This window comes from Crinia signifera, chromosome 1 (genome assembly GCF_055691185.1).
Source record: "Crinia signifera chromosome 1, ASM5569118v1, whole genome shotgun sequence".
In the NCBI taxonomy this organism is placed as follows: Eukaryota; Metazoa; Chordata; class Amphibia; order Anura; family Myobatrachidae; genus Crinia; species Crinia signifera.
The window spans coordinates 326,688,432-326,810,327 of record NC_139217.1 but is presented as its reverse complement, the minus strand read 5'-3'; the positions used below and the strand labels follow the sequence as shown (position 1 = coordinate 326,810,327).

The 121,896-nt window shown below is 44.2% G+C and overlaps 3 protein-coding genes across 5 annotated transcripts; 2 read left to right on the top strand and 1 right to left on the bottom strand.

Moving 5' to 3' along the window:
* The first annotated feature begins 10,400 nt into the window (after nucleotides 1–10,400).
* Nucleotides 10,401–82,241, top strand: CDH24 (cadherin 24). Of its 3 annotated transcripts, none has more exons than XM_083189116.1 (13): nucleotides 10,401–10,854; nucleotides 12,526–12,627; nucleotides 14,978–15,348; nucleotides 43,784–44,078; nucleotides 66,815–66,934; nucleotides 70,822–70,989; nucleotides 71,700–71,887; nucleotides 73,748–74,001; nucleotides 75,980–76,116; nucleotides 76,617–76,738; nucleotides 80,012–80,120; nucleotides 80,253–80,501; nucleotides 81,364–82,241. In XM_083189116.1, exons 3-13 carry the CDS (start codon nucleotides 15,121–15,123, stop codon nucleotides 81,867–81,869), a joined length of 2,376 nt encoding a protein of 791 aa, XP_083045242.1. In that variant the 5' UTR covers nucleotides 10,401–10,854; nucleotides 12,526–12,627; nucleotides 14,978–15,120; the 3' UTR covers nucleotides 81,870–82,241. The 3 variants fall into 3 exon arrangements, with proteins under 3 accessions (XP_083045242.1, XP_083045252.1, XP_083045233.1); XM_083189126.1 differs by having other exon boundaries at nucleotides 12,526–12,636; XM_083189107.1 differs by lacking the exon at nucleotides 12,526–12,627.
* A 4,200-nt stretch (nucleotides 82,242–86,441) lies between these two features.
* LOC146078355 (proteasome subunit beta type-11-like) lies at nucleotides 86,442–87,284 on the bottom strand. The gene has a single exon (XM_083186101.1). It carries the CDS (start codon nucleotides 87,282–87,284, stop codon nucleotides 86,442–86,444), a length of 843 nt encoding a protein of 280 aa, XP_083042227.1.
* Nucleotides 87,285–116,991: 29,707 nt separating this feature from the next.
* On the top strand, nucleotides 116,992–119,346 carry PSMB5 (proteasome 20S subunit beta 5). Its single transcript, XM_083189061.1, has 3 exons — nucleotides 116,992–117,233; nucleotides 118,318–118,624; nucleotides 118,823–119,346. Exons 1-3 carry the CDS (start codon nucleotides 117,054–117,056, stop codon nucleotides 119,107–119,109), a joined length of 774 nt encoding a protein of 257 aa, XP_083045187.1. The 5' UTR covers nucleotides 116,992–117,053; the 3' UTR covers nucleotides 119,110–119,346.
* Nucleotides 119,347–121,896: the final 2,550 nt, after the last annotated feature.

Sequence of the window (121,896 nt, the reverse complement as noted above, 5' to 3'; positions counted from 1 at the left end):
CAGATGCAACTTCTTCCAATTGCCAATGGCATATACACTATTACTGAATTATTCTAACATTGCATGGGGACCGGTATCTCTTCATAGGATACCCTTGTAGGGGACATATCTATTATGAAACTAATGAAGCTTAAGCTTCAGTTCCCCTAATTCCAGATGGTCCTAAAAACATTTTGTTTAATGAGTGAATTTTTCAACAAAAGCGATAGAATCATCATTTGAGGTCGTACCACCGTAGAATGCAACATGCACCTTTAGAGGACCTTTGATAAGGTCCTCCTACTGATCTGTGACATAAACATACAGAAGGTAAGCCCTGGTAACTAATTAAGGTCACAAACTCTGTAATACATGACTTCCCTCACACATATGTTTAGTCTGCAGCTTTTTGGGGGCATTGCAAACTATATTTAAAAATTTCTGCAACCCTACAGGGAGGTCAAGGCCAGGGCTGCTATCAACAATTTTGGGACCCGTGACATAGCTGGGGCCTCTTACACACACACCCCCCTCCTCCCCTTACATTGTGTACATGTTAGAAAACTATGATGAAGAAGGAAATTCTGTTTACAATGAAAAGTGTGTTGATTAAAAAGGAACTGTTGGTTCTGGTCTTTGCTTCCCAAAAGTTTCTCAAGTTCATCTATGGGTTTTCAATGCTGGTTTAGACAGACCATCAATCACCATTTTATTCACACTGCCTCCACACACATTCAACGTTTCATCCTCAAGTTCTATAGGTTCCCTATTGAATGTGGTGTAAAAATGTGGAAATTACCTCAATGTTGCTGATGCCTTATCATATGCTTACCTCCCGGCCTCAGGTTTCCCTGTAGCTGATTTTGACTTGGAAGTCATGCAGTGTGATATCCTCTTCTCCAGGCACATGGAGGGGCTCCATGATGCCATGAGATTCCTGGGCTTCCTTGATCTATCGCTGCTCAATAGGTAATTTTTGAATGTGCGGTACAAATGTGGAAATTACATTAATGTCTCTGATTGCCTTATCACATTCTCAACTCCCGGTCTCAGGTTTCTATGAAGTTGATGTTGACCTGGATGTCAAGCAGTGTGATATGCTCTCCTTCAGGCACATGGAGGGGCTCTATGATTCCACAATCAGGGATGACCTCTGCCAAGGGTTGTTTAATGTTGTCGTGCATGGCTGACCTTCTTCCTCCATAGAACTGTCCTGTGACCTCAAGGATTCTATACTAAGCAGGCCCATCAGGGACACCCCAGGTGTGAGGTCACTATGGGGTAGCCTAAAGGTTCCCTGTTTTAATGCTTTATAGCTTCTGATATTGAGCATGTTTACTCTGCCTGTGACCCCTGAAGATCTCTTTGTGGATTTATATACCAGCTGGTTTTAGATTATCTACCCAAACTGACAAGTGCCACAGCCATCAACAAAATGAAAAGAAAATTTAGTGCACTTGGCATACAATGCAAGCTACTTAATGACAATGACATGCTGTTAATGAGTGGTGAGTTCGAGACTTTCACAAGCGAATGTATCACAAGCAGTACTCAGTATCAACAGTGCAATGGCCTAGCAGATAGGGCTGAGCGTTGTAGAGAGCACTTGTTAGATAAATGCTATAGAAATGTTTTTGATGTGTTTATAGCGCTCCATGATTTGAGAAATACTCAGAGAGATGTACTGTCTCTCCAGCTGAACACTTCCTATCAAGGCGCACCTGTACCACCAAGTTCAAACTCAGCCAACAAGTTGTGAAAATCATGCAAGATGTATTGTAGAACTTCAGGTTGAGTCACAAAACCATTCATGATCAAGCATTCCATCACTTAAGACTCTTTTACATATAGATTCCTGACGGGTTTGACAGAGTCAGGTTTGACAGGAATTATCAAACAGGCCCAGGCGAACAGGAAATCTGAGGGTGTCTTGCATGACCTGACACTGACTGTTGGGTGTCAGAACTCCCATCATCATGGATAATGTTTTCCCTGAAGAAGCACTTATTAGCATACTGGACAGTCCCATATCCTTGCCCAACAGTGAGGCTATTCTGATACTGGCCACACAAATAACAAATATTCTTTGTTAGAAGATGTGGGACAATTATTAGACCAAATCCAATATTCCAGGACTATGTTACTTAATCTCCAAATGTTTCAGTTTGTATGCCTGATCCAGACCTGATCGCTCATATACATCTAAGTTGCAGATGACTGCAAGTAGTTAGCCGCTGCAAATCTATACACAATTCCCAAACCATCAAATGAATTTTCCAGTCTGTGCAAATGTGAGTAAGGGACCCCATACGTTAGGCCGACTTCCCCTGAGCTCCCTCGGCAGCTCCCCGGAAGAGCTCAATAAGATTTGGCACTTGATGTGCAATTTATCACATGTAACCCAGGAAGCTGCAGGCGGGTTCAATCGGGCCCAAATCGTGTAGTGTATGGGGGCCTTAAGTCTGACACTTCCACAACTCTGTAGAAGAGAAAGGTTGATTGAGGCCAGCGCTGACGTCACACACCCTCCCTTAAAATGCTGGGGCATGCGTTTGTTTTTTTCAGACACTCCCAGAAAACGGCAGGTGTCCACTACCATACACCAATTTCCTGTCAGTGAAATTGCGAGGGGATTGCAATTAGATCTATTCAATATTTTTGTCGCTATTTTGGCTTGCGCATGTGTTCTACGATACGTATGTATGCGCAGTCATTTCATAATGGAATGGATTGCAAATTTGCACATCTGCAATCAACTCTGAATAACCCCGTGTTCAGAAATTGTAAAGGATACTGTCGTATCTTACGTTGTCAAAAGGATCATTATGTGGATGTATACAGCAATCATTTTGATGTTAAAAAAACGGATTAGTAAATAAGCCTCCAATGGATTTCTTACTGAGTGAAAATCAATATTTCATACATTTAATTACAATTTCATTTTATATTTATATATATATATATATATATATATATATATATATATATATATATATATATAAAACCACCCTCTCATTGTATTTCTAAAATGATGTATACACACATACACAAACATATAGTACTCTATAGATAGATTGTACTGTAGATAAAGCGAAACACCCCTTGCAAATCCTGCGTGTGCCCCTGAGTCTTTGTCTTTGACATTCTTTTGCTGAGGTGTCTATCTTACACATAAATCACAAGCCCAAGGCCCTTGAAGTTTGCTTTTCTGCTGCTCAATTCTTAGCTAAAGAAATTTTGGGCTTTCACCAACTGTCAGTTTTAGATATGTTAAAATTAACTATTTCTCCTCTCCTTGTTTTGTTAAATCAAATGATGCACCTATTTTGTAATCATTAGTACTTCAACTTACAGAGTAGAAACAATAACCAATTTCTCTCCTGGTTGAAATAATGCAGTAAAAACGGCATGCTTCTGTTTAGGACGTGTATGTATTCTAGGGTTAGATAACAGGCTTTGACAAGGCAGAGCCACTTGAATTCATTTAGCTGCATCTAAATAAAAGGGAGTATGTGTGCCTCTACCAAAGTACTATACAAGTATGTCTTACTAATACCCCATGACAATGCAGCCAAAATCTGTGTTAAGGTTCATACACACTGGGCTTCTATGTTCAGCGTCTATGGACAGCGATGATGTCAATCACAGCTGCGGGGAAAGACGCTCAGTGCATACACACTGAACAGCTTTCCCCCTGCTCGGCGCCGATGGAGGGGGGAGGACGGCGTTGCATAGCGCAGAGCTATGCAAAGCCGTCCTCAATGCCGGTTTACCAGCAGATGAGAGGCTTTCCCAGCGATGATGCGGGAGCGCACAGCAGCGCTCACCGCTCATCATTGGGGCATACACACTGGTCGGCTTTAAGCTGAAAGCCACTCCAACAGGTTATTTTGAGCGGCTTTCAGCTCAAAGTTGACCAGTGTGTATGGGCCTTTATTGCCAGGTTAATATGGGTTGAGGCTTAATTTGAAAGGGTTAACCAAGGTCCAGTGACTTGGCAATCCAATCCAGGTTGCTACCCGGGTTGGAACTGGCCTGGGCTACCGTTTAGTGTGTATATAACTGAGTCATCCAACCTAGGACCCATTCAAACCCTATTATGTCATCTCCAAGTAGAGGAGAAGCCTGACAATATGTCAGGTCCAGCCTGCAGCGTAAACAAGTTTCAAGCAGCTGTGACTTGGCTTCAAACCTTGTTCAATGACCCTGGCTGGACCTGGGATTGTGGTGTTGAAAGGGGTATTACATAATGGCACACTATCATGGTAGGGGTTTGACTGGAATAAATTGCTTCTTTCTTATTTAAGATTATTGTTTGCCTTAAACTGAATAATCCATTCCAGAATAGAATCTTTGTTTAGCAATTTTATTTTCAAAGACAAATTGACCAGAGCAGGTTGACTTGAGTGTAAGAGTATGTTGATAATATGACACACGACATATATTACTACACCTAGGGCTGTACACATCCTGCCTGGCTAATGCATGGCCCAATAACAGAGATGGGCGTCTGCACAGAGGAGCAGCCTGGGAAATCCAACATGATAATTGTTATGGATTCCAATGTTCCATTGGTGATGCACCTATGTTCATTGTTTGAAAGCCCTATTTTCCAAGTAGTAGGGAATAAATGTATAAAATATTTTGAGATAAGTTTAAATACATGTTCTTTACCTATTTCACTTATAAACAAACGAAAAAAATTAAGTGTGGTATTTTGGGAAAAAAGGAACAGTTAAGTGGTTAAACTGTGTATTCTTCAATCTACTCCCCACCCCCCAATCCCACACTGCCACCAATACCAACTTTTCAGCCCCCTAAGTGAAAGTGTGAAGGTGGTGCTTTAAAAGTTTCACAGCCGCCACCTGTATTAAGTACAACAAGGATAGCTTTGTCCTAGGCACCCCCAGATCATAGAGCTCTAAGCTGCTGTCTAAATCTACCTAATGGTAGACCCGGCCCTGTACTTTTATTAACATACATCATAAAGGTGAGCGAGAGCCCAAGTACAATTGCATTATGCACCACTTTTCTTTTCATTATACTTTACTGGGGCATTGTTGATGGTCTTCTGGTTGCAAGGTCCATGTCTGTTTTTTGTTTCTAGTTATAATAACCACTTATCTGTTCATATAAGCATTAATCAATCAATTAGTCATTCAATTAATGGCATACTTTACATGGCTTCTACTACATAAATAGTATTCAATTCTCTACCCCTATTTACCAGTACTGGTCTGGGGCATCTAATGTAGTGCTTGATTAATGAAACATTCTATGGGTCATGTAGTTTATATAACCTGCCATCCTGTCTGCCACTGCTGTGCCACTCTGTTTCATAGATGTGCTAGATTCTATTAAACTGCCGCTTGTTTGGTGGTGGTGCTGCTGCTCTGTCACTTAGCTTAGTCAGTCAGCAAGATGCAGCCTTTAGTCTTTAGCCTTTCAGACCAATAGTGGTGAAAGCTATATTGTGAGCTGTGAGGTTGTCAACGCTGACTAAATATGACTGGAAATGAATGTTATTGATGATAATAACACTAGGAACAAAAATAGGTCCAAATGACATGATTTTAGCTGTTTTTATGAATTTGAAAGGAATTCAAAACCAAGGGCCAGATGTGATGCGGTGTGAGTCATAGGATGCTGGCTGGACTCAGAGGTTTATTTTAAAGAGGCAGTCATTTACAAGGAAATCCATGCCTGTAAGTGATTGCCTCTTTAAAAACAAAACCTCTGACTTCGGCCGGTATCCTGCACAGCTGCCGGACTCACACCGCATTACATCCAGCCCCAAATCTGAATCAAAAGACTTGGCAGGGCCAGATTTGCCACTAGGCTTGTGAGGCATGGGCCTAGGGGTAGCACCTATTACAAGCGGCAGGCACTGGCAGCGGGCTGGGAGAAGAGGGGTCATCATCCGGGCTGTGTAGAAGTAACATGCAGGACGCAGCCAGTAAGTCCGCTGTGGAGCTGCTGCTGCAGAAGATGGCTCTGGCCGAGGGACGGGGAAAAGGATAAATGGGACAGACAGAAGGTGGGACGAGAGAGGCAGGGCTGATGCATGCCTCAGTCTTGTGGGGCACCTAGCTATTTATTGTGACTAGCTTTGCTTGCTGCCTGTGGTGATATATTTATATTAAATAACTTAATGATGAATATGTTAAAATAATCTTTGTTTATGACTCAATTTGATGAGCCCTTCACTATACACTTTTATTGATTCCAATTGATTTGGCAGGATAGACAGGGAGCAGTGTGAAAGGTGACGATTTACCCAACTCCAAAGTGTGGCATGAATATCTGTAACACTTAGTGAAACCGTGTCCATTATCCTGGGTCAGAACCAGAATTTGTGCCTGAGAGGAAAATTACAGAATGAGTCTTCGAGTACTTATTATGCTTTAAAATTCTGGTACTCTTAATATTGTTGTGTGTGTGTACTGATATGGCTTTATCATGTATTCTAATAACTGTCTTTACCATTTACTCTAGCCAATAGTGTTACATGAGATGACTCTTGATGACGAGCCCATAATCTCTCATAAAGGGTCACTATTTTTTAAATATGCATATTTAAAAAAAATAATATCACTCATCTGCCTACATGTATAATTATGGTTGTTCAATGGTCTTAGCTCTTTTCTGGCGAAACTGCTAGGACAACTTAGTTTTAGCTCCTTATTTCTGTGTAGGCAACCTGTAGAAGTAGAGAGTCAAACTGACCTGTGTAACGGGAATGAAGCTAATGAGGGATAAGTATAGTCTCTTTCCCATTACAGCAGCACAACCTCACACTTTATAATGGGCCGTGACCATATAATTATCCACAAGGCAAAGAGTTCAGTTGTGGAGTATTGGCACTAACACCAGACCTGTACACTACTAATCTAAGGAGGACTCAAACCATCGGAGGTGGATATGTGCCAGCCTTTTCATGTCAGGTTCTAGTTTTCTATACATGTCAGCCTCACTACTATAATTCTCTCCTTGCAATACATTTCTAAGAAAGATATATTAATATATAATATAATACACTGTATTTATTTGTTAATGTCAATGGTGATTTTTTTGTTCTTTAAAAAAAGTACACATAATTGCATTGCATGTACTTCATAATTGTGTAATGATGATTGTGTGTTAAACGTTGAATATTCGTTAGCTTCTTTTGATATTAATACTGATTAGTATTAACAGAAATATATATACATATATCGTGAACTTTTTATTATTATTTTTATTATATTTTATTTGTACATTTTTTTTGATTGTTTTCCTTTTTTCTTTATGTCGATGTTGTGATTATTGTCTAATGGTGTGTACACACGGGCCGATATGGCTTCCGATGTTGCCGATATAGTGAACATCGGAAGCCATATCGCATGCAAATCGCATGCTTTTTTAGGGCTAGCGAGCCTGATGCGCTGCCGATGCACGCTCCCATGTGAGCGCAAATCGGCAGCCAGATAGAGAGGGCAGCCAAGCAGATCTGCACTATATAGTCTAAATTGTGCCTCTGCAGCATGCCGTGCGATGGGAGTCCCGATACGATCTGATCGCATCGGGACTCGCATAGCACAGCATATCGCCCCCATGTGTACACACCATTACAGATTTACAGTATATGCTTGTTTATTTGTAAAAATTAAAGGGATATTTAGATCCATATTCCAGCACAGTCTATCTCTGTGGAAACTCTGACACATAGCCGATAGACATCTTCTGATTAATATTAACGAGGTAGTAATGTGACCCCAGCTGAAATTGTGCTCTGCCAGGGGGTCTTTAGTTGTGCTAATGTCCCTAGTTAAAGTCTGTCTTGTAAGTATACTTTATTAAGTCTTAATGGAACTGGTGTCCCCTGTACAGTATGCCCTCATGACTATACCATTTCACAGCTCAGTCCATTTTACAATTTTTTTTTTATATTTCATTTTCGAAACTGGTTGTTGGTTGATCTGGTGGATTTGCCTACAAGTTATCGCTACAAATTTGATTGGCTGATGACTCGTAATCCTTTTTCATTCAAGTGCTTTTGAATCTGTTCTTGATTGGATAAGTTATTATTATAATTGGAATAAAAGTATCCTAGTTTGGTCAAAATTGGCTAAATTGGCTTACATTACCAAGAAATGTTCTTGAACTACGACACTCACACTTATAGTGGTACACACGGTAAGCTATGCCTTCCGATGTTGACGATATAATCAACATCGTGTCGACATCGCATGCAGATCACAAGCAGATAGCAAGGGTTTTAACCCTTACGATCTGCTTGCGATCCCGATGCGCGTTCACGTATCGCTAGTCAGGTAGTCTTGGCTGCATTAACTATATAGTTCAGATCTGCACTATATAGCCAAAATTGTGCCACTGCATGCATGCCGTGCGATGTGAGTCCAGATACGATCTGATCATATCGGGACTCTCATAGCAAGGCATATCTACCCTGTGTACACACCATTAGAAACGCCTGTGCTTACATCTGACATTATACAGTACTGAGTGCAGTTATTATATTGTAATATCATTTTCCATGGAATGATACACTGAAATCCATATTATCATATAATTTACTGTACCTAAAAATAATAATATTAGCATTTCATGTTCTAATACTCCCTTTCCATAAATAGTACTGTGTGGGGGATATCCTGAGGAGAATAATTCTTATATTTTCTTATATTGTTACAATGCATTGCCTCAAGAAAACCTGTTGATATAAATAATAATAATTGTGGAGGATGAGATTTTTGTGTAGTCTTCAATTGAAGGTCCCTGTCCTTGATACTGGGATATCTCTGGTATCCAGGGCCGGTGCTAGGCACCAGAGCGCCCCAGGCGTGGAGGGGTTGCGCCCCGGCACTCAATTACTTACCCGCTCCAGGGGGGCTGCCTTCCGGGTCCAGTGATGCGGTGCTGGCCGCCGGGACTCTCCCCAGGGAGGGGAGGGGAGGTGGGGTGTCCAGCCTGTTCCAGGAGGGGTGGGTGTTGCCGAGCGATGCGGCGCTGGCCACCGCGACTCTCCCCAGGGAGGGGAGGGGGTGTCTGGCGCCGTGGGAGTGGGTGTCTGTGCTGGCAGGGGAATGATGCGGGTCGCAGCAACGCAACGCTCCCCAGGGAGGGGCGGCTTGCTGGGTGATGCGGCACGGGGGGACCAGCTCCAAACTGCCGCCCTCCAGCGGCCGGCGCCCTAGGCAAATGCCTGAGGCTGCCTAGTGGTGGCGCCGGCCCTGCTGGTAGCCAAGTGGACCAAAGTAGTTCATTACCCTGGCTCCTGTAACCCAGAGGGACTGAGACATGCCCCACTGGTTTCCAGTGCTGATCTAGCAGCCTCTGGCTGGGGTGAAGCTGGTTATTGTGAACCTCTGGGGCATTTCTCCTGCGCTGATTAGCATTGGGGATGTAATATAGTGAATATGACTTCTTTGACGTATAAATTGGTTTCTTTATTCAGCAAATCTGAATAGAATCTTCCATTTTCATATGTTTCCACATTCACCACAGCCTCAATGGCCTTGAAGTAACAAAGATAACAGACTCCAGTGACAAGACTGGCATCTTCTTTATTGCAAGGCCAGTAAGTGTCAGTGGGCACGAAGAGTACACACTACAGTGAGCGGATGACAGTCTACAGACTCATGCATGTAGAAATGCCTCATTTGGTTCACACAAGTTGGGGTCTTCTGCCATTCTGCTGCATCCACCTTACACTTACAGCCCTTATGGAGCAGTATTGCCACAAGTCAGCTCGTTTTCGGGCAAGACTTATAAGGGCTAATGTGTAATTAAACACTGGATTTTGTTGGTATAATACAGAGGGCACTCATCGCTAAGAAGGATCTAGTCCCTCTTCCCTGGTATCTAAATCATCACACCCCTTTTTCTTATCGTCTATCATCCCTATGCATTCATAATGCTCTATTTATTCTCCTCTCCGCTCCTTGTCCCCTACGTATTAGCCCCCATTCTCTAATTTGAACTCTTATTTTCTGTATATTTTTCTGACGTGACTGTGGGACCTCTATTTGTTTTTTTGCATTTAGCAGGAACCCGAGGGACACAGATTCACAGTCCATCCAAAACAAGTCATGTCAGATGCCCATTCACTAATTCCACTATCCCTCCAGCAATCTATCATTGTTCTGCTGTCCGTGTGCAGTAACTATTGCTCCATTCACCTCCCTATCTAGCGATGGCTTTCTGTTTTGTCTGGGCAGTCTGAGCTCTATGTTTATCTCACTCCTTGTCCCTCTGCTTTCTCGCTGTCACTTTGTCTCTGTCTCTCTCTGTTCTTTGTGTCCTCTTGTATTAAAGAAAAGGAGAAAGAGGAAGAAAGAGGAGGAGAGATAAAAAGAAGAGAGAGTGAGGAGGAGGGGGGAGTGCAGAGGATTTTTTTTGGGGAGGGGGGTGCATGTCAACTCGTATTCTCAGCATGACTCGCACTAAAACCAGAGCAGCATCTGCAGGAACCTGTATCTGCTTGTCTCAATCTTACTCCCCATTTCTCTATCTTTCTCTCCCCCACTCACTGACACTCTCACCCTCATCCTCCTGTGTGTGTCATCCTCTCTCTAACACTGTCTGCCACTAACTATCTGTAATACTGTCTGTTCATTTATATCACATGGTCTCTGCAGCAAGCTCTCGTAGATTTGGAGCTGTCTCTGCAGCAGTCTTGTCTTCTCACATCTGGAACTCTCTGCAGGAGTCTGCCTCACAACTGGAGCAGTCTCTTTGGCGGTCTCTCATATATTTACATCCATCTGTTCAGTGGTCCCTCACACACACACATCTGGATCGGGCTCTGCAGAGGTCTCTCTCCCATCTTGACCTGTCTTTGCAGCGTTCTGTCTCAGCGTCTGGAGTTATACGGTGCGTTGAAACTTCTGCTTCCATGTAATAAGTGTTATCTGTTATTATGTGTATCACGGACACCATATGTTCATGCACTCATCTCCGTAAGGGGTAGTGCCTCTCCGCAGGTGTGTTCATTTGTATGATTTGATGTTATTCATATATGATGTGAGTGTCTTTGTGTGGGTACTTGTGTACAGACCCTGATACTACTGACATAGCACACAGACGCAGGGTGCATTATGTGCATTGCATTCATGCAGGGATAATGAGATTATACAAATATATGATAATCCTGGAATGCATTTAATATGCATAGAAGTGTCACAGTTGTTTCCCAGCTGTCTGCATGATACCCCGGGTTCTCATGCACACACAGAGCAACAGCACCCACTAGGAGCAGTGGGTGGAGTTACAGTCACTTTATGCCACAGGAGGCGACCTAGGAGTTCCAGTAACCATTCTGTGGAGTTATGTGTGAGCCTGTTCAAGGGGGTGACATCCATTATAAACAATGGATATTGCAATCATTATAGGGAATGGAAGTATTACAAAACAGATGGGCTTTGACTCAAAGGGAACAGATATTAATACAAATAGAAGTTATGCAACACATCTATTGTGAAGTAAGGTTAAACAGGGTAATGAATGCAATTATAGGGTGTAATTATGGAGCAATTAGGGAATTTATGTGGAGTAGTTTTGTGGAGCAAAAGGGAAGCTACAGGGAGAGGTAATGTTGATGGCGGAGCAATATAATAAGTAATGGAAAAGCTGCAGGAAAACGGTTTAGGCCAATATAATGCATTGTAAAAAGAAGTGTTGTAAGATTTAATTGAAAAATGGGATCAAGTGCACCACATGGTTTTATCAGGCAGCAGTTATGTAAGGCAATAACAGAGTTTTACTGAGCAGAAATGGGCTCCTATAAAGAGTTTAGGGAGCAGAAACAATGGTATGACTAGCCGAGTGCCACATAGCACATTCTGTACGCACTCCCTGGCAGACAGCTCACATGACACGTATATTTAACAGTTTCTTTTTTCTGATGCACAGATACAGACCTACGGACAAATCCTAATTTATATGTGGACGTTAATACCCAGCATTCCCCCATACAATAATCTAATGGAATGGAGATAGCAGGGGGGTGGCATTAAAGCACAGACAGCGGCTGGCGGCAGGATTAAGATTCAGATAGAACAGCACTTGTATGTCATTGTGAAACAGATGAAATATAAATATATATATATATATATATATATATATACATACACACACACACACAGTGAAACACACGGAACCTCTAGACAAGGCAAGCAATGATGAATACTGTGACTTGTTTAAATTCTGGCCACCTGCTGACGTCCCTAATGAAATACTACAGGAGATGTGTTGCCATCAGTGAGATGTCTCTCCAGATGGTCATGTGTGTCCCTCAGAGCCACAGAACTTCTGCAGTGACACAAATTGTGTCCAGGCAAGCTGCTGTCCTCCATAACATCCTTTCTATGTTTCATGTGTGTTCTTTGTCACTAACATTTAATGCTTTGTTTTAATCTTCCTCTCACCCATTTGCTCTGTTCTGTCTATTGTTTTTCATTGCTCGTCTCTTTATCTATCCCTCTTGCTACCCCCTTTTTCCTCTCTCAGCTCTCCCTATGATTTCTTATCCTCTTCTTATTGCAGTAAAGCGTAAAGTGTTGAACATGACGGGCATACAAAGAGACAGAGGGAGAGAGGAGAAGCCAGAGGAGAAAGGGAAGGAGAAGTGGAGAGGAGAGACAGATGGTACAATTTGTACGCAGCAAAATCCAAACAGGGGAAATAACTTCAAGATAAGGGGGTGGCGGGGGGCGCAATGGGGTGAAGAACAGAGAGGGAAATGATGGGAATGCATGTGCTAGCGGATGGGAGTCAGAAAGAGAACACAATCTTTTAGTGCCTATGGGAAAAGGCAGAGGTATAAGAATAGTTAGAACCTGTACTCGTGGAATATCAGGCCAGCAGGGAAATAGGAGAAGGATAAAGAAATGCGGTGTGTGTGTGTGTGGGGTTGGGGTGGTGGTGGTGGTGGTGGGGTTATGGCACAAGTGCGCAAGAGGGAACATATGTAATAGGGGATTTCAGCAATAAATGTATTTACTTGCATGGATTTCTTTTTTTTGTGATTGTTTTTCTATTTGCAGTAGATAATATGCAGCTACTATAAGATATAAACTTTACACACACGGTGCTGCTTGTGCGCCATCCATAGGGCCTCCTGCTTATACTCAACTTAACCTATCTACCGTATCTTAACTTGTCTACGACTGTTATTTCCTTGTGTAATACTTTGTAATAAAGACAGTTTTAATTATCACTTTATAAAGCGGCAGTATATTCTGTGCTGCAAAACAGGGTGACAAAGTGATGACAGCACACATACACAGAGGCATCTGCTGCTGCTCTGCACCTGGGCCATTATATTACATGTCAGTGGAAGCCAGCGCTGAATAACATTTATCACTTTATAGGGATTGATTTCGGAATTTAAAATATATTTTTTAAGCAGGGCTTAAAGTGGTGCTGGAGAGGTGGTGGAACTCATTTCCCTCTGCCACCTAATTCCCCCCACTCTCAACCCCCATTATGCAAAGCCAGGGCCAGTGGTAGGGTTTTGGGGACCCCCTGCAAACTGTAATGCTTTTCTGTTAGAATTACTGTGCAGGGCCAAGAAAAAGGTTGAACTAGTTCCACCTCACCATTACAGGTGACAGAACCCCCAACACACACACACACACACACACACTTTAACCCCTGTGTAAGTATAAGGAAAGAAACCTTTAACATTTCAGGTATTTTCAGTCACTGCTGGGGCTTTATTTCATTTATTTCATTTCTTTTCTCAAGGTTTGTCACTTTTCACATTTTATGGGGATGATTCTGGTTGGTCATCTAAACCTTCCCCAGCGCCCGCACGAGTGAATAATCATTTGGCTGTGCCCTCACACAAAGAGGCTGTACATGCACATAGCAATTTATGCACATGCGCAGTTTCTAAATATCGCTCCCCTGTGCGAACGCCAAGGGGAGAGATTCAACTAGAATAACCCCCTATGTTTCTTGTAGTGTGTCATGTTTTTTATGGACTGTAGGCTGACCCTAATGGATTGCCCTACTTCTACATGACAAGGCTCTCTCCTTTTGGGGAAAACTGAGGTCCTTGACTCCCAGGGGGACGTTTTGGCCAACCCTGGGGAAGTTGGGGCACCCGAGCCGAAAAACAGAGGGAAACCCACCGAGGTCTTCCAAGTTTCAACCCATTCACCTTAAGCATTTTGGGAACCCAACCAATCCGATTTTTCCCCTCAGTAGGCCTTTTGGCTCTGAAGTCTATGCTTATTATTAATATTATTAATAATAATAATAATCATCAATCAATAGATTTGCATATTAAAAAAACATAGTAAATAAATAAAATCATTAGGGAGTGCAGCTTTTATGAAAGTTTGGGGCATTAATGAAATGCTTGCATAAACAGGTAAGTCTTTAATCTGTGTTTGAACATTTGTCTCTCAGACTGTGCAGTTCCAAAGGTAAAGACCCACAAAGCTAAAAGCTCCAACCCCATGAACAGTATTAACTGTTCACAGTCCTTCGTCGGTATATTGCAATGGACAAGGGGCAGTATAGGGAATCAGTAGCTGCTTTAAGAGTCTAGGATTATGTAGGGCTTTACACTTGGCTTTGAATGTCAACAAGTCAATCTTGAAACACAATCACCACAGGCAGTCAGAGAAGACAACAGAGAAGACGGGGGATTTTTACTAAGGTCCATTTCTATCACTCTCAAACCAATTAAAATTATAAAGGGACTATTTTCCATAGACAAAAATAGACAATTACCTTTAGTAAATGTACTCACTGATGGTATGTGGAGGGAACAGGAAACAGCATGACTGCTGCAATGTGTACCATCTACAAACAGAGCATTGTTTTTCTGGGTGACCCAGGTAGAATGCATTGCAGTTGTCCAACTGCGAGAATATAAATAAATGTGGGAGTGTAGAAGGTTTACCTGGGTAATTAGATGCGTAAAACGTAACACATCCTATTTTGTAATTCCTTGTCTTTCTCTCCCTCTTTTTATTTTTGTCAGTTCCAAGTCTCATGGGTTAAGGTGCAACCCCATCTCCAAGACTTTGCTACATGGAAGACTCTGACTTGCAGAAACCAAATCACGGCCTTTTGTGACCTTTGTTCCTGGCCCCATTTTGTTATATCGGGGTCTCCATCCTCCCAATGCCTACCATCCATTTGTGCCCTCTACTTTCTCTACTACTTTTGGGCTGTTCCTCCCCTGCCCCTGTCATGGAGGAATTGTCTCATGGGATCAGCGGGGATACTGGATCCCCATCTTCACCTCCTCAGGGCCCTGGGCCCCCACCCCGGTCCAAACGTAGTTGGGTCTGGAACCAATTCTTTGTAATAGAAGAGTATGCGGGGCCAGAGCCTGTCCTGATTGGGAGGGTGAGTATTTTCTGCTTACATTACTCTATCTAAAGTCTCCATGTCTAAGACTGTAATGTCATTTAGGATCATTTTGCACAATGATTTGGAAAGTAGAAAACCAATTAGGTAAATTTACTAAGATGGGAATTCAATTGAAGATTGTACTTAATAGATCTCCCATCTTAGTAAATGTACCCCTTTGAGTGGGAAGACCTTCAATATTTTGTAATCTGTAGTAAGTAAGAGGAGTATTTAAAAAAAATGTTTCTATAATTCAGTCTAAGGTAGCCATATGCATAGCAGCCTTTCAATAGATTCTAAGGTACTTGTGTACTAGCATGGCACCCAAGATAATTAGTTGCCCGATTTTTGATCGCATCGCATGCCATACCCCCGATGGCATGCGATGCTATGCGATTTTGCCCCATATACGATGTTAAATTGTATAAGCACCCTAATGGGTGCTTTTAAGCACCCTAATGGGTGCTTACAATATTAAATGCACCCCCACGCCACCCCCCAAGTATAAACGTGAACCCGAAGCACGGCGAGCGCAGCGAGCCCGCGAGGGGTGGCGGTACGTGTCCTATGACCTTTTCATACCCCCACTATCCACGTCGGCGTGGAGTTGATTTTATAAAGTGTGGCGAGCGCAGCGAGCCACCGAGCCCGAAGCGTGGTGAGCGGACGCGTATACCTGTGAAGTTCTGCGCGTGCGCTCGCCAAGCTTGGGGCTCGGTGGCTCGCTGCGCTCGCCACAGTTTATGAAATCAACTCCACGCTGACGTGGATAGTGGGGGAATGAAAATGTCATAGGACGCGTACCGCCGCCCCTCGCGGGCTCGCTGCACTCGCCACGCTTCGGGTTCACGTTTATAGTGGGGGGTGGCGTGGGGGTGCATTTAACATTGTAAGCACTATTAGGGTGCTTATACAACTTATAATCGCACCCCATCGCATTGTATGGCATTGTATGCCATATACAATGCCATACAATTTTAAAATTGTATGACATTGTAGAACATCGCGCGATATCGCATACCATCGCATGCCTTATGGTATGGGATGCGATGGTCGCCGTGATAATACACAAGTACCGATTCTAATTACACAAAAATGTTTTTCCTCCAAATCAGTTAGGAACATTAGCTGCACGTTGGTCACAGCTAAAGAATCTGCATATGGGGCACATATGGATTCTTAAACCAATCCTTATGAATTTATACAATTGGATGCAATAAAGCCTCAATTTTGGATTTTATAACACTGTCTTTTTCTGTTATAAAAGGCGAGTGCCTGACATTCCCACTAAAAGTGGTGGATACATCCTGGATTATGATAGAAGTTATACACTGAGCACGCACTTCTTGTCCGGCACCCCACGATGCTAATGATTTGAAGTGTGAGTGCGGTCTCACCTTGGAACTATATATATATATATATATATATATATATATATATATATATATATATATACACATATATATATATATATACATACACACACATATATATATAGATACATACATATATACACATACAGGGGCATCAATAGCAGTGTAGACCCCTGGGCATAGCAATGTTTTGGGGCCCCTACCGATCCTCCAGCGGTAGGGGTGGGGGTGCTATGAGCGGAAGCTTTGATGTCCCGGGGGTGGTAGGGGGTATTATATCAACCGCTCAGCATGTTGGGCCTGGATCAGTAATTCCACTAATTACCCCTTTACTGCACAGATGGTGGGAGATGAGGTGGGAGAAGGGGGCATTGGGCTGAATGAAGGGTCCCGGATACATAACTTCCAGGGCGGTAGAGGATGTTTAATACGCAGAGGAGGGGTGTATAGTGGAGTGGGCTTATTACTCATAATTTTCTGGTGGGAGGACAGCTTGCTTGACTGCAGATATCTCCAGTTCCCGGAACTAGATTTCTTAGATTTTAATGGAATTAAAAACTAGAGAATCCTACCTACCAAATGGTATTGGGGACTGGGGAATCAGAGTTCAGGAGGCAGAGCAATCTACATACCAGGTGTGTGGAGCTGGAGCAGTAACCAGCTGCTGGATGATATCTCTGGTTCTGGGAACATTAGAGACAAGCTATTAGTGTCTATCAAAGTGGGAAAAATCCCAGCTTTTGGAATATACCAGAAAAACTCTAAGTCAGAGAGAACCTGAAATATCTGACTGGGAAGAGCAATTAACAGGCTTGGATGGGGTCCACTGCTTTGAAGTCAGATATCTCCGGTTTCCAAGGGCCGATTTTTTAAATTCTTGTACCCATGGAAATAGGGGACCCTTAGCTTTTAGCCTAGGGCCCTTAGACTCCTGGGGGTGATTCTGGGTACTCAGAAACCCCCCTGCGTGCACCACTGTGTGTATGCTCGCCCAGTGGACGGCGTCTAAATGCTTGGTAAGCAGCGAATGTATGCTGCTTACTGAGCCAACGTTATTCACCCTCTAAGTCTGCATATAATTAACAAAAAGGCGGGGTCTAGAGTCCAAATCAGCACAGTATTTCAGAAAATGTTGGGTGAAACACTATAGTAGGATCCCCTAGATACAGCCTAGTGCTGTTCCATTCTGTATTCTTTAGGGAACTTCTGATTCCTATTGGGAAAACTGCCTACAGAGTGTCAATATAGCTTTTCCTTTATCTACCAACCAATGCATTTGAAATATCTTATGCAATGTCCCTTTAAAAAGAGTTATGGAGTGTGGATTAGGAAGTATCCATGACTGCAAAATGGTTTTACGAGCTGCTGCACTTATGGCCAAGAGCAGAAGTCTTATTTTTAATTTCTCCAAACTCACTGAAAGCAAGACATAACTGAAATAGAACAACTGCTTCTCAGGTTTATCCTGCAATCAATACATTTAGAGTGAAGATCAATGGTTTCCATAATGACAGTATTCTAGCTGTGTACAGAATCTAAGTAGTCACAGGTAAATGTTTGATGTCATAATCAGGAGCTCCGAGACTCCTGGGGTGAAATTCCGGGAGAATTAAAATCTTCCACTGATATATATCTATGCCACACAGAAGGCTTTACTCAATGTTTTGATGAAGGATTCAATGTTGGGATTCATAGAATTTAAAGTGTTTATATAGAATGTGTACATTTATACTTTTTGACAAAAAGTAACCTTTTGTAAACAAAATAGCAAATTATAGATACAGCTTCCTGTATACTCTGTTGTGATGTCATAGCTAGAACTGATAACATGATTTTAGTCTGTATTTTGTAATTTCTTTACTTTTTTGACAAACAAAACAGACACAATAATAAATCAAGATCACTAGGGATTTTATATTTTAAATGTTTTTCACTTACGAATGAAACATTGAGGCAAAAGATAGAAACACAAGATATTAATAGATTGAAGTCTGTCTGCATGTACTGACATTTTATGGACATGTTCATGTTCATTCAAATTCACGCAGAACAGTCCTCATGGACCATTGTGTGCTTCAGTCACCATAATAACAATGGTGGTTCTATATATGAGGTAACAAGACCACACACGTGTGTCATTTTCTCGATTTAATTGTAATTTCCCGCCAGGCCAGAGCAGATAGATCACTGCTTCCCCTCCAGGTCATTAGAATCTGCCTCATGTAAGTCATTCTTCCTGTGGGGGAAGTGCCTGGCTGGCCAGATCACTGCTCATCTTGAATGTCTGTCCTGCCGTTATAGAAGGCAGTGCACCAAACCCCAACGGCTTTCCATGACATGATGTTATCACTGCACACCTGGACAAGATGTCAATGAATTTCAGCTGCTGATGTACCAATGCTTTCTAAAATTTAACATGCCCCCAGTGTCCCCAGTATCTGATTATTTCTGACTCTAAGGCACAGAAACCCTTTTTCACTCGCTGGTCATCTCTCAGCTAGTGTATTACAACCTCCACTTTTCTGGCCTTCTTGACCCCGACCTCTCTATCCTTCAATACATCCCCATTGCCGCAGCTTGGTTAATCTTTCTTTCCAGCCATACTGCCGCTGCCTCTTCTTTCTGCCATACACTGCCTCACACTGACCTGTAAAGCCCACACCCAAACTCCCCACACCCAAACTCCCTCCTACATCTCCATTCTCATCACCTTCCATACCAGGGTTGGCTTATAACTTAATGGGGTACCAGGGCAATTATGTTGTTAGGGACCAACCAATTAAAATGAAGCCCAGCCCACATATATGCTGTCACGCCACCTCTCTGCCTCATACCAACACTGTTGCAGCATAGTACAGAATGCCTGCAATGCTGACGGCAATGACCATCCCACCCACACATTACAATCTAGTGTAATTACACTAGATTTAATGCTGGCAACAGTGCAGTGACTAAGCAGTACACATTAATAATCGTCACATGTACCCATATGCAACCTTTCCCCAAATAATTATTTTTTCATGGTAATATGTAAGCAGTTGGAAATGAACACCACAGTCACAGTTATAATTGTATCCATTCAGGAATATTGATGCATACAAGGGGGTGAGGGGCTTTTATGCCTTTTTTACACCCTAACTGTGTGCCCCATAATCCAGCCCTGCTCCATTCTCCCAACAGTTTGCTCTGCCAATCATTGCTGCTTTTTACACCCTAACTGATAACATGTTTCTACTCCCACTATGCTGCTCCCCGCCACTAGAACTCTCTCCAGCTCCTTTTCTGTCTCTCCACCTCCCTCCAAGCAAAGCTGTTAACAAGCTCTTCAAACTTATTTCTTTAATTAATCCTTCCAGCTCTCATCTTAACACCACTCTGTGCTGCTTGCTTGCTGTCTCTCCACTGTATGTCCACCCTGTCTGTCTGTCTGTCTGCCTCCCCTATAGATTGGAACATCTCATGATTTGGCTGGCACTGACTTGTGGCATGGTGACTTTCTATGCAGCAATGTTTGTATGGCTTAAACTCTGCTTTTGATTATGTTTGCCCAGAATGCTGCAAATCATTGGGCTTCATTTTAACATTTTTATAAACCACCCTATGCTTAATCCAGATAAAAAAAACATAGGGGCAGATGTATTATGCCTGGTGAAGAGATAAATCAGAGATAAAGTGGAGATAATGTGGAAGGAGCACCAGCCAATCAGCTGTGTTTGAAATTTGACAGTTGGGGGCTGATTGGCTGGTGCTTTATCTCCTTCCACATTATCTTCACTTTATCTGTTTGCCAGGCTTAATACATCTGCCCCATTGTCCTGTATAAGCCACACATTAAAAGTGTTCTTTTTCACAAGAACACCCCACAATGTGATAATTAATAATAAAGCATATTTACAAAGCTGATAAAAGTGTCAGCTGTGATTGCAAATTGGAGGAAATAAGTATGCAGTCAGACTGGTAATCTAAGTTTCTACTGTTATGGGTCCTGAAATATGCCTCCTGTCCAAACAGATCCACCCCGGGCTACAAATAGGTGTGTTTGTGTGTATGTTTGGGGGGGGGGGGGGGATGTCATGTATTTCTGGGGGCCCAGCAGGTTAGAGTGTCCCACTTGATGCCAATCCCTTGACAAGAATTGGCGCAACCCATGTAGTTCATACTGTCCAGCGTGTTGATGTCACATTATCATAGAGACCATATGGCCAATGATTCCGGGATTAGCAGTTACTTTGTATGTGAGCTGCGGCCTAGTCCAGGAGCAGTGACTGTGGAGCTAGTCATGTCATCTATGGTAAGGGTATAATTACTTCAGTCGCAGAGGTACAAGCACCCTTGAGTATGTGTAGGGTACATGCAGGCTTGTAACTTCTGGGTTTATCTAAAAGTGCTAAAGAGGTGTAACTCAGGGAATCCGGTACTTATATGTTAATTGGGCGTCCACTAAGCTATTTCCTTAGTTTTCCGCGTCCCCTCGAAGGGCTCGCTATGCTCGCTGTGCTCGCCACACTACAGATGGGCAGGCCTCTTCTTTGCTGGTGGATCGCCAGAACGTCACCGCTGGCGATCCACCAGCAGCCTGGCTCACCATCTGACTGAGACGCGCGTGCGTCTCACGCGCACACGCGTCTCAATCTCCGTCGGCGGGGTGACGGGAACCCTGTCCATCTCCGCTTCAGGGAGACGGACAGGGTTAGGGGGGGTGCGGGCAGGTGGCAGTGACCCGGGTGAAGCGCTGGAAGCGCCGTCGGAAGGGGACGCGCGCCTCTCCTTCTCGCTATAGATATGGCGCTGGCGGGGGGATGGCGGCTGGCATCGCCATCGCTATCCCCTGCACAGATGGGACCTGCCGCATCTGTATATAAAATCAACTCCATGCCGACATGAATAGTGGGGGTATGAGCATAATAACTATAGTGGGCGCCCAACTAACATATAAGTACCAAAAATACTTTTTTGTAAACTGCTCTTAAGAAGATATAGATAAGCAGCTTGGCATATCTGGCCCTTCTGGAACTTTTGGGGTGCATAAATAAAAATGTAAAGTAAACTTTTATATATATGACTAATTAAGTGTAACCCTTTGAGTGCCAAAATCTCTGTGAGATATTTCCTATATAATGTACACATTACAGGTCGTTATGATGGATACAAATATTTGCTTAGCAATTTTCACACCTATTTTGACATATTTACTTGGCAATTAAAGGGTTAAGGCACTATGATATCCAAGGCACTATGATATCCAACTACTAACTGGACACTTACTTTTGTATAAAGCCAGAGCCAGCTACCGTGATTGTTACCAATAATAGATACGGGCAAGGTAAACATTAAAGCTGCCATACACTTGTCCAATTTAGCTACTTTTCACCCGATTTGGTCAGATCGGGCCGAGAGATCCTGTGATAAGTGGCCAATCGGATGTGTTTGACATCTGATTTGATCCGATGTGCTGTCTCGTGTGATTATATTTAGGCCACATTCTCTCATGGGCCTTTAAAACTCAGGACAGACCAATTAGAATCTTCACAGCCATTAGGCTAGTCAGGCTACAGTCTAGAGCAGTGGTGGGGAACCTCAGGCCCGGGGGCCGCATGCGGCCCCCGTAGCCGGTCTGAGTGGCCCTCCTACCCGCCCGGCGGCTTTGCCGGGAGTCAAGTACAGGGGACTTCTTGCGAGAGGTCGGTAGTTCTTGCGAGATTCCTCTTAATCAACAGCAACCAGAGACTGTCAGTCCTATTCAGCGGCAGCCGCCGGAGCGGTGGACTGCTGCAGCAGGACAATTTGTAAGAACATTTTTTACATCTGGCCCCCCAAATGATTTTTCCACCATACAATTGGCCCTTGGCACAAAAAAGGTTCCCCACCCCTGGTCTAGAGCATAGTTGCCTACCATTCTGCATTCTGCAGGAGACTCCCTGAAACAGCAGCAATCTCCTTCTCTCCCTCATTAGTCTAGCAATCTCCCGCATTTCACCTAGCCCACATTACACTGTTACATTTTTTGGGGAAAAAGGAATGAGAAACAGATACATTTACACTGAATCATCAGCCCATTTCCCAGCACTTTACCAATTATAGTAGCTCTTACTAACTGCTTTATGGCTCATCTACATTTGAATATGTCATTTTACAAGATTCCTCTCAAATGTAGCAGTACACACCCACGCTTCTAGATGCCACATTAACAATATCTTTTCACAATCTCTCCATATATGGAACTAGACACGCCCTTTGGGTGGAGCATGACATGCCCACTCAATGGTGCGCTGTGGCTGTGCAAAATTCTACTATTAACTATAATCTCCCTGAAACTAGTTTTCAAAAGTAGGCAAGTATGGTCTAGAGTGCAAGGCAGCTACTCTGATAGATTGTGGCAGTTGAACTACCTAGTTATACTATTATGGGCATGTCTACCTGCAGCTTTTGGGCCAGGCCCAATGTGCAAAGGAGCTTAGAGGTGCAGCCAGACTACATGCAGAATTCAAGAATAAAAATGTCCAAAAACAAACATAAAATCTGTAGTAGCTGCTTCTAGAAAGGTATAGGATAAGAAATGCCTTTAAATTAGAAGGATATTGTAAGTATGCAGAAGCACATGAATATATAAATGCACAGATTGCCTAGCTGTATTTCTGTAATGATTCCAGCAGGGGGTGTGATAAGTGTGTAATATCAGTAAGTACAAACACAGGGATTCAGAGATGGACCTAATGTCATCTTTGTAAGCAGTGGAGATATTTTGGGGAGTGGCAAATTGCAATTGTGATCCCCTCTGCAGTTACAAGGACTACAGCCTCTTACTTCAAGCAGCCATGCTGCGCGATCAGGGGTCACTGAGAAGGTCGATGTTTGGCCGATGCATGTCTTTTTAAGCAAGCAGAAAAAGAGAAGTACTAGAACTCGAGGACATACACTGAAACTGGAGGGAGGTAGGTTCAGAGGATATTTAATTCAAAATGATTTCACAGAACGGGAAGTGCATAATTGGAATAGCCTCCCAGCAGATAGTAAGACAGTAGAGCTATTTAAATATGCTTATGATAAGCATATGTATATTATTGCAAAGAACATAGGATCAAAAATAGTTAATAAAAAAATTATTCCTAAAGAATAAAAAAAAAAAAAGAGGCAGAATAGACGGACTCTTATTTGCTGTCAAATTCTATGTTTCTATGCTTCAAGCGGTTCAGAGACGCCATCAGTGGGCATCTCAATACAAGTCCCAGTGGCTGCATCATTTGCATATTTTTGCACAGCCCTTGCATACAAATTCGCAACTGTGGTGACACTGGGGTACGGTACGTCTCTGAATCAGCCACCACTAACAACATATTCATTTTGCATCCATAACGATAAACAACAGATTAGGCTGTAGCTGATTTTGTGGGATGAAGGATAATGTATTACTTCTCCTTTAAAACTGTAATTAGTTCTAAAACCCAACCTATTGTTCATAATCACCATAAATTGTTCGGTACTTGTTTCCTAGCATGGCCACAATCGTTGGGATCGTGTACCTTTAAGTTAAGGTACACGATCCCAACGATGGACCCGATTTCCTTTGAAATCAGGTCCATTTTGCCGGCTAAGATAAAAAATCGGGGGCATCGCGTCGGTCGGGACCATTAACGTTGGTCCCGACGCGACCGACGCGATGCCCCCGATTTTGCCATAGGCTTCAATGTTAAAATATTTTTTAACATTGAAATCGTGAGCATCGCATCGGTCTTGTGCCATTATAATGGCACAAGATGAGATGGACTTGAATAAGTCCATCTCACATTGAAAAAAATGTGAAAAATGTGAAATGGGACAATATGACCCATTTCACATTATATATGGCCCCGTCGTCACCCCACGACAGACGCCAACCCGAAGCGTGGCGAGTGCAGCGAGCCCGCAAGGGGCGGCGGTGCGCGTCCTCCGACCTTTTCATTCCCCTACTATCCACGTCGGCGTGGAGTTGAGAATATATAGTGTGGCGAGCGCAGCGAGCCACCGAGCCCGAAGCATGGCGAGCGCAGCGCAGTGAAGTTATACGCGTCCCCTCGCGGGGCTCGCTGCGCTCGCCATGCTTCGGGCTCGGTGGCTCGCTGCGCTCGCCACACTATATATTCTCAACTCCACGCCGAGGTGGATAGTAGGGGAATGAAAAGGTCGGAGGACGCGCACCGCCGCCCCTCGCGGGCTCGCTGCGCTCGCCACGCTTCGGGTTGGCGTCTATCGTGGGGTGGGGTTTACGTTTTTAATTTTTGGGGGTCTAGGGAATATTTTACATTGAATCCAATGTAAAATCGGGTCCCAGGGACCCAATTCACATTTGATTCAATCAAAAAATCGGGTCGGTCTGTTTTATGCGGTCTATCTAACGCCAGAAAAAATTAATAAATTTTGCCCTGAACAACCGAATACATGTTGGAGGTGCATGGAGGAAAGAGGCGACCTGCTCCACGTGTTCTGGTCATGTAATGGATTAAAAAATCTATGGCATGAAATTGAACACCTAATTTGCCAAGTAACAGGAGTCAAAATAAACCTGACCCCACAAATGGTATTGTTACATAGCTATGATAAAGAAGTGGAAGTAAAAAATAAATATATAGTAAACCATATTTATATGGCAGTAAAAACAGCAATAGCCCAGAACTGGAAGCAGAGCCAAGCACCAACCCTTAATCTGGTAATAAGTAAGGTAAACTACGCATATAAAATGGAAACATCAGATACACAAGAAAGCAATATAAATAAAAAATGGCAAAGATGGGGAAAATATATGGAAAAAGAAGGAATACCACTTGGAGGGAGCCAAGAATAGACCCAAGGAATTTATTGAACCCTGCTATAAATATCCCTAAAAATAAGGCTTAAAAACCGAGATAGCCTAAACACGGACCTGTGAATGTTAAATGTTAAGTGTTAAATGTTAAGTGTTTGTAAGTCATGGAATGCAATTGAATTTATGTGAGATATGCGACATATAACTAAATGTCAAACATATCTAAATATATGTAAATGTTTTATAAAGAATAAAGGGAAAAAAAATCGGGTCGGTCGCGTCGATCGCATCGCATGCGACCAAATCGCATGCGATGCGATCGACGCGATTTTTCCGACACGACCACCCTGATGTAAATCGGTGTGGCCGTGCTAGGAAACAAGTACCAATTGTTCTCCAGTTGTACTCATTTACAATGACTATAAAGAAAATACATTTAAAAGCAGGTAGGCAATGTAACAAAGCAATGAAGAAGGCAAGTCAGATGCTTGGTTGCATAGGGAGAGGTATCAGCAGTAGAAAGAAAGAAGTAATAATGCCACTGTATAGGTCATTGGTACGACCTCACCTAGAGTATTGTGTTCAGTTCTGGAGGCCATATCTCCAGAAGGATATAAATACATTAGAGACTGTACAAAGAAGAGCAACTAAAATGGTGCATGGCCTACATCACAAAACGTACCAGGAAAGACTAAAAGATCTTAATATGTATACTTTAGAGCAGAGAAGGGAAAGGGGGGACATGATAGAAACTTTCAAATATATCAAGGGCTTTAACAAGGTACAGGTGGGAGACATTCTTCACAGGAAGAGGAGCAACAGAACACGAGGACATGCACTGAAACTAGAGGGAGGAAGATTCAGGGGAAATGCGAGGAAGAATTTTTTCACAGAAAGAGTAGTAGATAAGTGGAATAGCCTCCCAACAGAGGTGGTAGACGCAAATACAGTAGTACAATTTAAACATGCTTGGGATAAGCATATTGATATCCTTACAAAAAAATAAGGATCAAATATGGTTTGAGGTAACATGTTTAAAAAAAGGGGCAGACTAGATGGGCCAAGTGGTTCTTATCTGCCGTCAAATTCTATGTTTCTATACATTGTAAAATGGGACGATTGCTATTTCTATAACGGATAGATGTCATTGCCTGTAGATGATGTACATCTTCTCATGCCACCGGTGTTTTAAAAAAACACATTTGCTTAAACTCCAAAATATGGCTCAAAGGATGGCTATTTTCTGTTCAAGCGCCAGTCACCAATTGAAAAACAACTCTCTTAAAGCATCTTTTCATTAGAGGTTATTATATCTTTCACCTGGGATAGATAAAGTGTCTTAAATAGCTCAGCGTTGGATGAATGAGCCATGCAAAAGAGCATGACTTGTTTGTCACTTTCAGATAAATGAGACACTTTGAAGAATAGTCTCCTAATCTCTCTCGTGATAAAATATATTTTTAATGTGTTGAATAAACCAAGTTGTGGATATCAGTTTATTGTTCTGATTAGAACAGCACAATCTGTTCAATGAGGGAATACATTGACTGCATAAAAGTTCTGCTTTGACTGAACATAAAAGATAACTGCCCCTGTGGCCATTAATTTACCAGGTATGAAACACATTTTGTAAATAAGGAACTTTATCAAGGCATAAGAAAGCCTGTGTCTGCTTTTTCAGAGGTACATTCCTTGATCACTATCGTGTGTGTGTATACATGTGGTAGGGAATATAGATTGTAAGCTCCACGGAGCAGGGACTGATGTGAATGCTCAAATATTCTCTGTAAAGCGCTGCAGAATATGTGTGCGCGCTGTATAAGAAACTGTAAATAAATAAATATATCTATCTACAGCCTCCAGAGCTTGGCACTCACATTTCGGACCAGAAGTAACTTGTGCCCATAGGCGAATCTAGGGACCACCCATTAGCCCATTTTGTAGCTGAGGGATGGGGCTTTCCAACGAGCCCAGCCCCATGTCTCTAGCCCCCTGGGAACCAGAGATACGGCCAGGCAAACCTGGAACGTTTTCCCTATAGGATAACATGGGACCCGCTAATTCCGACCCCCACCCAGTTCAACGGCTGCCAGTTCCCCCTTCAGCATCACTGAAGCTCGAGGTTGATCTCAGTCGAACCCAAATCGCTGGGCCTTTAATCTGATACCAGGCTGGATCCATATGGGTTAATTGATTCCTGGGATATTGAGGTTAAACCGTTTTTTTTTTTTTTCATTTCTTAAATGTAATTTCATGACTGTTTATGTTCTTTAAAGGGCAGATTTCTCTGAAACCAAACAGCCCAGTTTCACGGGACCAAAATCATTCGAAGTCAACTCAAAAGTTCTGCAATATGATACTGGTCTCATGTAAATGGGTCAGTTGGTTCCGAAGATATAGCTGGTTGGTTAAAGGGGGGTAGGGAGAGGGGAGTGGTTGTCTCTCCCCCTCACACCAGAAAATGCTAGACTAGGCTGGTGTATAAGGGGTCAGCCTGGGAATGTCCCTGCATGATCCTGGGACCATATTCCCGGGTAAATCCCTGCATTTTCTGTTGTGAAAGGGGTATTATTTCAAACAGCCGTGACCTGCAGTGCTCTGCATACAGCCGGGCAGCCCCCTGCTCTCTGCCCAGCTGTCAATGACTGTCACCCCTGCAGCTTCCGCTCCAATTCTTCTCCCCGTTCTTCACCTCAGCCCGCCCCCCCTTTAATCATGTGGTGCCGACGCCCGGCGTGCTCCCCCGACGTCACGCACAACAACAGCGTGCACAATATTTAAAATGTCCACTCGGCTAGAGGGGGCACCAGCAGGGGAGTGGGAGCGTGCTCTGCACTGCGCTCTGCTCCTCTCCCCATAGAAGCAGCTGCACCGCTCTCCATCTCTCCCTGCAGCAGCAGCGAAGGCTCATATAAAAATTTACAGTAAGTGGCACTTTTGGGGGCATTGCTTAAGGGATGCTATAAGTGGCGGTATGTGGGGGCATTACGCATAATGTGTCGCTTAATGTGTAAGGGGCATTACGTTGTGCAGCATTATGTGTAAGCGGCATTATGTGTGCAGCATCATGTGTAATGGGTACTATGGTGCGCGGCATAATGTGTAATGGGTACTATGGTGTGTGGCATCATGTGTAATGGGTACTATGGTGTGCGGCATCATGTGTAATGGGTACTATGGTGCCATCAAGCAAGAACCCCCTAGGAATGAGCACGTAGGTAAGCAGCACTTATGTGGCAAATATGTCATGGGCATTACGGTTTGTTATATAGTATGTAATGGGCATCATGATGTGTGGCACAATGTGTAATGGGCATTATGGTGTGTGGCCTTATGTGTAATTGGCATTACGGTGTGTGGCTTTATGTGTAATGGGTATTACGGAGTTTGCTAAAATGTGTAATGGGCATTACTGTGTATGGTCTAAAGTGTAATACCACACCCCTTTTTGTGATGCCACACCTCCTTCCAATGAGGCCACACCCCCTTTTTGACGCGCGGCTACGCCGCGCAAAGGTACCCCTGCTGTTATGTCTAGATCTGGGACCACCCATTACCATAATTCTAGATTCGCCTATGCTTGTGCCAGGTGCCTTCCTAGTTTCAATTGTAGGTAGGGGTATGCAGGCGGCACTCACGGTCTTTGTAAAGCAGAGTAAGGCAAGTTGATTTTCAACGTTTCAGTTTTATTAGAAAAACCATCATCAGGAATAAAAGTGAACAAGTTGCAAGGACAGATGCACTTCATATAATGATACTGTTTCTCAATGGGAGCACTCACATGAAGCACCACCAGTTGGAGACATCTATAGTACCCTGAAATTTGGGATACTACCATTTATTTACAATGACTATATGAGAGAGTGCACCTCTGACCATCATACAGGGCTGCTGAGAACATTGTGTGACCCTGCCAGCCAGCCTGTGCATTGACTGAAGACAGAGGTTAGGTGACTACATTAAAGGTCACAAAACTGAATAGAGCAAGCTTCTGTTCGCTCTGCCGATTGGAGGAGGAGGGAGGGCATGTTGTAAGGCTGTAAGGATCATTCAGGCTATTAATACCTCTACCCAATGGTTTATCAACAAGTCTGTAGACCTACAGATAGATATTCTTTCTCTCTGTTATGTCCTTTTGTCACAGGTGTAGGATTGGAAAGATTCGTGTGATGCTCCGGAACTACACTCGGACTAGAAATTGCTGGGATAAAACTAGCAGGTTTAATGATGGACTTTTTCATCAATGGAAAACAAACAGTCTGATCTTTGAGAAAAGTCAATGTTTAACTAAATAAGAAAGCAATAAGTTCTTGCATAGGGTTTTTGGAAGAGGATCAAATCTGGTTAAAGAATGGAGATGACGTAAAGATAATTGTATCTGGTTGGAGGAATGGGGATGACGTGAAGATAATTGGATCCAGAATTGATGTACGGAGAAGACGTGAAGAATTTTGTCCAGCCAGAAGATTGGCGATGACATGAGGATAATTGAATCCGGTGTTGAAGAACGGAGAAGACGTGAAGAATTGCTGGTACCATGGTGGAGTCCGGCAGACCCGGGACAGAACGGAACCAGATGGAATGGACTGGGATAGTCAGAAGATGCTACAGTGCGGTATGGGGTCTCTGGAACCATAATGATGGACAGGCTGAGCTGAGGGCACACAGTGGACCAAAATGAAGCCAGGAGTCTCTGCTTTTAATGGGAAGAAGTGAGCCATTTTGGAAAACCTGTCGACCACTACCCAAATTACTTTGTGTCTCTTTGATGGTTGTAATTCGGAAATTAAATCCATGAACAGATGCGTCCATGGTTGAGTTGGTATGGGTAATGGATGAAGAGTTCTGGCAGGTGATGTTATGGAGTCTTATGCTGGGCGCATTTGATGCAAGATGAAACAATCAGATTGGAGAAACATCAGAGTCTTTTGCACACCAGGGTGTCCGGCAAATTGGGATGAATGCTGCCCATGATAAGATTTTCTTCCATAATTCGATTGGGACGAAAGTCTTCCGAGGAGGGGGTGTTGGATGTTGAGTAGTCTAAGCGAAGACTAGAGGGTTTAGGATTGGCTGGGTCTGAGGATGGTCTTCCACAATGGAATCAAAAGATCAAGAAAGTGCGTCTGCTTTACAGTTTTGAGCCTCGGGTTGTACACTATCTGGAAATTGAAGCATTCAAAAAACATAGCCCATTGGGCCTGAAGTAAGGCACTGTACATTTCATAGGAAAGAAAGGTTCTTATGATCTGAAATTACTGTAATCTTATGTCGAGCTCCCTCAGACAGATATTGCCACACCTCAAGACCCAATTTAACAGCCAATAACTCCTGCTGTCCAATTCAATAATTCCTTTTAGCTGGGAGAACTTTATTTGAGAAGTATCCACAAGGATGTAGCGTCTGGCTCTCTCCTTTCTATGATAGGATAGCACCAACTTCTTCAAAAGACGCATCGACCTCAAGAAAAAATGGTCTGGTTGATGTCTGGCTGTAGAAGAATGGGTGCCGAATGAAAGCCTGTTTTAGCTGAAGGAAGGCAGGTGTAGCTTCAGGAGACCAGTGAGATGGAACTGCCCCTTTATGAGTGAGTGCGGTGAGAGTGCGGCTATGAAAGAGAAATTGCGACTGAATTGTTGGTAATAATTGTAAAACCCTAGGAATCTTTGTGTTCCTTAGAGGGTGGTGGGAGCGGTTCAGTCCAGGATGGCTTTAACATTCATGAGATTCATCTCTATGCCTGTACTGGAGAGGATATGTCCTAGAAAGGGAATCGTTGGCACCTCAAACACACATTTCTTCAGCTTACAGTATAGATGATTCTTGCAAAGGCGAGTTCTTTTTCATGTTCCTCAAACCATTCCTGAACAATTTGTTTTGCTGTGTGACAGGGCACATTATCCTGCTGCCATCACAGAATACCAAGGGTGTTCTTTGTCTACAACAATGATTAGGTGGGTAGTATGTAACACAGATTAATTCCACTACCCACAGTTTACCATTAGAACATTGCCCCAACTAGCTTGCCCTCTTCCCATTATGCATCCTGGTGCCAATTCTTCTCAAGGTAAATAACGCATAGACTCCCGGACAATCACATAATGTAAAGGAAAAATGTGATTCATCGGACTGGGCCACCTTCTTCCATTGCTCCAGTTCATATGCTCATGTGCCCACTGTAGAAGCTTTCAGTGTTACACTGGGGTCAGCATGGGTGCACTGATGGATCTGTGGCTGTGTGGCCCATACACAGTTTGTGTTTTCACATCTTTGTATCATAGCCAGCATTCACTTTTCAGCAATTTGTGCTGCATTAGCTTTTCTGTGGGATTGGACTAGATATGCTAGCCTTCGCTCTCCCTATGCATATCAATTGAACCTGGTTCTGCTTCACTGATTGTCCTTACTTGGATCACTATTGGTAGGCAATATTAACTGCTCACTGGGAACACCCCACAAGAACTGCCATTTCAGAGATGCTATGTGACATCACAATTTGGTCCTTGTCAAAGTTGCTCACATTCTTAAGTTTGCCCATTTCTGCCTCCAAAACATCACCTGCATGAACTGACTGTCCACTTGCTGCCTAATATATCCCACCCCTTGACAGGTGCCATTTTAAACAGATCTTGATGCAGTTTTCCCTACCTTATAGAGAATTTGCCATGGAAAACGTTGGTGAATAAAACATTAATGTATGACTAAAGGGAGCTGAGCAGTTAGGATATTAGTAAGATAAGAATGATAGTACAACACAAATATCAAAGAAAACTCTTTCAAGATTTACTCACGCTGTTACCTGGTCCCTGAGAAATTACACTCTATTTTTCCAACAACTCCAGACCTCTGCTGGCGGAATTGTGGGAACAAGGGCACCTTTATGCATATTTTGTGGGAATGCCCTCTGATTTCTGCATATTGGGATGAGGTACTATCCCTGGTTGGCAGTGTGATCAACTTCACATACCATAAAGACTCGATATACATTTTACTGTGCAAACCATTGAGTGGGCTACCTAAACCCCAGGATAAACTTTGTCTCCATGTTTTTAATGCAGCTAAACTCCTCATTGCTACACAGTGGAAACAACCTTCTGCTTCTCCGATGCCAGCTTTAATAAATAAAATATGGTCCTTAGCATCAATGGAATATATTACTGCTCTTCTCCACGACAGAGTGGCCAAGTATCACGGTGTCTGGGGTCCGTGGTTCTCTCATTTCCATAGACAACTCCCCGGTGTGGTATGATTTAATTACTCCTCTTAGTAGTGCCTATCTGTAACCAATATTATTCTGGTACTATCTTTATTTTTCTACTAAATTTGTGACTCGGTAGTTGTTAATCACAATCCCCCCCCCCCCCTCCCCTTTTTACTGTTTACTAAAAAAAATGCACCAATGGATACGGTTATAAGTTTGATCTTTATTTTCATGACTATGCATACAGAAATATATCGGTTTTGTACTCTTTTATTGTTATGTCAACATACACGCATACTGCATCGCAATGTTTTCATTGTCAAACTTTCCTATGGTGTATATAAATAAAGAGATTTAAAAAAAAAAAAGAATGATAGTACAATTCATACAATGGCCAAGAGTGGTACTGCAGTAGTTGTGTTCTCATATATCCTCCACCTATGTCCCTATCATCATCTCTACTTAATTCTCATCATTCATCTTTCATGAGTTGTCAGCAATATAGGCAAATAAATCTTTCCCTTGAGTGCCTAATCCCCCTTCCAATGAGTGCCTTTGCCTCCTACCTCCCTATGTGCAACTACCATCTCTCCTTACCAAATGTACCTTTGACTATCATCCCTATGAATGCCCATGAACGCTGCCTCCCTAATTGTGCCTCCGACCCCCCCCCCACCACCACCACCATTCCTCTGCCCCCTACCTTCCCTTGTGTGCGTATGATCTCCCCTCCCCATACGTGCCTCTGACCTCCCCCAAGTATTCCTATGACCCCCCCAGTCCATTTGCTCCCCATTTACTCATGTGCTCCCTCTCCCTGGGCCAGATGTACTAAGCTTGAACAGTGATAAAATGGAGAGTGATAAAACACCAGCCAGTCAGCTACTAACTGCCATGTCACAGGCTGTGTTTGAAAAATGACAGGTAGGAGCTGATTGGTTGGTGATTTCTCACTCTCCATTTTAACACTTTGTACATCTCACTCTCTATCTGTAACTCTGCCTCAGCTACCATCTTTATTGTGCCTTTGCCCTCTCCCCAAGGCTGGCTGCTGGTTAGAAGTAGCATGGAGATCTATGACATAAGGGAGCAGATCAGTGATGATTTTAGTGAAGCAAGAACAAAAAAAAAATGAAGGCGCCTGAAGAAGAGGATATGTTGTATGTGTAATGTATTGGTGTCATAAGTGGTGTCATCATGAGATACTTAGGGAACATGGATTCTGCTTCACACCAAATAAATAAAATGGTGGAGATGCTTTTTGGTATTTTGGAAATCACTCCTTCATTTCATGCACACGTGCTGCAAGTAGCTGAGGCTCATAAGACTGCTAGGCTGTTGTATGCACAAATGAACATGTCATTGCAGACACAGAATGATGACAAGTTGATGCAGTATGCTTTGCCGAAACTGACACCGGTCAGCATTCAAAAGGATCAGCAAATGTGCTTAATGGTTGATTTAAATGCCTAAATGGATTTAGATGGGTTATGAACATTTAAGCTGTAGATTTTGTATCACATAGAAGTTACATCTGCTGAAATATCCCAGCTATTTTATGACTGAAACTGGGTACGCACTGGGCAATATACGGTTAGTGATATGCACAATACCCATATCATTAACGGCACATCGCTACCATTGGACAGTTTGTACACTCCAAATAATTAAAGATGCATGCTCCTAAAAGAGATAGATGTATAAAGCAGTGACAAGGCAGGAGAAGTGATAAAGTGCCTGGTATTTTTATCACCAGCCAATCAATTGCAGGTGGGGCAGATGTAACAGTGTGCAGAGAGAGTAAGATTTGTGTGAGTTATTTTGTTTCTGTGCAGGGTAAATACTGGCTGCATTATTTTTACACTGCAATTTAGATTTTAGTTTCAACACAGCCCACCCAAATTTACCTCTCTCTACAAATGCTACATCTGCCCCACCTGCAGTGCACATGGTTTTGCCCATTTTGGGAACAAATTTGTACTGCGATCAGATCTGAATAAGGGCCCTACCCCCAAAGACTGTTCATTCTTAAGTCTTTAATTCTCAAACTGGTTATAAAGAGTTAAACAAATCTTTAATTTTATGCTGAAGAAGGTGGTAGCTCAGGAGAAAATGACACACTCTTGCCATACTTATGTGAGCACACACTGAGCGATATGTCAGATTCAGCGATATGTCCAATTGGTCCATATTGGAAATGTGTTTGCTGATATGCACACTCCCACAGTCGCTAGTGATGTCACCAGGTTTACTCAAACCTGACAATATCGCTAGCGTCATGTAGTGTGCTAATCAAAGAAGAACATGATCGCTCTATTCTTTGTGCCATATTTGTTATATTTAACCTGACATTTATCATATATATCGTCTAGAATACTGTTCTGTGTGCCCTATGGTGCTTTGAGATACTTGCAGGGGTGCAACGGTTTGATGGTCCAGTTCCAAATCAAATTATTTATGGTCAATGGAAAAGGCAACCCCAGTGTTGCTGGCCATCATTCATAACATATGTGGACAAACAGAAGCAAATCCTGTCCCTCACCACATAATTAATTCTAGGGATGACAGATAAACACAATTAACTTAATTTGACCTTTTGCAGTCCAAATTTAAACCACTCTGGTTTAAATGTTTAAATCAATTGTCATTTTATTTAAATTAAAAAACGGTCTACATTGAATGCTGAACAATGTTAATGTTCTTAATTTAAAGTCGCTCACCAAGGGATCTGCTACTAGCGCTAGGGCTGTTGAGCCTGACTAGATGTTGGACTTGAAAGGGTTAATATTTTTTTCCAGAAATTCTCAATAAGAAATGTTTACCATAGGGGGTGCCATGATCTTTTTTGATGCCTAGGGTGCCGTGATTTAAAAAAGTTTGGGAACCACTGGACAAGTGTGCGTGCAGAGTAAAAATAAACACAGCAACATGTTTGCAAGTATATTTCAGTGAGTGGTTCTTGACACTGGGGTGAGTTGTACTGTAACAACCTATAGCCAAGACCCTGGTATTCCAATAGGTCAGCCCATTATAATCTTTGGATTCAGTATTCATTTTCTTATACTTTAGCTTCTATAAAGCTGCATACGCACTGGGCCTGATTCTGGTTGACCCCATTAGCTGCTAAAATTGCAGCTTACCAAGTGCCACAGAGCCCGCCCTGCCAAAAATCTGCCCTCCCCCACCACTGATTCTACTCAGTACCATGGAAGGGGATGATTTCTCCTGCCTTTGCAAATAAAAGTCAGTCTCAACTCAAAATGCTCTGTTCCTGGACCTCCCTCTTAAGCTATATACACACGGTGAGATTTTGTGTTTGATTATGACTATATAGTAAAATCGAATCGAAAATCCAATGGGCATTGGACGGTTTTTAGCCTCATTTGATGCCGCTTCGAACCGGTGCTTGCTCCCGCTTAGTGTCAATCAAACAGTGAAATAGACTGTGCAAACAATACTATATAGTACAGATCTGTACTATATAGTCCAAATGGAATGCGCTTTGCTTGCCATTTGATTTGATACAGATTCAATCCCAATCGGATCGCAAACAATATCGCACCGTGTGTACATGTAGTATTAATGTAAAATTGCCATCACCTGTTTTGAACAGGTTAATTGACAAGAAAGGTATTTCACCACAGGTGATGGCAATCATAAATTAAAAGTGAAGTCCAACCGCAGAGCATTGTGTACCTCCTGGAGAGGGTCATGTTGGGAGGAATGTCTTAAGTGCCATTTCTCTTGATTACTTCATTACTATATTTCTAATTTACATCTGGCACATAGATTTGCTAATGGTTGGCTATTGGCCCTTCTTTTGCTTGTGTGTGTGTGTGTGTGTGTGTGTGTGTGTGTGTGTGTGTGTGTGTGTGTGTGTGATCTGCTATGTAAATACTGAAAATGTACAGTTCTATATAATTTTTATGTTAAATGATAAACTGGCAATAGTAAATTGCTGCCATATGTGCCTAACTAGTAATATAGATTGTCCACTTTAGAGAGCAGTGGAAAGGGCTGCAAGTAAATAAATAAATCATTGCTCTGCTGCCATTCCTTATTGCGGCATACTGAAATCTGTATAAACACTTTGTCTGGGATGTCTGTACTAAGGAAAGAGACACGTCTAGAAACAGAAAAAGGCTAAAATTCTGGACCTGGTAGAGCGTGTTATTGCTAAGAGATCACTCTCACCTGGAGCACTTGGTGTAAATCTGCCACCAAGGCTTGTTTAACCCTGTATGACAGTCAAACATCAAGTTTGCAGGTTTCTAAAGTTAACCTATTGTTTCATTTTGTTAACGATATAATTGTGCATTTCGTTCAGTGTGTACACAACGCATACCTCCCAACATGACCCATTCCCGGAGGGGCACAATGATCGGCTCCTGGACTTCCCTCTTAATTTATGATTACCATCACCTGCTTTGAACAGGTTAAGTGATAAGAAAGGTGTTTCACCACAGGTGATGGTAATCATAAATTAGGAGGGACGTCCAGAAACAGAGCAATATGTCCCTCCTAGAGAGGATCATGTTGGGAGGTATGCTTATAGTCCCCCCTTATGCCAGCCACACATCAGAACGATATTGTTCCAACCAGCCAACTTTTGGCTGGTTGAATGATAATGTTTCTAGTGTGTGGGAGCAAATGATTATCAGCCGTTTGTAACCACATGGCCAAAAACGTTGAAAAACGTCACCAAACGGTCGTTCCAACTAGCTGGGAAAAATCAAACCTGTTTGATTTTTCCCAGCTGATCGTCCTGATGTGTGGGGAAACACTCTCCCAACTGGCCGATAAGTAGGTGGATACTGACCAACAGTGTCCACCTACTTTACCTCTGCAGCCTCCAGCCGGGTCCAGGTGAGCCTGCCCTGCCCCTCACCACCACCATCCGTCCAGCTGTCGGATTGGGTGGCTGTGCCAGGGAAGCTGCCGGGTGATGGGGAACAATGTCTAGGTCTCCCCCACCCAGAATGCCGGCCGCTGCTGGGGACGGGCTCAGCTAATCTTCCCCCCAGGTTCCTGCTGGGGGAGAAGCCCCAGGTGCAACTGGAGGGTGCGGGCAGGCTTCGAGCACCATGTCCCAGCAATAGGTGCAGCGGCTGCAAGGAGAGGTGCCCAGGCGCAAGTTCCTTTAGCTGTGGGGGAAGGGGTAGAGCGGCTGGGGATACCGGGGGTGTGGAAGGTGGTACTGGGGCTCTATCGTGTGCTGGAAGCTGCGGAGACTCTCCCAGGACACGGCGCTCACACAAGCCTGCCAGCGCCCTCCAGTTGCACCTGGGGCTTCTCCCCCAGCAGGCACTTTGCAGTAGCGCACGCAGGGGGGGGTTTCTGAGTACCCAGAAACCTCCCCAGAAGTCTAAGGGCCCTAGGCTGAAAGCTGAGGGTCCCCTTTTTCCAGGGTTACAAGAATATTAAAAATCGGCCCTTGGAAACTGGAGATATATGACTTCAAAGCAGTGGTCCCCATCCAAGCCTCTTAATTTCAGGTTCTTTCTGACTTAGAGTTTGATGGACACTAGTAGCTTGTCTCTACTTTTCCCAGAACCAGAGATATTAGCCTTCCAGCAGCTGGTTACTGCTCCAGCTCCACACACCTGGTGTGTAGCTTTATATACTCGTTGGTGGATTGCTCTGCCTCCTGAACTCTGATCCCCTAGCCCCCAATACCATTTGGTAGGTGGGATTCTCTAGTTTTTAATTCCATTAAAATCTAAGAAATCTATTTCCGGGAACTGGAGATATCTGCAGTCAAGCAAGCTGTCCTCCCACCAGAAAATGATGAATAATAAGCCCACTCCACTATACATATATATTCTGCATATTAAACATCCTCTACCACCCTGGAAGTTATGTATCAGGGCCCATTCATTCAGCCCAATTCCCCCTTCTCCCACCCCATCTCCCACCATCTGTGCAGTAAAGGGGTAATTAGTGATCCAGGCCCTACATGCTGAGTGTTTGATATACTGTTTGATATTACTGATCCAGGCCCTACATGCTGAGTGTTTGATATAATACCCCCTACCACCCGCGGGACATCAAAGCTTTCCCCACCCCTACCTACCGCTGGAGGATCGGTAGGGGCCCCAATACATTGCTATGCCCAGAGGTCTACACTGCTGTTGACACCCCTGTATGTGTATATATATATATTTTTTATTTTTTATTATTATTTATATACATTTGGTCTATCTATAATACTTTAACTGACCCGGCATATACTGGGTCACCTAAGTGTCCATCTCCGTGCTTTGTTCTGCCCCTCTGGAAACTCCCTTCTGAAAATCCTGCGTTTGCCCCTGCTTTGGGTGAAGATTTGCTGAGCCTGGCACCCCCTCCCCCACAGCATCATCCATCCTGTGTGATCCCCCTCTGGCTGCATCATCATGCATCATGATCCCTCTCCCCCCACCCTCCCACAACATCATCACCAGTCCCCCTGCGCAATCCCCTGGCAGCATCATCACCAGTCCCCCCGGGAAGCATCATCCATCCCCAGTCACCACCCCCCCCCCCCCCGCATCATCCATCCCCAGTCCCCTCTGCCCCCCCACCACTACATCATCCCCAGTCCCCCCTGCACTATCCCTCCTTTGGCAGCATCATCCTGTTCCCTGTGTCCCGACCCCCCCCCCCCCAGCATCATCCATCCCCAGCCCACCCCCCCCCCCGCAGCATCATCCCCAGTCACCCCTGCAGGATTCCCCCGCGGCAGCATCATCCAGCTGCCCCAGGACCAGCTGATGGACGGATGGAGACCTACCTACGGGGTCAGGATTGGTAAGTATATGTATGAAAGGGCTCTGTATGTAATATAGTTTTATTTTTCTGGTGTCAGTGTGTTTTTATTTAACTATTGGTTCTGCTGTGGAACTAAGAGTCCCAGCAAGCCCATTAATTGGCCGCATGGACTCATAGTAACACAGCAGAACCCAATGGTTTTGTCTATCTTGGGGGGGGGGGCACGCCATTTTTTAAAAATGTATTATTTCTTTTTCTCTCTTTTTTTTACACTGTAGGCTGCCGATACGAATTTGTATTTAAAATGCAAATTCATATCAGTAAGAATACGAATTCATATGAAATAGGAGAAAATACGAATCAGTCATTTGTAAATTCCACTCCGGAATAAGAATTTGTAAATGACATACGACGGCGATGTCAGTTGTATTCATTCATATTCAGAATACGAATACAAATTTTTGTATTCGAATTCTTAGTATTTTGCCCACAAGTCCTTGATTTACAGGCTCTGTATTCTGTAATATGGAACTACATACTCCATTATGGAGCAGTTCACTGTAGCACCTCCGAACACAGTGATCAATAATAAAAAAAAAATATTAAAAGAGAAAAATACAAATAATGAAAGGCTTTTAGCTACAGTGAGATTACCATTACCTAACATTCACAATTGCAACAATGTTTCCACAAATGATACATAGTTAAGTGCTGAATTTTCAAGGTATCAATAAACAAACACAATGTTCTCTTGTGTGTTGAAGGCTGGTGTAAAAAAGCAGACTGCCCTGTTTCAGCATTAAGGCCCATACACACTAGAAGATATTGGCAAAAAAAGGTTTCTGACCGATATTGAGGCCAATGTCTTCTAGTGTGTATGCCTAATCTTGTTAACGATGCGTGCCCCCGCGCACCATTAAGGATATTGATGTCGGCCAAACCTGAAGCTCAATCAGCCAATATCTTTCATGTCTTTCAGCGTGAGACGGCAGCAGCAGCACAGCCGTGCACTGATGTCGGTGCTCCACACAGTTGTAGTGTGAGCTCCGGCTATTGGCCACCGATGATTTCATACGTTTTTTTCCCCTGCCCACCAATGTGTTAATAGTTTGTTCTCCCCACTCCCCGCCAATGTTTTAGCATGCATGCTTCATTGGCCACCTGCCCACCAATGTAGCATGCACCCCCTGCCCACCAATGTAGCATGCATACACCCAGTAATGTATAGCCTACAGGTACATCTGTGTGTGTAAAATAAATAAAACATTACACTGTCATTTACCATGTTAACAATAATTTTAAAAAAATAAACAAAAAAATCAATACAGGTACCATGTCAAGCTTTTATTTGTGGATCTACAAGAACAAACTTTCCTAGGCAGGCCAACCATGTTTGGAACTGTAGTTAACCCCCCAAAAAAACAATTGTTTGGAAGAAAGGCTCCAGTAAACAGACATTTTAAAAACAATGTTCAAAACAGGCAGACACTGCCGCCCACTTCTGTGACCTCAGAATGTGGACAGAAGTTGGCTGGACTAAAAAAAAAAAATACGTTTGCTGGTTAGAAGAAAAGTTGGTTAGGTGTATGGAGAACTGTTTTAGTTGGACAGATAAGTGGGATGGTTGAAGTTTGAAGGGTTGGAAAAAAGTTGGTCTGAAGTTGGTCTGATGTGTGGCCAGCATTAGCCGCAGTATGATTAACCTGCTGCAGCATTTGAGGCACAGCAACGGACATTGTGCTATGAAATGGGCTTCTGTTGCCCCCCATTTGTACGAGTGCCGAGAAAAGTGGAGTTTCGTCTGAGGCTTACTCAGCAACCGATGGTCACTATAGTGTTGCATCTTATGTGCCAGGAGCATTCTGTAGTATGGCCCTCATTAATGATCCACTCCCTCATCTGTACATGCACAGATGATGGCGGGGTCATTAACGACCCGTGGGAGCGCACATTGGCTGTCAGGCAAAGCATAGACACTGGGCGATATATAAACAATATCGCTCAGAAGTGCCAAAATGAGTGTCATCGCTCATTATATTGCCTAGTGCAGTGGTTCCAAACTGTGTGCCATGGCACCCTGGGATGGCTAAGAGCACTTGCAGTGGGGCCTTGGGTTGGTAGCCCAGGACCAATTCAAATTATTTATGGTCAATGTAATATTCCAAACCAGTGCTATTGGCTGCCAATCATAAAATATGTAGACGAACAGAAGCAAATATTGTTCCTCACCCCATTATTACACAAAAGAGTGAAAATAAACTAAATTTACTTAATGTAATATTAATTTCTAACTTTGTCAATAAGAAACTTTTGGTCTAGGGGTGTCTCAAAGAGATGATTCTGATACTCTAGGGTGCCATCAGTCAAAAAGGTTTGGGAACAACTGGCCTAGTGTGTAAGGGGCTTAAGTTGCTCGTGATGGAAACTGTAAAACATTGCTTAATAAATACATTTTTTGTTACATGTCATGGCTATTTCTACACACATGTAACAGTACTGACTAATTATATCTCTAGGGTATCCCAAAGTGATCAATGATTTTGTGCACTTCTAGGCTTACAGACTAATGATTTAGGTAAATATAGGGTTAAGGTTGTAGCTAACACAGGTGCAAGGAGTGCAGCTGCTATGGGGCCCAAAGCTGAGAGGGGCCCACATGGTTATATACATTTTTCATTGTTGGGTGGTACATAGGGACTCTTACAAACTTTTGCCTTGTTGCCTACATTGTGGTGTGGTATAAAGTGAACTGGAGGGCATTATGAAGTTACATAATATGAACAAGGGCACTGTAATGTGGCACAATATCAAGAGGGGCACTCTAGTGTGGCATAATATGTGGTGGGACACTGTAGTGTCGAACAATATGAAGTAGAGGCACCATAATGTGGCATGATATGAACTGGGACACTAGTGTGGCACAATATGAAGTGGAGGCACTTTAGTGTGGTTCAATATGAACAGAGGACACTTTAGTGTAGCACAATATGAAGGAGAAGTACAGTATGACATAATGTGAATTGGATATATTGTGTTGCATAATGTGTACTGGCATCCATATAATATGACAGGGCACTACTCTGTAAATAAACAACAATAAAAATAATGATAAAATACATTTTCTCTTTCTTTGCGGTGGCCACTGATCAATTAATCAATCATAACATGTCACACATGACTGTACATATAACTTATATATATATATATTAGGTCTATAAATCTTCACTTGATACTAATGTGTCAAATCGACATTTAAGATAAAGGTCTTGATAATTTAAAATGAAACTATATTATAATTTGTTTCCAATTGGTAATGTGGTGGTGTGGTGTGCAGTGAAGTAGTGCAGTCTGTATGGGCCGCTGGTATCCGCTGGTCACCACGGCAAGTCATTATTCACTGACTTACTGTGGACCAATAATATATGTGCGGCTTACACATGGTTCATATATTACCAATTGGAAATAAATGATAATACAGTTTCATTTTAAACTATCAAGACTTTTATCTTAAGTGTCAATTTGATACATTAGTATCAAGTGAAGATTTATAGACCTAATATATATACTGTAGAAGTTATTTGTACAGTCATATGTGACATGTTATGATTGATTGATTGATTAATTGATCGGTAGCCACCGCAACAAAGAGAATATATATTTTATCAGTATTTTTATTGTTGTTTATTTAATAAATAATCTGTACATTATTATTGGTGCATGTCATTCAGTTCAGAGTGCAACCTTTCCAAAAAACTCAGCGCGGCGCTTCCATACATTTTTATAGTCTTAAGCTGACTCTGTTTTCACCCTAGGTTACATAACAGAGCCAAAACGATTGGGAGTGGAGACATCAGCACGCCAGAAGGCTGCAGCTTTTTATTTATATATTTTTTATCTAAATGCATAGATCTATAGTTAAACATTTTTATTACAATAAGCGCCTAATAATTTGGTTAGTTTTATATTCTGATACAGATGAAGCAGGTCTAGTTGTTGCGGGGGCTGGCGATAGAATCACCAGCCCCCGGTAGCCGCCAGGCCCTGTCATCCGTCAGAAGGTGGTGCGCGCGCATGAGATTCACGTGTGCCCCGTTCCGACGGAGCTCCCTGCTGCCGTCCACCGCATCCCCTCCACCCTCGCCGGATTAAGTGTCAAGTCAGTTTTTTGCAGAACACCGGCAAGATTCCGCACATGTTCAGTGTATTTTAGTATTGAACATCTAAGTGTAAGTCCTGTTGGGTATATTCTGTCAGATATGGTGTGTGTAACAAAGTCTGAAGTTGTTCTTGCTCTCACGACTTTAAATATCTGCAATTATGTTTTCCCAGCTACACACAGATGCAGATCGCGGAGAAGGACGAGCCAAGTACGTCCTGACTGGAGAAGGAGCTGGTTCTGTGTTTGTCATTGATGATAAAACTGGGAATATCCATGTCACAAAGTCCCTGGATCGGGAAGAAAAGGAGGAGTATGTGCTATTGGCACAGGCTGTGGACAAACTTACTCTTCGACCGCTTGAACCCCCCTCCCAATTCATCATCAAGGTGCAGGACATTAATGACAACCCCCCTGTTTTCCTGCACCCTCCCTACAGGGCCTCTGTGCCGGAGATGTCCAACGTAGGTGAGGGGGGAACTGAGGTTTTTGTATTTAGGGATAATTTAACTACTGGGTACACAGAGGGTCCGAAATACCTGTCTTTTTATTGCTGAAAAATCATTAATAGACAGCCGTCATACCGAGGTGAGAGTCCCATGGCGCTTAGCCAACCACATCATCTGCACACAAATCCAAGAAAACTGATAATAATCCAATTAGCCCAGTATAAACTGCTTAATTATAATCATTACAACAACCTGGGTATACAACTTTTATAGTAGTAGCAATTTTGGTTACAATCATCAAAGTTTATGACACAACAATCTTTTAGATTTGTAATGCTGGGTATATTCTGTCTGCCAGACCAACAGACCTTATATCTGTCAGCTGGAAACCATCAGATATTGTGGCCGCACACTATGAGATACATCACAGTGTATGGCAGCACAATATCTGGGTTCCTCCCCTTGGGAAGAGATATTTCCCTTTCTCCCCTGACATGGAACAGATAAAATGCTGAGCAATTAGCGGCAGCAGTGCATGCAGTAGCCGTGCTGTCGAATAATGATCAGATCAGTCGGGCCTGCTGGGAAATTTCATTGCTGATCGATCATGGTTACAAACTATGCGATTATCATCCAAAATCACAGAGAATCTGTGGATAGGGCCAATAGTCACATAATATATGCCTGGCTTTATGCTTTATTATACAATTATCTGGCTGATCTATTGGCCCCTTATTTGTAAAATGGATCACGACCGACCACAATTTATCAGACATGTCCTCCATGTCGAAAGGTCTGATCATTTGTGAAGTGCTAACTAGTCACAGTTTGCAGTGTCTGTGCTGCCCCACGCACCCAAACACCAGTCATTTCTCATGTTTCTTCACTGGGGAAATACAGGGACATGTCTACCTCCTGAGGGAGGTAGACAAATATTGTATAAAAGACAAACAAACAATAAATCAGTCCCAAGGTGCAGTCACTCTTCTTCTGACGAGTCCTAAAAGTGGGGATCACCACTCAATCCCAACTACGGTAGAATCTTGGAAAAATTTGGACAAGGGGCGATGAAGTTCAAATTTTTCCAAGACAAATATTGTATGTCCATATCTCACATTGTATGATCACAATATATGCTGGTTTCAAGATGTCAGATAAAATGTCAGACACTCTGACAGACATTTTGTATTACAATCAGGGCCAACTCTTCCATTAGGTAGCTGCTTAAAGGCACCAGGACCTTAAGGGGCAGTTCACTGAGCATTCCCGTGAACAAATGAAGGCTGTCTCTGACATCCTTATTAAACATAAGGTGCCCACACATGGTTAGAAGTTATGAACAATCCAAACTCTTACAAAAGTTCCCTTGAAATCCAGAACACTCCTGGCCAAACCAATATCATGCCCACACATAGAACGATTGAGTAAACAGTGAGAGGATTAGATGGATCGTTTAACAACTGCAAATCATATACACATCATTGCCACATCGTTCATCATGCCTACACACGGAACAATGTGTGCCAAATCATGCATGACAGGTCGTTCATCTTCTGCACGTTGAAGGGATCAGCAAGCTAGATGAACTACCAGCGGGTACATGTATTGGATCATTATCATGCTCACATGCGGAAAGTTTTTAAAGGATTGGTCTTTGCAATTGGTTGAAAATGGCCATATTGTTTAAAATCTCTTACCGTGTGGGCAGGTTTAATGCTTGTGACAGCTGTATCTGCAGCACCATTTTCCAGGGTGTGAACTGTAAAAATGATTTATCTCTGTGTCATAGCCTGTGGTAATGTTAGTTTTTTGTACTGTATATGGATTGGAGGAGTGGATTGAGAAATTAGGGGTGGTAATGTGAAGTTGTTCTAGGGTGCCTAGAAACCTTGCATCAGCCTTAATTACGATACATACCCAGCATTCGATAAAGCATACCTCCAACTGTCCCTGTTTCACAGGACAGTCTTCATCTGCACAGTGTCTATTCATAGGAGTCAATGGGACTGGGGGCATGGACATCAGCTCCAAGAGCACTGGGTATCCCCGCATAGTGTTACTCAGGGTCATGAGATTCCCACTTTTACAGAGGCCATGCACCTTTTCAGCAGCGAAAGTCACAATTTGTTCATTCGGAATGTTAGGAGGTAAGCATACTTGCCTTTCCTCCCAAAACGTCCGGGAAGCACCTAAAACTCAGGTGGCCCTCCCAGCCCCCCCAGGTAAGGTGGGCAAGCCTCCCACATGCTCACGGACACCCAACCCTTGAATACACTCCTTTGAGGCTCAAACACCAGCAATCATGTAGGAGACAGGGCTACAAATAAAATGGTGCAAATCACTTATTTTTGCATCAGTTTAGCCCTGCCTCCTTGTTCACCCGCAAATTGTGGCATGTGCCTTTGATCCCAGCCCCTCGAAGTGCAGATGAGCATATACTTCATGGGCTTCTCCTGAAGTAGGGAAGTATGGAGGTATGGATCAAGTGTTGTGTATGTACATCTATAACATGTCCGACTCCTAACATGTAACCAAGCTGATTACCACCAATTTAGCTATGCACATTAAGACAATATTTTACATTGAGAAAATAGTGGATTTCATAGATTTCTCAAGAATCTGTATGTTTATGTGAGAAATAAGAGAAGTCATGTAAGAGGCCTAAACCAAATGTAGTTCAGTATACATATACAACTTTACCATGGCAGATAGCTTTGCAGTGCAAGATGGGTGCACTGAAGAATGGTAGCTATGAAGATAGGCAGAGGGAAGAAGTTGGACATTGTACAGGCGTTCCCAGTGAACTGAGGAGATGTACAATACTCTGTTTTACAAAGCAATACAGAAACGAGTTATCATTATGCGGAGTAAGATTGTTGTAATGAGAAAAGAGTGGAGAGGGTTTCATTCAGCCGTGTTCTCCCTATGCATGGATATCTCAGTCAGGAGGAAAGCTACACCAGACTAGACTAACAATAGCAGCATTTCTCATGGTATATTGAAAGAGGAGCAGTGCCAAGATACATTCGTAATCACTAGAGAAAAAGATATATCACACCAACCAAGTGTGGCTCCTGTTTTTTTTAAAGAACCCTCCCTATGTGAAGAGGAATAAGAGGCTTCTTCTGGCCTTAACTCAGGTCTCACAGCACAAGATATACTGGACTTTTGGTGTGACTCTGAGGTAGGCCAAGAGTAAGACGCCTGACATACTATATCCCACTAACACAATCCCAACCCCTATGGGTACTCTCATCTCCAACCAAGTACAGATAGCATTTAACCCTGCACTGTATTCAATACAACAAGGTACTTGCGCTACTAACTGGAGAAAGCAGATACCCCATTTTCTCTAAACTCTGACACTCTGTTCATACAGAAACAATATTGCCGAACGCTCACTGACTCTCAGAGAACCAGGATGGATGAGAGATTCAGCAGCAGCTTCCGCAATCTTTTCAACTATGAGTGTCACTTTTTCCTGTACGCATATCTATATCTGACACCCCCTTTCCTAGCGGTTACCTTCGCAACAAAATACCAAGCCACGGTTCTGTATCTTTAACTGTCATAAAAGCAGCAATTGCAAAAATTATAAATTTATAATACATATTTATTTAGCAACACTGCTTATGTCATATTTGAAAATATCCGGACTGCACCAGAGTAGAACAATTTCTTCCTGGTTTTACAAACTGTGAATTATATTTTGCTATCCAACTTCCTTACCACAAAAGATAGGCACAGTAAACCTTGACTCAGACACAGGCTGACATTCAAATATAAGCCGTTACTGTCTGATCACTGTGTTCTCCTATCAGACAACCAGTGTGGTCCATAATAACAGTTGAATACAAATTTATTCCATAAAATTATTATTACTCAACTGTTTACTTTCAATGTTTAATGTTGTTTGTCTGTCTGTCTGACAAAATTATTTTATTAGAACCATTAAAAGTTACATTTTATTTAAAAAAAACCTTGACACATATTTTGACAATTTAAAAGAGTGCCCCCGAACAAAAGAGAGTACTTTTCCTTCTTTATTCTCGATACATGACTCTTACTCTCAGGGGAGCACCGCCACGTCACCATACATCAATTATTTGGGTGCTTGACCAATAATCACTGTGGTAATTACTTTTCTGAACTCGATGAGAGATAAAACCTTATCCAAAACGTTCCAGTGTCGCTTGTACTCAGGTACCATCTCCTCCCAGATCCCCTTTTCCTACCCCTCTCCCATCTAAATATTGTAGGCCAATAATAGTAATAATAATAATAATAATAATAATAATAATATGTTACAGCAGTATGGTTTCCACTCTCTGACTGGCAATGTGAGTCTATGGCAGTTGTCCCTTGCTGGCTTGCTTTTAGAGGTCTAAATGATAGCAGTTGTCTGTCCAAATTCTGACAGATCGGGCCAAATCGGATGTGTTTGACATCCCATCGGGTCCGATTCGTTGTCCCATGTGCATCAGACCAGAGTCTGAGGTTGGACTCAGTGAACGGGGTCACATTTAATACATTGTATGTGAAAGGACCGCGTGCAATGCTCAAGGGGGGTTGGATGGCCATACACTGCTGTGAGATATCGCAGAAGTATATGGCCCCCTTTAGGATGTCTCCTTAGCATGCAGGAGGTTAAGAAAGTAAGAATCTTATTGTGTTCTGGGCAGATCACAAAGGTGCCTCATTCACGACTACACAACGACGTCATATAGATGCGCTTCATAAATTACCACTAGGCATATCCATACATTGCAAATACTTATGGTAAAAGCAAAAAAACTTACCATTTTTCACTATGTGGATGTGTTTTAGGGCATTTGCCTCCTCTTATTTATCAACAGTATAAAACATTCAGTATGGAAAGAAAACAGGACAAAGGGGAAGTCATTTGATTTTAAGTTGCAGATAACTGGCAATATCAGTATACTGGAATACTAAAGCTGAAGAAACCGTGTTGGAGAAATAACGAGTGATATAGGAGTACAGTTATTGAATGTAATACCTTACAATTGAATAATGGACAATAGTGATTACCATCTACCATATGATGTGGGGTATAGACAGTGGTGTCTAAAATCAGAGCCAGGGGCATAGCCAGAACTTTATAGACCCCTTAGCAATATTTTGAAGAAGCTCCTGTCCTAATGCTTCTAAAAATATAACTCTCTGCAGCATTACATTACTCCAATTCATATTGTGCCACATTACAATGTCCCAATTCATATTATGTAACATAGGGGCAGATGTATTAAGCCTTAACAAGAGATAAATGCAAGGGTGATAAAGAGAGATAAACATCCAGCCAATCACCTGCCAACTGCCATGTTACAGCCTGTGTTTGAAAATGTCAGTAAGCAGGTGATTGGCTGGACGTTTATCTCTCTTTATCACCCTTGCATTTATCTCTTGCTAAGGCTTAATACATCTACCCCATAATGCCCCACAGTTCAATTATACCACATTAGAATGAGCAGGTCTTGGGGCATGCCTATATATATATATATATATATATATATATATATATATACAGTATATATATATATATTGCAGGCCCCAATTCAAATGTTTGTAAGGGCCCCTGTGCACCACCCAATTGTGAAAAATGTATATGACACTTTTAACTTTAACACGGAAGGTGGGCACCTCTCAGCTTTATGCCCTTTAGTAGCTGTACTCTCTGCACCTTTGGTAGCTATGCCCTTTTACAACTACACCTTCAATTTACTTTTGATAAACTCACATACTGTATATAAACCAAAGACAAGCAGATGTTCAGTTTATTGCTATACCTTTAGCTTCAGCGCTGATGAAAGTTTAACAATAAACTGTAACGTGTTTAGCTTTGTCACACTTTAATCTCTTGAGTGCTGCCTTTTTTAACTATGTTGTTATTGTGTTAAGGAAGGAGTGAAGGAAACCTGGGGTGAAATATAATAGGGTGAGAGAATCAGAAAATCACACAGCCATAATCATCATGAATGGCTGCCAGGCTGTGTGTGGTATAGCAATTGCTAATGTGATACTACAGTACTGTAACACACACAGCCGGGCATACATATAGAATCTATAAATATAGATTATATAAGCAATCAAATGAAATTCTTGGGCTAATGGACAGATTCATATGCATGCCCGGCTGTGTCTCGGCAGCGCGACTGTCCATTACCCCCAGGAATTTCATATTTACCCCATTTGGGGTAATTTACCCCTGTTCCCTGACCACTGGTATATATACTGTATATTCTCCATCTCTCTCTCTTTCTGGGCCAGATTCTCTAAGCTTCAAAAGTGATAAAATAGAGAGTGATAAACAGCCAGCCAATCAGCTCCTGCCTGACATTTTTCAAACACAGTCTGTGACATGGCAGGTAGGAGCTGTTTGGCTGGCTGTTTATAAATCTCCATTTTATCACTTTTGAAGCTTAGAGAATCTGGCCCCTCTCTCTCTCTCTCTCTCTCTCTCTCTCTCTCTCTCTCTCTCTCTCTCTCTCTTTCTCTCTGTCTCTCTCTTCTATACATTCAGAAAATGAATGTATAGAAGTTTCCCAGCAGTGACACTCCTTAGTAGTGGCGGCTCCTGCCTTTAGACCTAAGTGGGGCTGCAATTGCCTTTGTACTGCTCATTACAAATGGAACACAACATACAGATAAGCTACTTTAAATCACCTTAAACTATGAAATAAAATAACCTTAATTGTGATTGCTCTGTACCAGTGTTTTTGTGCATATACTGTAAACAAATGATGTATAACCCATATGCACACAAACACAGGTACAGAGCAAAATACACACTTTGAATAACTTTAATATTAATGACAGAAATGTATACTATTAAAGATCTGCACACAAATAATAGTTTGAATAAATATTATTCACAGAGACTCAAATATTATAAAAATAAAATAAACTTCCATGCACCTCTCTGTGCAATGCATACCTTCCTTCAGCTGCATCACACTGACTCACTGAAGTCTGGGCATGCTCTCTGCAGAGGATTTCCTTCTGCTGGGCTGCACAGGCAGCAGCCCATGAAAGCACTGTAGCTCTGGTAATGTGCACAGAATGGCTTCCTGCTGGAAAGATATTGCTGTCATGGCTCCATGTATTGGCAGCCCAAGTGGGGGAGGAGTTTTCAGTCCTCTGTATGATGGGCAGTAGCAGCTTCCAATAGGAAGCTACTACATGCTGAGCTCCTCCCCACATGAGAGGAGGTCACACATGGAGCATGGTGTTGTGACTCCTGACAGGAAAGACATGTGATCATGTAAAACATGAGGACTGAGAAAGACACAGACAGCCAGCAGAGAGCTCCAGAGTGGGTAGTATGCGTAGAATACACGTGGGTAGAATGCGCACCCCCTTTTGTGCAATTGCCAATGCCTGCACCCGCGAACACATGCGCACACCAGAGCTCTGATGCTGGCTGTCTGTTTTACACTGGAAACCTAGTTTTCACTGGAGGGGCTGCATTCCTGCAGCCCAATAGCAGAAGCCGCCACTGCTCATTAGTCATTGTCAGACAGTGTAAATACATGAGAAAGATTGTCAATTTTTACCTTAATAAGCACCCAGTGCACCTATGCTTGCCTGTCTGATGTGGTCACCGTCAGTTGCACCAGCAGGAACTGTGAAAACTCCCAGTCACACCCTGTTCATTTGCTATGGGGCCATGAGAGTATTCAGAAGGGGGTGTGGCTGGAAGCTGTCCTAGAAGCCCAGGTGATACTATTGGCAGTGACCATGGCAGATGGATCAGCATAGCTGCACTGCTTGCTTTTTAAAGGTAAGAAGGGATACTCTTTTTCTTGTATTCATGCTTCCTGTCATTAAAACTCCAAACATTAAAAATCATGTATGGCTTTGTGTCTACATTTCCTCCATCGGGACACATACATCTGTATTCTGACCTTCCACATCCCCACCACAGGTTATCTGTATGTATTATATGTATACTAGTTTTAAGACCCGTCCGACAGACGGCCTATGCTTATGCAATTCTCAGAAGTTTTGTAAAGTTAAAATGTTTTTCATTTAATGGACCCCTATAGGCCTTTAACCCCTTTGGTGGTATGGCCGGAAATTTCTTGGGCTGAGCTGCGTTGCAGGAGCAGGCTCTCCCAAGAAATTTCTGTGCATGCCACTGTAAAGAAAGGGTGCAGTGAACCACTGGGATACCACCATCCCCCATGTCACTGATCCCCCCCCCCATTGCTGATCCTCCCCATCACTGCCCCTGTCACCGAGCCCCCCACCCTGCGCACAGACATTCGTGTGTTCGGGCGTCCAAACACAGGAATGCCTGAACAGACAAACTGCTGTGCGCCTGAACACCCAAGCAGGGCCATCAACAGGGGGTGCTGTGGGTACAGCTGTCCCAGGCCCCGGCCTCTGGAAGGTTCATTATGCCCACCGCAAGCCCCCCCCCCCCCCCGACTGCCTCCTCTGTGCCTGCGCAGGGCTCTGTGCACTGAATGAAGCACAAGTTTCTTCAAAGCAGGACACCGGCTGCCAATTAAAATGCTGCACCTGCTTTTAAGCTAATCAGAGCTTGTGTACCATTAGCCAATCAGAGTGGTTGATTGGCTCACCAGCCGGTGCTGCATTTTAATTGGCCGCTGGCATCCTGCATTGATGAAGCCTGTGCTTCATGACCTGCAGGGGATGAGGGAGCAGGAGTCAGATGGGAGTCAAGTGGTAAGTGAAGGGAGGAGGGTAGAGATGGGGAAGGGGGGGTAGGTGGGGAGATAGGGAGGGGGACTGACAATTCCTAGTGTCGGCCCTGCATCAAAGCGCTCCCAAGCCCCCCCAAGCAACCCCAACCTTCTCCATGTGACCGCAAAGAGCCAAAGCGGCAGCAGAAGCCCCAGGGGAGCAGTCGCTGCTGCAGAAGGCAGCGGCTGCCCTTCTGTGGTGAGTATTTCTTGGGCAGGGCAAACCTGGCCTGGTCAATTAAGGGGTTAAGGGTCCACTTAAGGGAGTCTATTTATTGTGTTGTATTCAGTCCCATCGAGAGGGGTGAGTGGGTACTTTTTACCCCGGGTCCGGATCTGTTGGAGAACCCCTTGTCCCGCACCCACCTACCCCACTGCAGAGACTGGGCAGTGGCAGTAGAGAGCCACAGCAGCACAGCCTCTATCCCCCACTTAGCACACACTGCACAGCCCAGACCACCTGAAACATTTTTATACAGGGGCATGACCACAACCCCTGCCATTGGCCATGCCTCTCCCACTGTCTTTTTGGCAAAGAAGGCCTGGCAGCGCAATCAGCAGCCATGGTTGTATTCAGAACGTCATAAGCTTTCCAACGACATATCACAATGCATGAAAACAACAGAAATAGCATGGACCCTTATGACAACACTAGGGCCGGACTGGCCATCTGGCACTTCTGGCAAATGCCAGAAGGGCCGTTGGCCTTGTGGGACGGATTTGTTAAGGCTTTACTACTGTACTTTAGGACTTACAGCACCGGCGTGTGCTGAGTGCCGGACGGCCATGTCATTAGCATATTTACATCATCACGCGACGGCCGCGCATTTGCATTGCACCCTCCATTCTGAGCAGCGCGTGTGGGGGGAGCTGAGGGCTGGTGGCTGGCCATGTGATGTTTTACAGTGTAGTGTAGCATAAGGGGCAGTAATGCAGTGTAGTATATAGAGGAGTCCAAAATGCCAAGGGTCAGTGATGTACAGTACTGTAGAGTATAGGGGGCTCCACTATGCGGCAATGTTTTCCATAATGTGTAATACCTCCTTTCCACGAGGCCACACCCACTTTTCGTAGCGCGGCTTCGACGTGCAAGGGTCCAGCCTACTGCAGGTGGGCCTGTGTGCTCAAAATGGCGGGACTAATTTCTGGTCTCAGTCCGGCCCTGGACAACACCCGTAAGGGCTCGTCCGATTGAACCTATCTTTGAACTTAGATGGTAAGGTAGTGTGCAAAGTTTGAAGACAAGTAGTTAAAGCGTTCGAGAGTTATCATGGAACATCCACACACACACACACACAAACAAACATCTTTCAATTATAGTTATGTATGTATGTATATATATATATATATATATATATATATATACACTGTTTAAACAGATACCTCCATCCTAATGGTTCATATCCATACCAATTTAAACACACGGCACTCACCAAATTTCAATCAGTTACAACAGTCCATTTATTTCTTAAAGTGCAATACATACAGCCTACATTTCGGTCTTTCAGTGACTTTAATCATGGCCACTATCTCCCCACAGCAGCAAACAGCAATTGACCTAGCTTCACATTGATCTCTTCAAATTGGGTCACTAATTACAATAATTAATTACACCTCTATTCATTGACAACCCCCATATCAGTCTAATTATAAACCATATAGTTAATAAATAAATAAATAAATATAGTCATTGCAGCGGTCACGTAAACATTAATCCAAATGCCAATGTGAAGCTTGGTCAGTGTTTGCCTCTGTGGGGAGATAGTTGCCATAATTAAGGTCCACTAAAGGACCAAATCTATTGCACTGTCACTTTAAGAGATAAATGGATTGCTGTAACTGATTGAAATTTGCTGAGTGCACTGTTTGAATTTGTATATATACAGTAGTCTGGTGAGTGCTCCCTTTGCATTCTGTAAATATATTTATGGGCTTGTCGGAGGAATCCGCAGGACGTTGGGAAATGGCACACCAGAATATAGTAATACAGGGCCTTATTCTATTTCACTCTTAGAGGCAAATTCCTTCTTAGCTGGACAAAACCATGTGCACTGCAGGTGGGGCAGATGTAACATGTGCAGAGAGAATTAGATTTGGGTGGGGTTTTACTTCAAAGTGAGATCTATATTGCAGTGTAAAAATAAAGCAGTCAGTATTTTCCCTGCACAGAAACAAAATAACTCACCCAAATCTAATTCTATCTGCACATTTTACATCTGCCCCCCTGCAGTGCACATGGTTTTGTCCAGCTAAGAAGGAATTTGCCTCTAAGAGTGAACTAGAATAAGGCCCACAGTGAGAGGCAAGTGCTGATCTTGTTTTTGGAATATATATATATATATATATATATATATAAACAAACCAATAAGAGGCGGCACTCCAAGGATTTTCAAATGGCTTTTAGTGATGAAACAAAGACACCAACGTTTCGGGGCTCTGGCGCCCCTTTGTCAAGGTGAATGAAAAGATACAGTGTATCTTTTCATTCACCTTGACAAAGGGGCGCCAGAGCCCCGAAACGTTGGTGTCTTTGTTTCATCACTAAAAGCCATTTGAAAATCCTTGGAGTGCCGCCTCTTATTGGTTTGTTTGCATCGTCTGTTTGGAGGGCACCGAGGTTCAGTGCATGGAGAGGGGAGAGTGCCGGACCGTACCCAGCTGTTATATATATATATATATATATATGAATGGAAAACCCCAATCTGCGCCCAGGTAGAGTAAAAGCATCACCTCTGAAAGGTTAGGCGAGACCCAGTTTTTTAGAGATGAGAAAAGGGAAAAAGGATCAGGGTGCGCTTCCAGAAATGAATTACCACATTTAAATATAACAATCTTATTTAATAATAAAAGATGCTCAATGAGCAATAATAATGTACACAATAAAAATGTATTTCAGCACAATTTTCGTGATCAAATGAACTGTTGGTTGGACTTCCGTTCGTAGAAGAAATTTCCAACGCGTTTCGTCAGAAAGACGTCCTCAGGGGCAGTGGAAGCAGCATATTATATGAACAGTTCACACATATTCTGTAACAGGAAATAACAGAATATTTTTCCTTTAAATCAAGGAATCCTAAAATGGTTCCTCCAGAGTGGTATTTTGCCACAATTCAGATGTAACATCCAATAAGTATATATAGAAAACACAAGAATCAATGAGAGAAGGGGAAGAGAGACCCTGGGTAAAATTAGAAGAAGAAATAATGGGAGACCGAGGTATAAAAGACTTAATTTGGATACCAGCAAATATGAGAAAAATAACAAGAGACACCCCCAAAGCGGTTAAAGACACCCTCAAAGTCTGGGACCTCCTGTTGAATACACATGAGAAAATTAAAACTCCCTTAAAATATATAGAAATGCAAACAATAATGAAATTAATCCCAGACATTAGAATAGACACATGGATCTCTAAAGGGATAAAAACGGTAGAAAATCTAATTGAAGAAGGAGGAGTAATTCCATTTATACAACTCCAACAAAAATATGGACTATTAACAATAGATTTTTATAAATATTTGCAAATAAGAAGCTGGATAAACAAACAGCAAATAAAAGGAGAAGTAAAACCACTATCAAATAATGCGATAAACAGAATAAGAGGAGGACATCAGACAAAGGGAATTACGTTTTGGTATAAAACCCTAATAGAAGATAAAACGCAAGGGAAAATGAACGTACAAATTAAGTGGGAGAGGGATTTAAATTTAGAGATAAATGAAGAACAATGGGAGAAAACCTTCTTGACAGTACACAAGATGTCTAAATCTATTACACATATAGAAAGATACATGAAGTTACTACACAGAGGGCCTTATTCTGGTTGGAGCGTCCGGGCCGTACGCGTACGTCCCGGGGTTTTTTACGATCTGCGTATGTGCAGATACGCTAATGCGCCGGCGCGAACACTCTACAACGCTTACGGCTGGTGTCTCAACGTGCGAAAAAACCTGTACGCGAGCGTACGGGTAATGGGGCGGCATAGGGGCGTGTTGATGGGAGCGGCCGAAATAATGAGGGAAAATGGGCGTAAATATGGGCGTACACAAGGGTGTGCACCAAAAATGAGCGGTGCTACTACCGCACGATCGACTAAGGCACCGTTCGTTTCGGACACAAAACAGGCGGCCGCCAACCGCCAGCTAAAACCACCCCTACAGATACCGCTTGCCAGCGTGCGCCTGAGTTGGCTAATTAACGCTGATTACTACTCAAACACATACACCTGAATGTAATAAGCAATGCTGCAGTCTATTAACTCCAAACCATGATTTCACTGCCTGCAAGCCACACATGCAGCACGCAAACACATTGGAAGCTTATGTTTCTATACTTCTCCACATTTAAAGGTTTGTTTAATTTAAGGTAAGAATCTTTTTATACGCTAAGGTAGGTATTTGCTAAACAGACACATTCACTACCTGCTTTCATAGACTTTACGCAGTAGCACACTCAATCTACACAAGTCGACATGTGTCAACGTGTTCACTCTAATACTAACATAGGTTTTGTATTTAGGATACAATAACATAAACCACATCTAACACCTACAAAGGATGTTTCAGCAATGTTTTAAGCCCATGACCACTATTTTCCACACAATCTTTGTATAGTACCCAAAATTATGACCTGTACCACTATCTCATCTGCTATGATTTGGATTTCACTACACTCTGGATGTAAGATGCCACCAATCACATTATTGCACTCTCATCTCTCTAACAAAGGATTCCTACATCTGCTTATGACACTGTCAAATCATATATATTTTAAAAGTTATGCATGTTTGTTCACAAGCTAATTTATCATGTTTGGCCCATTCACACATCTTTTTTTTAGGGAGGACACATATGCATTCCTACACAAATGTACCTTTTCACCCTTGTTTGTCTGCCTCACCCACTCCATGAGGAAAGCATTGTTCTGGACCTGCTTTTACCTACTACTGTAGGAGCTACCTCACCTGCACACAAACTGCTTTCTCACCTATTAAGTTGCTCTGCACATGTGCTGACACAAACTAATTAGCAGGGAAAAGTTGGATAGGAACATGGGAATGGCCATGGAGAGGGTTACACATGGGAAACTTCCACCACACTTCCACAAATGTTCAAAAATACCCTGGTCAGTAAGTACACATAAATCTAGTATTTGTTTCACACAAGAAATTACACATACCACAATTTTGTTTTAATTTGTAAAATAAATTTATTTGCTGTTCAGCATCACAGCTTGACACTTTAATGTGACAAATCAAATAAACAAATAAAATAGACACACAAATAATAAAACAGCCAGAACAAGAGGTTGCATATCTCCAAACATGTGTTACCCTGCAAATGCAATGGTGAAAGAAATGGGGACACCAGAATACGTACTGCAACAACCAGGGTGAATACTAAGCAAGATACACACCACCAAAAAAAAAAATCCTGCATTTGTAGAGGTCAAAATACGAACTTTCATGCCCATGGCACGCAAATGGATCGATGGGCAACTCAGGAAGCGGATGTCCAGTGCAATTTAAACCTTTGGCCTCCAATCACAGAGGAAGTGAACCAGGTCTCATTTGGGCCCTTTTTTGCCCCTTTTAGATGGGGCCTTGGGGACAGGGGCCTTTGGCTCAGCTGGCTTTCGGCGTCTTCCCCTAGTCGACACAGGAGGGTCAGCCGAGGTGGAAGGTTGGGGAGCAGCTTGGGGTGGGGCAGCAGATGGGGGATTGTCCCTTAGGGACCTGGCGGTGGACAGCTGCTCCGCAATAAGTTCATTCTGGCGGCTGAGGTGTTGGCCAATGCTTAGCATGCCAGCCGCCAGAGTTTCATTAATGCGGTTCAACGCCTCAACCTGCAGCTGGTTTGTGGCCTTCCACTCCGCCAGAAAATCCCCCACCTGCTGCTGACGGATCGCAGCATCCACCCCTTGCTGCTCGATCCTGTCCAGCGTCACCAACCGGCTCTCACTCCATGTCTCCTGTGGCTGGGGCTGGGGGCGACGTCTTGGTGGAGGCTGGACCACCTGCTCCACCTGTGGCTCTGCAGAGGAAGATGCTGCCGGTACATCCTGACTTTCTGCTTCTGCTAGGATAAGAATTGAAAACAATGTCACCATCACATACGCAATAAAAAATATCTTTCTAAATACAATGCATTACTGTGACTTACCATCAAAAGCAGCAGCAAAGACCTCCGCCGGGAGCTCACTGTCCATATTGGAGATCCCCCTGATCTCCCCCACATCGATGACATCACAGGAGTCCAGCTCCAGGGGGGTAAACTCCAAATGGTCAGGCATAGGACCGCTCCCGGTGGACATGCTGTGGTTGTACCGGTCAGTCATCTTCCTCTTCAGGGCACTTTTGAAGTCAGTCCACCTACAAGTTTAAAAATACAAATATCACCATGAGATATGTGCACCACTGTGCTACGTGTAGGGTTACCACCTAGTCCCTTTAATTCCGGACACATGTTACTTACACAGGTTCTGTGGCAGTTTAAAATTAGGTGAAGTGGAGTCTTGAAGTCAGCCAGCCACAGAACCTGTGTAATTAATATGTGTCCGGAATTAAAGGGACTAGGTGGTACCCCTAGCTACGTGACATTTCCTAGTGTGGGTGATCTTATGTTTTTTTGCCATGTGTGGCCAAATAATTCTTTGATGGACAAAACCATGTGCACTGCAGGTGAGGCAGGTGTAAAACCCCACCCAAATCTGATTATCTCTGCACAAGTAACACCTGCCTCACCTGCAGTGCACATGGTTTTGTCCATCTAAGAAATATTTGGGCAGAAAGAGTGAACTAGAATAAGGGCTTCAGTTCCTGCTGGAGAATTGCCCTGACAAACACACTAACCTTTTCTTCACCGCGTCCCAAGTTCTGACCACTGGTGACACCTGGTTCACTTCCTCTGTGATCTTGTCCCAAAGGTTTCTCCTTGCACTGGCACCCGGCTTCCTGGTTGCCAATTCAATCCATTCGCGTGCCCTGGGCACGAGAATTCGCATTTCGGCCTCTACAAATGCAGGGTTTCTCCTTCTGGTGGTGGTATCCTGCTCAGTCATCACCCTAGATGTTGCAGCACGTTTTCTGGTGGCCCCAGCTCTCTCACCATGCACCTGCTGGGTCACACCTGTTTGGAGAGATGCAACCTCTTGTTCTGGCTGGTTGCTTGGCCCTTGTGGAGCTGGTGGAGGTTCACCAGGGCCTGTTACTGAGGGGCCCGCTTGATCTTGCAGGCGACTCCTCTCTTGGGCCCTCCTTCTCCGCTCCTGTTCCCTCTTCTGTAATGCTTGAAGCAGGGATTCGGCTTGTGCTCTCTGCAGAGCGTCCTCTGCTGCTGAATCGTCAGAGTCAGACATGTTTGCAGCAATTGTGGGCTGCATCTGACTGAATATTTATATGTTAATCTCCCGCCACGAACAAGGGGGCGTATATTTTTCCCCGCAAGGTAGATGCAAATTTACGCCGATATTTCCCGCCGATAATTGCCGCTTAAATTACGCAGGTCTCAATGCACCTGATCAATCACCCGTATATGTATATACACAGGTTGTGGAGCATTGTGGGCTACATCGTGAAATGTGTGCACCTGTCATTCCAATGATGAGTGTTGTCAGCTGGTATCTGTTGGAGTTCGTGTATGCTTTGTGAGTCACATTTCAAAACATCACGTTATAATGCTTGCCTTGCATATGTAATGTCTATGCAATTGTCATACAGCAACATGTTGCATTGTGGCCCTTTAAGCAGCGTAGTTCTAAGTAGACGGTTGCGTGTATTAATTTCCGCATACTATATATACAGTACTTTTCTCTTCATGGCAATCGGTGTATTGAGCCCCCTTTAAGCAGCGTAGTTAGGAGTAGACGGGGTGCGTGTATTATTTTCCGCACACTGTATATATACAGTTCCTCTCTATACATTGAATGCATGCTGTTGGTTGTGGTGTGTATATCGGAACGGTCCGCGTAAGTTTCTATTCGCATCCAGTTTGTTAATGTAAGAGGGATTAATAAAGTTAATACCAAACAAACAATTTTTTACACCAATCAGCAAGCACCAAAAGTGATATATGTACCTGCAATTAATAACTGCGCCATTGCCACCATGACAGCAAACAGAGCTAGGCCATTCTCCAACTCTGAGCTGTTGGCCCTGGTCCACGTCATGGACCGTCACCTGGGGCCCAGGGGCCCATATGTTTCTAATGCGGACAAGCGGCGGGCGTATAATGCTGCCCGCCGCCTGATATTTTCCACGACCGGCGTCCGCAGAAGCCTGGGGCAGGTTGAGCGGCGCTGGTCAGACCTGCGCCGGCGGCAGCCCGTTCAACTGTGCAGCCTTCGCCGCCATATTGCCCGATGTAAGTTTTGATTACTAGTATGTCTGCGTTTTTTTAGCAATGTTGTGTGTACTTTTTAAAAATAGGTTGCTGAGTATGGGGGTGTATATGGGTGTATATGGGTGTATATGGGTGTATATGGGGTGTATATGGGGGTGTATATGGGTGTATATGGGTGTATATGGGGGTGTATATGGGGGGTATAGGGGGGTGTATATGGGTGTATATGGGTGTATATGGGGTGTATATGGGGGTGTATATGGGTGTATATGGGTGTATATGGGGGTGTATATGGGGGGTATAGGGGGGTGTATATGGGTGTATATGGGTGTATATGGGGTGTATATGGGGTGTATATGGGGGTGTATATGGGTGTATATGGGGTGTATATGGGGGTGTATATGGGTGTATATGGGTGTATATGGGGGTGTATATGGGGGGTATAGGGGGGTGTATATGGGTGTATATGGGTGTATATGGGGTGTATATGGGTGTATATGGGGGTGTATATGGGTGTATATGGGTGTATATGGGGGGTATAGGGGGGTGTATATGGGTGTATATGGGTGTATATGGGGGGTATATGGGGGGTATAGGGGGGTGTATATGGGTGTATATGGGTGTATATGGGGGGTATAGGGGGGGGTTTAAGTAGTTGCTCAGTTTTTTGGTGTAGGATATCAAATAGTTAGCATGATAAATGTCTGAAATATCACAGCAATGATCATTTGGAAGGTTATGAGCATGACTAATGTGAATTTTTCTTTCCCCCTTTTTTATGAATCCCAATCTTCGATTTCTATGCCATCAACATGAACATTGCAGCACGGGCAAGAGCCGCCAGAGAAGCCCGGGAGCAGGCACGCCGGGACCAGGCAGCCCCAGAGCAGCCAGAGGAGGAGGAAGAGGAAGAGGAGGAAGAGGAGGAGGAGGAGGAAGAGGAGGAGGAGGAAGAGGAAGAGGAGGAGAAGAAAGAGGAGGAGGAGGAAGAGGAGGAGGAGGAAGAGGAGGAGGAGGAAGAGGAAGAGGAGGAGAAGAAAGAGGAGGAGGAGGAAGAGGAGGAGAAGAAAGAGGAGGAGGAGGAAGAGGAGGAGGAGGAAGAGGAAGAGACACAGGGTGCTGTTTGGACCCACACAATTTCCCCATCCCCTTCCCCCTCCACAACCCCCACCCCCACCACCTCCCCAACCCCCACCCCCCCCCCTCCCCACCCCATTTCCAACCCCCCTATACCTCTCCACCACCCACCCCCAAACCTCTCCACTCCCCAGTAACAGCCACTACCGTGGTCCAGACTCCAGGACCAGCATTGGAGTTGCTCCAGACCCCCCCAACCACCGCACAGCCAACCAGCGGTGACGAGGATGGCTCAAGTAGCCGTAAGTAAATAATTTGTCTAATGTTTACCTACACATTTCTACACATCAACAATCACAACAACCACATATGTGTATCCAACATCAACATTAGTTGCAACATATCACTGCAGGGCGACCATGAGGTGTGTCCTGTCCTTCTCCAGGAACAAGGGTCCCCTTGGTGGTTTTTTTGAGTGTGGCCATGCCTCACCCCTTGAATAATTGACATAACAGTACATCCAATGAGATATCCGACATTAGTGGTGTGGTAGTTATGTGGCTCCAGGTGTTGGGTAACTCCAGTTCCCAGCATGATGTGCAACACAGGGCCGGATTATAATGGAGGCACAAGGGGTCAGTGCCCCTGGGCCCCCCTCTAGCTAGGGGCCCCCTGTGGTTGTCATGTATTTTTGACCAAAAAAATGTGTAAGTTGTTTTTTTTCTTTTTTAGCTAAATGTTTTGTGCATGGGTGGGGTAGTGCTGCAGCTTGACCTATCTGCCAATGTGACAATGATTTATGGTGCTGAGCATCGGGAGCCAAGGCACACTGATTGCACAAGTGTGCAGTGCATTTCTGGGAGTTGACTAAGTCCCATGACACTTTGCACCAGAGGACAGAGGCTGAGAAGTTTGTGCTGAGCTCTGATTGGTGGAGCTCATTACATGCTTCTCAGGTCCATGGAGAACAGCAGCAGCAGCTTAGTCATGGGAGGGATTTTAATCAGAGGCAGCACTAGGACTGTGAGGTCTCCACCAGAGTAAGGGGCAGAGGGACAAACACAGGCTTTTCATGTGGTGTGTGTGTGTGTATATATATATATATATATATATCCCCTGCAGTTAATTAAGTATATTATTTTGTAGTACTGTGTTTACAGCAGACCCATCTTCAATGTAGTTTAAAAATGTATGTGGCCTTCACACATAACTCTCAACTTATTTTTAGGTACAAATACAACAAACATTTGTGTCTGTTATATATTAATTTTTTATTTTTATCCCTTCCCTACAGACACTGAACAGCAGCAGGAGGAGGTGGCACGGATCCGGAGGGAAATATTCCTGACCCTGCTATATTTATTTATTCTTTTTGCCCAACTGGACGACCTCATTTAATTTTTTTTTATCCCCCCCCCCCCTTATTATTTTTGCCCAAAATAAACGTTTATGTACAGTTCGAAATTGCCTGTGTTTTTACTAATAAATATGTTAGAGGGCTTGTAAGGGTAGGTACATACAGATGTGTACTGTACGTTATACTTGTAATTTGAGGTGAGGGGTAATGATTGATGTGTGAATGTGTGTGTTTTTGAGTAAAATAACACATAGTGAAAATGCATGCATGTTTAATGTTGTTAGATTACAACATCACACATAACATCAGGGTAGGTATACATGTTACACATTGTGGACAAAGTAATTATGGACATAATTTAGTACATATACAGAAACACCAACATAACTTGATGTAAAAGTAACAGCAATATGGGGTCACATAGATAGTGATTAAAATGCCACATTAGAACATAACAAATATACATGTAATGAGGGTTCAAATGTAGTTTTATTAGGTCTTTATTAAGGTAGACAATTGAGTTAATAGAAAACAATAATTGAATAACAAATAGATTAATTAATCAATTGTCAGATTAGTAGTTGAGAGGCAAGATTTGCAGGTCCATATATGTGAAGGGTATGCCAGCGTGCACGGACGTACGCTCACTCTCACGAGCGGTGACATAAGCTGAGTTTTCCATTGAAAACAATAGGGACCCGTCCGTGCAAACTGGCGTACGCTCAGATCTCCGCAAGAAGTCGGTGGGGAGACGGAGGAAAGACGGCCGTAGACGGCGCCGTACGCTCAGTTGTACGCCTGTTGTCGGAGTGTAAGGGCTGGCCCGGCCGCGTACGTTGCCGTACGCTCATTTGTACGGCACTCCCCTTCTACGTTATTTCTGCCCGTACGTAAGCGGCTGATTTGTGGGTGGACTTAACCCTAACGGCCGCGTACGGCTAGCGTGTGGTAATGGCGAACGTACGCACGTTTGGCCGCTCCGATCAGAATAACCTCCAGAATGTATTACACTCCAGAGAAAATAAATAAAATACAACCCCAGCAGATAAACGAGTGCTGGAGATGCGGAGAAGGGAATGCAGACCTGGTACATATATTCTGGTCATGCAGCAAAGTCAGACAAGTATGGAGGGAGGTAGGAGGACTGATAATAAGAGTATTAGGAAAAGAGGTGGAATTGACCCCCCAGGGGGCACTGCTCCACATCGAGCCACAAGATATAAGACAAACAAATACCTATTTTTTGAACCAAGTCTTCATAGCGGCAAAAACAGCGATAGCCCAGAATTGGAGGCAAGAACAAACTCCGAGTTTGATGAAGATAATAAATAAGATAAACTATGCCTTCAGAATGGAGACTAACGAGGCCACACTAAATATTAAGACCCAAAAAAAATGGGAAATATGGAAACAATATCTCGATGCGGAGGGAGATGCCCCCCGGGAGACCATAAACACCTCACTCACATAGAAAAAGAATAAGACATAAGACCCTGCGAAAAATTAAAATTAAATAAATAAAAACCAAACAAGCCCTGAACCTGAAAGCGTAAATGAGTGTAGAATGAGGGACATGGTTATGTGAGAGATAACTATGCCCAGATGTAGATGGGGGCAGAGTTAGGTGAGAGATAACAAAGCCCGAAATTGGATGTGTTGTAAGTGAGTTCTGATATATTTTATGTAAGGAATGTATGCCTTTTTTAATGTATAGTGTGCTTTATATGTAGACATGTAAGATAAATAACTATGTCTAATGTATGTCTTTTTCAAAGAATAAAAAATATAAAAAAAAAAAAAGAAAAGAAAACACAAGTGGTGAAGATGGCCCAGTAATGGTATAAGGGTCCCGCAGACAGTCTATAGGACAATCAAAACTTTGCCAGAGTGTAATGGACCACAGTAACAGGATGTGCAGTATCAGAGTTCCATTTTTTTGGGCTGATCCATTCTTTTTCTGAAACCAATTGAGAGTGTCCATGGCTGTGTGTTTGGGATCATTGTCTTGCTGAAATGTCCATTCTTGCCTCCTCCAAACTTCACTCTTCGTATGGTGTTTTTGGGATGAGGTGCAGTGTCATTTCTCCTCCAAACATGCAAGGCCAGATTAGCAATGAGACAGATGTAGCTGCAGCTCCAGGCCGACACATAAAAATAGGCGCAACATCATGGGGAAATGATGATCACCAGACAGACACCAGCTGGCTAAATGGTTGGCCATAACTTATAAGTACAGGGTGAGTATCCCTTATCTGAAATGCTCGGGACTACCAGCATTTTGGATAAGAGATATTTTTTTTGTATTTTGGAATATTTTTTTTAATACTTCCCTGGTCCCCTGGTGGGGCCCTGATGGTCCCCAATGTCCACAGTGTCCCCCGACATCCACGGCGGCCTTCAGGATCCTCTTCAGCAGCATCTCTGGTCCCAGAGGGGCATTGCAGGAGTGTGCGGGCGGGATGAGGTAAGTATGAAAAAAAAAGGGGCTGGGGGAAACCCCCACCACCCCCACCACCACCACACACACACACACACACACACACACACACACAAAATACATTCTGAAAAACCACAGTTTTTGGAATATTTTGGTTTTTGGAATACACGGATAAGGGAGACCCGACCTATATTAAAATTGCATTTCAATTTTACACATTTATGCAATTTTTGTACTTTTATATATTTAGGGAGACACTGGGGCATATAGTATATGGGTTCTACATGGTATTGGCCTCACCTATTATAATAGGCCCTGGAACATATTAATCCAGACCCACTAGGCCCTTAATCCAGCCCGGAAAACATGGTTTGTATTATAGCATCCAAAGAGTTAAATTTTGGTCTCATCTCACCAGACTATATTCTCCCACTATTTCACTGGTTTGTCCAAACGTTGTTCAGCCAACTCTATACGAGATTCAACACGCTTTTTCTTCAGCAGCAGAGTCTATCATGGTGAGCGTGCATACAGGCAATGGCGTTTGCGTGGATAGATTTTTTTAAACAATTGTACCTGTTAATTCTCCACAAGTGGTGCTCGGCTGTTGGACAACTGTTCTGAAATGTTGATGTGTTCAATACTTATTTTTACCTTCTGTGTATACACACACCCACACACGGACATACTGTATAATGGTACAGTGCAAGTACACCGCATGTGGAAAGTGAGGGTCTTAGTGGTCCATTTGGGAATGCTAAACTTTATTGAATATGTTGGAAAATTGATGGTGAAAAGTAACCAAGCTAATTCCCGCAGGAACGTCTGTGATCCAAGTGACAGCCAGTGATGCTGATGACCCCACATATGGAAACAGCGCTCGACTTGTGTACACTGTGCTGGAAGGGCAGCCATATTTCTCTGTGGACCCTCAAACAGGTAATAAGTGATTTTCATAATATATATAGCGTTCAGGTTTCTCAGTATAGACATCAAGGAAAATATCTGAAGTCTAATACTGTTTTTCTACCAAAATCACAGGTCACACACCCAGGTTTTTGAGCAGGGATTTTGATGGATCCCCTCTATGGTCCCCAATTTCACTGCCCTGTTTTCCCTGTTTTTTTTCTGGGTTGATCCCTTTTCCACTGAAAAGCAGGCGAGCTCTGGTGGAGGGGGGTCAGCTGCGGGTGCGCACCAGTGGGTAGGTGGGCTAATGTGACACTCACAGGTTTATCCCTTTTTTCCTTTCTTGAATATGGGTACTACCTCTGCTATTTTACAGTACTTAGGCACCTTACCAGTTTAAAATGAGTTATTGAAAATGTAATACAGAGGGTTTGCTAATTCATCCCTTAATTTCATTAGAACCCTAGGATGTATCCTGTCCGGGATTTGTTTGTTTTGATTTTGCTGAGCCTCTTTTTTATCTCATTGGTAGAAAATTTGTTTTAGAGGTCAACATACCAATGTTTTTTATTTAAATTATTCAATATATATATATATATATATAGTCCAAATGGATAATGGCACTCGCTATAAACACAATCCTGGTCCTGTTGCCCTCCGCAATTAGGAGCACTCGGTCCCCACAAATAGACAATGTCCGGCGGCACTCAGGAACTTGAAAGAAGGACACAGCCTCAGGTTGAAACGTTGGCTTAAGAGCGCCTGAGGCTGTGTCCTTCTTTCAAGTTCCTGAGTGCCGCCGGACATTGTCTATATATATATATATATATATATATATATATATATATAAATATATATATATATATATTCAATTGTTTTCCATGTTAGGCTGTGTTGAATACATGGCTCAATAGGCAGCACAATCATCATATTTGGGGCATCCTAGATGCAGAGTTGAGAGGGGAGAGGGGATTGATACGGTTGATTAAAGGTTGCAGGTGCTCTAGGCTGATACACATGTAGCTCCCCTTGTAATGCTGCTAAACACATGTGTATGGACACTCAGGAACTCGCCATTCATACTGTCCATGTGTATGTAACAAAGGTTATACAACTGGCATGTAGGATCTAATGCTTGTCATGTGGGAAGCAAACTTTGGCTTTAGGCTGACCAGCTGGCACTGTAGGAAAATGTACAAAAATAAATGATGGTTCTATTAGTAAGTTACATTGGCACAGCCATCTGGCAGTTAACCTAAAAACTTTAACTCCCACAGTACATCAGGATGGGTGATAGCTAACAAGCATGGATTAAATTAGACCTTAACTTTAGTCCTCGACTGTCATCTGTAAGGCATCCACCCCCAGTCCTGGCGCCCTAGGCTGCAGCCTAATCAGCCTATTGGTTAATTCCAGCACTGCTAACCCCTACCCCGCAGCCTGACCCTAACGCTCCCTGCTTGTGCTTAAACCTAGCCCTCGCTCCTGTTGCCTAACCCTCATGCCCCACCCCATAGCCTAAACCTATCCCACCATTCTAAGTGCCTAAACCTTACCCCCCCTATCCTCCCTGCAGCCTAACCCTAAGTCCTTCCACTAGTGTCTAAACCCCCCATCCCTGCCTGAGCCTAGCCCGCCCTGCATACTCACCGATTGGGAAACCGGCTGTCAGGATTTCAGTGTCCGCAACCTGACCTCTTCTGCGTTCCGGTGCCTTCTGACAGCAGAGACAATAAATGAGAGGGTGAACATCTCAATTAAATATAAACATACTTTGCTCCCCTAAAAATGTAAATATAAGGCCAAACAAAACTATAAATTGACCTTAAAGTATCATTGTATTAAATAATTGTATTAATGATACACTTTGATAAAACATGAACAGAAAATGTAATTGGCATTAACAATAATGACATTAAAAGTTGTTTAAAATTGTTTAAAACCATGTAATTCCTACACTATTGTCAAGATTGTGCCAACATGTGACATTGATATTCAGCAGCCTGAACAAACTATATTAGGCTTATGTATTAACTGGGTGTGGTTTATATTAGGTCGACAATATATAGGTCGACAGTGCCCTAAAAGCTCAACATGCACAAGGTCGACATACACACTTTGCTCGCACTTTACCATTTCCAGTCGGAGTCCACGTGGATAGTAAAACATGAAGTTCGAAAGAAAGAAAAAGAAACTTCATTTGTCGGCTGTTGCCATGTTGGGATGTGGTTACTAGGTCGACAAGCATTAGATCGACAAGCATTAGGTCGACCACTGAAGGTCAATATGAATGAAGGTCATCATGACTGAATGTAGACATGGGGTCAGGTGGACAGGGTCATTAGGTCGACTCAAGCATTGTGTTGACACGGGAAAAGGTCAACAGTCAAAAGGTCTACATGTTTTTTTTTCTTTACATTTTTTGGGGCCGACATGTGCCAATGGGCGGTATTTCATGCCCTACCATCCACTAAGGTGTGGAGGGAGAATAAAATAGTGTGCCCGAAGCACGGCAAACACAGCTAGCTATGCGAGGGCTAACCAGTCATGGGCCCTTATTCTGATCGGTGCGGATATTCCCGCATTCTTACGGAGCGGTCCGCACGCTACGGTGTTTTGCCGCATGCGGCCATCGTCCGTAGAAACGCCCACGTGTCCTCCGCATTCGGACGGACTCACTCTTTAAGAACAGGGCGTGTTTACGGACGACATACAAACCATGCGTGTGCGGGAGAAACACTCAGATTCGGCACGGTATTACAGAGTATTACAGAGTATGCTCGGGAATACCGCATCCGAACGGGAGCCAAGCGGTGCTACCGCACGTAAGCGGAGTATTTACGCCAAACAACCCACTATTAAGTATCTTCTGCAAGACATCACATGACCCACTTATTCAATTACCTATCCTCATAAAAAACTGCTTATTTGGAATTGGAATCAATTAGATGCCAATATATCCTTACAAGCATGCCTAACACATGCATTGCACACATTAACCCTTACAGCAATTGAAGTGCAATGGTTTCAATTAAAGCACTGACAAGCGTCCTATTAGTGAGTAATGAGTAAAGGAGTAGATTCTATTGGGTTCAGGTGTTAATGCTTGTAGTCATTAGGCGGACGTTCGCCTACCGCATGAACGAGTGGTGTCCGCAAAGCAATAGTACACTTGTGGACACCGCACATTTCTTCCCCTTTTGATCGCGTGCATTCGGAGTGCTATCCGAATGTACGCCCCCCAACATAAGTGTACTCCCCCGTGTCCGCCCATGTTTCCGCCCCGTTTTGCCCACTTTGAAACTACGCCCATGTGACATTCCGCATGACGCCCATAATACGCCCATATTTCCCGACTGATTGCGGGGAACAGTTTTGTACGGGATTTGGCCGAACTGGTACGGAGTCAAGGCGTGGCACATGCGCGTTGCGTTCTCCACGCATGCGCAGACGCCGAAAAGACGCGATCCGTAAGAATGCGGTAAAGTCCGCGTCAATCAGAATAAGGGCCATGGTGAGAATGTGATGGCCAGGGGATCTTGCATAAAAAGTGCCATCTGGCTATGGCATTACACCGCTGGCTGTTGGAGCCCAGTGCTGGTTCCAAAATATTCTGGATTCTATCATTTTTGCCCAAAAAAAACTGAAGCATATATATATTCTAAATGCAAAACCATTTCAAAGACTTAGCCATTACTGAAGGCAGTGCATATACTTTTTTTTGGGGGGGGGGGGGGGGGATAAATTGGCCTTTCATAATCCATCATAGCCAGCATATTCCCATGTAGTGAATAAGCAAATATAATTTTGCATGTACAGATGGGAGTGTATTCCATCATGTAAGATATCACCACTGATTTATTTTCCATTTTTATGTCCAACCTGCTGTCAATCATGTTTGTGTTCTTCATCCTCAGGTGTGATCCGTACTGCGATCCCAAACATGGACCGAGAGACGCAGGATGAATTTCTGGTTGTCATACAGGCTAAGGATATGGGAGGCCACGTGGGAGGACTTTCAGGCTCCACTACAGTTACAGTCACATTGACAGATGTTAATGACAACCCTCCAAAATTTCCCCAAAGTAAGAGAAATAACAGGAAGACACTTGGATGAGAACACTTCTTTTTATTTAAACTCTTTCAGTACAATTATACAGTATGTAGGTATAGGCAAAATAAAAAAAAAGAAACACAACAGGGATTCTGGGATTATTACAGAACCAATATCAGCAATCAATATCTATGCAAATAAGTAATAAAATATTTGTCTGGTTAGTGAAGATTTTAAAGACTTAATTCTTAAACTACTTTCCTCTAATGTGTAAACATAATTCCAATAACATGCCTAATAAGCAAGACTGTATATCTCTGTCACCTCCTGATGTCACGCTGTGTGTGCAGTGTGCAGGGCCGCCAGCTCTAGAATGTTCTAAGAATGCTCCGGGCAGTTCCCCAGGGGGATTGCTGTATGGATCAGTTCAAAAAGATCCAAAAGTTTTGCTTTTCAGAGCTGACATCTTCAAATAGCTTTAAAAGCTTTATAAAAAGAACTATTCGATTGCAAAGAGGAATGTCTTTTTAGATTCCCCCCCTGAAGCAATCGGATGTCGCACTTTATCTGGTTAGCCTCTACAAATATGCCATTTGATACACAAGAGTAGTAAAGATATGTTACCTCTGCAAGTTTCATTACATAACCTTACCCAATATATAATGATGGTAAAATATTGTAGAAGATAGTACTATATATGGCATATATCTGTCGAGTTACTTAATTTTTCTTTTATTACAGGCTTGTACCAATTCACTGTTTTAGAGGACACTGTTCCTGGCTCTCTGATTGGCCGCCTACGAGCACATGACCCAGACATTGGTGAAAATGCTGTGATGTCATACAGTATTTTGGATGGTGATGCTGGTGACACATTTAGTGTAATGTCAGACTCTGCGGGCCAGGATGGCATTCTCAGAGTACAGAAGGTACAATGGGAAATACATATATGTCTTAAGCTCATGACGTGGTTGTATATATAAATATATCTGGGTGTATGTAGAGCCTTGTATATCCCTGGCACATGCTACTGGGGCATGGCTGGATTCATCTTTCAATATGAACACCTCAGCATATGGGCTTTATAAGCTGATTCAGAGGTGGACACGGGAGTGATCACTGCTGCATCTTCAGTAGCAGCAGAATCAGATTATCAAGCTGCTGAGGCCAATGACTCACCTGCATTTTTGATGATCCTCCCTATCACTGCATCCAATTGGCCACAGTTTGCCAATCTAGCTGTGGCTTCCCCCCATATTATGACTGGTATGGCAGCAGCATCACAGAGCATACACACTGCAGGTGCAGTAAAATAGGCATGGAATAGCTTTGCCATAAATATGCTATTCTTACATGTGGCTTTTTAACTTTTCATTTTGGCTTCATTTGCACTCAACTCAGCATCAAGACCATAATCTGGCTGCCTGGCCTCCCTTAGCTGCTCACTGGAATTACATAATGTACATACTGTATTCCATACCAGTGATTCATTCTCAACCCATGTGAACTAATGCCATGACTATGGCTTATTCCTCCCTTCCACCCACTGACCCTGTAACCAAGACTATGCATAATGCTCCTGCTTTCCCCAAGATATGCTTCATGTTTTGCACCACAAGGACAGTGCAGGTCAGCAAGGGCACTCGCACAGAAGGCCTGCACACGCGCATAACTAAATGTGCGAACGCGCGGGGGACTGAATGGATCGGAATCAGGGCCATTGTATATCAGCCATCCAAATGCCATAAAAAATCAGTGGAAGTCCAGGGACCAGCGACCATTTCAAAGGGTAGCTCTTTGCATTGCTAAGATGCATGGGCACCTTTAGATCACCAGTTCTACTCTACATTCATTATGCCAGAGCAAGCAAACTGCAAGGCTACAAGATCTTCTCTACCTCACTCTGTATAACAATCTCTCCTTCCTCATCTCTCTGTATAACAATCTCTCTTTCCTCATATCTCTTTCTCTCTGTATACCTCTCTTCTTCCTCCTTCGTGCATGTGCAGTAGTGAGATTAGTCTCCAGAAAATGGCGGGCACCATGTTTTCAGAGAGCTGCGCATGCGCAGTAGACAGGCACAGGGTTAGAGGCTACTGCACAGTAGAAATGAGGCGCTCACCCAGAGTCTGCACACTCTGTTAATAGTAAACACCCATCTCTCTTCGGCGCAGTCACTGTCACTAGTGCCGAGCTAATTCTCTATGTCAGCACAGAGCTAGATCAGTACAGCATGTACTGGGGACCGCAAATAAAGGGTAATACTGTGTGGCATACTGTGAATTAGGGACAGTGTTATGCGGTGTAATGTGAGGGGTACTACTATGTGGTGCAATTTTAAATGGGGGTATTATTGTGTGGTCCCAATAAGGCCACACACGGCTATGCCCGCTTCAGGGATACACTGACTGGGCGGGGGGTTGTTGAGGAAGGGGAGGCGCGCAAATATTTGTTTTGGTTATAGCCCCATGAGGTAAAATCCACCTCTGGCTGGTAAAGATTAGACATGCTGGAAACATGTTGGGATTCCAGTCAAGTGTAGATATACCACCACACATTGCTGAACAATTGCCAGCTACTAACTCACATCCTATATTAGGCATGTTTCCACAAAATATCCTGAAAACTCTGTGGGTTCTAGCATTACTCATTACTTCCAGTGTATCCTGCGGCCTCACCACCATACTGCAATTTCAGACTTGTTCAAGTAGAACCTTCCCTTTTACCTTCCTGCCCATTTGTGAACTACAATCACCAATTGATCTGCTTTTCCCCTTCCTTGTTTCTAGCCGCTGGATTTTGAGTCCCGCCGCTCTTTCACATTTCGTGTTGAAGTGATGAACACTGTGATTGATCCTCAATATATTCGCAGAGGGCCTTTTAAGGATGTCACAACAGTGAGGGTGACAGTTGGGGATGTGAATGAACCCCCCTTGTTCTCCAAGAACCCCTATACCTTAAGTGTGCTGGAAAACCTACCCCCCGGTACCCTTGTGGGTGTGGTCCAGGCCTGGGATCCTGACTTACAGAGCAGCACTGTCAGGTAGGTAACTGGCTCCAGAGTTTATATTATATATTAGCTGTGTTTTTGAGACATCACCCTTATTATTGTATCATGATGAATTAGCATGAGATGGATTAATTAATGGGGAAGCCTATGCCCATTCCTTCCTGCTGAGCAGGTCTAAATGTGTTGTTGGTCATATTTGTTAGCACCTCTACTGCTCCTCCAATATTCACCATGTCATGTCTGCATACATACATATATACATACAGTATATTCTACTAAGTGCAATTATTGCTGAGTTTCTTCATGCTGACAATACTTTGTACAGCAGATGATTAAACATGGCACTTTATCCCTTTTCTGAACTCCACAGCCCTGTAGCCATGGTACAAACAATGCCTGTTAGTGAGCAGGCTGCCGGGTAAGAAGATTGGCAGGAGAATAAGATAACAAAAGGTGCCACACACTGATGAATAAGATAACAAAAGGTGCCACACAAATACGCAGCCTTGGGAGTCCAACAGATGCCACCCTGCAATAGCCGATATGCATGCCCCCTCGCACATCGTGTTCATTCGCAGGAGCTGAGAATGGATGTCGCCGACCAATCGAATGAAGTGGATGGCACATGCACATCTAAGGTTACTCTGAGGTAAGCTTAGATGTGCATGGGCATTCGTAAGGAAGTGGGTGGTCAGCTGACACCCGATGATGTCAGCTGCCTGCCCCTGGCACCATGTCACTGGGAATGCCCATGAGATGCTGGAGCGTTCCTATGGGTGCGACTATCCCCCACCACCCGCCCACAATGTTGTGTGCTTGCACAAGGCAAACGGTCTGTTTACCGTGGCCGCACACACCCAGTGTATGCACATGCACAGACAGCCACATCCCTGGTGAGGTCCGGCATTTGCGATGTAAAAGCGGTATAAGTGGCGAGCATAAACATTTGAAAGATGCTGTTCAAACCGGTCAAGTCAGGACAGGGATAATCACCTTCCTGCATCCAACTCCTCACTCTCTACAGCCCTTCTCCACCCCCATCCAGGGCCTCCACTCCCATGCACCCAGCTCCAACCCCTTCAGTGTGTGTGTGTGTATGTGTGTGCGCGCGTGTATTGATAGATAGATAGATAGATAGATAGATAGATAGATATCTTTCCCTGTCATTGGGTAGGTAGTGTGGTGGCAAAGTACAGCTTCCCCTTAGGGAACAGGCATTCACCAATTTAGGGGCACCAGAATAAAATGATAACCTGCACGCCCTCAACCCAAAATTGTTGTGGCAGACCTGCTTGCTATTAATATCCCAAGTATACCTGGAGGAAAGTCAATCTGTTTGAAATCAGCAGTTAAAGAATATCGGATCTGACGTGTTCCCTGGGATTTCGAAACTCTGAGTACAAATCAGAGAAAGCCTTCAAAACGTTTCCTATAATTTGTTGAGCCTAACGTTGCCATATCTGTTCAAGATCTGAAACCTCTTTAAGGGTTGTCAGATCTTGTGATTGCAAGCCAGAAGCATGAAAATAGTGTGAGGATTCTGATGGTAGAGTGTTACATTTATGCAACATCTTATTTCTATAAACAAGTTGAAAAGTCTGTCATCCATCAGGGGAAGTGACTGCCAGTCCGCCATTGTCTCTGAGCCTTTGAAATGTGCTTTAAATAAAGCTGTATTGACATCAAGACTATGTATAATGGGTAAAGAGGTAATTCCCTAACGTGCTGTATACAGCTATGCCATTTTTTTGTGACAAACGTCACATTTACATCTGAGCCTTCCTTTGTTATGGTTATGATTTGAGGCTGCCTGTCAGCAGTGTTTAATTGATTTTACTGGACCATGAGAGAATGCATTTACTTAGTGCATGTCTTTTTCCCTTCCGTGCGGGCTTAATTTTTAAGTGAACAGAATCAACCATTAACCTCGATTACATTTAAAATAAAAAGTTACATTGAATGTAATTGTGTTTTAATAGAGCTCTTTTTTCAATACATTTCTTCCCATTAGTTACTCTATTGAGCCAATCTCTGACCCTGAAGCTTTCTTCTCGATACACCCAGAGGATGGGACTCTCAGAACAAGCATTTCCTTGGACCGGGAGAGCAAGAAAGAGCACAGTATTACGGTAGCAGCAAGTGAGACCGGTGAGATGGATCATCATTGTGTGATAGGGAACTCACATAGTCTATGGGAAGGAACTATAGTGTGGGAGTAAAATGAAATTGCGGCAACACATAAAGTCTAGTCACTGACTGAGCAAGCTAATGCATGAATGGATGCACATTAGAAGGATCTGTTTATTAAGAACACAATGGGATGGAACCATTGGCCAACCATATTTTAAACCAATCTATTAAGAAATGCTGGTAAGATTTTAATCAGATGGGCTGGATGTTTTACAAAGAGCCCTAAAACCATTTTCCTACCAAATAGCACAATGGTTGGCCATCTTTTTGGGACATTCTGAGAGTCTTGTATTTTATTGCTGAAACTGACTAATTTATTTATTTGTGTTGTTTGTTTTGTATTGTATATTTCTGTATCACATGGTGTTTTTATATTTTCGTGTTGTGCGTTTTGTTTTGTCTTGGTGTTGTGTTTTTTTTTCTTTTTGTTGTGTCTCTGTGTTGTGTTTTTGTTTCAGACAGCTCCTCCCGGGTGTCACAAGTTGAAGTTGTGATCCAGGTGTTAGATGTGAATGACAATCCTCCAACACTAGCTGAGGCATACAAACCACATGTTTGTGACAACGCACAACCTGGACAGGTGTGTTTACTTATGAAAACATTAAGGAAATCTGTCCAAAATATTTACAATGTATCAAAATAAATTTGAATAACTGTCACATGAGCATATTGGTTGGACTAGCCTTTAATTCGATGGTCACTTTTTATTACTAATTGCCTATTCCAGGGGTTCCCAATCTTTTTTGAATCACGGAACCCTAGAGTATCAGAATTTTCCACGGCACCCCTAGGCCCAAAACAGATATATAAAATGGAGTAGATTGTGTTTATATGTGCTTCTTAGGTTCAGTTATGTGGTAAAGGGCAGGATTTGGTTCTGATTGTACATATTTTATGATTGACAGCCACCAGCACTGGTTTTGTCCATAAATAATTGATCATAAATAATTGGAATTGGTCCTGGACCACCAACCCGGGCACCCCTGCAAGTGTCCCGAGGCACCCCAGGGAGCCATGGCACACAGTTTGGGAACCACTAGCCTATTCTCTTTCAAGACTTCCTAAACTTAGGGCCCGATTCATTAATGACTGGTCCCCCGCGCTGGGGCCCAATGGTGCGGCTCTGCACATGTGCAGGGCCACTGTACGAACGCCTTTGGTGACTATCACAGTCGCTGAGGCGTTCGTATGGGGAGGGGAGAGGGTGGTCAGGATGCACCTGGAGGGGATCTCCCATCGTTTTATGGCATCCCCATGAAAATGCTGGGCATTCCTCTGGGTACACAGGTAGGCCGATGCCTGCCGGGGGCGGTCAACTTATGTCACAGGACGTCAGCGCCCGCCCCCTATTTGGCGGACACCGAAGGAAATAAAGTCAGTTCAGACTGACTTTTATTTCCAAAGGGGAGAGAAATCATTTGATGATCGATGACCATCGAATAATTTGTCCCCCCTTGGCCGCATGCGAGGGGATGTGTTCGTGTACATCCCCTCGCATGTTACCGAGGGGATGCAGTGAGGGGGCGGGCGATCCTCTGGACCACAGGCGCCGTTGAGTCACCCCCTAGAATAGTCTAAATGGAAAACCAGATGACTTTAATAAGTAATTCTAACTATATATCTTCTTTTATTTTTCTTTGTGTATGAAATGGTTTAATCAAGTTAAAAGGATCACCTTGATATTCCCCTGCCATTGTGAGACTCTCCCAGTTGGATAAACCGAACACAGAATTCTGATAAACATTTATAAATAATAATTTTATATACTTGCAAAACGTTAAAAATGGCACAACCCAAATATATACGCTTGTGCTTGCAGTCTGTCTATACAGATGGAGCCCCTGCCATCCTTGGCCGGGGCTCGCTGACCCTCCCCGCTGGCGAGCTCCGGCGGACAGGGGCTACACTGAACTGGGACGCATGTGCGTCTCACACGCACGCGTGTCCCAGTCTCTCGGTGGGGACGCTGCATGTCCCTGCCCGTCTCCGCTTCAGGGAGACGGGCAGGGTTAGGAGGGTGCTCGGGACGGCGAGGGGTACCTGTAACGACGGGCGGCGACGGCGGGGGGAGGCGCCGGGGACCGGAGGCAGGATCCCTTGCCAGGGGGCGCGCGAGCGTCTCATGCACGCGCGCCCCTTGGCGAGGCTGCCGTGATGGGACAAGCCCCATCTGTATACAGGAATGATCACTGAATTTTCTGCAGTTATGTACACAAATAAATGTAAAATATAGTTTACATTACATTACCATACAAACTACAAGAGGGGAAGGTTTAGGGCAGTGGTTCCCAACCTGTGTGCCGGACCCTTGTGCAGTGGTACCCCAGGTTGGCAGTCCAGTACCAATGCAAATTCTTTATAGAAATTGCAAAAGGCAAAACCAGTGCTGGTAGCTGTTACACGTCAACTATGTGGATGAACAGAAGCATCCCTCCACACATAATTAAGTGTATTGTTCTCTTAATCCTTAAATTCCATTGTATTGTACCGGATGCTGTATTGTATTTGACAACCCCATCATTATAAAGCATGGAAAAGGCCCTAAAATCTACAGGCAACAAGCCTACGAGTGTAAATGGCAGGTAACTAGATGTGCTAAACACTTTAGATTAAATTGTTAATAAAAGGTTCTGAGCATCACTGATGAATGTAGGATTCTGGAATAAAAATATGTGTAGAATATACCGTGTGAGCTGTGTATATATAAATATATATTACACAGATTTTACCTGTAAGCTATATTTCCATCACTGATTCGACAGATGCCTCACAGATAAGTTCACATGTGAAGATCTCCATAGGCAGTTCAGTGGCAGGAATCACACAGCCTCTGGGCGGCCACATCAAGCCAACAGCCTACCATGGCTCTGATTCAGGTTGGCCTGCTGTGCTGCTCCCAGCGAGTGTCAGCCTAAGCACATGCCCAGTGGGAAATCCATCATTGACTAATACTCTTACTGAAGTGTCACTTTTCTAAACTATGGTAATCAAGGTTTTGTTTTGGTAGATATGGCAAACTAATCATCTGTATTATCCACAAACAGTGCATGGAGTGAGCTTGTGTCTTATTTATTATAACCAAATACATCATTGTTTCCAATACTAGACTTCTACAGAGAAGATTAAATAAATCAAAAGTTAACACAAAATAACGAAAGAACAGTTAGTGTTGAGTTAGTTATTCATTGTCCCTATTACACAGAAGAATAACTTCCCTGTACCGCAATACTTCCTTTGCCTCCTGTTCTGTTTTGTTGCAGAAACATGCAGCATCTGGTGGATCAGGCTGTCCATACAAATGATTAGTTACTTACCTTTAGTGAGTTATAGTACACGAATGGACAACAATTAGTCTGGAAATAAGTCTAAAATTGAGGCTACTACATTCCCAAGGTCTATTGGGAACAGTTATAGATGCAGTCATGAAAAAATTGAGAAAATGTTTTAAAAACAAGTTTGACAGACATATGAAAGGCACTGGCCATTATTAAACCTACTTTTTTTTTATTCTTTATATAGCATTTATCCAAGATGTATGTATGTTTGTCTTAAATGTTTTTGTCTGTGTTCTTCTAAATTCAATATAACAACAGTTCTCAACAAGAAACACTCACTCACTATGGGGTAGATGTATGATGCAGTGATAAGGGAGGAGAAGCAAGCCAGAGGAGAAGTGGCCCATGGCAACCAATAAGCACTGAAGTAACATCTAGAATTTGCATAATATAAACTTATACAGAGCAGCTGATTGGTTGCCATGGGCCACTTCGCCTCTGGCTCGCTTCTCCTCCCTTATCACTGCTTCATATATCTACCCCTATATCTGAGTTATGTTCTATCTCTGTTTCTGAAGATCATACAGACAGTCAGAGTGAAAGATGCAGACATTGAGAACGGTCTTTTCTATATTCAAAGTCCGGGTATGGCCTCAGATGGAAACTTCACACTTCAAGACAACAAAGGTGTGGTAACAACTAACTAGCAATCATATCTCTTAAAGATCTGTCTTTTCTCCTTTTTATTTCCTTCTTTACACTATCTATCTCTCTGTTCCAAAGAATCATTTTTTTTTTTGTCTTATGTCTCCATATTAGATGGAAGCGCATCCCTTCTGGTGAAGCACAGCAGCTTCTGGAGGTCTCAGAGGGACATCTTCTTAGTGCCTATAGAGATTAAGGACAGTGGAGATCCCCCTCTTAGCAGCACGGACACCCTGACGGTCTCTTTGTGTCACTGTGAGGCAGGTGGGGCAGTCCTGACCTGTCATATGACGTCAGGGTCAGCTGCCGGACTCAGCACCCCTGCATTGCTGGCCATATTGGCCTGTGCATTTAGCCTTCTGGGTAATTATCCAAGTCTTTACTTTCTTCCCAACAGTAATATACTGGTAGTGACGCCTGCCTATTGTTATTAGGTGTATTTACTTATGTAATTATACCTCCAATATCTTCTTATGAACTGTAACGGCTTCTATGAGAACATGCATATGTATCAGTTTCAAATGTTTCCATTCCTTATAGAATTTAGGGCATAATTCAGACCAGCATACATTCACTGCCTAGCGAGCAGGTAAACGCTGCCCCACCGAACGCAAGCCACCTCCCACCCGAGTGAAGCCCCGCAGTACCATGCCAGTGGATACGTACGCTTACACCCCCACTCGCATGCGGTTGCATTCAATGGTCACTCACCATCAAATGATTTTTCCTCCTTTCACGGATAAAAGTCTATCCTTTATCCGTGGCCGCAATGGGGGTGGGCCCTGATGTCATGTGATGTCAGCCTCCCGTCCCAAATAGGCATGGACACACCTATAAAACGATGGACGGTCCCCTGCGCCCACCCCCCAGCCTGCCTACCATTGAGCGAATAAGCGGGTATTAAACTAGCAAACCCCCATAATCGGCTGGGGTAGCGAATTGGGACCTGACCAATCAGGTCTGAGTTGCGCCCTTAGTCACTCCATGCTTTACTGAGAACAGAGGTTTGCATTATGTGCTAGTTTGTATTGTATTGCTTATACAGTGACTTTTGCTAATGTATTGCTAATTTTGTGTTTTCTTCATCTTGATTTCCCATTATTTCATTCCACTCTATCTTTACTTTTGTTTCTCTTGCTATTCTTTTTATTTCAACCTTTATTTGTTTATATGTCTCTTGTGTGCTCACTCAATTTCTTGTCCCACTCATTACCCTCCCCATCAGCCCTGGTGTCCCTGTTTTATTTGCAGCGTAGACATAAACCAACACCTTTATCACTGTGTGAAGATGAGGATATCAGAGAGAATATCATTACTTATGATGATGAAGGTGGGGGAGAACAAGACACTCAGGCGTTTGACATGTCAGCCTTGCAGCCCCCACAAACAGGACTTACTGGAGGATTCTTTCATCCACCGAGAATGGATGTTCTTCCCCGTGTACCTCATCAACATGTCCAACGCTCACCTCAACCCGCTCCTGTGGACGTGCAACGATTTCTGGCACTTCGACTAAGAGAGGCAGAAGGAGACCCTGTGGCACCGCCCTATGATTCCATCCAGGTGTATGGATTTGAGGGTGGGGGCTCCTCAGCTGGATCACTCAGCTCTTTGACCAGCAGCTCTGGAGGTTTTGGAGAAGAAGAACCTGTTGGGGAAGATATATGGGATTGGGGTCCCCATTTCAGGACACTTGCAGAGATCTATGGAGCGAAAAGATCGGAAGATTAAACCGGTCTCCGTTGAAGATACGCTAAGTGATTGTTAACATTTTTCTTGTGAGTGACCTGCAGAATGCTCATTGTTTCCTTCCCGACAACAGAGAGATTATTTCCCTGGTTTTCCAGAAAAGAACAGTATACTTGCAGAAAGAGAAAGGACAAACAATGATTAATCCATTCCCTTTCGGAAACCATTATGGTTTTAGTATGAAATTCCTGCTGGAATTTTGAAAAGTCTCTAGGGGTATTGTGAGGTTTACAAAATTGCATTCAGCTCTTCCAGTCTTCCCACCGCTTGCTGCGGGTGTCTCAGACACAGTCAGATGTGTGCCATTTGTGGAAAGCAAACATTTTATTTTCAAAATAAAAAATTATAAAATAAGTAGTTTTGTGTATGTTAATATGATTATCTCTAGAGCCCAATATATTGAATACTAAACAATAACGGGCTGTTACTTTTTATTTTTTTATTTTTAAGTTTCTGGAACTCTCCTGTGGTCTAGTGATGTCTCTCGCTCCCACTGAATGAATAGGCTTCATTTTACATGGATCGAGAACACAGAATGATTTCCCCCACTGTGTGTAGGTACTGGTAGAAGGTTTTACTTCACTGAGTTTACACAGTGGAACTGCTTCTGAAAAATCTATTTTATTCAACAGCGTATTCACTGAGGCATTACTGATTTCATTATCAAACCTTGTTTGTGCTCCCCCATGTATTGTCACTTTAGTCACAGCCAAAGAAATCAAATAAATATGTTTCCTATCCTCATCCTTCAGTAAATCTAACCTTTTCTAGATGCAGCCATAGGTTTTCCTAGGGTGTTTTTAAGGGCAGAGATGAGAGGCAAGTTGGCAGTGAACATGGGACCGAATGTGGTATAACAATGGGGCAGATTTTTTAAGCCTAGTAAAGTGATGAAGTGGCTGGTGAATAAAACAGCCAATCAGCTCCTAACTTACAGGCTGGGTTAAAAATGGCAGTTAGGAACTGTTTGGCACTTTATCACTTCAACAGCCTTAAAAATCTGCCCCTAAGCTCCTTATTGTGCACACACAGCCACTTTGCAGAAATACATCTAGTATTTTATGTAGAATATCTTTGGTAGGATGCTTAACATGTACCACATATCTCATAGAGAATATACTATATATCTTCATTAGCTGAATAATCCTGTCTTTCTTTCTGTTCTTTCTCTCACCACTCTCTCTCTCTATCTCTCTATCACTTCTCTCTTCACTTTATCTCCCTCTCTTTCTTCTCTCCCCTCTGTCTTCACTGAGCTTTCTTCTTCTTTTCATTTTATTTCTCTCTCTCTCTCTCTCTCTCTCTCTCTCTCTCTCTCTCTCTCTCTCTCTCCTCTTCTTGATTCTACCTCTCTAATCTTTCCCATCTATTTTCTCTCTCATGGGTCTATCTACTAGGATAGTGATAAAGTATCAACCAATCGGCTTCTAATTGTAATTTTTCAAACTCTGGGGCAGATGTATTAAGCAGCCCATAACGACTGCAAATTAATGGGTCCCGCTTCTCCTGCATAACGAGGCTTATGGGCGAATGTGTTAACCCCCTGCCGATAAGGAGATCCGTTATGCCCAGCGTTAACAGCTCTCATTATCGGCGCCCCAGGCAGCCCTTTCTTCTCTACCCCCAGCCAGCTCTCTAGGCATGCGCGAGATCTCACTTTTATTGCAAGATCTCCAGCGCAGCCCGGAGCCAGCATAAGGGCTAGCATTGTCCCTGCAGTGGGGATAGGACAACACTAGCCCTGGACTGGCGAAGCTAATTACTGGGGGAATTGCAGGGGACAGCCCTGCCGAGCTTTACTCAAATGATATCCAGTTGTATGGCTAAATGTAGGCAAGTATGCAGTTAGGAGCTGATTGGCTGGTAGTTTATCTCTGTCCATTTTAATCACTCTCCAAAACTTAAGGCCTTCATACACAGGTCCAATATGGTCCGATTTCATCCGATTCCGTAGGATCAGGTCAGATCGGAGGTGTGTGACTTCAGGGGCCAAATGTACTAGAGTGTGAGAATCAGAAATTGAGAGATTTTGGGAGTGTTCTCATATTTTTTTAAAGCAGCAATCATTCGCACTGAAAAATCAGGTGGATTATTCCATGTAAATGATTGCTGCTTTAAAAAATATGGGAAACTCTCCCAAAATCTCTCATGTTCTGATTCTCACAATCTATTACATATGAACCAAGGTTCGAACTGATATGCGTTCACACGTGCATCAGATCGGATCCTGTAGATCATATATGCATCACGTATCTATCCGAATCGGATCATTAGGAACACATCGCAAATGCTTTTTAGAACTCCCCCAGCAGCTCTCCGGGAGTTCTTTTACATGTGATCAATCTCATGCGATTAATCGCATGTAAAAAAAATCGTATGTGAGCCCTCCTGGGGAGGTGCCAGGGGTGTTGAAGGGAAATCTGGTCCGACTTGTCCGAGGGACCTTTCAGTAAATCTCCCGTTCACTCTGTTCTCCTGGTTCTATCTCTCTCTAACATTCCATCTCTATTACCACTCTCCTTGCTTTACTCTCTTACCTCTCTGTCTCTGTCTACCCTCATGACTAGTGATGTGCTGTGCAGAGAATAATACCAACAATTTTGTCTTCATTTCTCATTCTTGTCTCTGTAGAAGCAGTAATTGGCTGCAATACCTGTAAATCAGAGAATTACACTGTTGACAATTGCTAGTGGCTAGGACCTCTATTGTCACTCAGATACACATGGGTGGGTGGCATACTGAATAGCTTCTAGGTTTGTTTGTTTGTTTCTTTTTTTTCTCATTTTTGTTCAGGGCATTCTAATTATAAGACTGGTTATAAACCGCAATTCTTTCCTCTTTTGTTGTTGTTGAGTTTCTAGCATAACAGCTTTTTTCCCCCATTTCTGATCAAAGCATTAATTTGTTTTCTTGTGTTCTTAAAATGAGTTGAATGATAAAGAGGATACAGTCTGCCCTGCGCTGTGGGGTGAAACTATAAGAATAATGGGTTTATGCAAACATTATAATATTTGCAAAAGCAATATATGTATATAATTAAATCTATCGGTCATAACACAGAAGTTCTGCACAAATATTGGAGCAACTAAGTGAGACAAAAATATTTGTTTTTGTGCCTGCAATCTCCAGAGACAGTGTTATGTTTTGAAGATGTGTCTTTCTTAAATGTGCTTGGTATTATACTCACACCACATTACTATACACCATTACTATATAGCTGCTGCTGCTGCTACCAATCAATATCAGATACAGCTACACACCTCTGATGCCTGAATCACTGTATTGTAATTTATATGTTTAGCTTTACTGACTTTACCATTAGAAAAGCATTTTTATACAAATCAGCACCTATTTTTATCTAAATATTAGTTACCAACAAAATATAGTAATGTCAGTGCCAGCAGCTATGTGTGTGTGCCCAAACAGAGAAATACATGAATTGCTCTGTAGGGCGCCATCTACTGTCCACTGACGTACAAAACACTTGAATTACCCCTGAGAGGTATGGAGCAGCATGACCCTTTTATTGTGTAGGATTTCAAACCATGCAAGTGTACAAATATCACTTTTATACTCTATAATTATAATACTCTATAATTACATTGTAGAACACATATAGTTTATATATTTTTCTGCAATGATAATGCAAACAGCAGGGCACTTGTGTGCAGTAGCACGCTTGTAAGTGTTAAAGTACCCTATCTATATCATGTCCTATATTATGATATATATATATATATATATAACTGCAATACAATTAGATATTTACAAATATAGGTTCAAACATTCAGCATGGAACGATAAATAGAGAATTCACAAAACGATTGATTATCAAACAACTGCACATGCGTGAGGGGAATTGATGACAGAAAATGCGGAAATGAAATCTCCTCACAGTTTGACTGACAGGAGAGTCTCTGACATCAGCGATGACCACTTACTACCTGTCACTACCTGTCACAGATTAGTGGAAGCCTCAGTCCTATCCACATTTGCACAGAAGGCAAAAACACTTCGATGTTTAGGGAATTGGGTATGGATAGCAATGTTTTATAACACGTAGGGGGAAATTTACTAAGATCTATTTCACATGGGATGTTGGTTTGGGCAAATCCGAATCTACTTCTCATTTATTTAGCACCTTCTAGAAGATAATAGATAGTTTCTGATTGGTTGCCCATAGCAACATCCCATGTGAAAAACAACTCCCATCTTAGTAAATTTCCTCCATAGACACACACAAAGTCCCCTTAATTTGTTCTGCAAAACCAACAAATAAAAGTACAGTTTGTATCTATGTTAGTAAATAAGCTTCAAATTGTCCTATACTCACACACTCGCGAGCTGGCGGAAAATACAGTGCCCTAAAACATGTGTCAAATCAATGCCCAATATTTGTACAACTTGTTGGTGCTGACAGTGGGCTATTTATATTCAGTATGCTGAGCGCTGAGAGACAGCGAAGCACATTCAAGTAAATCAAAAAGCATTTTGTTTATTTGCTTCAGCATGTTTCTCATTGGCACAATTACAGTGTGTTACTGGCACTCCTGCTCAGGGACTGGAATGGGGCAGCTGTTGATCTCTGCTTCTCTTACGCATCACTCCATTTTCTTCTGCTACCATCTGCTCATAAAGTTGTACCAGATCTTCCCTGGTATCTCTCTCACATCCTCCCTCTCTTACCCAGTATACATCAACTGATCCCCCAGAGTAGGCATCTCTTCTGCCTGCATGGCACACTGCTCTCCTGGCCAGTTGACGGGCTTCCTCTTCCTCCATCCCAGGCTTGTATCCCTCATCTATGATGCTGTATGCATATGGGGAGCCTGATCCTACTGAGAGTATGTCTGAGCTGAGACGGGTTCCATCATTATATACATAACAGATGCACGGCCCATTCCTATCCCAGCCACACAGAGTGAAGGCAGCACAAACATCAGTTCCATGGAACGGCGTCATCAGAACACTCAACATTCTGGCTGCTCCTCGAACACTGGGCATGCACCCATTTCGTACCTTGTACAGTCGGCACTCTCTGGCCAAAGCTCGTCCAAAGAACTGACAGTCAGCTGAACTCCCGGAGGTGGTGGCAAGAAGATGACTGTGAATTAGGAAAGCTTTACGGCTATCAGGGCTGGCAACAAGATGTCCTGCAGAGGAACGTGTGTCAGTTGCAACAGCAACACCCCCTGCATAGAGAAAGGCCAGTGTGGTAGTGCCATGGGCTGGTGGTGGGGGACCAGAGTTGCAATGGCGAGTCGAGGAAAAATCTTCAGGTTTCTGGAGGACACGAGGGGAACTTATTAACTTGAAAGATGAAAACAAATGTCTATTATGTGGATGGGACTGCCTTGAAGAACTGACTCCCCAGCCACAGATACTCTGCAGTGCCATTTTATGTATACAATCCTGATGATGATGGTACTTTTATATTGTTTCAGGGGAGTATAGCATTACTATCATGTATCTTTGGCTGTGCTTGAAGACACATGATACGTATAGTAAACACAGTTGTAAAAAGTTGACCAAATCTTAGGAAGATGGCCCAACTTTTCCTGACATACGATACCTGGTCATGAGATGTCAGCTTTTCCTGACATACGATACCTGGTGATAAGATGTCAGCTTTTCCTGACATACAATACCTGTGATAAGTTGTTTACAGGAGCTTGTTGCAGAAGAAGAGAAGATGATAAATGAGGAGAAGCAGCTTCATGATGCTGTCACTTAAACACCCTAGAAACATTCTTTGTTTCATACTTATACCATGTAGTTATATTTTTTTTTTTTTTTCATTAACAATAAAAAAAGATTGAAACTTGTTTTTTAATATTATTTTATAATGAAATCTTAGTTTTTATTTTAAAAAAATATATAATTTATTGTTATGATTCTTCTTTTTTATTGTACATTGCTGTTTATTTAACTTGTGCCTGTGCCAGAGAAAACTATCACCCAAATGTATAATGAAGGTTCAGTACCATAAGTGCCTCTTAGCCAGGATGTTAAGCTCCCAGAGTGCCAATCTGCCAGCAAGCATGCTTGAAAGCCTAAGCTGTCAAACATCCAGCTGTCTGTTTCCTAGAGTGCCTGGCTTCCAGTGAGGCTAGTTCTCAGACTGCCTGATTGCCATTGACATGCAACAGATCACAGCTCACCTTGCCTTCAGTAAAGGTTAGCTCCCCAATAATAATATACTGAAAGGCGGGATGAGCTCTCCCAGTGCCCAGCTCCCAAGAACTAAAGCTTGTTCATTGCTAGGGGGTTCTTGCTTGATGCCAGGGGCTTCATGCTTGATGCCAGGGGCTTCATGCTCTATGCCAAGGGGGCTTCATGCTTGTTGCCAAAGGGGAATACTTGCTTGCTGCCAAGAGGGAGTTGTTAAATGCTCATTGCAAAGAGGGAGTGGGGATTGCTTGTTGCTAAAAGGGTATACATGCTTGTTGCCAAGAGGAAGTGAAGGTGCCAAGGGTGGGTGGAAATTGCTCGTTTCCAAGGGTGAGTGACACCGGACGCACACAATTTATAGAGATATGACAGCCGGGCAGAAAGGGCTGTGTGCTGCCTGGCTGTATAGTTACTGTCTAACTTCTAAGCAATGCAGCAGCTCCGTTCCCGTCGATATCTTCATTCAATACTCCCGCTGGACCGCGAGCCAGGAGCTCGTGGCCGGCACCCAATCAAGAGTGGCTTCTGATTGGCTGCCGGACCGGGAGCTCCTATTGGCTCACTGTCCAGCGGGGCATTGACGGTATCGACGGGGACGGAGCTGCTGCTTTGCTAGAACTTAGTTAGCCAGTTACTATATACAGCCAGGCAACGCATAGCTTTTTTTCTTCCCAGCTGTCATTTCTTTAAATTGAGTGTGCAGCAGCGGTCTGCGGTTCTAATGGGTGGTCCAGTGCATAATGTGTACAATGGAGAAGTCAGAGGAATAATGAGGTTCTTCCAAATATTTTATACCCAAAATAGAAGAGAGAAGAAACAACCATTAGTCAATAGTGTAAAACTGTCACTTATTTAGGACATTATTATTCCATAGAACAGTACTCTATTATGATGAAACTCATACCCTTGTTAAGGGTAGACAAAAGCACATGAACGGGAGAAGGCTTCGCCTTAATGGATCTGTATATTGGTTCACTTGTTTTCATTGGATGTGTATTTCTTTCTCCGTCATAACAAATGAATGGAAAAAGAGAAGCTCTGGATAGTACATTATTTCATTTATTCCCAAGAAACATGCAGATAAAAGACATCAATAAAACAAGGTTTGACTGGACTCTCACCCTTTGGATATGTCTACAGATGGTAGACAACCAAGGCATAGAGTAATAACATTCCAACCATACCTGGAACTTTGTTAGCCACCCACAGAATATATGGATTACTGAATATTAGTTCCTATACAATATCATTTCCGATAAACATCTTAAGATATGCTTAATAAAATCAGTTTTAATCATTTGTATTACTGAATGGGTTGTAATTGAAATATGTTTTGGGCTTTTCAAAAATGTCACATTAGAAGCCATTTGTTGTCCAGAAAAGTCTAATGACTCACAGAAATAACTCTCCTACTCTCTAAAGCAGTGTGTTGCACGCGGAGGACGTGCACGGCAAGGTCCGGGGCTGCAGCAGCTCCCGGCCGTGCACTCCTCCTTCTCCGGCGTCGCTAGGGCTGGTTGCTTAGCAACCAAGGACGCCGGGGGAGGTAGCTGTCGGGCGCGGCAGCAGCGTGCGGCTCCCGTAGCTGCCGGGCAGCGAGGACGCAGGAGAGTGGCGCTCAGCGTCACTTCCTCTGCCCGGCGGTTGCCACGGCAACCTGGCAACGGAGCAGCACGCCGGGGGGAGACATAATGGGAGGCTGGGCAGGCATCCTGCCTCTTGATTGGACAGGACTACCCTTTTAAGGGAGGCTGTCCTTCATGTCCACGCCGGTGATAGCGTCTTGCTAGCCTTCACCTGCCCCTCTTGCTTGCTACTGGTTTTGGTCGGTTCCCAGCCTGTTCCTGACCTGTTCCTGACCTGTTCCTGACCTGTTCCTGACCTGTTCCCAGTCCTGTTCCCAGCCTGTTCCTGGGGTCGGTCCTGGAGGATCTGTGGCAGTCCTCCCTGGTGCCGTAAGTTCCCCTTTGGGGAGTCTGTTTTATTACTTATCTTCTGGTTGCTCTCCTGAGCAAGATCTCTTTGCGTTCTTTACCTCTGGAGGGGTCAGAGGTTACTTCGGGGTTCCGCCGTGTCTTGTTGGGGTTCTTTTCCCATCAAGACGGTCTCAGGCCTTCCGTGTTGTTTGTTCAGTGTGTAGTGTGCTTTTGGTGTGGTGTAATTTATCCTTGTGTATGCGACGCTGTCGCTGGTGTTTGGCGACTAGGTCGCTGGCGCATTAGCTGCGTTAGCCAGTTTCTGGCAAGTTGCCTTTTCTTAATTTTCAGTTAGGTCTCTTAGTTAGTTCTCCTTTTGGCTGTACCCTTAGGGGGTCCCCGGTTTTCTGTCACCTCATAACACCTGGCTGCACCGGAGCTTGGGCGGGCTTAACTCGCCCTTTCAAACGTGGCGGCTACAGGCGAAGCCTAGTATCTGCGGAAACCGGTCACCTCTCTTTGGGGGTCAACAGAGGCAGAATAGGGTTCCGCTGTGGCTGTTCTAAACAGCAGTCCCGGCTGTGGGTTTACACCCGAAATTCGTAACATTATCACCGGCCTCATAAAAAAAAAAAATATATAATTTTTTTTTTTTGTCACAGGATTTAGGAGTAGGGGATTATTTTTCTTCTTTTCCTGGTTACCTGTGATTGCTTTCAGTTTGCTGGATTTTTGGTGTACTTCTGCAGTTAAATATGAACCCGTCTCCTACCAGTCCCGCTCAGGCATTCGCCAACCAGCTCCAGAACCTTACTCAAATGGTTCAGGATTTATCTCTGCGGGTCAAGTCACAGGAAGATGTTGCTCGGGGAGCGGCTGCGATGCTTCCTGAACCTAAGATGAATCTCCCAGACCGGTTTTCCGGAAGACGCAAAGATTTCTTTAATTTCAGGGAGAGTTGTAAATTATACTTTCAGTTAAAACCTAGATCATCAGGGTCTGAGGCCCAGCAAGTGGGGTGGATCATTTCCTTGTTACAAGGAGATCCTCAAACCTGGGCTTTTGGCTTGAAACCAGACGACCCCGCGCTCCTTACGGTAGATGCCTTTTTTAAGTCACTTGGACTGTTGTACGACGATCCCGATAGGGAAGCATCTGCGGAGAGTCATTTGCGCGCCTTAAAACAAGGTAGAGATCCTGTGGAGGGATACTGCACAGAGTTTCGCCGATGGTCAAACGACTGTGGGTGGAACGACTCAGCCTTACGGAGCCAATTCAGACTTGGGTTATCCGAGGCCATTAAGGATAGCCTTATTCAATATCCGGTGCCGGAAACCCTTGATAAATTGATGGAATTGGCTATTAAGATTGACAGGCGTCTCCAGGAACGGAGGTCGGAGAGGGGTTCCTCCTTTAGACCTACCACCTGCGTCTACACTCCCCCTGAGGAGGTGGATGAACCCATGCAAGTCGGAGTGTTCAGAATCTCTCCGGAAGAGAGGGCCCGCAGGATAAGTGGGGGTCTTTGTCTTTACTGCAGTAGCAAAGGCCATGTGCTGCGCAACTGTCCCAATCGGTCGGGAAATGCTCGGACCAAGTGAATGGTGGGGAGGTTCACTTTGGTCTGCAGCAGATCTCCTCTCGTAATGCGGTATTAGTCCCGGCTAGGCTTCATTATAATGGTACTGAGACCTCTCTTTCGGCCTTCATTGATAGTGGGGCTGCAGGGAATTTTTTGGACACTTCTTTTGCCAAAGAGATTGGTGTTCCTCAAATTCCTCTTGACAACGTCATTGCGTTACGAGGTCTGGATGGTAGTCCTCTTTCTACTGGGGTGATTACTCACCAGACTCCACCATTACGGTTACAAATTGGTATCTTTCATTCAGAAAATATTTCCTTTTACCTAACTTCCTGCACAGCCGTTACTTTAGTTTTGGGTCATCCTTGGTTGCATAACCATAATCCGTCCATTGATTGGCAGTCGGGCGAGATAACTCGCTGGAGTTCTTGGTGCTCAGGGCATTGTATCCTCAACCCCGTAGTGTTAGCCGCCGTTTCTGTAGAAAGCATACCACCCAGCTTCTCAGATTATGCGGATGTGTTTTCAAAGGGTAAGGCCGAGGTATTGCCACCCCATCGTCCTTACGACTGTGCCATTGAGTTAGTTCCTGGTGCACCACTCCCTAAAGCCCGACTGTATTCACTCTCTGGCCCCGAGACCAAGGCTATGCAGGACTATGTGCAAGAAAGCCTGGCAAAGGGGTTTATTAGGCCATCCAAGTCCCCTCTTAGTGCTGGTTTTTTCTTTGTTTCTAAAAAAGATGGGTCACTCAGACCGTGCATTGACTTCCGAGCTCTCAACAAGATTACTATAAAAAATACCTATCCTTTACCGTTGATTTCCGTGCTGTTCGATCAGCTCCGCTCGGCCAAAGTATTTTCCAAAATCGATCTCAGAGGGGCCTATAATCTCATCCGCATAAAATCTGGGGATGAGTGGAAGACGGCCTTTAGTACGCAAACCGGGCATTACGAATACCTCGTGATGCCATTTGGTCTGTCTAATGCGCCTGCAGTTTTTCAGGACTTTATAAATGATGTATTGAGAGAATTCCTGGGAAGATTCGCGGTTGTCTACTTAGACGACATTTTGATTTTTTCTGAGAACCTAGAAGAGCATCGCCTCCAGGTTCGTCAGATTCTCCAGAAACTCCGCGAAAACAATCTTTTCGCCAAACCAGAGAAATGCGAATTCGAGGTTTCTAAGGTATCTTTTTTAGGATACATAATCTCGCCAGAAGGGTTTTATATGGAACCAAAGAAACTGCAGGCCGTTCTGGATTGGGTGCAGCCTACAAATCTGAAAGCCATTCAGAGATTTCTAGGCTTTGCCAATTATTATAGACGCTTCATTCGTTCATTTTCTGACCTGGTGGCGCCCATAGTGGCTCTTACTAAGAAAGGGGCTGACCCCTCTAGTTGGTCACCACAGGCGGAACAAGCATTTGTAACACTCAAACAGGCCTTTGTTTCCGCGCCCATCCTTAGACACCCTGATCCTGAGCTGCCCTTTATCGTTGAGGTAGATGCCTCGGAGGTAGGGGCAGGGGCTGTCTTGTCCCAGAAGGATCCTGTTTCCTTGTGTTTATTCCCCTGTGCCTACATGTCCAGGAAATTTTCCTCGGCGGAGGTTAATTATGATGTCGGCAACCGGGAGTTGCTTGCCATCAAATGGGCCTTCGAGGAATGGAGGCACTGGCTGGAGGGGGCCCGCCATCAAGTGTTGGTGGTAACTGACCACAAAAATTTACAGTACATTGAGTCAGCGAAACGCCTGAATGCCCGGCAGGCCCGCTGGGCTCTATTTTTCACCCGGTTCAATTTTCTGATTTCCTTCAGGCCGGGGTCAAAGAACGTCAGGGCAGATGCACTTTCCCGTTGCTTTCTTCCCAAACAGGAGGTGAAGTTACCTGTGGAACCCATTCTTCCTGCCTCAGTCATACATTCTGGTCTCACCCAGACCTTGGAAGAGCTTCTCCGTCCAGTGCAGAATCAGGCTCCTAGTCAAGTGCCTACCGGTCGTCTCTATGTTCCGCAACCCTTAAGAAGGAAGGTGTTTTCGGAGTTTCATGACAGCAGGATTGCAGGGCATCCTGGAGTGGAGAAGACGTTAAAACTTCTCTCCCGTAGTGTCTGGTGGCCTGACATCTCTAAGGACACTAGAGAGTTTGTCTCTTCATGCCCAGACTGTGCTAGGCACAAAGTCCCAAGGTCTCTGCCCACTGGTCTACTTTTGCCCTTAGCCATACCGTCGAGGCCATGGTCCCATATTGCCATGGACTTTGTGGTCGACCTGCCGGTGTCCTCTGGCTTTCAGGTAATTTGGGTCGTTATAGACCGTTTTAGTAAGATGGCTCATTTTGTGCCTCTGCCACAGTTGCCGTCGGCCAAGGAGTTGGCCAAAATTTTTCTTCAACACATCTTTAGACTCCATGGGTTACCCAAGGATATTGTGTCTGACCGGGGTCCTCAGTTCATTGCACGGTTTTGGAGACTCTTTTGTGCCGCCCTGAAAATTAAGCTCAGTTTGACCTCTGCCTACCATCCCCAGTCTAATGGTCAAACAGAACGGCTTAACCAGTCCCTGAAGCAGTACTTGCGTATTTTTGTTTCCAAGGCACAGAATGATTGGTCAGATTTTTTGCCCATTGCCGAGTTTGCCTACAACAATTCTTACCATTCATCTACCAAGGTGTCACCGTTCTTTGCCGTCTACGGATTTCATCCCAAGGCCAATGCACTTGGTCCAGAAGGGCCAGTGGTGGCATCTTCATCAACCTCTCGCTTAAGGGTCATCTGGAGGGAGGTGCATTTGGCCCTCAAAAAGGCTGCTTTTCGTGAAAAAGTCTTTTCAGATCGGTCAAGGAGGCCTTGTAATTTCAGGGTGGGTGACAAAGTCTGGTTGTCGACTCGTAACATTAAACTTCGGCAACCTTCGTCTAAGTTTGGTCCCAGATTCATTGGGCCATTCTTCATCATAAAAAAGGTTAACCCAGTAGCCTTTCGCTTACAAATTCCCAGGTCTCTCAAAATTGCGAATACATTTCACTCCTCTCTCCTTAAACCAGTGATTTCTTCGAGGAAATTCCCTCGAAAGATGGTTCAAGGCAGACCTCCAGTGGAGATCCATGGGCAACCCGAGTTTCTAGTAGAGAGGATTCTGGATTCCAAGATTTCCCGTGGCTCACTTCGTTTCCTTGTCCACTGGAAGGGATATGGACCAGAGGAGAGATCCTGGGTCTCTGACAGAGATTTACATGCCCCGAGACTCAAGGGAAAATTCTTTCAGGACTTTCCACACAAGCCCGGGTCTAGGGGTTTGTCAACCCCTCCTCAAGGGGGGGGTACTGTTGCACGCGGAGGACGTGCACGGCAAGGTCCGGGGCTGCAGCAGCTCCCGGCCGTGCACTCCTCCTTCTCCGGCGTCGCTAGGGCTGGTTGCTTAGCAACCAAGGACGCCGGGGGAGGTAGCTGTCGGGCGCGGCAGCAGCGTGCGGCTCCCGTAGCTGCCGGGCAGCGAGGACGCAGGAGAGTGGCGCTCAGCGTCACTTCCTCTGCCCGGCGGTTGCCACGGCAACCTGGCAACGGAGCAGCACGCCGGGGGGAGACATAATGGGAGGCTGGGCAGGCATCCTGCCTCTTGATTGGACAGGACTACCCTTTTAAGGGAGGCTGTCCTTCATGTCCACGCCGGTGATAGCGTCTTGCTAGCCTTCACCTGCCCCTCTTGCTTGCTACTGGTTTTGGTCGGTTCCCAGCCTGTTCCTGACCTGTTCCTGACCTGTTCCTGACCTGTTCCTGACCTGTTCCCAGTCCTGTTCCCAGCCTGTTCCTGGGGTCGGTCCTGGAGGATCTGTGGCAGTCCTCCCTGGTGCCGTAAGTTCCCCTTTGGGGAGTCTGTTTTATTACTTATCTTCTGGTTGCTCTCCTGAGCAAGATCTCTTTGCGTTCTTTACCTCTGGAGGGGTCAGAGGTTACTTCGGGGTTCCGCCGTGTCTTGTTGGGGTTCTTTTCCCATCAAGACGGTCTCAGGCCTTCCGTGTTGTTTGTTCAGTGTGTAGTGTGCTTTTGGTGTGGTGTAATTTATCCTTGTGTATGCGACGCTGTCGCTGGTGTTTGGCGACTAGGTCGCTGGCGCATTAGCTGCGTTAGCCAGTTTCTGGCAAGTTGCCTTTTCTTAATTTTCAGTTAGGTCTCTTAGTTAGTTCTCCTTTTGGCTGTACCCTTAGGGGGTCCCCGGTTTTCTGTCACCTCATAACACCTGGCTGCACCGGAGCTTGGGCGGGCTTAACTCGCCCTTTCAAACGTGGCGGCTACAGGCGAAGCCTAGTATCTGCGGAAACCGGTCACCTCTCTTTGGGGGTCAACAGAGGCAGAATAGGGTTCCGCTGTGGCTGTTCTAAACAGCAGTCCCGGCTGTGGGTTTACACCCGAAATTCGTAACACAGTGGTTCCCAAACTGTGCGCCTAGGCTCCCTAGGGTGCCTCGGAGCACTTGCAAGGAAGGTTGGTGATCCAAAAAATTATTTATGGCCAATGAAATAGGCAAAATCAGTGCATGTGGCTTCCAATTATACAATATGTGGGTAAGCAGAAGTAAATCATGTTCCTCACCACATAACTGGACCTAAGGATGAGATGTAATCACAACTTATTTAATGTAATATTTTTTTCTGAAATTCTCAGTAACAAACTTTTGGCCTAGGGGTGCCGTTAAAAATATTCTGATACTGTAGGGTGCCATGATTCAAAAAGTTTGGGAACCACTGCTCTATAGATTCCTACAGGCATAATGTTTGTAGCTGAAATTCGTTCTTTAAACTTTATCTCAAGATAAAGAAATCTTTGCAGATTATTAGTAAAAATTATTGGTGGCCAGGTTTTATATTGTTTTCACAGTACTTGTTGATCCCAGCAAAGATCAAGTTTGTGGAAGAGAAAACTACTTCCAGAAAAGCCACTTATTGGTATATGTACTAAGCTTTGGAGAGAGATAAAGTACCAGCCAATCAGCTCCTAACTGCCATGTTACAAAGTGTGTTTGAAAAAAGTCATTTTTTCAAACACACTACAGCCTGCATCCTGAGTGATGTAGGCTATGCGATTCCCTTTGAGCTTCCCGGTGGCTCAATCGCCCATACACACGTAGCAATGTGTGCATGGGCGATCTGTTCTAGCTCAGCATTCTTTATGTACATGTAGGCGATCTGTCTAGATCTCAGGTGCATGTGGTAAAGATCTGAGTGGGCGATGGAAATGTACAGGATCCTGCATCGCCATTGCTATCGGGCATACACATGGGGTGATGTGTGCTTCATATCTAAGTGATCTAGATAGATTGCTAAGAAAATAGGGAAACATTGCCCTGTGTGTATGGGCCTTTTGTATATAGATCTCTGAGAGAGTATAGGTTGCAAGATATACAGATGAAACCTATTGGCTGGAGATGGTAGAATCATAATGGGCAAAGCTAAAGTTGATGAGCAAACATACAAACCATGAATGCATATCCAAGCCATAATGTCAGTCTTAATCCCGTCATGTTTTTGCACGTGTAAGTGTGGCTCTATGCCGCACATATGGTACCACCTTCTCGCAGATTTTCATTCGCAGCCTAATAGTGTTGATAGTTGTTCACTAAATGGCACTGCGAGGGGTGCAATATTGGGTGCCATTGCTAGCATGTTCCCACCATGGCAACAGCACCTTACAGCAGAGGTGCTTTAAGAGAGGAAGAGGCCTGTGTAAAGCCTTCTCCGTTCAATCCGCCTCCTTTCTCCTGGCCAGCTTTGCTCTATTGCACAGTGCAATAGAGTCTGTGCACTAGAGGGCTCATACTCTACTGCGCATGCACACAACTCCGCTAAAATTGCCGCTGCAGTTCCTGGCGCACTGCTGCATTCATTGCGGGACTCCGGAGCGGTAAGTATTAAAAATAGATGGAGTGTGTGGTGTGGGCCCACCCTGGGACTCAGGGGCCCATGTGCACTGTGCATATTGCACCCATTATAAATATGACACTTCCTTGCATCCTCTGTAGAGAGTAGGATTGACTCCCATGCTTGTACGAATCTTGATGGGAAGGAGGGCTTTGTAAGTCCTCACTCTCTTAAAATTTAGTAGGAGTGCTAAATGCAGTGCATGGAATGTGATATAGAAGTGTTGCATCATTCAGTATGATTTTGTTGTGTAAGGTGATGATGTTGCAGGTGTCAGTGCTGACAGTACACTGCCACCTGTTGTCCACAGATAGTATTGTAGTATATCCTCTAAAAATGTAATATATCTTGGATGAGCAAAAAAACAAAGCCTCCCTATAGTGTGCAGGACTTCATGCCACTTACATATCCAAATAGTAAGCCCTGGTCCCAAAACTCAATGGATCACCGATCTACCAATTTCAAAAAGCTTTCTAGTTATTTGAGTATAGTTGATTAGTAGATTATTTTTCCAAAATGTGCTCATTTATTCTTTACCTTTGACATCTAGATCAAGGATATATTTCATATACTTGAATTCATCCAGGAAAATCACCTCAGTTTGTTGAGTGCAATTTCTGACTACATTTTGAAGAGCTTTCTGCAAAAAATTAGTAGGAGTCAAGATAAATCTTAATGTGTCTGATTACAATCAAATGGTCAGATTTAAAGAACCAATTCTGGAGCAACATTTCATTCATTCATTTATTAGGATGACTGAGGTGATCTTCAGTGACCTGAGATTAGAATCAATCTATCAAATGCAGTTTAATGGCCTAGATGAGCTATTTAATCATATCTTAAAGGTAAGGACTGTCTGTATAAGACTTATCTAATTGAAAAAAGCTCAGAAGAATTCCACTTTTCCTATTTGCTGCATGTAAGCTGCTCCAGACTTTAATAAAGGTTTAATAAAGTTTGTAAGGCAGGAGACATTGGGGTATACATAGAGGGGTATTCATTTAGTTTAGTTTTTTCACATAGGCAAAAAATGGAACTCATTTTATCTCAGACTATTCAGCTGAAGGCATTTTTCGCCAATGCCTTTTCACTTTTTTTCTCAGCGAAAAGGCATTGGTGAAAAATGCCTAAAAATAATGGTAAAATTGGCTATTATGCTGGCAAAGTGGTTAATTTGCCAATCCATGTGTTTTTCATCTAGATGAAAAATCATCCCTCCTATTGAATAGAGCAAATCCTTATTCGCTGTAGAAAACTGAGAAAAGTGCAGGTTTTTCTCCTAGGCACTAACCCATACCTCCCAACTTTTGGAGCTCTTCAGTCGGGACGATGCTCCTGCGCGCCGGAGGCGCGTAGAATTTTTTCGGGGGCGTGGCCTAATTGGGGGCGTGGCCTATACTCGTGGCTCTTCCGCGAGGCCACGCCCCCATTTTGCCGCTATGGGGGCATGACCCAGAGGCTCTGTGAGCCTCTAGCCATGCCCCCAGCCCCCTGGCTGCGGGAATAGACGCTGTGCGCAGGCGCACAGCGTTTATTCCCCGCTGCTTAGCAGCTGACAGGGGGACTCCCAACAGCCCCCCCACACCGCGGGACACTGCCGCCCGCGGGTGGGACATCGGGACAGGCCCTGACAATCGGGACTGTCCCGATAATATCGGGACTGTTGGGAGGTATGCTAACCATTGTTAATGTTTACAGTTAGAGGAAAGAAAAGCTACCCTACTGTATATGGACGGAAAAAAATGAGCAGCATTTTTAAAATATGCTCAATTGCCAGGAAAAGTTTGGTCAGCTGAATCAGAAAAATCTAAGGAATGAATAATAAATTCAAAATAGGTTTAACCCTTTGAGTCCCAAGTGAATTTGTCAAACTTTTTTTTTTTTACTTTGTTTATTGGGTTTTTTCATTTGGTATAATAAACATCTGAACAACAATGTGTTTAAACAGTGGAATACAAGTGTACAGAGTAGTGGACAAGGGGAGCGAGGAGGAGTGGACATGGCATGTTCCTCACAGGACATTTTCCTGTAGGCTCACCTACTGGGTGATAATGTGTGGGGGTCTTGTGCGCATTCCTGGAGATGTTATACAATCTAAACCATTCAAGTCTACCCCAAGGGGATGCGGTCATTTGGTCTACTGCATTATGGTAGACAGTCATTAGGTCGAATCCATTAGGTCGACATGCTAAAAGGTCGACATGACTCTAGGTCGACATGGGAAAAGGTCGACATGATTCTAGGTCGAAAGGTCATTAGTTCGACAGGTCATTAGTTCGACAAGGTCATTAGTTCGACATTGTCTATGTCGACATTCACAAGGTCGACATGGAGTTTTTCACTGTTTTTTGAGCCAACATGTGCCGACAGGCGGTATTTCATGCCCTACCATCCACTAGGGCGTGGTGGGAGAATAAAATAGTGTGCCGAGCGTAGCGAGGCACCGTGCCCGACGCATAGCGAGCGCAGCGAGCGATGCGAGGGGATGCAGTGCACTTTAAACTGTGTCCATGTCGACTGTGTTGACATTCAGGTAAAAAAAACAGTGAAAAACCCCATGTCGACCTTGTGAATGTCGACATAGACAATGTCGAACTAATGACCTTGTCGAACTAATGACCTGTCGAACTAATGACCTTTCGACCTAGAATCATGTCGACCTTTTCCCATGTCGACCTAGAATCATGTCGACCTTTTAGCATGTCGACCTAATGGATTCGACCTAATGACTTTCTACCATAATGCAATAGACCAAATGATCCCAACCCAATAAACATTGAAATAATCATAGGAGGAGAAAAATAATAGAAAGGAAGAGACAGGAAGGTGAGTTGGGTAAGGGTGTTGTAGGGGGGAGGGACCAGTATTGGACATGACAATAGGATGTTAAGTATTCTAGCATTTAGCCCTCCATCTATGGGCCGCTTAGGACCGTCTCTGTCTTTGAGATGGGAAGTGGAATCGCAGTGAGGCCTTTTATACCAGAGGCACAAGCAGCCTGGCCTTTCTAGTTAATCACCCTGTTGGAGTCTCTCAAATGTTTTCCATCTTTTGACATAGCTGGGGGTATTCTCTGAGTGTGAAGCATTATCATATTTGTCAAATAGCATCATTTTATTTAACATCAATAGTAAGTTGGTTAAAGAAGGCGGGTTGGGCGAGAGCCACTGTTTCATTATGAGTTTTTTAGCAGATGTTACTAATATTGTTAGAAATGGTATGTGATGTGTGTGTGGGCCATTTAATTCCCAAATATCAAAGTTCGCAAACAAGAGGGGTAATGGGTGGGTGTTGGCTGGGATTTTAAGTTTGTCCTTAATATAGTTTGTTATTTTGTTCCAGAACTTTTTGATGAGGCCGCAGGACCACAAATTGTGGAAAAGAGTTGCTGACCTGCACTTACATTTCGGACATCTACCAGATTCGTCCTCTACATAGTGGCTTCTTTGTCCCTGAGAGACAATGAATTATTTTTAGATGTGTTTCTTGCAATAAAGATGATTTTAATATACTCATTGTTTCTTTGTGATATTTGAATAACGTGTCAGTATCAAGCATATCTGGGAGGTCACGGGACCACGTGGCGGTGGCCTGGGCCCATGTTTTCTGAGTTTGGGGTTTGAGGTATTCACTGTAGATGATTTTGGTTTTGAATTTATTGTTCTGGAACTTCAATATTATATTTTGAAGGGCATCTTGGGAAGAGTTTGAGAATGAGTGGGTGGAAGTGGGTCAGTTGCATGATTGTGAAAAGGGTGCTATGAGGCAGTCCATATTCCTCACGTAACTGCGGGAAAGTCTTGATAGTACCCCCTGGGTCAAAGACCTGAGAGGTTAGAGTCATATTCATCTGAATGAGGCTGAATTTATGCCTGGATTGAAGGATGGATTGCCCCATATCGTCAGCCAAGGTGAATTAATAGGGTTATTTTTTAGGGTTTTACAAAGATGGTGCCACGCCTCGTACGTATCTCTAAAGAAAGGATGTGTATATATATGAGTGGGAATCAGCTTCTTAGGGGTGTGGAGGAGAGTGCCTGGGGAGTAGGGGTGGAAAAGCGTTTTGTCTAGGTCAGGGACAGAATAGTGATTCAGGTCCAGTAGCCAATCCAGAGCATACCTGTTTAAGAGAGCCTTACCGGATTTAAGGTGGTTAATGGCTGATGACACCTCTTGGATGGAGATGTCTTGAATTAGGGTAGAACACATGTCTCCCTGTATTTGGGGCAGTATTGTGTTATTCCAGAATTGCACACTCTGGGCCTCCTCAGAGTGAGGGAGAGAGTATAAGTCAGAGTAGAATGAGTTGAGGACCTCAGCAATTTGGGCGTTAGATTTGGTTTGAGTGCCGTCTGGGCGTTTTAGTGGGTGGATGGTGGAGGGGGTCTCTGGCCCTGTAGGAGATTTGATAATAGCCTACTCGACTTATTGCCGAATTTGTGGAATTTACGTTCCCTATTGAATGTGTATCGGGCTTCCATCTTTGCAAAAAGTCTATCAAATGAGGATTTATCGTTTGTGTAATCTGTACGATTTATGAGGGAGGGGTTAGCTTGGAAGGCATTGTATGATTTTGTTAGGTTTGTTTGAGCCAGTAAATAATCTGAAGCTAATTTGTGTTTTTGATGGGCATTGGAGGAGATTATGACACCTCTTATTACTGCTTTCGAGGTTTGCCAGTAAAGGTGGGGGTCGGTTATAAATTTGGAGGAATTATCTTGGTGGAATGTTTCCTCACCTGCCTCACCCCACCGCATGCCACTGGGCAGGGTAGGCTAGCATGTTGAGGTTTCCACCAAACAGGATAGGGAGGTGCATATGAGGTGAGATCAGGGATATAAGTTTACACATAAAGGTTTTAGAATATACATTTGGAGCATACACGTTTACACATACAATAGTTTTTTCTGATAAAGTTGAGTAGCATATTAAGTATCGCCCCTCTGGGTCTGATATGATGTTGGTGGCCTTTGCATCCAGTGATGCCCTAGTCAGAATTACCAGAACTCTAGCCTTGGAAGTGTATGGTGCCAAAGCCTGTACCTTCCAACCAAGGATCGAGAGCTTCAGCGATTCTGCCTCAGTGAGGTGTGTCTCCTGGAGGTATTCAACATCTACATGCAATTTATTGAGGTAAAGAAGAATTTTCTTTCGTTTGCACGGAGAGTTGATACCTCCTATGTTCCATGATCCTAGCTTAACAGACATAATTGTGACTTATAAGAAAATTTCGCAGATAATAAACCATACTCACAACCCTGAGATGAAGTGAACTTATTACCTTGTCATGATCTTGAGCGGGACTGGAGGGGGGGAGGGAAGAAAAGAGAGGGAGAGAAAAAAGTGTAGAAAGGGGGAAAAACATCAAAGTAAATAACATTATAGAATTAACTTCCGTGGTAAGGGAAGTAACAGATGGCACTATAAGTACAACGTGATACGGCAAAGTCTGCTGCTCCTAAGGCATTGCCCGGAACATAAGCTTAACCATCGCTGGGGGGGGGGGGAGAGAAGGTCTGGACCAGTTGGTTTCCTTAAATCCACGGAATATCAATTGACTTGGGGAAGGGGGAGGGGCGGGTAAGGAGGGGTACTAAATGGACCTTGTTTGTTGAATAGAGGTTAGCAGTGTGTTGACTACGTAGAAGGAACATTCCATTTGAAAAGCCTTTATCTTCATCTTTCACGGTAAGGGAATGTCCAAGTCTGTAAAGGGTTGGGGGTTGTGACAGGGCTGTGGAGAGTTTACAGTCGGTCATATCGTTGTGCAGAGAGGGTCAGTTCGGAAGTCTCTGGGGCCGTGTCTCTCTCCATAGCATAAGTGAAATTTCCAAATCTGTAGGTGTTAGGGGGGGGGGGGGGGTGAGCAGGGGGCCGAGAATCTCCAGTGGGGTGAGGATCAGTGCTTTGAAGTTACACTTGTGTGTCTGGGGTGATCTTGAGCTAGTCACAATCTGACATTTGTTGGGAGGGAATGTGGTTCGCTTTTTCATCATCTAAGAAGTCTTCATTGTGTAGGGGTGTCATGAAGTCGTCGTAGGATGTCCCTGTAAAGATGCGGAGCTTCGCCGGATATAAGACGGCAAACTTTCTGTTTTCCTTTATCAATCGGGAGCATACTGGGGAAAAATCTTTCCTAGATTTTGCTAGTTCTGCTGAAAAGTCCTGGAATAATAGAATTTTATTCCCCTCCCACTCCAAATTCCTGCGTTTGCGTGAAGCACTCCATAACAGATCTTTGTGCAAGAAATGTAAAGTCTTAAAGAAGACGGCCCTGGGTCTGGCCCCCTCCTGTGATCTCTGGGGACCCAGCCTATGGGCCCTTTCAATGACCAGATAGTCACATCTGTCTTGAACTTCCAGCATGGTGGGTAATGTGAGTTTTATGAAGTCATACAGCTCTTGCCCCTTTACCGTTTCCGGCAGGCCAATGATCCTTAAATTATTCCTTCTGGATCTGTTTTCCAGATCCTGAAGTTTGTTATGGATTTGATATAACTCCTTAGTATGTCTCTGTGACTCCTGCTTGAGTTCTGTGACTGCAGTGAAGTTTTCACCCACCCTGTGTTCATTAACCAGCATTCGCTGGTTTAATTGGGCTATCTGGCGTGTGATATCTGCGGTCTGATCCTTTATCAGAGGCGCCATTGCCACCCTTATAGCTTGTATCATGTCCCCGTATGTTACTGGGTCTGATGGGGCAGGGAGCATTTTATCATAGTCCTCCATAGTAACTGATGAAGGGGTGGGTAGCGGGGTAAACTCACTGTGCACTTGGAGATGCTGCTGCTCCTGAGGTCTGGAGTTGCTGCGCTGAGGAGAGCGGTGCGGAGACGCCGGGTCTGTTTCTCTTCTCTCTCTCCCGCTGTGCGCGGCTTTTGTGCTGGGCATGGGGGTAAGGTACTGGTCCATGCAGCGGATCTAAGCCTGGATGCCCCGGCGTGGTGTAGGCGATGGTGGGAGGCGTAGGAATGCCGTGATTTAAAGATTTGGGTGGCCTGTAAACGGAGCAGCTCTGCCAGCTGCCTCCCATAAGGCAGCCGGAACCGGAAGTCTTGTCAAACATTTTTATTCACCATAATGACCTATTATGTTTACCTTTTACAGGAAATAAAAACTTTTTTTTTTACACATTTTTTATTTGAATTCATATAATAAATGTGAGTGAAGCTGGCATTTTTAGCAGATATTTTGCACATCTCTCACAGAGATGTTAGCATTTTAGCGGATATTTTTGTTCAAAAGGTTAATAATGGCATATCTCACACAATTGATGGAAAAATGACAATCCAGATAGTTGCTGCCCAGACAGAGTGAAAACCCACCCTGTGTAAGGCTGGCAATGGCTTTCAAAAATCACACTATTTGGTGGTAAGCTGCAAATCAATTTGCAACTCAATCACCATTGAAAGATTTTCCCAGTGTGTGCAGTATGGGCTTTATTCTGGTTCAGTCGGTCGGATGTGCGTTCGGTCGTATCGGACCGAACACATCGCACAACCACGATTTTTAATCGCATGCCATACACCTGATGCACAGCGATGTGATGCCATGCGATTTAAGCCCCCTATACGATTTTAAATTGTATAAGCACCCTAATGGGTGCTTACAATGTTTAATGCACCCCCACGCCACCCCCAGTATGAACGCCAACCCGAAGTGTGGCGAGAGCAGCGAGCCCGCGAGGGGGGGGGGGGGGCGGTACGCGTCCTCCGACCTTTTCATACCCCCACTATCCACGCCGGCGTGGAGCTGATTTTATATAGTGTGGCGAGCGCAGCAAGCCACCGAGCCCGAAGCGTGGCGAGCGCAGCGAGCCCCGCGCGGGGCCACGGAATACATGTAAAGTAATATGCGGGGCTCGCTGCGCTCGACGCGCTTCGGGCTCGGTGGCTCGCTGCGCTCGCCACACTATATAAAATCAACTCCACGCCGACGTGGATAGTGGGGGTATGAAAAGGTAGGAGGACGCGTACCGCCGCCCCTCGCGGGCTCGCTGCGCTCTCACCACGCTTCGGGTTCACGTTCATAGTGGGGGTGGCGTGGGGGTGCATTTAACATTGTAAGCTTATACAATTTAAAAGCGCATCGCATTGTATGCCATATACAATGCTATACAATTTTAACATTGGGCATTAGTTCATCTGCACTGCATTTGGTCAGACAATCAGTATGCCCCGTAGCTAAAATACCCCCAGCTGCACACAATACTAACTCAGTCCTCTGGTCAATTACTTTTTACTCTGGTGAGATTTCATGCATTAACCCATTGCAGTATGCAAAATTGTCTGACACACCTTTATCAAAGGTGATAAAGCCAGTTGAGCTGGCGAAACGCGTTAGTTACCCAGGACACACAGCCAAAAACCAGCCTCTCCTGACCTATGGACCTATGGTAAATTGGATTCACTTGTGATTATCACTGCAACCCTGGACCAGACCCACGTGTCTCCTTCCCCAGGACCTGAGAGACTCAAACCTGAGCTCCATCCAATTCATTGCTGCTAAACCTTCTCCACTCCAGGATACCCCTTGCGAAAAATCAACATCAAGCAAGTTCCACCAATAGTGGATCCACCAATAGTGAGTGTACAAAATTGGAGTAAGGACACTGTTGCCAATACGGGTGGTCATTATAGGAACGGGACTGCAACTGACCAAAAGGTCACTCTAAATACCTATACGGAGAGAGACTGTGGCTCTATTTATTTATTTATTTATTTATTTATTTATTTGCAGTTTCTTATATATCGCAGCAGATTCCGTTGCGCTTTACAATAGTAAACAGTGATAAAACAAACTGGGTAACAGACAGACATGGAGGTAGGAGGGCCCTGCTGCAAGCTTACAATCTATAGGCTCTAATACTTAACCATTGCCAGTATCAATCTATTTTCCCTGTTTTATATTTTTTGTTCATACTTGTATTTACATTTTTAAGCTAGAGATTGTTATTAATAAATGTTGAAAAGTGATTTTTATCCCATGGTGGTAATTTTCATTTATTCCTCAAAGTAGCGCTGTGTCTATGCATTTGCTCTCTTCTCCTGGAAGCTATAGATGTTATTAGCTGGAAGGTAACCTGGCAGATGAATGGTTAACCAGGGAGCTGTATTCAGGGCCGGTGTAAGGCTTCTCAGCACCCTAGGCAAAACTTCAACCTACTCCCCCCCACACTCCCCACACCCCAAAATAAAAATCATGTGGTCCTCCCAGACACTCCAGGAAGGTGGGAAAGTCCCCTGCTTTACTTGAAGGCCCTCTGCATCCTCCCCTTTGCCACCCACAACAGAGGAGGAGGGGGCAGCAATGTAGGGAAGTATGTCTCAAGGGAAAGTATGGAGGTGAGGTCTTAGAAGTTCTACAGTCACCACCTGCATTAAGTACAACAAGGATCCTCATAGACATCCTTGATTTTTTGATTTGCAGACTTGGTGGCGCCCCCCAGATCCCAGCGCCCTAGGCAGATGCCTAAAGCTGCCTAATGGTTGAGCCGGCCCTGGCTGTATTAGCAGCAGCAGATCATCACAGATGCACTTCACAGGTAACTCTGGAACAGGGAACCTGGAGACTAGACAGCAGACCTCTCAGGGATCAGACAGATTTGTCATTGCAAATTGTTGGGATGTACTTACACAGGAAACTTTCAGGCTGAAATAGAAAACATAGCTTCAGTGTTGTGAGGCAGAATTTGCATGCTATCATATACTGCGTTTGGATATAGGGCTTTTCCATCATTGAGCTTTAAAAGCACAAACAACGATCCAACATTGTTATATCAGAAGCAATTTCTATTTGCACATTAACTCAGAAGGACCATGAAAACATGCATAATTAAACATTGCAGAACACAAACAGATAGTGCGCTGCGATTCTGTGTAAGAGACCCAGACATGATATTGTTTGTTATGATATTTGTATTGTTATACTGACCACAACACAGTTGGTTAGGCAGGCCGCTTAGGCTTAAATCCCTAGCAAGTTGTGACTGGATGCAGTGTGCATCCATCAGTAATGAATATTTTACACAAAGCAACATGAGCAGCCATGCCAGCCACCTGCCAAAGCTCCTGTGAGTGCCGACTGCTAGAGATTGATTAAGGTAACCAGAGTTATATATCACAACCAGGGACAAAGAACCATAAGGAACATAGAGAAGGAACCTAATTTTTCTAATTTTAAATGCATGGGTTTTTTGTCTTGGGGCCCATTTATCACATCATATTAGCAGCTTATTCCCTAAAAACACAAGTTTCCAGGCGGTATTCCCCAAAATGTGTCATGAGGGACTGCAGCAGGAATCTTTGATACCTGCTGTGATCCCTCCTGCCCTGCACCAGCCTCATCCCTCATAGGTTTCTATGGGGGATGTGATAATGCCCAATGTATCAATATCTGACAGCATCACATCATGTCGCCATCTCAGAATGGCGGTCATAGGGAAACGCAGGGGGGTTTCTGTTTGCCCAGAAACCCCCCTCCTCTTGACAAGTGACTTAAATTATGACAACAAAAGTGGGAATATAATAAGATCAATAGAGCTGCCACCCAGGGCCGGCGCCACCACTAGGCATCTTTAGGCATTTGCCTAGGGCGCCGGCCACTGGAGGGCGGTAATGAGCTGCAGGAGGAGCAGCTGCAGGAAAGGTCCCGCCGGCGCCGACGAAAGCAGGAGGAAGAAAGTGCAGCACCTGCCAACTTAGTTATTCAGGTTAGTGAACAACCTCTCCTAACCCCCCCTGGTCATCGGGACATACAAACCAGCGCGGTTCCCCAATCTGGTCATCGGACTGCCCCCACCCCACAGGTCATTGGACTCTCCCCCCCCCCCCCCACACCATTCTGCATGGACATCTCCCCGCCCGGCTGGTCATCAGTCAGCGATCCCCCCCGCCCAGCGCCGCGGCAATTCTCAGGGCAGGTACCGGCCGTGGCCCCTCCCGCATCAGCAGCCCTCCCCCCCCCCCCCCCCCCCGGTAGTCAACGGTAATCTTTGTTCGGCGTGTGTCGGCCGCAGCACACTCATCCACCCTGGGTAGTCGGCGGCAATGTTCGGTGTGCGGCGGCCGCGCCCCCCCCCCCTTCCCCCCCAATTGGCAGTCTTAGATGGGGCACAGAAAAATAGTTATATACTGTATTTTTCTTAATAAATGAAAACAATTCCCTGCAAATTTCTGTGGAATATAGATATATCTATATATACAGTATATATATATAAATATCGTCTGGTTCGGCTTCTCGGTTTGTTTTTTTTCCAAGGCCCCCTTGGACTACGTCGCCCTGGGACAGGTGAGTATGGTTTACTCCAACGGCTTCCTCCATGGATTTCGTCGGACCCGGACGGCAACGGCGACAGCGACGGTCGACATGGAGCTAGAAGACGACACAGGACCAGAAGACCAGGACATCAGGACCAGGGCTACCTACGGGATGAAGATAGGTAAGTATCAGTATGTAAGGGCTTTGGATGTATTAAAGTTTTATTTTAAGTGTGTGTCAGTGTGTTTTATTTTACTATTTTTAATACTGTGGAACTACAAGTGCCAGCGGGCCCTTTAATGCCCCGCAGGCTGGGACTTGTGGTTCTCCAAGTCCCAGCTTGCGGGGGAGGCTTGCTGGGACTCATAGTTCCCCAGTTTTAGACAATAGTTTATTCTTTTTTTAACACTTTAATCAGCCCGGTGACCACAGCCCAGGGTCACCGGGGACAGCACCAGGCTTCAGCCTGGTCAGGTAAGTCCTGGAGGGGGGGACCCCTTCATTGGGGGGTCCCCACTCCCCCAGGGCCCCTGGCCAGGCTGACCGGTCAGGGGGTTAATGTTTTGGCCGCGGGACCTTATATAATAAGTGTCCCCCGGCTGTGACATTACCCTGCTGGCTGGTTTGGCCTGGGGCTGGTTCTTAAAATATGGGGGACCCCTACTCATTTTGTCCCCCGTATTTTGGGAACCAGCCCCGGACCTGGAGCCTGGGGCTGGTTGTTAAAAATCAGGGAACCCCTATTTGTCGGGTTCCCTGATTTTTAATTACCGGCCCCCGGCTCTTTCAGCCTGGTGCTGGTTACAGCTGTGGGGGGGACCCCACGCTGTTTTTTTTTTATTATTTATTTATTTAATTTTCTATTTTTTTTACACTCTGCTGCCTGCATGGATCTGACTGATCCGTGCAGACTGCCTCCACTAATTCGTATTAGCGGCCGTATATATGGCCAGCTAATACGAATGGTTACACCATCGGAGGGTTACAAAGCAGTCGTATCTGACTGCTTTGTACATTCCCCTCCGGATCACGACTTTGCATACGACTGAAACAGTCGTATGCAGTCGTAGGGGAAATACTAATACGAAAAACTAGGTTTTTCATATTGGTAAATTTCCCCCATTGTCTCATATTTGAGTAATGTGGTACTTCATTAGCCTTAACAGGCTTATATTGATATGCATAATTTTGTTATATTTTTTTATGTTATGTTAAAGTTTGTCATGCTGTGCACTAGTGTCTGGTCTGCCGGATCTGTTCCAGGCGCACCGTCGGAAGGACGCTGTCTGCCTGTTGCAGGGGTAACAGCCGGAGCTGAGGGATTGGTGACATCATCTCCTGCCGCCCTACTTGCAGCGGGGTCCCGCTGGCGCCGTGCGTGGACCAGCGTTTGGCTGACAGGACATGGTGTTTAAAGGTGAGCTCTTCTATGTCTGTTTGTAATGCTCCTGAAAACGAGGCTGACTCCCCGAAACATTGGGCTAATTAAACGTTTTACACCCTAACTGCTGTAGTGCCGGTTTGTGTCCCTGGGTATGAGGACTTTGGTGGGATACTTGTGCTGTGTGTATGTGTGTGTGTATGTATATATATATATTTATATATATATATATATACCAGCCTGGGGGGGGGGGGGGTGAGGTGTCGGGGAAACAGGGGGCGGTATCCTGTAGGTTTGCCTAGGGCGCCTAGATGCCTTGCACCGGCCCTGCTGCCACCACATCATGCAGTGTAAGGGACAGAGCGGAGCTGTTGCACATGCCTAGTGTACCAGTTTCTTCTACCACATTTACTGCATGTATGGATCTGAGCCCTCAAACAATGCAATGGAGAGCAGCTGCCAGAAGGAAGAGTCAGGAGAATTACCATGAGGTGGGAGAATGTGATCTTAGTGCAGTACTGGTTCTGTTATGTTTGTATATTTATTTATTATGGTATGTTTAACCTTTTCCTGACCACTTATCTATTTAAATGTTTGAAACAGCCTATACTATAGACCATCTGTGCTGTTAAATATTAATACTGTATTCCATACAGTATCCAGTGTATAATAAAGACCAATTTCCGTGGCTGTTATCACCCCCAGACTCCAGTACTTACTCCAATGCGCTGCAGAGTGAGAGGTTTTAGATTACATCTGGAATCCCTTCTCTAAAAATCCTGCATTTGCCACTGACGGTAGCCCATTGTAGCCTATGGGCGGGGTCAGCATGGGGGTTTAGAGCTGACCGCGCATGCGCAGACCCCTGGCACCTAGCAAAGTAGATTGTACGGACAGGCTCCTTTCGGAAGCCCCCATCCCTGCATCAGTAATATTCTGCCCAGATCGTATTGTATATGCGATCCTTCTTTAAATGGGCCCCTTAGTGAGTTACAAAAACCCTATGGTTGTTTACTAAGATGGAAGTTCTATAGAAGATGGGATGTTGCTATGAGAAACCAATCAGATTCTATCTATTATCTTCTAGAAGGTGATAAATAAGTAAGAAGTAGATTCTGATTGGTTGCCCATAGCAACATCCCATGTGAAATAGAACTCCCATCTTCGTGATTTTCCCCCTAAGTTCCTCACCACATGCTGTCCAGAGACAATTTAGGCTGCTGGTGTATGTGTGTGTAGTCTGGAAGGAAATACTGGAAAATACCCTGGAAAATGCAGGGAGAACAAACAAACTATACACAGAGAGCGACCTGGCAAAACTGAACCTGTGACCTTATGAACTGTTAAGCAGTAGCGCTATTCTCTGAGATGCATTATGTCCTGAGATGGTGCGATGTGATGTATATAATGGACGCTACTGTGCAGAGTAATGTGAATAATAGACACTACTGCATACTTGCCTACAGATGTAGCCGGCCTTACTGTTGCTGGCGAATCGCCAGCTGCATTCGGCTGGCGATCCGCCAGCAACACGGCGTTCCAACTGACTGAGACGCGCGTGCGTCCCAGTATCCGGGCGGCGGGGCGGAGAGGCGGACGCAATACTGTCCCTCCTGCTCGAGGGGGCTGGGGGGGACCCGAGGGCACTGCGGGGGGTGCGGTCGCCCGGTGTGGGCACCGTGCGACCGAGGGCAGCACCGTCGGAAGGGGACCTCGTGCGCACGCGTCACCTTCCGGCATACAGATGTCGCAGGGCAGGGGATGGCGGCTGGCGTCGCCATCGCCATCCCCTGCAAAGATGAATCCCGCTACATCTGTACTTTTATTTTCACCTCTCCGGGAGAAGCCCGGAGAGGCAACACGTCAGGTGATGTCAGCCTTGTCCCCGTCCCCATGCCACAAAACTATGATTTTCGGGGCTTAAATTACACAAAATACCGTTACGGCATCATTTTAGCCCTGCCCCCTCCACGTGGACCCGCAATTTGCTGTAATTGAATCAGCAGGGAAGGGGGGTGCGGGGGCTCTGGCCAGCAAGCAGGAGACTTGCCCACCTTCTCTGGGAGCCAGACACGATATTCGGGAGCCTCCCGGCCAGTCGAGGGTAGGCAGGACTGCACTACTGTATGGTGTAATGTGAATAATGGACACTCTTGTATGGTGTCATGTGGATTTGTAGTATTCTATGGTCACGTCCCTTCCTCATTAAGTGACAGGGATGGCCATCGGTGCAGATGCCATCGATGGTTGCCATCAATGGTGATTCTGCACCCAGCCATCGATAGTATTAAACTATTTGATGGATAACCATCGATAGTTTTAGCTATCGATGGTCATCCATTATATATGACTGAATGGCCAGTGGGCCAATCAGAACTCAGGGGAGGGACTTCTGTATGGGGGCAGAGCTATGCTCCGTGTCCCACCACTTTGAAAAAAAAAATAATAAACATCGGTTCTCCATTGCCATCGATGTAGGGAAACCATCTGGTTCTCCCACATCGATGGCAAAAGTATTCAACATAGGCCATAAACCATCGTTGATTTCAAATCATTGATGGTTGATGGTCATCCCTAATCAGTGTACAGCAGGGGGCAGGCCATGATATAACAAAATGCATTGATGTGACACAACCTTCACTTTTCCTTAGGATCCTGGGATACGGTCGATTTGTCGACCCCAACTAGGTCGACATCATTGAGTCAACACACAGCTAGGTCGACAGGGGGTCAAGGTCGACATGGGTTAGGTCGACAGTCAAAAGGTCAACATGACTGTTTTTTGAGCCAACATGTGCCAACAGGCGGTATTTCATGCCCTACCATCCACTAGGGTGTGGTGGGAGAACAAAATAGTGTGCCGAGCGCAGCGAGGCACCGTGGCCAAAGCATTGCGAGTGCAGTGAGTGATGCAAGGGGATGCGGTGCACTTAAAATTGTGTCCATGTCGACATTCGGGAAAAAAAAAAGTCAAAAACCCACGTCGATCTTTTGACTGTTGACCTGACCCATGGCGAACTAACGCATATGTCGACCTTGACCCGTGTTCACCTAGTCCATTGTCGATCTAGACCCCTGTCGACCTTCATCCATGTCGACCTAGACCCCTGTCGACCTAGCTGTATGTCGACCCAATGACTGTTGACCTAGTTATGGTTGACCAAACGATCCATACCCATTGTCTCATGGGTATGGGTCATTGGGTTGACCCAATGTAGGTTGACAATGGCAAGGTTTTTCAAATTTTTCATAGTCCAAATCGAATCGAAAATGACCCTGAATTGAACAGTGTTAACTGCCTTCGATGCAGATTTAATCCCGATGCGTGGATCGAAAGCAGAAAAAGACTTGCCTGGCATGTCTATTTCTGCTTTGATCTGGAAGATTGAAGGCAGTGTAATGCTGCTCTATGCAGCATCCCCCCTCCCCTCGCGTGCCGTCCTCCCACTGCCCTCCCTACCTCCTGTTTGATTCCGGCAACCCCCCAGCCATCGATATCGAATCGGGCTTGATGGCTGCCAGAGTAGAAGCGTGTGTACACCCCTTATATATGTGTACACAGGTTAAGTTGTACTAGCCACTATGCAACCTGAAAGCTTTTGCTTTAGGAGGCTCAGGGCAGGGCTGTACTGATGGGGATATGGTCATTAGGTCTACAACCATTGGGTCAACACTATTAGGTCGACATGCCTTAAGGTCAACATGCATTAAGGTTGACATGCAGGAAAGTCGACATGAGTCTTGGTCGACGTGAGTTAGGTCGACACAAACATTAGGTCAACATGGAGAAGGTCGACAGTCAAAAGGTTGAAATGGGGTTTTTCTAATTTTTTGGGGGTACTTGTTTCCTAGCACGGTGCCCATCGCATTGTATACCATAAGACTAAATAAGGTATACGATGGTATGCGATGCGATGTGATGTTGTACTAAAAAAAATTGTATGGCATCACATGCCATACAATGGCATACAATGCGATGGTATCCGATTTTTTATTGTACAAGCATCCTGATGGGTCCTTACAATGTTAAATGCCCCCCCACTATCAGCGCCAACCCGTAGCGTGGAGAGCGCAGCAAGCCCACGAGGGGCGGCGGTACGCGTCCTCCGACCTTTTCATACCCCCACTATCCATGTCGGCGTGGAGTTGATTTTAGATAGTATGGCGAGCGCAGCGAGCCACCAAACCCGGAGCGTGGCGAGTGCAGCGGGCCCCACGAGGGGAGGCGGAATACATGTAAAGTAATACGCGTCCGCTCGCCGCGCTTCGGGCGACGTGGATAGTGGGGGTATGAAAAGGTCGGAGGACGCGTACTGCCGCCCCGCGCGGGCTCGCCACACTTCAGGTTCTCGTTGATAGTGGGGGTGCATTTAACATTGTAAGCATCCATTAGGGTGCTTATACAATTAAAAATCGTATTGGGATGCATTTAACATTGTAAGCACCCATTAGGGTGCCTATACAATTAAAAATTGCATCACATGCATCGTATGCGGCTATATGGCATGCGATGGAAATCTTGGGCGCCGTGCTAGGAAACAAGTACCTTTTTTGTGCTGACAGGCAGTATTTCATGCCCTACCATCCACTGGGGCGTGTTGGGTGAATAAAATAGTGTGCCCAGCGTAGCGAGGCACCGTGCCTGAAGCATGGCGAGCACAGCGAGCCATGCGAGGGGACGTGGTGCTACATTTCAGTGTCCATGTCGACCAGGGGTGCAATTGAGGCGGTACGGGATGGTACGGCGTACCGCTATATCATAAGCCGCCGGTACCCCGTACCGCCATAAGAAAACTACGGGCAGCGCTGACTGCGCATGCACCGGAATGCACAATGACATAATTGTGCCGGCACGTCCTGCGTGCTGCATCAGCGCAGCAGCGCTTAACATCTTCAGAGGATGTCGCCGCGGCCAGACCACTTGGTGCCGGTGGGACTCCTCTGTAGTCTCTGTGTGTGACTGTGACGCAGCAAACGGGAGGACGCCTGAGATGTAGTGGAGCGGCCTCCGGAGTGTGCATTACTATATTGTAAGTATGGCTGCGCTGCTGCTAGCCTATGTTTCTATCTATGTTTCTAGATGGCACTGTTAGTTACATGTATATTTCTGGGCTTGCTTACTGCTGGCAAAGTAACAGACTGTTACTTTGCCAGCACAGCAAGCCCAGAAATATACATGTATTTTACATTTCCCAGGCTATGGAAGTAATAAGTATGGCTGCTGCTAGCCTAGATGGCACTGTTAGTAACATGTATATTTCTGGGCTTGCTTACTGCTGGCAAAGTAACAGACTTTGCCAGCAGTAAGGAAGCCCAGAAATATACATGTATTTTACAATTCCCAGGCTTGGCTATGTAAGTAATATGATATCTGGCACTGGGGCATATGTGTTGCACTGTGGGGCATATGATATCTGGCACTGTGGGGCATATGATATCTGGCACTGTGGGGCATATGATATCTGGCACTGTGGGGCATATGATATCTGGCACTATGGGACATATGATATCTGGCACTGTGGGGTATATGATATCTGGCACTGTGGGGCATATGATATCTGGCACTGGGGGCATATGATATATGGCACTGTGGGGGCATATGATATCTGGCACTGTGGGGGCATATGATATCTGGCACTGTGGGGGCATATATGTGGCACTGTGGGGAATATGATATCTGGCACTGTGGGGAATATGATATCTGGCACTGGGGGCATATGATATCTGGCACTGGGGGCATATGTGTTGCACTGTGGGGGCATATGATATCTGGCACTGTGGGGGCATAAGTGTGGCGCATATGATATCTGGCACTGGGGGCATATCTGGCACTGTCGGGGTATATTATTATAATGGGCATCAGTTGTGCGGTGTAATGAGCATTATGGTGTGGGGCATAATGTGTAATGGGCATTATGGCATGGGTCATATGTATTGGGTGTGTGACGCGTAACAGGCATTACTGTGTGAATTTTGGCTGTGTGCCTTTGGCGTGCAATATTCTAGCCACTCCCCCTAGTGTCATATGACCACGCCCCCTGACCACGCCCATTTTCCGGCGCACAGCACAGTACCACTAAGTCGTTTTTCCTACTTGCACCACTAATGTCGACGGTGTAGAAATTCCTGACCCAAAAAATGCGAAAAACCCCATGTTGACCTTTTGACTGTCGACATTAACCATGTCAACCTAATTCTTGTGTCGACCTAACCCATGTCGACCGTCAGTCATGTCCACCTTCCTAGATGTCGACCTTAAAGCATGTCAACCTAATGACTGTCAACCAACTTTCTGGAGACCTAATGATCCATACCATACTGATGTGTTCACTTGTGATCAAGATTTTAATTATTTAGTTGTGAACTGGAGTACCAGTCATGGATTCCAATCTCCATCAACAATTCACCCTCAATCTCAGTGGTGTCCAGGGCTGTAGGGGTACAATAAAGCCCCAAGTTACTATGGCTAAGGGATGAACAATATAAAGCAACAAAACAACCCCTAGGCCTCCACTAGGGGTATGTTACTAAAATATTTTATTGGGTGGTAGACGGTAGTAGGCTAGTAGTGCAAATTTTGACATCAGTTAACAATTATTCAAGCTTGGCCATTCCAAAAAGAAATGATCTTTAAACCAGCATATTATCTCCACGTGAAAGGAATCAGACTGGCTCAAACATGTGACTATTTTGCAGTTATTCATTTGTTTAACCTGAAAATTATTTTTCAAATACAAAACCTACTATAACAACAAGCTCCAAACAATGGCCCCTCAGCTAAGATGGCGTCGGGAGGATACGCAGTCACGCATACACCAGTCATGCCCTTATCAAACATGGCTGCATAAACTGCCCGGTCATCGTGACGTCATACTGTGGAGCCGCGCTGTGTGTTGTACTGTAGCAGCCGCTGCAAGTTAATTCGCTTGGAGAGAACATGGCGCTGGCTAGTGTTGTACGATCGGAAGGAGCTCTATGGAACCGGTACCGGAATAACCCGGAACACTGTAGCCTGGACTCCGAGGGGATGAGCTTTCAAGTAGTCCCTGGGGTCGGACAAGGAACGGCAGAGCCCGGAATCGAGTTTCTGCATGGGACAACCACGCTGGCCTTCAAGGTGCTCAATGCTTCCATCATTCCCCCAATTTTCTGGTATTTTCCTCACATTTTAAATACATGTAAATGAGACCGTTCAGGTATTTATTAATAGTGTTCATTTGTCACTAAATGGCACCTATGCCACACACACAGACACACACACACACCTGCCTGATTGCCCTTTCATTGCAAAACTCCGTTTGCTGGAGAGATCTGAAGCCGTGATTATGTGTGAGGTAGAACTTAAGGGGGGTTTTGGTCAGTTCTGGAATGTACTTGGGCTTCAGGTCATAATGTCCCCCCAAAAAGTTTAAATGTGTGCGGGTATGCATAAACATTCTTATTGGTTATATCACAGGGTTGCCCACCCTCCCGGAATGGCCGGGAGGATCCCGAAAATTGGGTCCTCCTCCCGGCCCCCGGGAAAGGTGGGCAACACTCCCGGATTCCAGGGGACCCCCACGCCACCCCCCGATTGCAGCGTCTTTCCAAATACCTTTGGATGTAAATGCGGTAATCTGCGGGTCTCAGAGGAGGGGGCGGAGCTAAAATGTCCACAATTGTGTCATTTTAGCCCCGCCCCCTCCACGGAGATCCGTGAATTGTTTTTTTTTTTAACATCCTGGGGGCGGGGCTTAATGACATGAAGGTCAAACCAAAGGTTCTCCATCTCTGTTCTATAAGATAATAGAATCTGATTGGTTGCGATGGGCAACAACCAATCTTCAATAAAACTCCCATCTTAGTAAATTTACCCCAAAATGGCTGCGCCTCCTGGATCTTTTGTTGGTAGGATGAATTATCCCTGCAACTGATGACTCAAACTGGCTAGCACACCCTTTGTACTAATGGTCCTTGGTCTTTGTATTTTAAGCAAAGCTAAACCACTTTATTATCTCCATAGTTTCTGTATTGTTTTGTGCTGTTCATACTATCTTTTAAGTGCCTTGAGTCCTGTTGGAGAAAGAGTGCTATAAAAATAAAGTTCTATTTAGGAAATGGCATACTTGGCATTTAAAATTAATTATGACACATAATTACATTTGTATGTAGAAGTAATTTGCATAGCCTAACCATGATCTTTATGTCTTTCCCCATCTTAGTTCCGTCATGGAGTAATTGTGGCGGTTGATTCCCGTGCCACGGCTGGATCGTACATTGCCTCTCAAACTGTGAAGAAAGTAATTGAGATCAACCCTTACCTGTTGGGTACAATGGCAGGAGGTGCCGCTGACTGCAGTTTTTGGGAAAGGCTCCTTGCCCGGCAGTGTCGCATCTATGAACTCAGGAACAAGGAGCGCATATCTGTGGCAGCAGCATCCAAACTCTTGGCTAATATGGTCTATCAGTACAAAGGCATGGGGCTGTCTATGGGAACCATGATCTGTGGATGGGACAAGAGGGGACCAGGTAAATAGAACATGTTAAATCGTGCTTCCTTTCTGCCTTCCTTTTTTCTTTTCTTTTTTTCTTCACTTATTTTTATGAGGTATGTTAATGTTAGGATTTTTATACTATTAACAGTAGGGCTATATACTGTAAAGTAGCAATTTTCATACAGCTTATTGGCAAGTATGTCATTGTTTAAACATTGTATTGTTCTCACAGGTTTGTACTATGTGGACAGTGAAGGTAACCGTGTTTCTGGGTCTGTGTTCTCCGTGGGTTCTGGTTCTATGTATGCTTATGGAAGCTTGGACAGAGGATACAGTTATGACCTGGAACCGGAGGAAGCCCAGGAATTGGCACGGCGCTCCATTTACCAGGCTACCTACCGTGATGCTTACTCTGGTGGAGTGGTGAATCTATACCATGTGCGAGAAGATGGATGGGAGCGGGTGTCACAAGATGACGTTGCAGTATTGCATGAAAAATATAAGGGACTGGTTGACTGATATTCTGTAGTGTAGGAAGTGTGAATTCACACAGCTGTAAAACAAGATGGGGTGGGTTTCAATAGGTGATTTCAACAGGTATAGAATAATTAAGGATGTGATGAGGGAAGGTGGTTCATATTTCTCAACATAGTCAGGAGATAATTTTGTATTGAATGTAAATGTTAGCAGTTGGAGCTATGCTTCTTGAAATATGAAATCTTGTGCATAACATCCTAATAAACATCTTCCCTCCAAGTGACTGCAGTTTCATTTACTCTTGCACTAAAATCATACTTGCCTACTTTTGAAAAAGCGTTTAAGGGAGATTGATACCTAGAGGCATGCACATGCACTGCTTCATCTGAGAGGCAGGTCATAAAATTACTTACATCCAATAATATATGAGCCCCAAAGCAGTTTAAGATCTACTGCACTTATTGAAGAAAGTATAGTGCTGTGTGTCAGGAGTTGTTCGTGTACTGTGTTTTACACGTGTTTCCATGTAAGTAGCTACAAGTATTTTTTATTTTAAATGCATGTAGCCATAGGGATCATTGGCACAGAAGTATTAAGCCTTAAGAGATAAATGTGAGGGTGTGATAAATGCCCAGCCAGTCAGCTCCTTCCTGTCATGATATCGGCTGCATTTGCAAAATGTCAGTTAGTAGATAATTGGCTGGATGTTTATCACTTTGTCACCCTCATGTTTATCTCTTTTTAAGGCTTTGTACATCTGGCCGATTGTGCTATATCACCAACGCATGGAAATAGCATTGATAATTCCACATGAATGTGTATATATTTCTGATTTATTTATGTATTTATTTTAAAATGTGACAGCTGCATTGTGGGTTAGGAGAATTCAGGGAGTTTGCTTAACTCTTCAGGGAGTCATGGAGTCTACACACTTGGCGATCCCCAGGCATTTTCTAATCGATCTCAGTAGATAGCTTAGAAAATGCCTGTGAGTAGGAGCATAGCGATGAGTGGCCCCGCGCATCCGCTATTGCCCCAGCGAATAGTTTACAGCATGCTGGATAACTCTATAATCCCTGGTGTCAGGGCCAGTGTTCTCAAGGAGAGCACTGGCCCTGACAGATCACTTAGAGCAGGCATGTCCAAACTACGGCCCTCCAGCTGTTGTGAAACTACAAATCCCAGCATGCCTTGCTACAGTTTTGCTTTTAGGAAATGCTAAAACTATTGCAAGGCATGCTGGGATGTGTAGTTTCACAACAGCTGGAGGGCCATAGTTTGGACATGCCTGACTTAGAGGCACAACGCTGTGTGCTGAGCAATCTAGCATCACTCGGAATGCTCATCTTGCTGTGTGGAGGCTCGTTCAGGGAGATTACTTCTCATTCAGGGACTAGGAGGCTAGACGATTATGACTAAAATGTTTTGTTTAGTATATTCATTGACCAGTCTAACATTCTTTTGCTATTTTTCCATAGCACAGTTTAGTGTATGTATATATGTATGTATGTATGTATGTATGTATATATATGTATGTATGTATGTATATATATGTATTTCTGGACTCACTAATACAGCCATATGTGATGGCACAACCATACTTTTTAAAGGACACTACCCAATTACTCATTCAATTGCAACAGTTAGACAATATCCCAACCGGTGCTATACTAAGCACGATGGACGTATCTAATCTATACACCGTCATCCCCCACTCCACAGGATTATCTACAATGCGGGATTTCTTGGTTTTTCAACAGTTTGATCGTCTGGATGTCAATTTGTTTTTGAAATTACTTGAGTTTGTTCTAACCAAAAATTACTTTTTGCATAATGGTAATTTTTATTTGCAGCTCACCGGTTGTGCGATGGGGTCCAATGTGGCCCCGTCGCTAGCCAATGTGTTTATGTTTGCCCAAGAAACCAACTTTTTCTTTTCAGATAACAACATTTCTCAAAATATCATTTATTACTCCCGTTACATTGACGATCTCCTTATGGTGTGGAGGGGAGACGATGAGTCCTTGAAAACCCTTGTGTCGAATATCAATTTGCTTGATAACCCCATCAAATTGACCTTGCAATGTCACCCTTCGGTCATTAATTACCTGGACGTTTCCATCCATCTCCAGGATGGCAGGCTCCATACTACGGTTTTTTCTAAACCAACAGACCGCAACACCCTTCTTCATAACAGCAGCCACCATGCCCCTAGCTTGAAGAAGGGCTTACCTCGGTCCCAAATGTTACGCGTCGCACGCATCACCAGTGATCATGATTCGCTTGATCAGGCCTTGGATAAGGTCATTCATAAATTTCTAGAACGTGGATATGACTACAGGCTTCTTAAAACCCAGAAGCAAGAAGTACTAGATATTCCTAGGTCTAGATTGCTTTGCAGCAATCCTAAAACCGACCTTAATTCAAAGATTCCATTTGTCACCACATTCTCTTCTACTAGTGCGGCCTTACCGCGTGTATTAAATGCCACTTGGCCTTTGGTCACTAGTGATCATGACCTTCCGTGCTTTGCACACACAAAGCTCATGCCCAGCTTCAAAAGGGGTCAGAATATACGAGACATCCTAGTCAAAACAAATTTGTCCCCCATAACTCCTACAGGTGTACAAACTAAAGCACCGGGCTGTTATAGGTGTCCTACATGTACTGCATGCAGTTACATGGACACTGGCACAGTCTTTATCCATCCCCGCACTGGACATCAGTATAAAATTAATCAAGTCGTCACATGTACCACACCATTTGTGGTATATGTCATTAAATGCCCGTGTGGACTCCTGTATGTGGGCCAGACCAGCCGACCATTTC

Excerpts from the sequence above, each read along its gene's own strand:
- CDH24 (XM_083189107.1), top strand. The coding sequence starts at position 15,121 with ATGCCTACCATCCATTTGTGCCCTCTACTTTCTCTACTACTTTTGGGC. Across the intron at positions 66,935-70,821 it reads CTCTGTGGACCCTCAAACAG|GTGTGATCCGTACTGCGATC; the intron begins GTAATAAGTGAT and ends CTTCATCCTCAG. Across the intron at positions 74,002-75,979 it reads TTACAGAGCAGCACTGTCAG|TTACTCTATTGAGCCAATCT; the intron begins GTAGGTAACTGG and ends TCTTCCCATTAG.
- LOC146078355 (XM_083186101.1), bottom strand. The coding sequence starts at position 87,284 with ATGGCACTGCAGAGTATCTGTGGCTGGGGAGTCAGTTCTTCAAGGCAG.
- PSMB5 (XM_083189061.1), top strand. The coding sequence starts at position 117,054 with ATGGCGCTGGCTAGTGTTGTACGATCGGAAGGAGCTCTATGGAACCGG. Across the intron at positions 117,234-118,317 it reads CAACCACGCTGGCCTTCAAG|TTCCGTCATGGAGTAATTGT; the intron begins GTGCTCAATGCT and ends TCCCCATCTTAG. Across the intron at positions 118,625-118,822 it reads ATGGGACAAGAGGGGACCAG|GTTTGTACTATGTGGACAGT; the intron begins GTAAATAGAACA and ends TTGTTCTCACAG.